Here is a 133604-nt window from a genome sequence, read left to right as displayed (position 1 = left end):
GCAGAGGGCAGTGCATCAGAACACCTGACCGCAGGCTTAGTCAGGTGATCCCAAGGAACATCCTTCACACTCCAGAAAACAAAACAACAAAAAAAGAAAGAAGAGGGGAAAAAAAAAAAGAAAGGAGGCCTTTGTGCATCTGAGAAATTGTTCTGAATCTGGGCTGCTGCGACGATCCTGCAGGTGCCCTGACGCAGCTCTAAAACACGATCTCCCCCATTGATCGCAAAGTTGCACCACAAGACTTAAGGCTTCAAATTAATTCAGCGCACAACTGGGGAGTAATTTGCTTAGACCCTGCCAGTGTGCACCAGACTGGAGAGCTGCAAGGTCAACCAGCGGTCAGATACAGCTCTAGCCCTAAAAATAACCAGCCTCACTCTCTGCCTCTGCACAAGGCTGAGCACAGCTCAGCGCCACCAGCCACGAGATGGCTGATTTCTCCTCTCTTCCCCCCGCTGCCCCCTCGCTGTTGCCAGGAGAGATGTGGGGGTGCCGAGCAGCTCTTGCAAGATGCTGCTGTGGGAGATCTAGCTATGGGCTACGATTTAAAAGCAACTCAGCTCTTCTTGACGTTCATTTGACACTTCTACCACAACCTCCCAACCTGGCAAAAACCAGGACAAGCTGCCAGAAACCCCCACAGCTGCCTGACCGGAGGCAGTGCAGCTCATTCCCGCAGCCTCCTGCGCCAAGAAGCTCCTGGTTCCCCAAAAGTGGCTCAGCTAACAAGGCCCAGGCAGACGGACAGAGCTGGCTTCCACCACCCTGCTGCCAGGTGTCATTGTATCTGCACATGCTTTACACTGCCAGATTGAACTTCACCCTTGTTCAAAGAAATTCTAAACCTTTCCCTGTGAAAGGGCAGACTAAGCACAAAGACATGCACTATCTCGGCAGCATTTTCCCTAAAAACTGGTCAAAAATAGTTTCCTCTCAAAAACAATCCCTGTGTTCTTTGTGCATGCATTCCCACAAGGTTAAGTGACACCTCTGCACCCCAGCGTGTGAGAGCACCGCTCCGGGGCTGGCGGGGGCCCTTCCTCCCCGGCACTGCAGTCTCTCCCAGAAGGAGAGCGCGGATCTGCCTTCCTCAGATCTGTTAGGACCTGCCAAAGACCAGCGGGGCCAAGCCCTGGAGAAAGCAGCTCTGGTGAGGTGGCAGGACGGGGACTGCAGCAGGACCCGCTCCTCGTCCTGTGCCTGCCAGCCGGGAGAGGGAGGGGGTCAGGATACAAAACAAGCAATTGGGACACGGGAACAGGAAACAACAGGAAGCGACGACTTTCCCCGACAGCAGCACATCCTGACAGCACAGCAAATCTGCGTCCTTCCCGATGAACTCACCCACTTCAGCCCTGGGTTTATTCTTGGCTGCCGCACTGTACCTGATGCCTGTTAAAAGGAACACAAGCACTCATGAAATCTGGTGTGAAGTCAGCAACCTCCAAAATACCCCCAAAGCCCTTTGGGAAATGCACCCCTAGAGAGGATGGTAGCCCAAGCACAGGAGCTGGACTAGACACACGCAGTCCTTCACCCATACATTTCTGTGTCGGGCTAGGACCAAGGCAGACACCCAGACTAACGCTAGGTGACCCGGCTCCTTCAGGGAGCTTGAATTTACCTCATTGCCTCCATCTCCATTTTCATCTGCTTCCTCCTCTCCTCATTGATGGGATGGAGGCAGAAGATGATTATGGCAATGAGCAGCATGCTTATTGGGACTGGGGCCATGAGAAGCTGCAGGGTGAGGATGACGGAAGGGTTGTATGTGCAGTTTCCAGCACGGTAACCTGCAAAACTAAAGAGGAGAACGGTTTTCCTTCCCTCAGCCCCACCGGGCCACCACAGAAACGCGAGCAGGCACTTCTGTCGCTCTCCTCTGGAGTCGGGTATCAGAGGCCCAGTTTTGGGGAATTCCCACTCCTATCTTCTCCTTTTGCTCCCAGCAGATGTTGGAAAGGCAAATTTGGATACCCCTGTGACTCATTCCAGCATCTCCTATCAGACACTCTAGAGAACAGCAGTGGAAAGTGCCTGTGCTGGGCTGACAAAATAGGGGAGGCAGTGTTTTGGGGCTTACTGTAAACTCAGCGTTGATATCCCCACGGCAAGGCCACCTGCAAACTTGTTGAAGAAGACGTAAAACGAGTAGAAGAGAGCCTCCAGGTTGAGGCAGCTGGGGTTCCTCAGCATGAAGTCATCCACCGTATCTGGCAGCATGGACCTGGGGACAGACAGCCCCGCAGACCCGTCGGTGACGCCCACACCAGCATCAGCTGAACTCAGCTGCAGCTGCTCCAAGGCCTCTCCAAGAAGCAGAGAGAGACAAACCCTTTGCAGAACCCCGCTCTGGAGATGGTTTTGTGCCTGTCCTCTGCCTTAGGCAAACAGGGCAGAAAGCGTCTTACAGAGAGGGTGCGGCAGCTGCTTCGGAAAAAGAAGAAAAACAGTGCCTTGTGCAATGACTGGCATCCTGCTGCCGAACCCGAATGCAGACTGAACGGTGCTGCTGGGGGACCGTGGATCACATCCACATCTCTTCCTAGTCCCACCTCCACAGATCCCTCTGCAGCCCAAAAGCTGCTGTATCGAGCAAACGGGCAGTCTTGGCTAGTGCTTCACCGATAACCTTTCCCTCCTCTCTGCCTGACAAGTGCCTTGGAGGTGCCTCTGCTCACCACGGTAAAAGGTAGAGCACAGCCATGCTGCAGCCTGCCATGATCACGAGGAAGACGAAGGCCAGGAAGTTGTGCATCACCTGGGTGATGGCTACCAGGGCTGGGATGATCAGCTGCAGCGGGAGAGGAAAAGGAGAAACAAAAGCACATGGGCTCTTTGTGCCGCTCACAGGCAGCTTGCACCGGTCTGCCCCAACCAAAGGCCACGCTCCCTCCCTTTCCCACACGTTTCATGAACAGAACCGCTTCTGTCCCCTATGCAGTACAGTGCGGAGGCCCTGGACAGGCTGACACTGGCAGGAAAATCTTCCTCATGAGTAAAGAAGGGATGGTTATGGAGGGCAATAGAGCCGAGTGGTTAAACTGCAAAGTTGGATCTGCTATGGCTGCACCCAATGTCTGTGAGGAAGGCAACTGGAGACAGATCCTCAATGGGATTTGAGGACCTAATTCTGCAAAAAAGCCAAATGGGATTTCCTTGCTGACCTGCAGAGCCAGGCAGCAGCCGAGACGTGTCTCTGATGAGCAGGCTGTTTCCCAGCCACTGCCAAGCGTGGTGCACAGCCCTTCCTTCCCTCCCCGTGCCTCTCACGGAGCTGGATGGCAGAATTCGGATCACTTGCATCAAGCATGCAAGATCCTGGAGCAGGACAGAGGCCACAGGTCAATGTTTGCGTGTGCACGTGAGACTGGTGCATTGGTACGGCATCTGATCACACACTGCTCACCAGATCTGCAGCCATGGAGTCTCAGAGCCCGAGCCCTTGGGTGGGTGATGCTGCAAAAAATCATTTCCCCACTGTCCCAGGGACGGTCCCTCGGCCTCCCTGCACCTTACTGCAAAGCTCTGCGCAGCCATGGCCACTGATACCAGCAGTGGCCAGGCACAAGGAAGTGCAGAGCTGCCATCAACTACTGGCTTACTCCTGGTCACCTGCAGTGCAGAGGACACCATGCTCAGGGCCACCCTTAGCTGCCAGCCAGCTCTTCTCCCCAGACACTGTGAGCAGCTGGGGGCAAGGCTGTCCCCTCGCAGGGCTTCTCAGTCCACAGCTGCAACCACAGGCCAACTCACCGCCAGGCCCAGTGACGCTGCTGTTTTCTTTCCAAATCTCCCCAAAAACCACTGCCAAAAGGGAATAGAGAGGGAAGCTGTGACCTGAGGAGAGAACCAAAGGGGAGTCTCAGCAATGTCCCCCAGAACTGCCAGTCTCTGCCTGGATGCCATCCTTGCTGATGGGCAGAAGCAGCAGCACGTAACTCCACGAGGCTGAGCTGCCCATGCTCAAGGGCTGGGGTGACCCAAGGATCAACCCCTCCACCAGGAAGGTCTGCCTGGGGCTCACTTACCAACATGATAAGCACTAAATGCTGAAATTTCCCGGCCAGCCCCGCAGCATGAGTACAGAAGAAGGCAAAGATCCCCTGTGTGATCTGGGAAAGCAAAGCGGAGACGTTCATGGCTGGGGGGCCCGAGTTCACTGTCTGGATTACTTGCCTGGACATCTCATCCCCCAAGCTCTTCTCCTGCCATGGCAGGTCTCGCACCTGGAAGGCCAGGGACGCAAAGAGGAAGCCACACAGCAGCTGGGTGTAGGGCTTGTGTCCCACGATCATCCTCAGGCAGCTGGCAAAGGGCAGCTCAACTTTCCCCAGGGGGCTGAGGGGCCCTGAGAGGAGAGACAGCAGGGCTGGCACTGGAGCTGCCAGAACAAACGCGACGGGGCGGGAGGCACAGGGGGATTGCGCCGCTGTGTCTGGGGTGCAGCTCAGCTGGGTGAGGAGCTATCGGAGTCTGATGTCTCGGGGCAGAGACAACAGCCGCTGTGTCAGCTGCAGGCAGGATTTTGCCACTTTACACTGCGCGCTCGGGCTGGCCTGCGTAGCTCTGCAGGCTGTTCTCACCAACACACTCAGCGAGCAGCAGTGAACTGCAGACCCTGTCCCAGGCCCTCGGCTCCCCGCAGGAGCTCCCAGGCAGCCTGAGCCTTCCTTCCTCCAGAGCATCTCCTCTCTCCTCTGCGGGAGCAAGGTGCTGCCAGCACAAACCAAGGAGGGTCTCGGCATCCAAATATGTGTTTCTGAGCCCCGCACCCAGAGAGCCATCCCCCACATAGGAGCCCAGCTCCCTCTGCCTCACACCTTCCTCTGCAACCCCATCCTCACCATCCACTGCCACTGGGCACCCTCCAAATTGGATCTAAATGGAGCTTACCAGGCCGCTCCCTGACTCCAAAGATGAGAACCAGACAGGACAGGCAATAGATTGAGCCCAGGACCAGGGATGCAAATACATAGGCCCTACGCTGGAAAACGAGAGACAGTGCAGAGTGACAATGTGGGTACGATGCACAGAGCTGGCAGCACGGCCAGCGGTGCTTGCCCCAGAGCTTACAGGAGGAGCAGGGGGCAGACGGGCCAGCCCTTACCGTGTTCTCCAGAGAGTCCGTGAGGCTGTAGGTGCTGGTGTTGGGCAGGGTCTCGTTTGACACGTAACAGCCGTTCATCACGCGGGCATGGTAGCTGCCCACAATCTGCCCCTGGATTCCTGACCCAAGGAGCGTGCTGAACACCTCCATCCCCATTCCTGCCAGAACGACCAGGAGAAAAAACTCAGTCCCACTCCCTGGCTGATGGAACACATCCCTCAGGGTAAGAGACCAGCTTTGGGAATGGAATTGGAGGCACCAACATCCAGAGCTGCCTCAGAAGAAGAGACCTGCTGTTCCTACCTGCTCTGATTTTTTTCCCTTGGCTCCAGCAGTAAATGCTCTAATGTTTGGAACCAATAAATCTGGGTCCCAAGTCTTCCAGGGAGAATACAGATCTAAGAAATGTTTCTGCAGGTAAATTCTTTGCAGAAGATGACTGGTTTCATCCCTGTTTTCATATCCCTGGTTTACCCCACTCACTCTGCAGCCTGATCAAAGCCAGAGGAACTTACTCACCTCTCCTCTGGGGAGGGTCTCCCATGAAGGCAGGCACAGACACTTACTGTAGGCAGTGGCTGAGTCACGGTCTCTCTGCGTTCCTCCCAGGAACATTGTCAGGGAAGAGTACGGCACGTGGTGGCACTAGGGAGAGCACAGTTCAAACACAGCTCTGGCTGTTGCTTCCCTGGTTTGCTGGTTGCAATCCCCCTCATCCCTTCACACAGCAGATAATGCTGCCTTCTGTGCCACCCCTGCACACAGGTGGCTTTTCACCCTTTTCTTCTGTGATCTGCTCTGTTCCCACAAACCAGTGATGGAGAAGTTCACATCACCATACACAGGCAGCCCGGCCGAATCCCCAGCATTAAAATGCACCGCTCCATCTCACCATCCCTGCAGGGATGGTCTGCAACATCCTGCATCCCTCATTGCTCCCCAGCTAGAGCTCTCCCAGACTCCACGCCAGGTCCCTTCCTGGAGAGGCCGGGGCTGGGACTCCCCAGCTGACCATGTCCCTGATCCTTGCGGTATAGGATGGTGTGCAAGACAGTCAGCCCCAGGCACCATGTTCCTTACAGTCATGCAAGTCTGGAAGAAGCTGTACATGAACAGGTACCACAGGAATTTCAGGGAGGCAGGGGTGGCATCCGGGAGGGTGGACCACATCATACAGTAGCAGAGGACCCCGAATGGCATGGAGCATGCGATCCTGGGGAGGAAGCAGAGCTGGTCAGATGCGACCCTCAGATAAGGTGGTCACACTTCTCATTGCACAAGCTGAGCCTCCTCCCCAGCCTCCAAACCACAGCCCAGCTACTGCAAGATCAAGATCTGCCAGAGGAAACAGCTTTGCTCAAGTGAGTGTTCATCAGTCAGGCTGGGGGGGGCTAACTACAAACGTTGAGAGAAAAAGTAATATCTAAGTCATCCAACACTTCTGATTCTCTTGCTTAACTACTTCAAGTCCTTGCCCTGCAGCAGAACCCTGGAGGCAGCAGTAACCCTCTATGTGCAAGATCTGCCTGTGGTTAGAGTTTGGTGGAGAGCTGCTGGCACACCAAACTCTCTACGTGCCACCACACAGGACTCTCAGAGCACCGAACCCCACGGCCTCAAAAATGTGAGGCCCCAGGGAAACAGCAAGTGTACACGTTTGCAGTATACTCCTCTTCCATTGCAATGACACATGGACCCCACTGCAAGTTACGTTATCTTTAGTGTCCTTGTGATGTTATGGTTTTGTAATTCTCTGTAAGCCACAATCACATTAAACTCCCAGTGAGGCGTCCCAGCTACCTCCTTGCGCTAGCACTGAAGGAATTTGAGCCTAGCAAAGATCCTCCTGAGGCTCCAGCCCAGACACTTACCATGGGACCAGCTTGCCACATTTTCTCCTCGGGCTTTTGCTGACCAGGAAGCCAATAGCAGGGTCAGTAACTGCATCCCAGGCTCTTCCAAGGAAAATGATCAAAGAGGCATGGAATGGCTCCAGCTGGGGGGAAACGGAAACCACAGCTCAAAAGGGAAAGAAGTCCTGGCGAAAAGCTGCGAGCAGTCAGCACGATGCAGCTCGCTCTAGCCAACGTTTCATCTGCATCCCCTGGAGACCACTCCAAGCATCGAAATGGCCCAGAAACGTCTCCTGCGCACCCACCAACAATGATGCAGTTTTGATCCAGTTTGAATGCCTAATTCCGATGAGCATTTCCAAGGGTTTTGGCCACCCACCAAGCTCTACCCTTGCCCTAATCTGCTGAGCTTATGCTAAGCCCCTTTGCAGATAACCCCATCTCATGTGGCCACTCACCTGCACAACATCCAATAGGAAGATTTGGAGGAAAAACCCAAGGGCGTTTCCTGTCATCTGGTAGGGAATGCCCCCAACAGCATAGCAAACCTTTCTGCAGAGCGGCAGTCCTGGCTTCTCCTGCAGCTGAGACACCAGGGAACAAGCCCAACTGAGAAACGATATGCCCCTCTGGCTGACAGCTAACCTCCAGCCACTGCTCATCCCATCCGCTGGGTTAAACCGCGAGTCATGTCATAACCCCCCATGCACCCACCCGTGACACACATACCTGTCCTTTGACTGGACATCACTCCACCTGACACCCACAAGCAAGGTGGACATGGCAGCTGGGGTGCTGTAGGGTGCTTCCCCATCTGCTGGTAATCTTGATGGGTCAGGGCGCAGTGCTTCCAGTGCACAGCCTGCCCTCGGGCAGCAGCCTGGCTGATCCTGCTCAGCAGGGTTTCATATTCTTCATAAGCCTTCAGGGTCTCTTGCACAGCCACCCTGAGGGGCTGGGCACGCCGACAGCCTCTCTCCTCGCTCTGGCCCACCAGCCCACGTCCACTCCTTGACCAGCCAAAGCCCCAAGGCAAGAGCTGATCAGCGGGCATCTGTCTATTTGTCTCATTTGCTTGTCTTGGGCTTGTCTTGTCACCAGGGCCACATCCCTGGCGTTTCACCTTCATTCTCCTCGGAGGCGTGTTTGCATGAGATCACAGGCTGCTAACGTAAATGAGATAGGTATCTAATGCCAGACACAGAACTTTCTGCTGAGCTGGTCTAACATTGTCCTTTCCTATTCTATGGAGCCACAATCCAGTGGTTCGAGTTCTTTAATATTAAAAAGTACAACCTGCATCAGGCTTAAAGTGACTGTAACGGAGGCAGTCTGGGGAGAGAGACTGCAAAGGCCAGAGCCCAGGGGATTTCTATAGATCAACAGGGAAAGCACAAGGAACGTTTCAGAGTGCAGGAAAAGGGCTGATGGCAAAGCCTCTATTTTATTTGGATGTGGTTGGCTTCAGTAAATACTGTACCAAGCCTCAAGTATCTGGCAAGTTCCCAGAGGCAACCTACAGCACGGACTTCCTCCCAGCCCCGAAATGAACTTGCTGTCTAGCATGATACATCTCTGCATCACACAAGACCAGGAGTATACTGCAGAATACAGGGTGAGACCACGTAGAAAGCAGACGGCCCGTTCGGGCTCGGCTTTCCACTTGGCTGAAGCAGCGCACGGCGTTGGCCGCAGCTCGGCTCTCCTATGAGCAGACCATTGCTAACCGTCATTTCTGTTGGGACAGGGAGAGCAGCGGTGGGGTCGCAGTGCAGATGTCTGGAGACCAGGACTGACCTCCCATCTCAGCACAGGCTGCCCTGGATGATGCTCAGGGCTAACGCAGTCATCAACGACTCAGGTTCCTCGTCCACACCACATTTCGGCTTTCCTGATCGCTGAGCAGCTCCAGCATGGCTCAGAGTGCGGCAGGCAGGTTGCTGTCCTGCACCCAAAAAATACACAGCCCTTTCTGGAAAGATGTGGAAGGCTCCCCTGCTCACACAGGGCAGACGGCCACCCCAGGCGACAGGGTCCAGACATGGCTATGTCCAAAAGGCTGCGAGCTGCTCCAGCAAGAGCTCTGCAGAAGAGCAGAGTGAGGAGGGATGAACGCTTGGCACGGGGCAGCTGTGCAAGAGGCTGGGCTGAGGGACAGACTGGAGGGTCACATCGACAGCTGCGTAACAGGGAAATCAAGTCAGGGATCACTTCAAATTCCCACTTGCCCTCATCTCTTGTGGGACGAGGGGGCAACCTGACGGTTCCCCAGCCTGTTTGGGCTGGAGATGGCTTGCTGTGCCGCTAACGTCAGTCACGCTGACAGCCACCCTCGAGGGATGACAGACCTTCATTGTAACGGTACTAGGGAGCAGCTTCCGAAAACACAGCCACAACCCCAAAAAGCAGCATTCCAGAAGGCACTGAGCGCATTTCCCTCATGCAGTGATTAGCAGTAACTCCTCCACAGCCCACACCACGGAAAAAGGACTAATGCTGCTGTGCCTGCCAGGCTGGAGGGCCCAGCCTCTTCCTGCACACCCAGGGGAGCAGAGCGCCTGCTTTCCCCGTGCCAGGTAACCTCAGCAGCCTGCTCGTGCCTCTCAGCTTCTGGTCCCAGTTCACTTTCTGCCTTTTACAGCACACAGCGAGAGTCAGGTCCCTTGTGTTTCAAACTGCAGACCAACCTTGTCCCGCAGGGATGGCTGAAGCATTAGACTTGCACCACCACCGAGGAGCACTTACTCATACAACATCTTGTTTCCACAGCAGTTCTGTTCTAAAATTACAAAGGCATTTCTCTCGGCTGTAGGGTTTTGTGGCAGCTTTTGTTCCCTTTATGCTCTCAGCAGGTAGGACAGTGCTCTGCACGTCTCTGCCCATTTCACTTGAAAGTCAGCAACAACAAAAAAACACAGAGCCTTGCTTTAACAATGTGTTCTCAAGCTTGAGTCATAAACACTTCAAAACACCCCCACAGCCTGCGGCTGCTCGATCCGGGTAGGCTCTGCGTGGGTGTGCGCACTCGCGAGGGTTAGCGTGCACGTGTGAAATGCATTTCTGCGTGTGAGAAAGAAGCACCCTGGGACACTGATCTTACCTCTCTGTGGACCACTCTCCTCTGTGGGAGAGCTCCTTCTTGGGTTAACCTGTGCAGCTCAGCATCTTCATGACCACCTGGAAGCATGACTGCAGACACGACCGTGTCCTTCACTGGCACGTGGCAGGGAAGCAGAAGCTTCCTCGCCCAGGATGAGGAAGAAGTTGCCTCGTTCGTCAAAGAGCGCACTGCAGGCACAAATCAGAGCTGGATGGAGATTTGACAAGTGAAGCTACAATCTGCGGGGCCCCAGGGGGAGCTGATGGAGGGGAAATGACTGGCCCTGAGGGAGGAGCATGGCCAGACCCTGCCCACGGAGGCAGGAAACCTGCCAGGGCTCACAGCACAGCAGGTACTCAGGGCAGTAGATCCCAGGCTCTCTGCAGTCAAGTGGAGAAATCCAGTGCTCTTCAAAGGTCAAGCTGGGTCCAGCACTTCTTCCCCATCCCAGGGCTGCTGCCACACTGAGATCTTAGGGGTGCGGAGAAGTCGTCCTTTGCCTGAGCTCCAGACCACCTCAGGAACACGCTTGAGCCACCACAGGACTCCTGCCTCAGCACCAGCAACCATCAGCTGCAAAGAACCAGCGTGCGAAACCCAAAGTGGGCAACCAAAGTGGCTGGAGCAGCCAGGGAGAGGGCAGCAGGAACAGGCAGGTTCTTGCCCCGGGTCACTCCCCGACAAAGGCAGTGCAGGAAGACCAGGAGCCCAGCTCTGGCTCCTTATTTGGGGCTGCAGAAACCCCCTGCCCCTTTGCTTTGCCCTCTCCTTAGTGGGTGCAAGGTGTTGGCACTGCCCTAGCCCAGGAAACGTCACTGAGAGTAGGAGGTGTGGGATACATTTTCCTTTCTTTATTAAGCAAGATCTGCAATTATCAACCTCTTTCAGTCTGTGAGCTCCTGAGAGATCTCCCATGGCAATGCAGACCCCACACAGTATATTTTAGCCTAGTGACAAGAAACGTGCTTTTCTTAGTCCCCTTTCACAGACCCTTCATCACCCATAGAGCCCAGCAGTCTCGGTATCACAAACCAAAAATTACTCCTACATTAAGAGCGGTGGGAGCCCAGTTACTCAGCACTGGCTGTGTGGGAGCAGCCGAGTTCCCGAGGCAGCGATGCTCACAGCACACAGCCAGTCACTGTTACAACCACTTGGCAAAGCAAAGGCAGAGGACAGAAGGCACACAGCAAAAGGCTGGCAGGAAAGGGATCGCACCACCACTGCCCGCTAATCATCTGTTTGACACGTCTAGTCCCATCAGGCAGCTCTTCAAAACCAGGCTTCTCTAGCTAGATCAAACCCAGTCTCCAAGACTGAGCTTATATGTAGCAGCCGGGGCAGAAGAACACAGGCAAAACCCTCTCCCTGCTCTCCTCCCAGGTTACCCAGAGGCACCAGGAACGTGACATCTGCGGTAGTGTCTCTGTACCACCACCCATACCCAAGGGGAACGCAAGCACCCATTCTGCAAAGTTCATCACAACGCTGTTAGAAAAATGTGTCATCTTCAGCTCAGCCTTGCCTTGTCCAGTGGGGGTTAATCTAAAAAACCTGAATTTTGCAGGCTGAGTCAGAACTTGGTTAATAAGCCACAGTACAACTGAGTCAGCGGCATCTCTCTTCACCGCTATTTTACTGACATCCCAGATAACAAATATCACTCACGCTGGACCTCAGCCAGTGCAGTGGGAGCCAAATCCCTGTCTCCCACCAGCATATCTAAGCATACATCTCTGTAAGAAAGCAAAATACATCTCTCCCCACCCAAGAGGAAAGGGGAAACTCAAAAGGAAATATAAAACCCTGATTTTTATTTTTTTTCTAGGCCATTTTGTACCCACTCACCACACACAATTACATTTGGACAGACACAAGGTACCTTTGGAAATTGTACTCGGCACTTAATCCTCTGGCTCTTTGGCACTCATTTACTCTCCAGGTGCAAATAGCTGCATTTTCTGCTCACAGACTAGAAAGCCAACAGATGACCAAGAGTTACCTCCCAGAGTAGCTGTGTAGCTCTCGTTCCCTGGCTAATTCAGTGCACAATTATCTTAAACACAGGGAAGCTTTATTTCTGCTCTGCTCAGATCCTCCCAAAGCCTTTTGTCATGTTGCTCAGTGCCTTACAGAAGACAGCATCACCCGTTGGGCCTAGACAGGATGTCACGAGTGCTAGTGCAGCATGGGGAGCTCTCAGCCCGCCTCTGCACCAGAGTGGGGTTCAGCTTTGTGCTGGAAAGGCAGATTTCGGTGAAAAGCACCAATCTCACTGCTATACATTAGACTACTTGCTGCAAGCAATGAGCTTTCTAATAATGCCGTGTGCCAAGGCCTGAAACCTAACCAAACCGGCTCACTGTGCACTGCGCACACCAAGGGTCTGGAGCAAAGGGACGATGTCTCTTCCATCGCTACGCTGATCTTTGCTATCCGTTGCTTAGAAATAGGTTTTGAAAGATTAGGGAAAGCACTCAGCAACACTGCAGCTACACCCATTTTTCTGTTGCACAAATACTCAGCAAAAGGCTCAGAGAAGCCAAAGCTCTGCAGTTTAAGAAACAAGGTCATGTTGGAGTTTACTCACTGCAAAGGAAAGGCCCCTTCCCCAGAACCCCCTTCTCCACTACAGAAGCATGAGATCTTATCTCTCAAGGCAGCCCAGGGCCCAGGAATGCATGATACAAACAACTCCAATCCAAGCCATGCTAGCTGAACAGCTTTTCTCAGGGTACTATGACCTAGAGACGGGCTGCTCAGGCAAGGGAGCCCCATTTAAAAAAAAATAAAAGAAGTCCAAAGCCAGCAAATGGGAATTTTTTGGCACAGGAGCAAGTGGCAGCATTTGGATATGTTCCACTAGCAAGTCCTCCGAAGGTTTTCCCCTCCGTGACTGCTCTGAGCACGGCCAGCGGCTCTCGTGTTCCCCTTAGCACAGCTGCCTTCTCTTGGCGGAACAGGAGTCATGACTTCAACAGCCACCAAGGTGGATGAGACAGAAGAGCTGTTGCTACTGTAGGCCCTGTAAGCCAATAAAGAGTTAATTTAATAAGGAGTCATGAAATGTACCTGAGTAAATAAGAACATCTGGAATCTATTCAGGAACTCCCAGCGCTGGGACAGACAGGCTCAGTGCAGACAAGACAGAACAGCAAATAAGATAAGCATTTAGGAATGTAGTAAATAAGTCAGAAAATGCGAAATTAATAAATCGAGAGGTGCTTGACACAGGAGCTGTTCAACTGCCAAAGATGTGGGCCTGTTGCATAATTAGTATTATACACTCTCTGTAGAAGTGTGTAATTGGGAAACGTGGGACTCATTTGGAAAAACTTTTGCTAACAGGTAACTAGAAAGGATTTCTCTTCCTGTTTCTGTTGAACTCTGCAGGATCGCTGCTGACAGCCAGCCCGATCCCCTGGCCAGCAGCTGCAATAAGCTGCTACCTTGGTTTAGACGGTGTGCGTTTGCTTACTTCTTCCAGCAGCATTGCTGTAGGAGCCCAGCTAGCACTTTGGCAGCAGCCAACATATGGAAGTCCCCAAGCAGTCTGCAGTGACACACGCTCCACCAGCTCCCAGAGCCACTCGCCGCCATCGTGCCTGCTGTGTATGTTTATGCCATGTGGTACAGCACGTGCATTATTTACCAGAGCAAGAAGGAGACTTGCAGCTGAACTCTCAGTAGACATCAACCTTTAGGCTTTTTTCCTTCCTAAAGTAAAGTGAAACTGCCTAAAACACACCATGAAAGCTGGCAGGGCGATCATACCTCATTAACAAGGACTGCAGGTGAGGAGACCCGGCTCTGCACGGTTCAGCAAGTGAGTGCGTGCGCAATGGCTAATTCCCTTCTCGCCAGGCAGAGCACTGATGCGTACGTTCATTGCCACTGTGCCTGAAGGACAGGTACAAAGCACGCAGCTCGGAGAAGTCTGGTCTGGTCTCGAAGCACGAGAGGAGCTAGAGGCTTTTCTTTCATCGGGTCGCCAGGAAAGCGCACCTGGCAGCAGGCACGGCTGAGAACCACGGGCTCCGGCTTCCCAGCTCTGCCTCGAGTGACTGTCAGACACCCTTCCTTGGATGATGCCAGGTGTTTACCATACAAGTGCCAACGGAAACCCACAACCTAGTAAGAAAAACAACTTTGTTGCTTAATTAAATCTGTCATTTAAAATTACCAGTCTCCATCTATAAACATTCTGGTTCACCAACAGAAACAAGACCATTTAGAAGCGGGAAGGGGATAGCACTGTCTTTCTTTCAAAATGTAGCAATTCTTCACACAGGCTTACCTAGAACAGCAGACTCCTGAACAGACACCAGCTCCTGCCCAAGGATCTAATGCAGGTATCACAAGTCCTCCCCTCGTGGTGGGGGACTTTGAAGAAAGCCATAAGCATCTTATGTGACAGTGACACTAATCCCCCAAGCCAGCTTTCTGCTGTAACTACAGAGTCAGAAGATACATCAACTCAAGGTCCTTTTTCTTGATAACAAAGGATCTGTAAAGCAGTGCTGCTTTCAAAAGAAAACCCTCCTGGTTGAACTTCCGAAGAACATCCCAGGAGCAGACTGACATCCTTTTAATCGCTCCTCTAAATAATGACACCAGGGAGCTGAAGACCCATCTAAGAAGCAGCCATGGCATGAAGGTCGCTTTCTCCTTCTGGAAAGATGTAGTGTTGTCCAGCAATGAGGAGCAAAGACTAAATTAAATATAACTGAGTATAACGAAAGGCAGCAAGAAAAAAAATTAGGCCAAAATTGACTCTTCTAGCTGCAGGTGTGCCCCCTGACATTTCTTGCTTCCTATCTCTTGTCACTGCTGCCAGTTACCTGCTAGCTGAGCTACCCGAGTTCTGTGCGAAAACAAGCCAACCAGCTAGCTGCTTCCTGCTGTTAATGTTATTTTACCCAAAGAAGCAGCTGAAGGTACAGCTACACCTAGAAATGGATGTTCCTACACCAGGATCACTGAAAAACCACTTGACCAAAGGCACCAGGATAGCAGAACCTCCTGAGGTAGGCAGACCACTGACCGTGCAAGGAACATGGACCACGAAACGTCCCATGGCAAAAGCAGCATTACAGAAGGGAGGCAAAGTTCCCAGGAAATGGTGCAAAATGCTATCAGAAAACACAGGAACTAAATCTTAGCAACAAGGACATGTGAAAAGGAAGAAGAGGAAACAATGAACTATGTACGAAGGAAAAAATCCAAGTCCTACAATTACCCATCTGAGGAAGACAAAACTGTTAAAATACAGCACTTGGAGAAAAACACTGGGATACAGTGAAAGACATCAGCCCCAGACAGGACAGCACAGGTGTAAACCTGGGCTGTATCTTCTCATACAGAAATTGAAAAGAAGCGAGTGTTCACATGAGACGTGGAGCTGCCCGAGCACCAGTGTGTGAAAGACCAGGAAGACAGGCAAGACTCCCCTGTGGAGGGAACAATCAGAAAAAAAGAAAAATTTCAAAGTGAAACACTTCTCCGGGCAAAGGAGAAAAAGACACTTTTTCGCAGGCATAAATGTCAGTTTTAGAAAAGCCCAATCTCAGCCTATGACTCTGTTAGAACAAAGAAATGGAATGATAAAGGAAGGAGATTTTACTACAGAGGAAGTAAAATAAACGTGATACCAACCATCACAAATTATAGGAGTGTCAGAAACGAGCATTTACCTTCCTGCAGGGGTACGTCAAACACCAAAGAGCTGCACCAGTGACAAGGAAGGTGATTTTCTTTACAAAATCAAGGTGTCTCTTTCCACCACCCCCCTTTTTCCTGTTCTGGTATATTATTCCTTCCCCGTTAATTAGCCTGGCTGCCATTTTTGCTTTATAGCTTATTTTATAGTGAAGCGTCCCACCAGCTCACAGAAGCAGACAGTTTAATACAGCAGATTGCATGTACGTGGCTTCCAGTTCGTTCCACTGGTGGCTCTTTTGTCAACTTTGGAAGAAGATACGCCTATCTTGGTTACCGATACCGCTTCAGTGCTCCACTCGGGCACGCTTCAGATAGCCTGGCGGCAGGGCAGAGCTGATCCTGCTCACCAGGAGATAAGGACTGCTCATTACTTACAAAAACAAGAAGAGAATCAGAGGAAGAAGGAGCCGGCAGCGGCGTCCCAGAGGGGCTCACAGACACGCAGGGGCACAAGGTGCAGCTCCCCGCAGACATCTGGGAGCTGGCAGAGCTTCTCAGCAGGAGCCTTCGAGGTGGAGAGCGGCTTCTCTGCACCACTGCCACCCTCCGGCTCAGGGGGAAAATTCACTTTTCCTGGCAGAGAAGCGTCTCCGAGCCCGGAGCCCCTCTCTGAATTTAGCACCTTTCTGTCCCACTGGCAAGGAGAGCGCTGGGAGGAAACCTGTATGTGAAACTTCCATCGGCGAGCAGAATCTGCGCAACAAAATCCTTAGGTCAGCAGCTAGATGAGTTGCTGTCTAGCTGCCAACCCTCATTTAATTTGGGGGCACCAACGTGTCCAGCTCATCCAGCCAAAGACCGCGGACGCCAGCCAGTCACCACCTCAATCCTCCGATGCCCCCGGCTAACCAAGACAGAAGCAGGAGTCAAATAATTCTTTCTTTCTGGGTCTAGGGGCACATCCTGGCCAGCACTCTAGAAGATGTTGTCCCAGGTCCCCAAAATGGCACGTGTGGAGATCAGGATACCAGAACTCCTCCAACGAACAATTAAAAATGAGTGACTTCCCACACGGCAGTTGTGACTATATTTAGCTCTGAGGGGAATTCCCTTTCTGAATTCTCTCTGTACTGGTTCACACAGGTGACTAAGTGGTCATAATGTACAACATCAAGTGATGCAGGCAAGCAAACCCCAAGTTCACCTCTCAGAAAAGATCTTTAAAAATGCTGCTGAGATTTTTAATCTCATTTAGCTGAAGACAGCTCAGCGCCGGGAAGCCTGCTCACAGTGCCACCCAAAGCAGTAAGAGCAGACATCCTCATGTACATATCCAAAATATGAGAACAGATGGTAGCCATTATTAGAAAGGGTCAAACGCTGTTTTCCTATTTTGTGGGCTTTTAATGGCAATTTTCACAATAATTTACAAATTTGCTATTACACACATTATGTATCCATTTAGTAATGAAAAACGTAAGTTAATTCAGCTCTCAGTTGAGAAACTGTTGTAAAAATGCCCTTGCTAAGGTCTGGTATCTACTCCCGCAGTTTTGTATTAATACAGGCAGCCAAGCGAGTTTCTCATGCCGAACCTGTCCGACCTGCTGGCCCTCCCCCAGCCCGCACGTCCCTGGAGCTTGTTCTCTGCTCGCACCAAGGTGAGGACCTGGAAGCTCCAAAGCGCTGAGGGGGGTGGACTTACAGCGCAGCAGCCGCGGGGCTCCGGCGTGACTCAGGCGGGAAGCGGACGGCATGCTCCAGCCCCTCGCAGGGCACAACCCGGCCTCTCTCAACGGGGCACCGCTGGGTGCAGCGCTGCTCCCGCTTAGCTGGCGCCTGGAGGCCCACGTTCAGCCCAGCTCCGAGTTCTGCTCCGAAGCCGGGGGCTAGCACAGCAAGCACGCCGCGGGTCGCTGCAAAGTGCCGTGGCACAACGCTAGATGGCAACTCGCACGCGTGACGCTACACCAGCGCTACCAGTCCCTCGTGTCTAGGCGTAAGGAATTCACCCGCAGGAGTCTGTTCAAAGGAATGAAAGATATGGAGACCTGAGCCCAAAACACACATAGCGGAACAGACCAAAGCTGGAGAATTCCAGGTGTTCAGCTATGTTAGTCCTCAGCAGAGGAGAGGAAATAAATCAAAGGGTACTACAGCCTTGAGTTTTTCCACCTGAGCTGCTTCCACCATCTCAGTAATTCACCTCTTAAAAGAAAACTTGCTTTCCAGTAAGATAGACTCTGTTTGCCTTTTACTTTCAGTCACTTCAAGCTGATTCAGCTTTGTGCCTTCTTGGAAAGAAAAAAGTCAGCAGCAGGGTTTCTCAGAGAAATGCAATACAGCAAATTAAAACTGCAGTCGGTCTGGACTGCAGGAGAAAGAGCAGGTGGGTACTGCAACGAATGCCCCTAAGAGTTCTGCTGAGGGAAGGAAAGTCAGGACTGTCCCTCTGAAAAAGCCCAAGAAGTGTGTTAAACCTTGCACCTGCACGCACACGGAGTCTTCCCTACGCTGAGCAACAGCTGTTTCACAAAGACTTCCCCCACAATGCTTTTACAATAGTGTAACCATTATCCTGACAATCGGATCACCCATTCTCGTATAGGTTATATTTAATGTGCGAAAATAAAGGGAGTACTTTGCAGCAATCCCTGGAGGAGAGGGAAGAGCAAAAAGATTGTGATGAGCAGGCAATTGGCAACGGACAGAAACTGCTTCCCGGGAGCTCCCTTCCCCCTTACCTTCCTCCCCTCTAAAGAGCGCAGTAACACAATCCACAAAGGTAACTGAACTCTCGTGGGAGAATTTGTGGCACAATAGGCTGCAGCTCCTTTCAAAACGGATTCGTTTCGTTTATTTATTTTAAAGTCCACTGATCATCACAAAAAAAAAAAAAAAACATGGGAAATGCAACTAAAGAGAAAAAAGTCCAACCGAGACCTAAGAACCCAGAGCTACGAGTAGATGTGAGCCTGTGTTGCACGGCGCAGGTGCACGCACAGGACGAGACGACACATGCGCACTGCGGGCAGGCGTGTGGCGAGAGGTGGGTTCCTTTATGTTAACCGCTGAACAATGACAGCATTGAGCAGGTTGGCTTCCTTCAGGGTTTGGTTCTCATCAGTCAGCTCTTTATTTGGGAAGGTGGTCATGAGGACGAAACTGGTGGCAGCCATCGCTGGCCGAGCATCTACTATGAAGAGCCGGATGTCACGGATCCTGTCCAAAGGGATCAAACACACAAGGGCGATCCTGTTACTGAACATCCTGTAAAAGCGCATGGCAACAGCCTAAATTCACCCTTTCCGGAGCATGCAACCCCGCAGTCGCTGCACTTGCTCTTCAGCTAAGAGTAGAGGCCACAGCCAGACAATTCTGATTTAACCTACTCCTCCGTAGGCTGCTATTTAGTGAAATAACACAAGCTGCTTTACAGGCTAAAGACTTCGGGCTAAATGTTCTTTTATACTGCCCAGTGGGAACATCTGTGTTGTCAGGCAGCTATTTGAAATTGAAAGCTTCTGAACCCTTCAAGATGAACAGATTAACAAATTGCTTGACACTAGCTGCTCTAAGTGACTGAGCGCATCACACACAGCATAACCTAGACGATCTCAACTCCCAAGAGCGGCCACAACAGCGACACCGAATCTATTTCCTGCACCCAATCGTAGAAGAAGGTTTTTGTAACTTTTTGCATCCTACTTGATTCTCTTGTACAAATTGGAGGAATGAGTATAAGCAAATGGCCATGCTCTCTGAGATCAGGCAGGTGAGAAGGACTTCAGGAGAGAAGTCTAACGAAACAGAAGTATATCAGCCAGCTTTGCTTGTCCAAGGGAACTGAACTGCTGTAAGAGCACCCCTTGGAGTGCCATTCAGCACAGGGAACAGCCCAGTAGAAAAGTCTGAACTGAGAGTCAGAATAACTGAACCAAGTTCCTAATTATCTGACAGTTTCTAAAGCCTTTAGAAGAGATTCAGTTTCTTACAGGTGACATTAAGGAAAGTACTGCTGATAATACTGAAGCTCCCAGGTGCAGTATCACTGGCTATAATCCATCACTATTTGGAAAGCAAATCCTATCCTTCCAACAGTTAACGACTGCCTTAAAACCCCACAACAATTTTATTCCTCTTCACCTGTACAGAAGGATCCCCAGAGCTCCCTTTAGCAGGTTAGCCAGGATTTTAACATCTGCACCATCTGTGCACAGTCTGCAGTGTCATTCAGGCCTTCCCAGTTAGTAATCTGTGTTTCCTGTTGCGTTTGTACCTGTGATTGTGGTTAAACTTCTGGACCAGTCGCCCACCGTCGGCGAGGCGGATTTGGATGTTGGTGACGGGCTCCGACTCATCAATAGTGATGGCAGAACTGGCTTTGGCTTCATTCTCTGCCTGCTGGGCTGGCGAGCTGGTGCCCATCACCTGGGGCACAGTGCTGAGAACAGGGAGACACAAGGCGAGCTGTTAAAAACCAAACGACTCCCCTGGCTGCAGGGTGCCAGGCAGTGAGCGTATCGCCTGCTGGGCCCAACTACCGGGGTTTCTGGTCAAGAGACACCAACGCAAGTTGGAAGTGAGAATTTAGGATCAGCTAGTCAGCAGGAACTGGTCTAGAACTTCACCTCTACCATTTCCCTTTGGAGCACCACATCCCAGGTCTTCACACACGCACAGGGACAGGGGCAGTGTAACTTGGAAACACTGCTTCTACGTGACATACCGAGGTGTTCCAAACGAGGGATCCGCCTCCTGCCACGTAAAGACTGAGCCATCTCACAGTACATGCCAGAAAGCCTCATTTCCTCTCTTAGAGGAACACCTCACATACCACAGGCACTTTTCTTCAGAAAGATGAACCAAAAGGCTCAACCTCGCAAAACTCTCGAGTTACTGTCGCACATCACACACGTAGCAAACCAGCACTGCCGTCTTCTCACCTGCCCAGCTTCTGTCCTTCTCCAGTAAAAGCTTTGAAGACACTTTTAGGTTTCACATACTCTTCATCACGGTGATCCTCCATGTCCAGGTTCACTTGTCCGCCCCGTGCTAACCTGCGCAGCTCTGCCGGGACTTCCCTGCAAGAGAGTGTCCTAAGGCAGCTGCCTGAAGAAGCAAGTCGGGAAAGTGCGGAGAAAAAGTGCCAGCCACAGACCTCTGGAATTTCAGGAATCGCAGTGAGCTCTTCCTTAATTAACAGGGCAGATGCACACCTCCCCACTAACAGACACAAATTAAAGGTTCCTTTTCCCTGGCCCTCACCTGGAGTGACATGATGCACTGGAAATTCTCAGCCCAAATATGAAGGTCTGTTTGTTTACTTTGAACTCTCAAGGCCCCATACAAACCAAGGCCACTTCCCATTTATCTGAAGTAAATGTTCAAGTCTGCCCTCCCACAGTTTCCGTGTTAAGAATCTAGCTCTTATAAGAAAGCTCAGGTGAAATGCGCCATTGATTCAGCATCCTGGATTCCACAAATGCTTGTGTTTCAAAATACAGCTATTCTTTCTCTCCCCTCTCGCTACATACCCTCTGCGGATATCATCAAGAAACTGGGCATTGGACGGATCCTGGTAGCTCCTCAGTTCTCCACTGTCCAGACTGAATCCACTCTTCCAGAGCTTCAGTACAACATGCACCTGCAACAGTCCCCAAACAACAATCAGCCTCACTGAAGCATCTTAGTAAGAACTTAGTAATAACCGGATGCAAAGTGAAAAGTTCCTGACTGGCAGAGGAATTTCAAGGTGCAGAAAACATTCCAGCCAGGTTCTTCTGGGCTGAGGGAAAAGCCCAAAGCACTGGCCGTGTAATGGTCATGCACCAATTCCTAGAAAGTGGCACCATAGTTCCTTTTTTGATAAATATGGTTGAAGAGCCAAGAGTGCGCTAGGCGAGGAGCCTAAACCAAGCTCCCACCATGGCCTAGATACATATGTGGTCACAAACCAAGCACGAGAGAATCTTGCATTGATGCTGTTAGCTCCACACCTTTTCAATGGATAAAGAAGAGTTAATCGCCCCGTGCTCTTTGCACACTACTTTTCACAATCCGCACTTCTAAGGAACGCTCAGATTCTTAATTAAAAGTTTATCAAAAAACTGCTTACCCAAGACCTAAGCATCTACTATTTTCTAATCAAGAAATCCCACGAGAAGCAGGATTTACCATACTTCTGTCCTCTTGAATTTCTATCAAGCTTTATAATTCTCTGGGCTCGCAAGCTGTGTAGCTATAGCAGAGAAATCCCTCAGGTGACATCTACAAAGCAGAACAGAGAGATACTCACATCCTGAGCAGAGTTCTGTCTCCTCTCTCCTGCCACATAAGCAGACTCCTCCTCCGGAGTAGCCCCGAGGCGATACCCTCCCCCTGCGAAAGGCTGCAAGAGAGAGGGGCAGGCAAAGAGATGACAGAATGACACAAACCCAAGACAGCTTGCTTCCCCTTCCCCAACACCATTACGGATGAACAGGGGGGCTTTGTGGCATCAGCAATGTCTACTGTCCTGCAGGCAGTGACCAGCTTGAACAAGTTAATAAATACGGCACAAGAAAGTGGCTTTTCTTGCCACTCTGACACACGAATTGGAGCTGCACTACAGAGGAGTCCAGACTTAGCTGTCCTTTTAAGATAATTCCAGGACTCCACAGTACCAAACAGCTGTCACTGGGGGAGCCTTAACTGAAACGGGGAACAGAAGGAGGAAGAACTCATCACTCCTCACTTTAGGCTTGCTAGTCTCGCCACCGCTCTTGGCCGTCCGATCAACCGCCACTGCACCGTGCTCCTTTGCTCCTTTGAACAGATCCTCCACCAACTCATTGGGACTCTTCTTCCTCGGAGGACCAACGATCTGCTGTCCACTTCTCTCTGAGCCACCGGCATAAAACCTAAGAGAAAGCACATGGCTTCTGAGAAAGACTGGACCGCTGCTTCTCCAGGAGACGCATGTGACAGGACCCAGCAGTTTTGTATCAGGATTCAGTTCATTTTTGTACAGCTTGGATCTACAGATAGTAGCTACTACCAGCAGATCTGCTACTGTAGCCACTTCAAGTTCCTGTACTGCAGAGACTTTCTTTTTATGTCAGTTACTGTAAAATTATCTATTGATCAACAGCAATAAAGTGGTAACTCTCTCAGACCTAGCAAGAGAAATAGTCCAGCCTGACAAGGCTCAGTTTCAAATGCTAGTACCAGCGATATTACCAAGCTGAACAAGACTTCCAGCAAGTCTCTGACCTGTCAGATGGAAGAAGATGGGCAACATCTACCTGGTCTTTCGAGGGAAGGCCCACGTTCATGCCACACAGAGATTACCGCACACAGGACGGATCTGAACTGGAAGCCATGAATGCACAGTCAGTGAAGTGCTATTAAGCACTTCTGGAAGATTGGGTTTATTAGCTTCCAGCTGGCTTGTAACACATACAGAGCAAGCTCGCATCTGTTTGCAGAAGGCCGCGCAGCCTACCTAGACTGAGCCACCTCAAGATACATCAGTTCCATTCAATTTACCTTGCCTGTTAACCTTAAGGGTATTTAACTGTTTACAGCCGACATCATAGATGACATTCCCACTAGTGTGCCATGTTCCCTTTGGAAAGGGGACCTACATTTTTCTTTCCATCTCCACACTCCATTATACTACCCTTAAGCAGCACTTAAAAAAAAAAAACAACAACAAAAAAACCCGAAAAACCCCAACCAAAAAAACCAAAAACCTGGCTGCCTGCCAGGTTAAACCATGACACCCAAGCAGAAAGAAAAACAATCCCTGCATTATTGCCACATTTCTGTTCTCTACGGACACAAATGACGATCTGGGCTTTTTTCTATTCTTAACCTAGGGCTTCCACATCCCACCTCAGGCTTTCTCTCAACGGCACGATTCAGCGAAGAACACTGGTGTTTATACAGCAATGCTGAGCACGTGCTTGTGCACAGACTTTGCACTTACCAACCTTTCTGCGCCAAACCTGAGAGTTTTTACTACAGGAATTTTGTATTGACTTAAATCTGCTTTTTAAAAAAAACTGTGCACAAGTGGTAAGCCATCACAAAAGGGCAGGGATACACACACAGGTTTTAAGTCTTTAACTGAAAACTTACCGCTGTCCCTCCTCCTCTTCATCATCATCCTCCTGCGCATGAACAAGGTCTCTAAACGATGTTACTCTATGGTCACTGCAAAAGTCAATCAGAGAAGTACGTCAGCCTCACGACACATTTCAACAACATAAGCAAAAGCTCCTGCACACGGCAGTCAGGTTGACTCTGTTCTACTTTGAGAGTCTGATTCATCACTCTATGAAATGACAGGTCAGCACTTGCGTAACCGAGTGGTGAACCAGGCTCTTGGACCTCTCTGCCAGCCACACCAACAGAGAACAGGAGCGGGTGCACTGGAGGAGGCTCAGACGGCAGCTGCAGACACAGAAAAAGCCGTGAGTCTTCAGTCGCCTCCCCTGCTCGCGTGCAGATTTTGTTTCTTCTTTCAAGGAGCTGCCACCTCCGAACCTGCACAAGCACAGGTTTCTCTCCCAGGCCCCAGGACAGGCCGGCCTCCCCATCCTTCCCCTCTTGTTGTTTCTGCCGAGGCTGTTAGCTGTGATCCAAAGTGAAAGAGGGTTCTTCTGCAGTATGGACTTTATTCACCAAAGCCTCAACTGAGAGCCCTTTTCCTTCAAAACATAGTCAGTAACTCCTTCTCTTTAAAACTGGATAGTATTTCCCTACCGCACAGGGATTTGGTAAGGCGAATTAATTTCTTTTTGTAAAATGCTCGAATTGATCAGATCAGGTGTCATACAAAATTAGAAAATATTTTTCCTAATCTCAATCTGCTCAAATGAAAGCGTCACCAACCGATTGTCTTCTAACCTCAAAAGACAAACCAAGTTTTTCCTGAGCAATGAGGCAAGTTGTCCTAACTGATCTTTGGATTAGTTGTGCAATAGCATCTGCGCTTGCGATGTGTAAATGTTTTCACAATTTCTAGAGAGCCATACGAGGCGAAACAGCTCAAAATGAAGAGCTCTTTCTCCTGAAAATTAACATACATCAATGCTTTATGTATGCCTGCGTTTTTATGTAAATAGTTTTCACTATCAGGTCTACAAGCCGCCAATAAACAGATCGGCCTGAGCTGAAGCTCCCTCCTCACCTGGCTGCGGTGCCTCTGGATACGGAGCTGGGTGTCGGCTGGGGAAGGGTCAGAATGTCCTCGTCACCCCCGTCCTCGTAGAAACTGGCAAGCGCAATCTGGAAAGGAACACCGCAGGAGCTTTTCAGGATGAGAGCAAACATTCCAGAACAATGGCAAAACCACAAACAAATAACACAGCTGAAGCTTCTATCACGTGGACCTTTTAAGGCCCATCAACGCTAAAGACATTCCACGTAATTCCCCCTTTGGAGGTCCTAGCAAAGGCGAGGCTTTGCCAGCTTCCAGTGTTTGGCTTTGTTATGGCAGGACACTCACCACTGCGGGTACGCCAGAGCAACTTCCCCGACCGGAGGCCCTCATTCTGCAATATTTCTACAGGGTTTATGCTAAAGTTACTGTTCTGAAACAGCTGCTTTTGTGACATCCATGAGTAGACCCGGAGTTTAACACAGCCAGATGAGGGGGATGGAGACAGGAGCAGGTCAGAGTGGTGGCCGATCTCCCCCTTAATTTGGGGGTGCTGGGGTTGCTGCTGACAGTAGGGACAGCAGAGCACTAACAACCTCGCGAGCATTCAAGGAAAAACCGACGCAAACCCGGCAAAATCCAGCACTCCCCGGTTCCTCGCCCCGTGCTAGGAATTAGCTACGTTCAAATTAGCGAGACAACCGGGACGGGCTTCGGCCCCAGCCAGCCCCCGGACGCGCGGCACCGGCTGAGCCCGGCCCTCGCTGCCCGGCGACGGGCCGGGGACTCGGGAGCGGCCGCCCGGCGAGGCCTGAGCGTGCAGGAGACCGAGCTCCGCCACCGCGACGGCCTCCAGGGCCGCGGCCCCGCCGCCGAGCCCCCTCAGCGGGCCGAGCCGGCGACAAGGAGGGCGGAGGGGAGCAGGGCGGCGGCGGGGCTACCTGGAGGTCCCAGCCGGCGGACTCCAGGAAGAAGCGCGCTCGCTCCTCCTCGACGCCGGTCACGGCCACGAACTCCCTCAGCGCCTCCTCCCTGTCCGCCATCTTGCCGCGGTGCAGCGCCCAAACCCCGCCGGGGCCCGCGCCAGCCCCGCCCCGCCCCGCCCCCTGTGAGCCGACAAACCCTTCCGGGCGGAAACACCCCCGAGCGATGTGCACTGCCCTGCGCCGCACACAGCGGCCCCTGGCGGCCTGGCGGTGCGATGCGCCGCGCCGAGCCCCCGGTGTGCAACCCCGAGCCCGGGGATGTGCAGCGCCGAGCCCCGGGTGTGCAGAGCCCCCGGTGGGCAGCCCCGAGCCCCCGATGTGCAGCCCCGAGCCCCCGGGTGTGCAGCCCCGAGCCCCCGGGTGTGCAGAGCCGAGCCCCGGGTGTGCAGCCCCGAGCCCCCGATGTGCAGCCCCGAGCCCCCGGGTGTGCAGCCCCGAGCCCCAGGTGTGCAGCCCCGAGCCCCGGGTGTGCAGCCCCGAGCCCCCGGGTGTGCAGCCCCGAGCCCCCGGTGTGCAGCCCCGAGCCCCGCGTGTGCAGCCCCGAGCCCCCGGGTGTGCAGAGCCGAGCCCCGGGTGTGCAGCCCCGAGCCCCCCGGTGTGCAGCCCCGAGCCCCGGGTGTGCATAGCCGAGCCCCCGGTGTGCAGCCCCGAGCCCCGGGTGTGCATAGCCGAGACCCCAGTGTGCAGCCCCGAGCCCCGGGTGTGCAGCCCCGAGCCCGGGGATGGGCAGCCCAAGCACCGCGACGCGCCCCCACAAGCCCCGCAGCGGGCTTGCAGAGCAGCCGGTCATGGGGACGCGGCCGGGGGCTGCCCGGCTACCCCCGACTCCGCCGGGTCTCCCCACCGCGGGACCCGTCCCGCTCCCGCCGCTGGCGGGGCCGTGCGTGCCCGGAGCAGCGGGAGCGCGGCCGGAGGTGCCGAGGGGACGGGGGCTGCGGCCAGGGCCGGGCGCCCGGGACCGGCGGCGCGGAGCAGCCCAGGGCAGCCTGTGCATCCCGGCCCTTTTATTTCTAGGTGCACACGACAAAGCTGGCGGCGGCCGAGCCCCGGGACCCGCCACCGTGAGCCGAGGAACCGGGGGCCGACACGGAGTGAGACAGGGCAGCGGCTCCGGCATTCCCCTCCTCATGCCTCCCGCGCTTGAAGAGGAAGACGAGGAGGCCGCTGAGGAGCCCCTTCTCCAGCAGGATGCCAAGCCACAAGCTGGGGCTGGACAGGAGGTTCACACCTGCGGGGGGACAGGGGACATGAGCAGCCCGGGCTCCAGGACAGGCATCCCGCAGCCCCCCGCCGCCACGGGGACCCCGCAGGTCTCATGCCCGGATGAGGTAAAGAATTGCAGCTACCAGCAGTGCCAGCACAGTGCAGACCACTCCCACCACGACATAGATGAGGAGCAAGTTGTCTGAAACATGAATGAAACAGGTCGCCACAGGCCTGAAAACGCTGGTACCGACCGAGTCCCTGCAGCCTCACAGCTGGGCTTGGCCCGGTGACACCTGAAGCACCGATGACGACAGCTCGGTACCGGCCAGCACCACCCCCCCCAGCCCCCAACATGGAGATTTTGTGTCCTTGAACCAGACTCTGGTGGGACTTTGAGCTTTCTCGGGGGGGTGACATCCTAAAGCCTCCCCAGCAGGGACCGCATCCCAGCAGCTCTCACGCACCGTTATCTGTCTGAGACCAGTCGCTCAGTCCCTCCCTGGCTGGGGCGGCGATCCGCAGCGCGGCCGTCTCGCTGATGGGGTCCTGGCCATCGTGCACCACTCGGCAGGCGAACACAGACCCATTCTTCTCCTCCGTCGCTTTGACCTCCACCAGGCTCCTCAGCTCAAACAAGCCCCGGGGGGTTTGCACCAGCCGGGAGATGTTCTCCACCTTCACCTCCGTCCCGTTCTCCAGCCAGGTGACGACCACGTCTCCTGGGTAAAACCCCTTCACGTGGCAGGTGAAGTTCACGGTCTTGTTCGCCTCCACGGGGCTCGGCGGGTCAGCGACCACGCGGACGCGTGGGGGGACTGGGAAGAAAAGCAGCTCCTGGTGCCTGGCGTCCCTCGGGTGCCCGCAGGGTGCCCTGTCCCGCCCCGGGACCCCCAGCCCCACGGGAGCTGGACACCCCGAGCGCCGGCCCCCCCCCAGCCCTCACCTCGCAGGGCTTTGCTGAGCTGGTACGTCCCCCTCAGCGGGGCCGTCAGCGTGGGGTGCTGCACCTCGCAGACGAGCCGCGAGCGGACGTCGTCCTCCTGCAGCGTCATCGTCACGGTGCTGGACATGTTGTAGGAGGATTTCGTCCGCCCAGGGGTGACCTGGGGCTGTTGAGCCGAGATCGGGGCCTCGTCCATGAGCCATTTCACACCGATGTCTTTGGGGAAGAACCCTCCGGCCGTGCAGGTGACAGACACCGACTGCCCCGGCCCCGCTCTGCGGCCGGGCCCGGACACGACCGGGGGGGTGGGTTTGGCTGCGGGGAGAAGCATGGGGCCATCAGACTGGGCTCTGCCACCCCCGCCCAGCCCCGGGGCTGCAGGGAGGGGGGTCTCCCCACGGATGCGCCTGGGGATGGCCCACGGGACCCCTTCCTGGAGCTGGCCCCCGAGCCCCTTCCCCATCCCCGCTCGCCCCGGGCAGAGCCCACCGGGCTGGGAGGGGCCGGGCTGTGCCGGGAGCTGCGCCCAGCAGGGCTGGTTCCCACCAGGAGCTGCTCTGGGAGCCCCACTCACCATGCACGGACACCTCCGTGCCCTTTCCACTCCGAAACACCTCATCGACACCGCCCAGCGCCTTGCAGAACCTCACGCAGTAATAGGTGCCGGCATCCTCGGGTTGCATATCCCTGATGCGGATGCTGAAGTCCGTGTTGGACTCACCCACTACCCTCGTCACGCGGGGGAAGGAGCCCTTCTGCTCATAGATGGTCTCGTTCCCACTGCCCCAGCCCTTCAGCCACTTCACGGGGCCAGCGGGACCATCTCCGGACGTGGTGCAGGTCAGGTTGAGCGTCTCCCCCGCTGTCACCGACACCTCCTCCTGGGGCTGCTGCAGCTCCAAGCCCTGACCCGCCTGGGCACCCGCACCTGGGCACAGCGACAGGAGGGTTTGGGGCTGACGAAGGGCTCCAGATCTGAGGCACAGCACGGGGCATCGCCAGACCCCTGGCCTCGAGCCCAGAACAGGGAACAGAGAGATGTCCCCATCCCTCGCCGCCCGGGGCAGCTGGCACTGCTGGGGACTGCGGGATGGGGAGGGCTCGGGGCCCCCGGGATGTGCTGAAGTAAAACAAACTCTTTGGCTGGGGATAAAAGCAAGCTGGAAGGGAGGCAGTGAGAGAAGAGCCCCGATACTCGCGGGCACAGGGCAGGACTGCCCTGCCAGCGGCGCGGGGGAGCGTGCCGTGGGAAAGGCACTGGGGCTGTGTGGGGCCCCCACTCACCCGGGGCTCTGCGGAGCAAGAGCAGCATCAGGCAGGCGAGAGGCAGCGCCCGCGTCGCCGGAGCCATGGTGATTTCTGTGTCCCGCTCCCCGACGGCTCAGCTCGGCTCGGCTCAGCTCGGCTCAGCAGGGCGCTGGGCTCTGCCCTGCTAAAGAGGAAGGAAGGGGCTCGCTGCCGGCCAAGTTCCTCCACGGATCCCTTGCGCAAGTCCCAGCTGGTTCCCACAGCGTTCACGCCATCTTGTGTCACGAGGCCGGTCCTCGCCAGCGATGCCAGTCCCGCTCTCCCCGCAGATATGCGCCACAGCCACCGGCACCGGGCAGCCAGAGAGAGGGGCCCTGATCCGGCAGGCTCCCCGATGCGCGGCCAGCCCGCGGCTCGGCACTCCGGGGCATCGGGGGGACACCCAACCCTCGTCGGCAGGATGGGGGGGCATGGGCTGGCGTCTCCGCTGGGCCCGTGGTGCAGAGCTGGCCCCGGGCCTCGCCTGAGCCCCCCTGAGCCAGCGCTCGGGCCGGCGAGCCGAGCCGGGCGGGCAGAGCCGCTCCCCTGCCCCGCGCCCAGCGCAGCCCCTCGGGGTCGGGGCGGAGCCGGAGCCGCTTCGCCCTCGGACGATGCCCTTCGGGGGGGACGCCCGGGGCAGCTGCCGGCCGGCTCTGCCGCTGCCCCCCGCCCGCCCCGGGGCAGGCACCAAAAGCGTTAACAGCCCGCGCCCGCTCGCCTCCATTTCCTGCGCAGCTTCTCCTTTTCCTGCTCCCGGAGCCGGAGCCCGAACTTCGGGCAGTGCCGATGGCTTGGCGCACGGCTGCGGCGGCTCAGCTCCTGCTCGGGCAGCTCAGCCTCCTCCCGCTGCGGCTCTCGGGTGAGTCCGGAGCGGGGCGGCGGCGGCAGCCCCCCGCCAGCCCTCCCGCTTCCCTGCCCCGCTGGCGGCTGCTGCCCGGGGGGGACGGCGGGGGGGAGGCCCGGCCGCCGCAGCAGATCGCTAACGCGAGCAGGCCGGCAAAGACAAACACCGGTCGGGGGGGATTTCCTCTTCCGACCACCTTGTTGGGCTGCGCGGGGCTGCCGGGGGCAAGGGGTGCAGCGCTGAGCCCCGGGTGTGCAGCGCCGAGTCCCGAGTGTGCAGCCCCGAGCCCCGGGTGTGCAGCGCCGAGCCCCGAGTGTGCAGCGCCGAGCCCCGGGTGTGCAGCGCCGAGCCCCCGGGTGTGCAGCGCCGAGCCCCCGGTGTGCAGCGCCGAGCCCTGCCGAGCCGGTCCCGAAGGTAGCGGGGGGCTTTGGGCAGGAGGGGTTTGGGGGCTGCACTCGGCTCCGGGGCTGCACATCCCTGCTCGGAGCCGGCCCCTGGCTGGCTGCGTACAGCCCCAGGCTGTGAACCCCAATTCCTCGCAGAGCCCCAGTAATCCTGGCTCGTGTTGTACTGAGCTGGGGCGTTAATGTTTAACAGCACTCGGGAGTTTTTCCTGCCAGGAATTGCCCTTGGCTCCCTCTGTACCTCTCTGGACTCCGAGCACCCGCAGCGTCTCCTGTTAATGACGCAAGAGGGGATACAAATTTGCCCCTTGTTCATTCTGAGCCTGGCTTCCACCCCTCCCAGCGCCCGCGGTTTGTCTCTGCCATATCCAGGGATATTTCTTAGCTGTGCCAGCTGCAAACTCGGAGCAAGCTGGGGCTGCTCTGCCCGTGCCGCTCAGGGTGAATGGAGCAAGCCCTTGCTTCGCTCCGCCGCTCAGCCCCTGCCCTCCTGTCGCTGTGCCCAGGTGCGGGTGCCCAGGCTCAGGGCTTCGAGCTGCAGCAGCCCCAGGAGAAGGTGTCGGTGAAAGCGGGGGAGACGCTCACCCTGACCTGCACCACGTCCGGAGATGGTCCCGCTGGCCCCGTGAAGTGGCTGAAGGGCTGGGGCAGTGGGAACGAGACCGTCTATGAGCAGAAGGGCTCCTTCCCCCGCGTGACGAGGGTAGTGGGTGAGTCCAACACGGACTTCAGCATCCGCATCAGGGATACGCAACCCGAGGATGCCGGCACCTATTACTGCGTGAAGTTCAGCAGATCGGTGGGCGGTGTTGAGATGTTCCAGCATGGAAAGGGCACAGTGGTGTCCCTGCACGGTGAGTGCAGCCCAGCGGGACACTGCTCCTGGGGACCCCGTCCCATGGCACCTGCCCTGCCCATGGCAGGGTCCCGCCCTGTCCCGTGCCCACCACCCTCTCCCTGCTCTGCCTTGTATCTCCACAGAGACAGCCCTGGTTCCCAGCATGGTGGCTGCAGCTGTAGTGCTCTGCTTCCTCCTCCTCCTCGGCCTCTTCGTCGCCCTTTGCATGTACAGGAGGAAGCGCAGAGGCGAGGTGGAGAGCCAGTGCCTGGCCAGGCCAGCGGCCGTGGGCAGCTTCTCGCTCATCCCTCTGCGGTGCTGTGCAGGGACCCCCGGCACCCCCAGGTTTGTACCCACCACCTCTTCCTTCTGCACCCTGAGACGAGCAAACAGCCTTATTCCACCTGCCTTATTCTGGTTTCCTCTCCCTCTGGAGCTGTAATTTTCCCCAGAAAAGGTCCTTTACTCACAGGCGCATTGCTGTGCCATGCTGCTTCTCTCTGTATTTCATGGGAGTGTGTGGTGGGGAGCGCCCAGCGCCGGGGAGCTCCCTGCAGCCCCTCACCGCGGTGTCTGAGCCTGGCCCAGGCGTGCAGACAGCACATTGTCCCTCTCCTCTGCCTTCAGTGTGGGCATCATGTGTGGCCATGGGCCGCAGAGCCCGGCTAAAATTCAGGAGGGGAATTGAGGAGGGCTGTGCTGGGTGGGTGGGGAGGGGACCTGGCTTCCTTCAGCTCTAATGGCCGTCCTTCCCCCCTAGCAGCAAAGTCCTGGATGCAGAGACCTCACATCTGCCCAGCCAGGTAAGAGTGAGCCGTGTATATGGGGAAGAGCATCCCGCGCCGATGTCCCGGCTTACAGGGACTCTGCAAGGCTCCAGGGCCGGGGTGGGCATTGGGTGAGCAGCAGCCGCCTGCACGGGGTCCCGGCACGCTCCGCACCACGGCCGGGGCCATCTGTGCAGCCGTGGCACTGCCGTCCCGGCTTGAACCTGCCGTTAGCGTTATTTTTGCAAGATTTTTCTTGTGACGGCATTCACCATTTGTGTGCACTTCTGCAGCAAAGCAGCAAGGAGGACAACGACATCCACTACGCCGATCTCCAGCCCCTGCCCGTGGCCCCGCGGCACGGCAGGAGCCCCGGCGCAGCCTGCTCCGAGTATGCCAGCGTCAGGGTAGCTGCCAAGTGACGTGTGGCACCACGGCCTGCAAGGCCAAAGAGCCTGTTTGGGGGAGGAAGCAGGGACATTTCTGCAGGGCACAGTAAAGAAGAAGTGGATCCGTTTGCACGGCACACCCCGGTCCAAGCTCGGCACGCTGTGCTCAGAGCTGGCAAAGCTCCCCTAATTCATTCCCGTCTCAGCAGCGGTGCCGGGTGAGACTCAGGGCTGGGCCGGCTGGGCCGGGGCTCGGCAGCAGCTCTCCCAGGAGCCAGCAGCCATCTCGAACACAGGATCAGGCACAAGGCTGAGCACCTCCGCCTTGTGCAAGCTGTTTGGTGCCGATTACACCAGGAGGACTTCACGCACGCCTGTCTCCACCAGCACGGGCCACCACCGGCACTTTCCCGGCTCAGCAGGTCCATAATTTGTGTTCTCTTGTCACTGCACCAAGCCCATCCTCATTAAAGCCAGCAAACAGCCGTGCCGTCCAGTCCCGCTGTGTTCAGAGCAAGAGCAATAGTGCTGGTCCCGTGGGGTCCTGGGAGACGCGTGGCCTCTGCAGCCCCGTGCCAGCTCACCCTGTGCTGGTGCCAGGCTCATGCTGAGCCCCCCGGGCAGCTGCAGCCTCCCACCCTGCCCCCGGGCAGCTCCCCCATGCAGCGCGGCTGCCCGGCTCCCACCAAACCTGCACCTTCTGACCACGCACGGCGCAGCTCTCGGGAACAGCCCTCGGTGCCACTTTGCTGCAGCTCATGGGCCGAGGCCCAGCCCCCGCCCGGCTTTCCCTGCCCTCCCAAAGGGGCCGGTGTGTGGGAACAGGGTTCGTGATGCTGGGTTAAAATCAGGGCAGCTGGCACCAGCCAGCCCTTCCGCCCCTTCCCCCCGATCCGTGCACATCTGCTCCAGCCCCAGCCAGTCCATGCACGTCTGCTCCATGCACATCTCCTACTCTGTGCAAGTCTCCTGCTCCACGCTCATTCCCTGCTCCGTGCAGATCTGCTCCATGCAGATGTGCTGCGTGCACATCTCCTGCTCTGTGCACATCTGCTCTGTGCACATCTGCTCTGTGCACATCCCCTGCTCCATGCACATCTGCTCCGTGCACATCTGCTCTATGCACATCCCCTGCTCCATGCACATCTGCTCCATGCACATCTGCTCCGTGCACATCTGCTCTATGCACATCCCTTGCTCCATGCACATCGGCTCCGTGCACATCTGCTCCGTGCACATCTGCTCTATGCACATCCCTTGCTCCATGCACATCTCCTCCGTGCATATCTGCTCCGTGCACATCTGCTCTATGCACATCCCCTGCTCCATGCACATCTGCTCCATGCCCATCTGCTCCATGCCCATCTCCTGCACGGGTACTCAGTGCCCACCTCCGAGGGGAGCAGGCCGGCAGCCGAGGATGGAGCGCGGCGGCGGCAGGAAGCCGCGGAGTGCGTGCTCCAGGCCAGGCACCGCTGCGGCACCCGGGTGCACCCCGGCACAACGTGCGCACACGCACCCACCCGTGGCGGCAGGCGCTCCCACCGCACCGTGTGCTGCCACAAGCAAACATCTCCCTTTGCGGGCACGGGCTGAGGGTGAAACACACTTTCCAGGCAGAGGAACCTGCTGTTTCTGCCGCTGCTGCTGCCTGTAACCTTGAAAGCTGCGGCAGTTGCCGGTTTCCAACTTTTTCTACTTTTTACTGTGAAATCAAAAAAGAGAAGTGAAACAAGACAGCGTGAAATAGCAGCGAGTGCATACGCAGGGGAGCCTTGTCTGCCAGCAGAGATCCTCTCGGGGACAGAATTGTTATGGGGGGAGAGGTGCCCCTGCTGAAATTCATTTGCATGACCGAGTAATCTCCCCTGCTCCAGGGGACATGCCCTGGGGACAGTTTTGTGTCACTTCTTTTTCAGGCACAGCTCGGGGGCACTCAGCACCCCCGGGCACGGTGGCAGGGGGGGTTTGCCAGGGCAGGGGTCCATCACCATTGCCCCCAGCACCCGTCCCCAGCCTGGCCCCCTCCGCGCCAGCCCCAGCAGCAGCGAGGGGCCGTGGCGTGGGGGTGCCGGGGTGAAGCCCCCAGCAGCGCCGGGTCCCGAGCGGAGCCATGGCCGCACCGAGCAGTGGCTCATTTCCCGGCCGAGGCGGCGGCTGTTCTGAGCAGGACACAGGGGTTGCCCAGGCTCTGCGCGGGGAGGACGCCGCAGCTCGTGGAAAGCTCACGTCAGGATTGCGAGCAGGAGTATGTAAAATATGTGGGTGAGACCGAAACCGGGGATAGACCTTGCAGTCAAGGGGAAATGAAATTCAAGGGGATTTAGGGCTTTTTAAGCACAGGGCTGGGTCAGGAGGGGGGAAATCCAGTTTGATATGAGCATATGCAAAGCACCGAGCGAGCAGAGCACCGTGGAGTGCTCTGTACCTAGGAAAGGGCCCAGGTCTGTGGCTTACTGCCCAGGGCAGGGATTTGGTGGTTATTATAGGAAAATCCTTTAAGCCACAAGCCCAGGGTGTGCCGGCAGTGAAAGCACAAACAAGCGCCCGAGCGTGGACACAAGGTAGGAGCGTGCCGGGGAGCGCCTCGCTCGGGGGGCAGCGCCTCGCTCGGGGGGCAGCGCCTCGCTCGGGGGGCAGCGCCTTGCTCGGGGGGGCAGCACCTATCTCGGGGGGCAGTGCCGGGCGACGCTGGGGTCGGGGATTTACTGCTCGTCTGCGGTGGTTTCCTGGTGTCGTTGGGTGTCATGTCCCGCTGAGTCGCCTGCTGGGCGCTCGAGCAAGAAATGCGGGTGCTTGTGCTGGGTCGAGAGCTGCAGTGGCTGGGGCGGGCGCGGGGCGATGCTGGGGCCGGTACCCGCCGGGCTCCTCCTGCCCGCAGCCGGGCCGAGCAAAGGTGGCTTCGCCGCGGTGCGGAGCAGAGGCGGTGGCTGGACGGGCGGTGGGGAGAGGCTCGGCGTCCCAGCCGGGAGGGGACACGCCAGCTCCAGCCGGGGTTTGGGCTGTGTCCCTGCGCTGGACCCCGTGCATGGACACCCCGGGGCGGTGCCGAGCCGGGGCAGGGGTGCAGCGGGGCAGATGAGGCTGCAGTGGTGTGTCCCAGCAAATGGGCCTGGCAGCGGCCCCCACCATGGCAAGAAGCTCCTGGCACATGGGTGGTGTGGGGGGTTTAGCTGGGCTTTTCCTCCGCGTGATGTGTGAGCCCGGTGCTGGGACCTCGTGGGGTGGCAAAGCCAAGCAAAAGGGCTGGGGAGAGGCTGAGCTGGGCTGCGCCGCGGTGGGAGTCTGCGCAGCCCCCCGCCCTGGGGAGAGGCAGCACGCAGGAGCCGGGGAAGAGCCGGGGGATGCTCGGGGGCTGCCCCAGCATCTGCTCCGCTCCTGGCCCCGGGAGGTGGGAAACGGCTCCTGGAGGTGCCAAGGTGAGAGGGCTGGCAGGGCCAGCCGGGCGGCGGTGCGTGCTGTGCCGTGCCGTGCCGTGCCGCGCTGTGCCGTGCCATGCCACGCTGTGCCATGCCGTGCCATGCCGTGCCGTGCTGCGCTATGCCACGCTGTGCCGTGCTGTGCCATGCCATGCCGTGCCGTGCTGTGCCATGCCGTGCCATCCTCTGTCATGCTGTGCCATGCTGGGGAACCAACATGAGAGGCGCAGGCTGTGCCGAGAGCTGGCAGGGAGCATGAGCCTCTGATAAAAACATGGAATAACAGAGAGCAATTAGTCTGGAGAGCGTGACTGACGGATGAGGCTGCGAGGGGAGGGGGAGCAATGATTTAATTAACGCTGAGGAAGAGCATGGTCTCAGCTAGCACATGGGGCTGGCTGAAGCAGGGGGATGTGGGCATCTCCCTGGTGTCCTGGGGGACAGGAGAGGGCTGGCAGCGCTCGCAGGGGAGCAGGACAAAGCTGAGCTTGTGCTGGAGCCAGGGCTGAGCAAGGAGAAAAGGGGAGAGACAGGGATAAACGCCTTGTGCCCTGCCCCGGGATGCTTCAGCTCCGCGGCGAGAAGCAGAGACCGCCCCCGGCAGTGCCTCTCACGGGGATGGGTGCCCAGGGGCCACCGCGTCTCCCGGGAGCCAGCGTTGCTCCAGCTTGTCCCCTCCAGCGGCTGACGGGGCAGCGGCTCCAGCCAAGGCCCTGGTTTGTGGCTGTCTCTGTCCAAGATGCCCTTGCGCTCCTGCTCTGTCCCCATCCCTGTCTCCATCCCTGTCCTTGCCACTGTGAGGTGGTGGTGGCCACAAGCCCTTCCCCAGGGAGGGACAGGCTGGGCCCTTTGCACATCAGCATCAGCCAAACAGCCATGGGTCCAAGAGCATCTGATGCCACGGGGACCCCACAGGGCCCCCATGACGCCACAGGCACACGGTGATGCCATGGGGACCCCACGAGGCTACGGGGACCCTGTGATGCCATGGGGACCAGGCGATGCCAGGGGGATGCCGTGCCAGGACACCAATGGGGAGCAGCACGAGGAGGAACAGCTCGGGTGTTTTGAGGGGGTTGGGAAGGGCGAGACGGTCTCAGGGACATTTTGAGTGTCCCCAAGAAATGCCCCAAGGCTGCTGACTGCCCCAGGCTGCGCTTCTGCTGGGAGAGGGAACTGGCGGGAGAAGCCCTGGGATGCTGCCCGGCCGGACCCTGCTCACACCAATTCCCAACCCGCCAGCTCGTCCCTTCGCAGCTCCCCGATTCTCAGGCTTTTCCTTGGAAAGCAAGGAACGAAGCTGAAGTAAAACGGTGACATGCTTTACGCTGTTTCTGATTTATTTCACGTCTTACTTATTCAATCTTATTCCCCGGTTTCACAGTTATTGTGGATTTTTATTAAAGGGGATAAACAGGTCTGGGATTTGGGGTTGTCATAGGAACTGTTTCGGTGCCGCAGCCTCACTGCCAGCCTCGTCCTCCCCCCGGGTTCCTGGTGCAGTGAGGGCTCTCGCCAGCACAGCAGAGATTTCTCCAGCCCCCCGAGCCCCAGGGAAAGCCGCGTTAGGGGACAGCCGCCCCACGGCACCGGGGCACCCTGCGGGACCCCCCGGGGTGTTCGGGGAGGAGGGGGGCTCCCGGGCACTGCCTGGCCCTGCGGCCACCGGGAAGTGAACCGGGACCCCCGGGCTGCGGTCCAGGGCTTTAAGCTGAGGAGAGGTGGAGGTGCTTGGAGGATGCTGCTTGTCCGTGTGGATTCTCTGGTGTCTAATAGGAGGCTGTGCTATTGCAGCTATTGCTACTGGGAACCTCTCTGCCCGACCTGGAATCATTTTCATTAAATCCCCGGAGCTGAGGGGGAGTGGGGCAGATCGGGGGCTGCCCTCCGGCCATTCCCCATCTCTTCTATCGCAGGCAGAGGGGGCAGGCAGTGAAAACGAAAGTGTCAAACATATTTCAAAGGAAATCCTTTGCGCCCAACACTCCGCTGGCCCGTGCGGTCCTTTGCCGCAGGATGCCGTGGAGGCCAAGACTCTGGCAATGATTAAAGAGGGATTTCCAGGACCGCGGGATGAACAGGAACATCCAGTGCTTAAGAAAGACTCACTTTGTGCTTTCGGTGTTTGACGGGATGCTGCTCAGGGACAATCGTCCTCCAGAGCCGGCACGGGGAGGGCGGATCCAGCTGCGGCGCTTGGTCCTGCCAGCGCCCGAGAGAGGGTCCCAGGCGGGCAGGAGGGGTGTCCTGCCTGCACTGGGGATGCCCGGGGCTCTTCACGTTGGATCAACTGTTGGTGGCACATTGGAGTGGTCCTGGTCCCCCCGACATCCACACGTGCATGGTGCCCGGAGTGAGCCGCACACGCTCCTGGGGATGCTCTGGCAGGTTTTATCCGGGGAAAAGAGCCGGGGGTTGCTGCTCGGGGTGGGGAAACCCTCTGGGGAGCTCCCCTCTCCGAGGGTAGCGCAGGGCGTCTGTGTCAGCCAGCGAGGGCAGGACGCTGGGGGGGTCGCCGGGGGTCCCCGCTCCTCCGGCACGGAGCGACCTTAAAGCTTGGCTGAGCTTGGCGGCGGCCCCGGCGCTGGCAGTGCCCCGAGCCCGGCACAAGTGTCCCTCTGAGAAGTGCAGGGAAAGGAAAAAATATTTAGAGAGGCAGGAGAAAGGGGAAAGCAGGCGCTGCGGGAGGGAGCCACGGAGCGGGCTGAAAGCATGCTCTCAGCGGGCTTTTGTTCGCCCTGGACGTGCCCAGCGGTGCTGCCAGCACGGAGGGGCTGTGCCGGCGCCAGTGGCTCCCAGCGTGGTGCGGCCAGGCGAGCCCGGTGCTCCGGCAGCCTGCCCGGCGCCTCGGCCCGGCAATGCGCCCGTTAGCAGGATGTGGCCCCTGCAGAGCCGTCGGCGGGGAGCTCCATCGCCCCGGCTGGGCTCGGCCCCTCGCTGCCGGCCGCGGGGTGGGCAGCGCGGTGGGATCAACAACGTGCTCGCTAAAATAATTGCTTCTGACAGATCCATTTCTTCCGCAAGGTTCAGGCTTAATTTTATAATGGTATCGGTAACTATGGCAACGTGTAAAAATAACGTATCCCCGAGCCCAGCAAATTCTCCGTAAACAGCTCCCGTCTCCAGGAGCCGCGGGAGGCCCCGGCCGGGCGGGCAGACGCAGCCCCCTGCCCGCGGCGCTGCCAGGGCCGGCTGCCTGCGCCCGGGTTAGTGTTTGGGTTAGGATTCACGCGATGACTAATTAGCGGTGTTAACTGCTTACGCCTTGGGATGATGATTTCGTTTGCTAATCCTTCGGGCTAGGCAGAGCTCGCAGCGGCTAATTGGGTGGATGTCGTTAATGCTGGCGGTCAGGAGCTGCTGTTAAAGGGCTGCAGCGCAACGAAGGCTGGAGCATCCCTCATGCGTGTCGCAGGGCAGATGCTTTGCTGCCGGCTCTCCGGGTTCCCTCCTGCACCCGAGACCCAGCACGGGGCTGGCAGCCGCCGGGGGCCGGGCACGGCTCAGACCCTGCAGTGCCACCGGGCCAGCAGCCCCATTCGCACCTACAGCCCCGTCCCAGAGCTGTCACGGCTGCACACGCATGCACACGCATGCACGTGTGTACATGCACGCTATGCGAATGCATGCACAGGCAGAACAGGTTTCCCACGTGCAGGAACCCCACCTCAGCAGACATCAGCTGGTGCCGCCGCGTGTCCCAGCTCAGACGTCTCCGGTCACCACTGCTAGCGGATAATCCCAGGCAACGTTTTCTAAACCTGTTAGACGTCCCACAGACCCTCTAAACCCCTCATCCCCCTCCGTGGCTCCCGCGGTCCTCTGGCCGCTGGCCCAGCTCCCCGGCCCCGCGCCGTGCCGGCCCGGAGGCCGACCTCTGGGGTAGGACGGCAGCAATTCACAGCTCTGATTTGCAGCTCCTTATCGGGGCCAGGCCAGACCCGTGGGGCCGACGCAGTCACCAGGAGCACGGGTGGATCTTGCAGAGCCGGAATTAATCCTCGTGCTTTTTGTTGCCCTTCAGCATCAAAAAAAAAAAAAAAAAGACAAGCCAACAGAAACCCCTTGCAGAAGCATTTTCCTCGAGCTCCCAGCAGCAGGACCAGCATGGCCCCGGCCCCGCGGAGCTGGGAGTGCTGGGTCAGGCAGCACGGCAGCAGGCAGCAAACAGCCCCACGCTCCGGCCCGCGGCCCCCGAGCTGCCAGGCTGCTGTGGGGACGGTGCGGGGACGGCCACCACGAGGACAGCCCGGCGGCAGGGCTGGGGACGGCGCTGGCAGTGCCGGGGGCTGGTCAAGACAGCAGGAACCCCCCTCCAGGGCTGGGTCCGGCCATTTTGGGGGGGTGCATCCCCCTGCATCCCAGCTCCGTGCAACTGCCGTTTGCGCCGCGATGCGCGAGATACGGCACCTTCACAAATAACCTCGGTAAAAGGCCTCGCTGCCAGCCACGCCGTTATCTCTTGGCACCCCCGTTACCAGCACTTGGTAAAGGGTGACGTGGGGTTATAGCAGGTCCCCTGCTCCCCCCGCACCCCAGCTCAGCCCTCCACTGGGGCATCTCCCCCGCTCCGGAGGTGCGCGCCTGGCCGAGGTCCAGCAGCACAAATCCCCCGCCAAGCCCGGGCTTCGAAGTCCCGCAACCGTCCCAGTGCCTCCAGCGAGAGCTCTGACGAGCAGGAAGCGATGGGCTGAGATGTGATAAATCCCCCCACGTTAGCATTTTTATTTTCATCTGCAGCTGCCGCGGGACTTCATCAGGCAGCCCAGCCTGCAATGAGTTACAGCAGCCGTGCCTGGGAGTGCGCGGAGCATTATCTGCTGCTGCAGCGTTGGATGCGCTTTCATGATAACAATTTGCAATCAACAGAGAACTTTGAGAGGATGCAGAAAAAAAAAAAGGCAGACGATAAGCGAGATTAAATCACTCCTCCCTCGGCCAGGCTCCTCACCCCTCCACGGTCCTAGCGGTACTGCCAAGGGGAGACCAAGGTCTTCTCTAGCATCGCTCCATGGGGCTGTAGGCTCAAAGGCACCCGCTGCTCCCACATGCCTCCCCACAGCCTGCACCCCGTCCACCCGCCTGCAGCACCTCGGGTGCCCTGGGCCTCCCGGCTCTCCCGCATGGTCCCCGGCCAGGCCTGGGCATGGGCATGGCACTGGCAGCCCCCAAGTTCAGAGCAGGGGGCAGCCGGAGGAGGATGGGCTGCATCCGACGCAGGGAACCACCAGCAGCTCCGGCAGGGACCTGGCCCGTCGGGGAGAGCCATGGCTGCAGGGGCTCGAGAGGGCGAAGTAAATTTGTCTGGCCTCAGCGCGACAAGGCCTCCCATTAGCCCCCGGTGATAAATTTGGCCGTGGGCTGGGGGGTGCTGCCTGTGCATCTGGGAATCTGGGTACCGGCACCGCCACCACATCCCCGCGGGCCGGCGCGGTGCAGAGCATCCCCCTCCAGAGCGGGGATGGAGGCTTCGGCTCAAACAGCTCCCAGGAGCCCATCAACGATTCACACCCAGCTCCGAAATGTCCCCTGCACGGCTGGAGCTCCCTGGCTGCCCCTGCCTGCCACTTTCTCCTCCACAGCGCCGCTGCTCCTGGGGCTGAGCATCCCTTCCATGCCCAGCCCAGGGTGGGGAAGGGCCCCGGGGCAGGCACCGCTCCGCTGCCACCGCAGCACCGGGGCTGCCTGCGGCTCTGGAGCCCACGAGAGCTGGGGTGAGCCCTGGCCGTGCCCCTCCACCAGCGCCTGAGCTTTGCAACCGCTGGCACAAGGCGTGCAGGACTGGGGCCACCCTGTGCCCCCCAGTGAGCTGTCCTGGGTGGGAGCTGCCTCGCGCCCCATTCCCCATCCCTGCGCTGTGCACGTGCTGCGGAGGCTGCAGCGTGGGACTGCTCGGGCTTTGCTTACCCGCTGCACCCACAGCCAGCGAGCAAATCCTCCTGCAGAGCAAGGGCAGGATCCTGCCCGTGAACAAAGGTCATCACAGCCCTCCGAGTGCTTACGGCAGCGAACCGGGCAGCAAGCGCCAGCCCTGCCAGGTCCCGTCCTTCCCAGCCGTCCCCCGCAGCCGGGTTTTCCCAGCCCGTCAGCAGTTTCACCACAAACCCCTCGTCCCTCTGCCCATCGCCTCCAGGTCAGGCGGGCGCTTCCAGGCCAGGCACAGGATATAAACCACCTTTCCTGCTCTGACACAGCCAGGAGGAATTCCCCCAGCTGGAAGCGTGCAGGGCTGCGTTAAGGAAGCCTGGCTGAGTTACCCCGATTGCAGCACCCTGCAGGGTGCCGCTGCCGAGCCGGAGCAGCCCCCGAGCATTGCATGGCCCAGGGACGGGCGAGCCGCGCTGCGGATACGGTCCCCGCTGCAGCCCACACGCTTCTCTTTTTGCTCGGTGGACGGTGCGGACGGTCTGACGCCGGCCGGGCTCTGCCACCGCTGCCAAAGCCCGGGGCGACGGTGCGTGAACGCCGTGAGGGCAGTCGGAGCATCACTCCTCCCCGGCGAAGGCCAGTGCGGGGCAGGCAGTGCCGGCATCCCTCCCTCGTCCTCCCTGGAAGTCATTTATGGACTTGGAGGGGACCAGCTGATCCCGGCAGAGCGCTCGAGTGCCACTGAAATTAAGTGGGCTGCGATCAGGAACCCGGCTCCCCAAGGAGGCTGCGGTAACAGGCAGCGGGTCCGGCCGGCGTGCGCGGAGGTGGACCTCCTCCTTGGAAAATCCCCCGCGCCGGGGAGCGCCTCCTCCCCGCTCGCCCCAGCACCATCTGCACCACCGGGGCTTGAGAGCTCAGACGAGGACCTGAGATGTCTCAGCTCAGCCCTAAATCACACGATAAAAGCTTGACCAAAGCAATTACAGACAGCTCCCGCGAGCCCCCCCCAAAAGGTAGGGGCAAAGCCCGTGCACAGGCTGCTCACACACCAGCCTCCACAGCCCACCCCTGCCTTTCTTCTGGCAATCACAGCCTTAACGAAGCACCTGCAGCTCATTACCCCCCCAGGGCCTCTCCCACATAAGGGGGTGGCTGGATGCACCCATCTCCAGCTGCAAGGTGTTCATGGTGGGGGTGCTGCAGCAGGAGCATGCGGTGAGCAGGTATGATACGCACCCCGATTTCTTAAATCAGTGTCTGCAGGGCTGGCGAGCTCCCGCTGTGGGGGCTGGCTGCCTTCACCCCCTCCCCGGCTCACGGTGCGGCTCAGCCACCCCTGCGTGCTGCTCCTGGCAAACAGGCTGCGGGTCACTTCTTTCCATCCTCGTGTTAACGTATTGCTTGTTATAAGCTAACATCAGATAAACTAATTTAAGCTCCTTCTGTACTGGATGTCTTGGATTAAATTGGCATGGTACCTAATGAAGCTGAAGCTCCATTTGTTGTGCTGGAAGCCCTAAATATCAGCAGGGTAATTAGTGCTACTACCTACTTTAGAAGACATTTGTGTGTTTTTCTCCCAGCTAAAAGCCCTGTGAGGGTGCTGACTCCGAAGCCTGAGGGGTGGTGGGGAGAGGCAGGAGGGCTGTAGGATGTGTCCACCTGGCTCGTAGGCTGGAGGGGTCCTGAAATTTGGCTTTGGAGCTGGAGGACAGATGGGGTGAGGGTGCACAGCCCTGTGCACGCGTTGCTCTCCAGCTGCAGGGAGGCTGTGCTGGCTTGCGTGCACTGGAGCAGACCTCATGTGGGTGCTGGGGCTGGGCTCGGCTCTCTGATGTGGTCGCACATCTCGTTTTGTTGTGGCGAGCTATGAAAGCAGCATCTCTTGGGGTGCTGGGACTGGGCCAGGATATGACCAGGCAGCTCTGAGCTTCCCCAGGGCAGTGAGTCCCTGCAACCCCGAGTGCCTCAGCAGGGGTGTGCGATGCGTTATTTAGGTTTATCGTGGAGGGCTCCCATGGGTGCTGGCTGCTCACGGGTGCTTGGGCACGGTTCTGCGCTGCTGGATGCTGGTTTTAGGGCATTTTCTAGGCTGATGTCCAAAGTATTGGTGGTTTTCCTATGTTTATCTCTAAGCTTTCCCTGCTGGTTTGGGTTTGGAGGCTGAACTGAGCCCACAAACCCTCTGGGACGGCCGCTGTGTCCTGGCGCAACGCGGCCGGTCGGTCAGGCCATAGGTGACCTTCCCGTTGTGCTGTACCATGCTGGCCTGGGGCTAGGGAGCGGGGATCCCGAGGGGGAAAGAACCGCCGTCACCTCCATCGTTAGTGAAATGTGGCTCATTAACAGGCCCAGGTTTGGCACTGCAGGGCAGGAACTGAAACCTCTCCCACCTCCATCACCTGTGAATCCCCTTCCAGCAGAGCGAGCCACCGCTGTCCCCGTGGGCTGTCGGTGCTGGGAGGGGATCAGACAGATTGCTAATTAGGGGATGAAAGAGCAGTCTGGGCAAAACCAGTGCTGCAAGACTTTCAGCTGGGATCATGCTGGTGAGGCTGTAATTGCCCCCTTGGATGCTGCTGGGCTCAGACAAGAGGGTCTTTTTGGGCCCCTCCCAGAGATGGGGTGCTGCTGCCCCGGCCGGGGGTCCCTGTGCGGGGAAGGATCCCCACCCCCTCCTGGGGAGGAAGCTGCTCGCGCAGCCGGTCCTGCTGCCCAGCTGAAAAAGGGGAAATGCAAAAGCACATCGGGCCCCTGGTCCCTGCTGGGAGCAGGGACAGCTCTGGCTGGAGCCTGTGCCCCGGGAAGGGGACCAGAGCCCTGCTTGGCCCAGCTCCCTCCAGCACCCAAACCTGCGGGGCTGGGTGAGCCCGGCCCAGACTGGCCGGAGCGTTTGCCTTCCCCGAAAGGGTGCTGTAAAAATCAACTTATTCTTGAAAAGCTCTCCTGAAATGCTGCCCCGGCCCCCCATGCTGGCTGCTGCACGGCTCCCGGGGCCGGGGAGACCCGGCTCCAAAATCATCCCTGCAGGAGCAGTGGTTTTGAGCTGAAGCATGAAGATGCTGCAAAAGCGAGCGCAGCCCGGCTGCCCGCCGGCAGCACAGGGAGTCTGGCAGCGCTGCCCGCCCTGCCAAACGGCGCAGCAGCCTCCTGCTCGCCGTGGGTGTTTGGTGCAGAAGGAAGCTACTAATGACGGTGTTGCGCCTCCCGAAATGCTGCGCTCTGACTCCGTCTCGGGCGTTGGGCGTGCGAAGGAGCGGAGGGCTCCTCTCCCCCGGGTCCGTTGCCAGCCTGCAGCCAGGCTGCCCTCCCCGGGGCAGCTCCTCCAAACCCCCCGTGTTCGAGCAGGCCCCTGCAATGCCGAGTGGAAGGGCCGTGGGCAGGAGGGGAGGCAGCTGAGCCTGCCCATATGCTTCCTAATGGGGAGCAATAGCAGCTCTTCCCGGGAAGCTCACGCTGCACCATCTGCTCTGCCGCGGTACCTTCTTTTGCAGAGCTTTTTTAAGCTCTAACTTTCCTTCCCAAGCGCTCTGCGGCGGCTGCTTGCGTACGGGCTGTCTCCGCTTTGTAATCGCCTCGAAACAGGTTGTCTGAACCTTCAACGCCGAGCGGGAGAACAGCCCAGACAGGCTGAAGTCAGCCAGGCCTCCAGGAGCTGTGCTTCCATTTAAAAATACCCAGGAAAGCTGCTGCCAATGGCTGCAGCGTGTGCCCAGCAAGGTTTCCACAAACCGCTGCTAATCCCATGTCCCATCCCTGTGCAAAGCGATTATTTCCACTCCATGTTGCATGTGCAAAAGGCCAAAGGCCAAACCCAATGGCTCCTCTGGGTCCCTGCTGCTTGCGCACGCCCTTGCCAGCTGCACAAAGGGGAAATAAAAACAACGGCTGCACTGGGCTCCCCGTGTGCAGCACTGGCCACAAATTGTTTTACAGTAGGAGTAGCACTGGCCGCAGTGCTTGAGTGCAGCCTCCAGCTGCCCGGGGGGGTCCCGGAGGGAGGTGCAGTGCAGATGCCTGGGGAGGCCAGTCCCGGCTCCCAGCAGCAAAGTGAGCTAAATTAAGGCTGGATGCAACACATGGGCGTAGCTGGGGCCGAGGGGGAGGCTGGCGGGGACGGGAACGCATGCAGGCTGACGCCGTGCGCGGATTGATGGTGCCAAGTCACTTCAGATATCTCTGCTGTTTGTTTGTGCGAAGCTCTAAATAAAGCCGACAGCCCCAGCGGCTGCCTGGGGAGGGAGGAGGGAGCCGGCAGCCGAGCCCCCAGCACCCGATGCTGCCCTCGGGGCTTGGCCCTGCGTGGGAGAGCAGTTGGGTGTGATCTGTGGTGTGGGTAGGTGCTGCTGGGTGTGCTGGGGCTGGACGCCCCCGTTCAGCAGTGTGTATACCCCGTCCCTGGGCAGGTGGAGGGGTAAGCAGGTGGTTTTGGGTCCTGCTGGGAGCTGCCAGCATCATGTCTGGCTGCAGGTGACTGTGCCCACCCAGGACACGGGGGAACGAGCTGGTCCCTGTCCTGGCCTTGCAAAAGTGCCCACGGGTGGTGGGAGAAACTCCAGCAGGCACAGACAGTGGAGGATGTGTCCTTGTGCCTCCCCTGGGAGGGACTTTGTGTCAAGGAGAAGCAGGGTGATGCAGGGACATGCATCCCATGGATGCTCACATCCAGATGTCCTCCTCCGCGCCCTCCCTCAGCCCCATCTCCCATTGCAGCTGCCTCATCCTCAGGCTGTTGCCTCCCCCCAACGTGGGCTCCTGCTGCGGGGACATTGTGGGGATGCCCCCAGCGTGTGCCTCCAGGACCCCCTGCAGAGATGGGTGCGGGTATCTCCTCTCCCTGTCCACCCTCCAACTGCCTGTGCTGCACCGGAGTCCCCTCCTTGCTCTGTCTGACCCCATGGGCTGAGCTGGCCTGTCCACATGGCACCTCCAAAATGCTGCTTGTGCCTCTGCCACGGGCTGTCCCAGCTCAGCTGCTGGCCCTGCACGGTCCCTTGGATGGCACAAAATATCCTGCGTGTTCAGGAACCCAAGGCTGTGTGCCCCCCTCCCGCCCCGGCACCCTTGTGCTTTCCCCCCAGTTCCAGCGCAGGGATGCCGGGCTGTGCGCCGCGGACGTGCTGAAGTGGTGGCCATGCTGGCCCTGGTGCAGGAAGCCCGTGGCAAGCGGGGGGACCCCAGCCACACTCTGCGCAGCACTGGGGCCACTGAACCATCCTTCCTCTGCCCCAGCTGCTTCCTCCGGCCCGGCCCCGCGTCCTTTCTGCCCGGGGCGCTTCCTGCTTGCCCCGGGGGGCCGGGCACCGCTTCGACCCGCGGGGTCCCGGGACCGGGCGGGGGGTCTCCCCCAGCCCACCTTAAGGCAGCGGCACACCGGGGTGACCTTACAACAGCAAGTTCGCTGCGGGCCGGGCGGTGCCGGCTTCGCCCCCGCTGCCGGGGCAGCGGCCTTAAACCGGGGCTGCTCGGAGCCGCGGGGGGGGGGGGTGTCTCCGAGCCGGGGCCGGCCCCGTCCCGCCCTGGTGCCACGGCAACGGCGGCGGCGCGGAGGCAGGCGCGGCTCCGCTCGGCACCGGGGCATGCGCCCGCCCGGGGCCCCGCCGCGGCGGCCCCGTCAGCGGAGCCCGAGCCCGGGCCCCGGCCAGGTCAGCGCCCACGGGCGGCGGCGGCGGGGCCGCGCGTGTGCGTGTGTGTGCGCTCCCCGCCCGCAGCCGGGGGGAGGCGGGAGCCCAGCCCTCCTTCCTCATTTTGGGGCTGAGAAGAGCGATTTCCTTCTCCAGCTGCAATTCAAAGCCCGGAGCCGGAGCCGCGCTCTGAAGCCGCTCTAATCTCTGCTTCCCAGAACCCGCCGAGGATGGAGCCGCTGCCCCGCGGCCCCGGCCGTGCCGCCTGGCCGCTGACCTGCCTGGTGCTGCTCTCCCTGCGCGGCTGGCCAGGTAAGCCATGGCTCCGACCTGCGACGGGCTCTCCTGCTCCTGCCACCCTGCTGTTCTGTTGTGTTTTGGCTCCCCCCCCCCTTTCCCCTCCATCCTTGGCTCTTCTCTCCGCCGCCCCTCCGCCGCACAGCTCCGGTACGCGACGTGATGCTGTCTCGCTGCGCGCGTTTGGTTTGACCTTTCGATGAGATGACCTAGAGCGCGGCGATGGCAGAGGGGGCTCCCGCAGGGCCCTCGCTCGGCTGTTCCTCTGGAAGAAAACTTCAAGGCAGACATTCCCCTTTCCAGCGAGACGAGGGAATTAGGCAGGGACGTGAAGAGGCATGTTGTTCCCACCCATTTGCTAGCACCCCCTGCCAGCTATGTAAGAGGCAAATCTCTGCAAGCAGCCGAAATTCCCACTTGGAGGCTGCCCGGAGATGGGGAGGATGGCGGAGCAGGGCAAGGGCACCCTGCCTCCTCTGCCGGGAACTTGTTTTTCTCGCTACCCCCGATGGTATGCAGCTCTTGCTGCTCTACCAACTGTTGAGCACCAAAGCGGTGGGATTGCGCCATCCTCCCAGGCACCTTGTGCCACCCAGCCCTGCTGCAAGCGCTGGCCCTGGGTCACCTCGGGCTCCTGCTGCCGGCCTCCCGGGTGCCCTCCCCAGGGCTTGTGGCTCAGCCGGTCCCTCATAAAATCTTGGGGATGCAGCACGAGAAGGAATGATTGGAGCGTGCGCTGCTCACCGGCTCTTTCCCTTCCCTCACTAGCAGTGGGAAGTTTCTCGTCCCTCCAGGAACGAAGCCCTGTGGTGGCTGCTGCTTTCAAGGGTGTTTCCTTTCTAGGATGTTTCATTTCAGTGCTCTTCATCTCAGGTGATATTGCTGAGGAATCGCTCTCCTTCCTGCCCGGCGCTGTCTGCGCCTCTGGGGAGGGACGGGGCTTTTTCTGCGAGCCTCCTGGGGCAATAGCAATGCATGTTCAGGAGTGTCTTGCTGCTGAGCTTTTTGCCTGGTCTGTCCAAATTTCGCACCTTCCTGCCAAATCCCACTACAAATAGCTCGGCCCAGGCTGCCACGCGGGTGAAACATCATCCCGTGTTGGGGAAAACCACTTTCTTCCAGGCCCATTGGAAATGTTTACCATCGAAGCTTTACTTAAGCAGAGTTGAGCGCAAACTTGAGCAGAAAGCAAATGCTTTCAGCACAACACTCCTTGCTTTGAGTTGCCTGATCACAACTGAGAAGTGTTGGCCCCAAGCTGAAAACTCCCGGTTGCTGAAAGCCAAGAAGGCTTTGGCGGCGAGCGCAGCTTCTCAGTGAACCGCTGCGGCTTCCTGCCATGAAAGAATGGCTCGAGCAAAACTCTTGAGTTTAATTAAACGTGGTCTTGGAGTAAGAACCCCATTTTTCCAAACCAGCCATAGGAAAAGAATCATCCTGCGGAAGAAAGCTCTGGGTTGCGAGGTGGTTTGTGTCTTCCCCCCCCCCCCCCCCCCATGTGCTGGAGACCCTGCGGTTGAACCCTCCTGGGTCATGGCTCAAACTAAGCCTGAACTCCAGAAGAGCTGGCCCGGGCTCCCGCTGCTGGAGGGTGGCTGCTCCGACAGCGCTTCTGCAGAAGCAAAGGGGGAAAAGGGAAGGTCCTGCAGGAGACCGTCCTGTAGGGCAAAGAGGAGCGAGATGCTGGGAAGCCAAATTGCAAAGCCCTGTTGCAAAATCTGTGCCGTGCAGGACCCTTCTGTGCAGGCGTTTCTCGATGGAGGGTTTCAGCTGCGCTTCCCGGAGCCTTCTCTAAAGAGGAGAAGTGTTTGGTTGTGGGGCTCCGGCTTTCAAGCTGAATTTTTGCTAATGCTGTAGGAGGGAAGCTCGCGAATGATGGCTGCGTGTGATCCGAGGCTTCCTCTGATGTCACGTGTGTAAAATATAGCCTTTACTATAACCGTCCCCGAGCCGCCCTGGGATCTGCATAGCGCTCGACAGCTACCCCCGGGTCTCTCTTCTTGTCTTCCCCCGAACTGCGGATTCCAGGCCCTTTTTATAGGCAGCACCTGTTAGTTTCCCCGGGGGCAGCCCCGCTGCAGGTGAAATTCCAGCAGGATTATTTTGGGGCTTCTCTTGCCCATCGGCCCGTTCCTTCAGCGAGTGACCGTGGGGCTCTGGATGCCGGTGACCAGCTGCACGTTGCTTCTGGAGCATGCAGCCCTCCCCTCGCCATCCCGGAGCTCCTCACCCGGCTCCTTCAGAAGGAAAAAAAAAAAAAAATCTATTTTTATCAGGAAGGATCCAAGCAGCCTCTCCTGAATTAAAGCCTGGGCTCTTGCAATCTGTTCGGTATCAAATACTTCAAAAGGTGGAATACAGGAAAAAAAATGTGTCACCAAGACGGAAAACTTGCACCGCAGTGGGAGAACTGGGGTTATTTTGCTCTAAGTTAAACCGAATAACGGGAGGGAGGCTCTGCCAGACCAGGCGCAGCACGACCTGTGCTCGTGCCTCTTCTCCAGGCTGGAAGCACTCAGGGCCCGCATTGCGAGGGTGCTCCCACCTACGTGGGAACTGTCAGGTGGTGATTTTAGGGCTCTAAAACCTTTTGCTAATTCTGGAGTGTAGGGTAGAGCAGATTACAGGGTCAGAGCACCTAAACTCCCCTTGATCTTGGTGGCGAGAGGATTGCACTCTGACTCTAGGTGGTTTGAAATCTAAATCTAAGAAAATAGTGTCATCGGGTGGCCCTGAGAACGTGCAGGTGGGAGGCAGGTTTGCACTGAACCCGTGCTTGCGGTGAGAAATCGCGGTGTGTCCCGTGTGTTTGCAGCACAAAGACCCCCCGCTTCCCGCTCCTGGTGCGCAAGCACGTCGTGAGCGTACGTGGCTGGCACGCGCTGCTGGCAAATACCTCGGCACCCAGAAAGGGGAAGGAGGAGAGACATCTTCTGCTGGGTGCAAGGAGAAGCTGCATTCAGGGGGAAGGGAGGAAAGGAGCTTCAGTGGAAACTTTGCATTTTCTAACTTGCATATTCTGGGGTTTTCTATCAACTTCCCCTTTGTGTTTTCCCATCGCAGGGGGGCTGGGGCATCGCTCTGCACACCGCTGCTGGAGTTTGAAGGTGTTTCTGAGCACACGGTGGGTCAGGCTGGTCCTGGCGTAGGGCTGCTGGGTGCAGGGTAGGCAGGTGGAGAAGTCGGGTGGTCTGACGGGGACTCGTGCTCCTCGGCTGGGAGGTGTGAGCGGGTCTCGTTACGGCGGCGTGGTGTTAATGTGGCCATATCACGGCTGGAGCTCACGTATAATAGATCTGCTAACCCTGAACGGGGTGGTCTGTAGAGCACTGGCCGAGCAGAGCTGTGCGTGGAAGTCTCTAAAGTAGAAGGTGGCTCACAAGAGAACACATGGCAAAATACCCCAAAGCCACATTTTAGTCCTACCTGGGAGGCTACTAGGGCCACGCAGTGTTTTCTGCAATGACCTGAGAGACCGAGAGCTGCCAGCAGAGCCTGGCGGGCGGCACTGGCGGCAGCACGAAGCCCTTTGTTCCCGGCTGCGCTCGGGGCCGCTCTGGGAGCAGCAGCACCGTCAGAACAGCCCGTGCGGCGGCAGCCCCGTTGCATCAGCACCTCCGCAGCCTGTCGCTGGACAACAGCGCACGCCCTGCCTGCAAGTCCCTCGGCGCAGGGAGCAGGCAGGGCGCTCGCACGCCGCTGCCCGGCGAGGAGGTGATGTGGGCTCGGCGGTGCGAGATGCAGGCAGGCCATCTGCAGCCCGGCTGCAAACGTGGGCCCGGAGGGGTAAATCCCCGTGACCCCAGGAGCCCTGTGCCCAGGCTGCGGTGAGCTCCAGCCCAGCCACGCGCAGGGTAACTGCCCAGTGCTTTTGTGGGTGTTGCTCTGAGACCCCGTCACTGCAGCCGAGAGACGTGCTTTGTGGTTGAGAATGCCCGTGCTGCTCGCCCCGACTGCGCTCTGGTGTTGGGGTCAGCTCTGGGACCCCAAAACGGGCGCTTCCCCCGGCTCTCTCCCCTCCGGCACGGCGCGTGCCTCGTGGGGAGATGGACAGATGGAGAGAGGGAGGATGAAGAGGAAGCGCTGGGCTCGCTGCGGGCTGGGCTGCGACGTGCGGGGCGGCTCTCCCCGGCGCGGGGGACCCTTGAGGGGACGTGGGGGGTCACCACCCTGCAGACGTCTCTTTTACGCAGGATTGCAGAGGGGAGCGGTGAGCAACATGTTCATCATGGGGTGCAGAGCGCCTGCAGTGGGGAGGGGGCCTGGTGCCCGGCCCCCCGCTTCCCAGGGCCCTTGCTGCGTTGCAGTGTCACCCACTGACGAGCCGTGAGGCAACACGGGCTCTGTTTGCCCAACTTGGTGGAGCGAGCAATTAGCACCGTGGCCACCCTGGGCGCGCGAAGGGGCCGGGGGGTCTGTGCGGTGGGAGGCTGGGGGTGCTGGTCCCTGTGCCCAGAGCAGCCCGGTGCCCCGCCTGTGTCACCTCCCCACACGGGGGCTTCGCAAGAGGCAGATGATGAGAGGCGGATGATGCTTCTGTGCTTTCAAACTTCCTCTACGCATTTCTCAACCACCTCTTGTGAAAGGTCCAGGGGCAGCAGGCGATGGAGAAGCTCAGGAGATGCCGCAGCAGCGGAGCCGGCTGTGCGTGCCCTGGGCCACCGCTGTGCTCTGCACGTGGGGTGCATCAGCCCCCACCGAGGGCTCTGCTCTGCTCCCCTGGATTTGGGTGTCACCCGAGAAACATGGGCTCACCTTGCAGAAGCCCAGACCGCTGCTGCTCAGGCAGAAGACCGAGGCTCATCCTGAACGACCCACTCGGACGCGACACAAACCAGGCTTCCATCCTTCCGTGCTTGTCTTCTGGGACAAACTCATCTCGGTGTCGAGTGTTACCACGTTAGCCTTGACGGGGCTTCGAAGGGAAATACTGAGGGCTGAAGCTTTTGGCTGCGAGCGTCAGCATGTGCTGGGGATGCAGCGGACTAATGTCCTGGGCAAAAAGCCTTTAACTTGAGGAATCTGGAGAAACTGTGCTCCTGGTAACTCTGATCATTGAGATCGAGTAATTGCGCAGGCAGTGGGAACGTCTGTGGGTACATCAAATACTGCTGGAAGTCAGAAGGGATTAGCAGCTGCCAAAAATCCTGCCCAGGCTCTGTGGGAGCCAGCCGTGGCCTGGAGGGGTCAGAGCAGCTCGGCCTGCAGCGGGTCCTCCCGGGAGCGTCCAGCCAAGGATTTTGTCCCATCCTGGGGACGGCTGCGGCGGGGGGGCTGCGGGGATACTGAGCGCAGTCGTCTTGCTGCCCTGCGTTTTTCTGGTGCGAAAGATGTGGGGTGCAGCTGCAGCTCTCCCGCCACCAAGGCTGGTCCATACGCTGCAACGCTGCTCAGCTGCAGCAGGAGTTGCCTGCTCAAACACGGTGGTCTCTGCATGACTGTGACACCGGTTCTGCGTGCCACTTGCCAGCTGTGGGATTGCAGCGCCCAGCAGTACCCGGCCCCTGTTATCAGCAGGCGGGTTTAAGTGGTTCTCCTGCATTGCTTAAAGATGTTCCTTTAAGCAATGACCTGTATTGAAATCTCATTCAATTCAGTCGCAATAACTATATTGGCGTGGCAAGTGTTGCCAAAATTAACCCCTTGAGGAGTCGTGTAGGCTGTGGGGCGGCTGGCTGTGCTGCTCCAGCTGTTTTTAGGGAGCGGGGAGCAGCGGCGTCGCCGGTTCCCGCGGGGCTCCTGGTGCATCACGCCTGCGCAGCAGCGAGCTCGGAACCCCCGTCTCTGCCGGCTCTGCCTGCGGATCCACCCAAGGTGGATTTTGTTATTGCCTGCCCGCAGGGAGAGCGGAGCCCCTGCGATTTTCCTGGAGACCTCGGGCATTTCTCCCTGCACGTGGGAAGGTGTGTTGGCACCCATGGGCGCGTAGGCGAGGGGGCACTTGGGAGCTTGGGACGGTGGCTTTCTGTTTGTGTGGCGAGGCGCAACGCGGTCGGCTGGATTAGGGAGCCTCTTTATTGAGGTGCTTCGAAGGGGACTGCTCTCCTCTGTCGGTGACAAGCAGGAATGGCGTCTGCCTGACTGGCACCGGCTTTGGCTAATGGCTCTGCTCTGCTGGAACGAATCGGGGCTTGGATTCAATGCAGAAAACGTGGCATCGCATCTGCAGCTGCGAGAGGAGCTTGCTTTTTGGAGTGCCTTGTATTTTGTGCCCTCATTTTCTCCTGACTGACGAAGCCAAGCGCCACGGGAGGCAGCACGGCGTGCCGGCAGGCGCAGGCAGCTGAGATTTGCTCGACGTTTTAGCTGCACAGAGCATGACATGCGGCCATCTAGCAAAGCTCCGGCCGGCTCCGCTGCCGAGACCTGCGGGCAGAGGTCTGCGCTTGCTGCCGTAACTGCAGCCTCTGCCCCGGGCTCTCCGGTGCTGGCGCAGCCCTGTCCCCGCTAACCAGAGCCATGTGCTCAGCCCGTCCCGCGGGGAGCCGGGCCGGGTGTGCGGTGCCAGCTGAGTCTCGGTCTGTTTTTCTCCCCAGGTGCGGGTGCCCAGGCTCAGGGCTTCGAGCTGCAGCAGCCCCAGGAGGAGGTGTCGGTGACAGCGGGGGAGACGCTCAACCTGACCTGCATCACGTACGGAGATGGTCCCACTGGCCCCGTGAAGTGGCTGAAGGGCTGGGGCAGTGGGAACGAGACCGTCTATGAGCAGAAGGGCTCCTTCCCCCGCGTGACGAGGGTAGTGGGTGAGTCCAACAGGGACTTCAGCATCCGCATCAGGGATACGCAACCCGAGGATGCCGGCACCTATTACTGCGTGAGGTTCCGCAAGACGCTGGGCGGTGTCGATGAGGTGTTTCGGAGTGGAAAGGGCACGGAGGTGTCCGTGCACGGTGAGTGGGGCTCCCAGAGCAGCTCCTGGTGGGAACCAGCCCTGCTGGGCGCAGCTCCCGGCACAGCCCGGCCCCTCCCAGCCCGGTGGGCTCTGCCCGGGGCGAGCGGGGATGGGGAAGGGGCTCGGGGGCCAGCTCCAGGAAGGGGTCCCGTGGGCCGTCCCCAGGCGCATCCGTGGGGAGACCCCCCTCCCTGCAGCCCCGGGGCCGGGCGGGGGTGGCAGAGCCCAGTCTGATGGCCCCATGCTTCTCCCTGCAGCCAAACCCACCCCCCCGGTCGTGTCTGGGCCCGGCCGCAGAGCGGGGCCGGGGCAGTCGGTGTCTGTCACCTGCACGGCCGGAGGGTTCTTCCCCAAAGACATCGATGTGAAATGGCTCATGGACGAGGCCCCGATCTCGGCTCAGCAGCCCCAGGTCACCCCTGGGCGGACGAAATCCTCCTACAACATGTCCAGCACCGTGACGATGACGCTGCAGGAGGACAACGTCCGCTCGCGGCTCGTCTGCGAGGTGCAGCACCCCACGCTGACGGCCCCGCTGAGGGGGACGTACCAGCTCAGCAAAGCCCTGCGAGGTGAGGGCTGGGGGGGGGCCGGCGCTCGGGGTGTCCAGCTCCCGTGGGGCTGGGGGTCCCGGGGCGGGACAGGGCACCCTGCGGGCACCCGGGGGACGCCAGGCACCAGGAGCTGCTTTTCTTCCCAGTCCCCCCACGCGTCCGCGTGGTCGCTGACCCGCCGAGCCCCGTGGAGGCGAACAAGACCGTGAACTTCACCTGCCACGTGAAGGGGTTTTACCCAGGAGATGTGGTCGTCACCTGGCTGGAGAACGGGACGGAGGTGAAGGTGGAGAACATCTCCCGCCTGGTGCAAACCCCCCGGGGCTTGTTTGAGCTGAGGAGCCTGGTGGAGGTCAAAGCGACGGAGGAGAAGAACGGGTCTGTGTTCGCCTGCCGAGTGGTGCACGATGGCCAGGACCCCATCAGCGAGACGGCCGCGCTGCGGATCGCCGCCCCAGCCAGGGAGGGACTGAGCGACTGGTCTCAGACAGATAACGGTGCGTGAGAGCTGCTGGGATGCGGTCCCTGCTGGGGAGGCTTTAGGATGTCACCCCCCCGAGAAAGCTCAAAGTCCCACCAGAGTCTGGTTCAAGGACACAAAATCTCCATGTTGGGGGCTGGGGGGGGTGGTGCTGGCCAGTACCGAGCTGTCGTCATCGGTGCTTCAGGTGTCACCGGGCCAAGCCCAGCTGTGAGGCTGCAGGGACTCGGTCGGTACCAGCGTTTTCAGGCCTGTGGCGACCTTTTTCATTCATGTTTCAGACAACTTGCTCCTCATCTATGTCGTGGTGGGAGTGGTCTGCACTGTGCTGGCACTGCTGGTGGCTGCAATTCTTTACCTCATCCGGGCAAAGCAGAGCAAGGGTAAGGAAACCAAGTGTACGGCAGGGAGGCAGCTGCTCCCGACGCCCTTCTCCCTCTCTCTCGAGCATCGGCGCTTGGACGCTGAATTCACGGCTGTGCTGCTGCAGCTCCTGCCACAGGGAAGGACGGAGCAGAGCTGAGCGGGTTGTTTGCAGGCTGCGGGGAAAGCTCTGCCTGGTTGCCGCTGCATGCCAATGCCTGCCAGGAGCAGAGTCAAACGTGCTTGTGGTTCCTTGTACCTGAAATGTCTGACGCCCCCCTGCACCTCCTGCCCTCTGCCAGGAACGGTCCCGCAGTAAATGGAGTGAAACTCCAGAAAACTGCAGGCGCGTGCCGCTGGGAGAAGACGTGGATCTGCTCTTGCCGCAGTCTCTGCGCGTGGGCTCGCGTGCCCGGGGAAGCGGGGGGCTTACGTTGGTTCCTGAACTATTTCTTTCCTAAACTATTTCTCTTCTGGCAGGTAAAAGCTCGCCGTCTGCTAGGTAAGTGCCGATCTCCTCTAGTCACTGAGTAATGTGTGGGCGCTCCGAGCTGGACACCTCGAGCCTGTAAATGGGGTCCCTCGGGATCGGGACGGAGCTGGATCCCCAAAAGCTTGTTGTGAAAGGGAGGGCAGGAGCCCAGGCTCTGCCGATCTCCCCGGTTGTGGTTCTGCCCCCGCGGTGATCTTGTACCCAAACGCTTGGCTTTTGGTGAGGCTGAACAAGCGGGTGGGAGCCGGGCCCCCAGCCTGCAGAGACGTAGCTGGAAAGGATGTGAGCAAATGCTCCCTGGGTGAGGGCTCATGCTGCTCGGGGCCACTGCAAGGACCTTGTTTTGCATCTGAACCCCCCAGCTGCTCCATCGCTAGGGAGGAGGCAACATGGCACTCGATCTGACTTGTTTTGTTCCCCCTTTCAGGTTACATGAGCCGGAGAAGAGCAGCGAGGCCACGACCCAGGTGTGTCGCTTAATCCCGGGACCCGGGGAGGGGGAGCACCAGCTGTGGGAGTGGAGGGTGGTGGTTCCTGCATGAAACATCTCGCGTCTCCAGTGGAGGGTGGTGGTTCCTGCATGAAACATCTCGTGTCTCCAGTGGAGGGTGGTGGTTCCTGCATGAAACATCTCGTGTCTCCAGTGGAGGGTGGTGGTTCCTGCATGAAACATCTCGTGTCTCCAGTGGAGGGTGGTGGTTCCTGCATGAAACATCTCGTGTCTCCAGTGGAGGGTGGTGGTTCCCCTGTGAAGCATCTCAGTGTCTCCATGCTGTGGCTGGAGAGCGAGGAGAAGCTGCCCCAGGGATGGGGTAGCCACTTCCCAGCATTTTTTCTGCCTTTGCCCTCTCTCCTCCTCCTCCTCCTGCTGCCAGGAAGGTCCGGGCTTGTGCTGCCTGGAGAACCAGCTGTGTGATAGCCAGCCAGGCTATTTGTGGAGTTATTTTTGCATTTAGTGACGCAGTTATGAGCAAAGTCGTGTTCAGCAGCAATCTGTCCGTCCCACCCAGCCTCTGCCAGCTCCCGCGTGGGCATCGCTGGGCAGGCTGGCCCCTGCCCATCCCTGCCAGGATGGGGTGACAGGGTGGCTGCAGTGGTGGCTCTTGAATCGCGGTGGTGGCTCTGAAGCCTGTCGGTGGCAGCTGTGGCTGGTGATTTGAAGACGTAGCATGGGGTAAACCATTGCTGCGGGATTGTCCCAGCCGGCTGCTGGCATCGCTGCCCCTGTACAAGCAGAGACCGAGCTGTCCCAGGTCGAGCTGCAGCGGGATGGACTTCAGCACGGGGCTATGGGGTGGGCACGGGGGGCTCCTCGCTCGTCCTCCCAGAGGAGGAACTCTTGGTGTCTCGCACAGGAATCCGACCCCAACAACCTGACCTACGCGGACCTGAACTTCGACAGAGAGAGGAAGACCATCCGCCGGATGGTGGAGATGAGCCAGCAGTCGGAGTACGCCTGCATCCAGACCAGCCGGGCGCCCGCCAGCGACGACAACCTCACCTACGCTGACCTGGACATGGTGCACCTCAGCAAGGCGCCCAGGCGACCGGCCCCGTGCCCCGAGGAGGCCGGCTCCGAGTACGCCAGCGTCCAGATCCCGAGGAAGTGAGCAGGGCTGCAGCGGCTGCTGGGACCCCGGCCCCTGGGGAGCCGCCCTGCCCCTCCCCGGGAGGATTTTCTTGGACGCACTGAGAGTGATGTGAAGGTGCGCTGCGGTACCCGTGTGTTGGGGTGGAAATGCAGCCCGTGTGACTGTGGGGGTCAGCTCCCAGCCAGAGACCTGATTTTTGGAGGTAGCTTGGTCCCGGGGCTGCCGGCTCCATCCCTTCGGCATCCCCCCGCAGCCACGGGGGCCGCTCGGCCTCGGTGCCCCGGGTTTGCCCACACGTGGGTTAAGCCAGCGGAGCAGCGGCTCCTCGGGAAGCTCCAGCCGGGCTGAGGGGACGGGGACGGTGCCTCCACGCCGGCTCCCCTGGGGATGCCGCTGCCCGGCCAGGCTCACACGGCTTCCCACAGCCGCCCCGACCCCGCAGGGACCGGCCGGATCCCCCGTGCTGCCTTCTGGGGGTCTCTGCCACCAACGCCTGGAAAACAAACTCTGGCTTTAAAGGAAGGACCTCAGTGTCTGCCTCTCGTCCCAAGTGTCCCTTCTGCGGGACCTCGCGCTCGCACCAAGGCCAAGGAGGCTGGGGAGGCCGGCGAGCCGAGCCCCCTGCTGCGGGCTTTCCCCCGTCCTGCCGCCCAAGGGAGGCTCCGGAACGGCTCCCCGGCATCTGAGCATCCTCCTCCTCTTCCTCTGCGCAGCCTTGCCCCATGCCGGGACCCACCAGCGCTGCCCCAGGCTTGTACAAAGCGTGCAGCTCCGTGCCGGCTGGGCTGCAGGTGCCCCCGCCAGCCCGGCCCCCCCCGGGAGCTCCCCGCAGGTACCGTGTAACATGTTTTGACTGTTTGACATGTAACTGTTAATTTTTAGAGCTAAAACCCAATGTTTTGTGTTGTACGTGGGTGTACTGCTGTGTACTTAACACTAGAATAAGATGTGCAGAATTAAGACCGAGGCCTGAGTAAAGACCCCTAAACCCCGCAGTTTAAAAGAGACTTACACGACCCCCCCCAGCTCTGCCGTGGGGGGCAGGCAGGCTCCCCCCAGCCCACCCGTGGGGACAAGTGTCTTCCATGTGCCCCCTCCCTGGGACGCTGCGCGGGGCCACCACCCTGCGTCGGCTCCTGCAGCGCCCGGGCGGCCTCGCAGCAGCGGGCACGCATGGGGCTGGCCCCCCACGGCTGCTGGCGGGGGGCTGGGGGGGCCTGGTGATGCTTTGAGAAGGATGTGACTGCTTGTACAGACTATTTTTTTTTTTTTTCTTTTTGCTTGCAAGATATTTTTATAATAAAAGTGAGAAGTCCTGTGCTGCTCCTGCACATCAGCTCAGGGTGGTCACCTCATCATCTGCCCTGGGGGTGCCTGGTGGGGTGGGGGTCAGCATGTCCGGCAGGGAGGTGGGGGGGTCTCATCCTGCACAGCCCTGTGGTGTGCTGCAGAGGGAGAGAGGAAGAGGAGGAAGATGGTGGCAGCAGCAGCAGGAGGCTGAGGCTGGGATGGGGGCTATGGTGGTGGTCCCTCTGGGCAGCATGAGGGAGGGGAGCACAGAGCAGGGTCTGGCCGGCTCTCCCCACGCAGCCTGGTTGCATCTTCGGGTGTCCCCTTCCACGGGAGGTGAGCCGGAGCCGGGGTGCAGCCTGTGCCACGGGTGAGCTGAGCGTGCCAGTGCTCTGCAGTGACCTCCCCCCTTTCCCACCCCGGAGCTGGTGGCTCGGCTGCGTCTGGCCCACAAGCTGTGTCCCCCCGGGGCTGGGAACCGTGGCGCGAGGCTTCCTGCGGCGATGAGCACTGCGGAGGGTGAGGCTACAAAGGAGAAGCTCGAAAGGGAATTTGCTGCCCAGGCTGGGCTGTCTCAGCACTGAGCTGCTGCCGGCGGGGTCCCGCCGTCCTCAAGGCGTGAGCGGGACGGGGACAGCTTGGCCGCTGCCCTCGGCGGGGCGGCCCCTTCCCGGCTGGGGCAGCTGCTGGGACTCCCAAGGGAATGCCCTGGGTGCTGCTGGGGGTGAGCGGGTGGCCCCGCTCTGCTGCGCTGCGGGAGGTCCCCTGCCAGCACCCTGCGTGCACCCGGCCAGGCTGGGCATCCCTGCCCTTGCTCAGCTTGGGGGGCCCTGCCTCCCCCAGGGCATGGCGCCAGCGGCAGCAGCAATGGGGTGCGCGGGGTCCCACATCCCCTTCGGCACCCCCGGTGCGGGGAGGCACCACCGCTGCTGCCTGCAGGTCTTGCAGCTGGTGCCTGGGGCACCCCTGGCCCCCCAGCCCGCTGCCCAGGCCCCGGCTTGGGGTGCGTGGTCCCCTCATGCCGAGGGGGACCTTGACCTGCCCCGCGGAGCCCTGGACCACGGACAAAGCCGACGCTCAGCACCCAGCACAGCTTCGGCTTCGTTGGCATCTGCCTTTTATTGGCTGCGGGGGGAGCAGGGGCCGGGGTGCGGGTCTGACCCTGCCTCCGAGGGTCGTTCTCGGAAGGGGAAGCCCAGGGGGACCAGGCGGGTGCTGGGGTGGGTGGGACGCGGTGAACGGCTCAGGGAGGGGCGTTGGGGTTGTGCTCGGCCGGCTGCCTGCCCCGGTGACGGTGCCGCGGTGTGAGCTCTGCCTCTCCCACGGCCGTGCTGGCTGCTTGGGCCGTCTCCCAGCCCGGAGGGCCTCATCCTGCCCTGGCTCGTCCTTCCTGGTGCTCAGAAGCCATTGCCCCGTGTATCAGCTGTGGTGGTTTCCAGACCCTCCTGCGCTTCTGCAGCCGCAGGAGGGTGGGGATGTGTCGTCCTTCCCCCCCCGATTTGCCCCGGGGAGCCCCAGGGCAGGACCCGCAGCTGCAGGGGTGGCACGGTCCCCTTGACGCACGGGGTCCCTAAGGGATGGGCAGGTGAACCAGAGAGGGACAACTGGGGCTGGGGACCCATGGTCCGCTGGAGGGACGAGGCAGGGATGATGCCGGCTGGGCAGGGGATGGAGCCGGGGGTGACGGCACAGTCCGGGCCGGCAGCGTGGGGACCGTGGTGCCGCCCGTCCGATGCTCGGCTCTATAGGTCCGAGACCTCCCCTGAGTAGGCGCTGGGGTCCTCGTCCGACCGCGTGGTCACCTTGAACTGCCGCCGCAGGAAGCCCCCGTAGCGCTTCTGATTGTCCCACTTGAGCTTGGGCCGGATCCGGCGCATGAAGCCGCCGTAACGCTTGTGCAGCTCCGCCAGCTCCTGCCCCTCGGCCCCGGCACCCGTGGGCTCCTCGCCCCCGTCGCCTGCTGGCTCCAGCCCCGGGTAGTCCTCGGGGGCCGCCCGTTCCCCCGGCTTGCGGCCAAAGCCCCCGAACTTCTTGCTGAGGCCGCCCTTGCTGTGGGCGTTCTCGCGCAGCAGGGAGAGCAGCTTCCCCTTGGCCACCTTCTTCATGAAGCCCCCGTAGCGCTTGGCCGGCGCCAGCGGCAGCTCCCCGGGACCCAGCTCCTGCTCCGGCTCTGCCTCGTCCTCCGCCTCCCGAGGGGACGGGTCTGTCCCTTCGGCCAGGGCCACCAGCGGGGCCAGGAGAGCCAGCGCCTTCCTGCACGTCTCCCACTCGGGGCCGGGCGGCGAGGAGCCCTGGCACTCCCGCAGGCACATCTGCAAGACAGCGGCCCCGGGGTGCCCACCGGCATCACCCTGATGCTCGGGGTGACCCCCCCCACCTTCCTCCCACCCCACCCATGGGGTGCCCCCACCCCAAGCCCGGGGGTCTGCACCCACCGTGCTGCGAAGCTCAGCCGAGGAGCTGAAGCTTGCACATTCCCAGCACCCTGGGGTGCCCACGACCACCACCCCGGCAGCACCCAGCTCTGCCAACCGTGCACCGGGATCTGCGATGCCCCCACTGCTGTGACCCCCCGGCTAACGGCTGCATGGGGCCGGCACTCACCAGGGGCCAGACGCTGCTCTCGGTGCTGCGGGTCTGGGCTGCGCAGAGGGAGCACTGGGTCATGCAGTCGGCGGATGCCACCGCGGCCAGGGAGAGGCAGAGCACCAGCACCAGCGCCCGCCGCGCCATCTCACCCCGCAGCCGCTGCCTGGGGAGGGGGAGACAGCACAGAGCCCGTCACCTTCCCCGCGCCGGCCCCGGGGAGCCCATCGCTGCCCCGCTGGCACCCTCGGCACGGGGCACCTACCACCTCCACCTGTGTGGCTGCTCCTGGGGACATGCACCGGGACCTGTGCCTGCACCCGCGCCACTCACCTCCGGGTGCTGCTCCTGGGTCCCAGGCAGGGAGAGAAGGGGACAGGAGTGACCCGCGGGGATGCCACGGGACGCGATCCCTTACCCCGGCTGCAGCCCGTCCCTTGGCACAAGCCCTGAGCCATGGCCAGGCCCCCCGGGGCCACCGAGTTCCCTGGGGCAGGGACCACCATCGCATCGCATCGCATCGCATCGCATCGCATCGCATCGCATCCCATCCCATCCCATCCCATCCCATCCCACCCATCATCTCCTCCATTGCTTCTTCCGTCGGAAAGAAAAGCCCCTTTTTTTCTTTCGTGTTGAGTTTCTCTGCAATATTGCGATCGCCGCGTTTGCGCGGCGCGGAGGGGATGAATCACCGGCTCTCCCCCTTGGCCTTGGGGAAGAAAAGCACCGCGATCAGAGCCACCGGCAGAAAGGGGACGGGGGGATGCCATCACCCGGTACAGACTCACCCCAGGTGCTGCACCCCGCGCCGGGGCAACCCCGGCTCCCCTCCCTCCCACCCGCCGCTTCTGCTCGGCTGGTGCAGCAGGAGGGAGGGAGAAAAAGCCAGGTTTCAGGTGCGAGCCTACCTGCAAGCCGCGATCGCCATCCTTCAGCCTGCCGGCAGCCGTGCCAGAGCCTCTCACCGCCGCGGACAAGGCCAGGGAGGGCTGGACACACCGTGCAATGGCTGGGAGAGGGGCTGTGCCGGCGGCAGTGCCCGGCGCCGCTCCAGAACTCCCCTGGAGTGCCACGGGACCGCGGTGCCACCAGGACCACGACAGCCCCGGGAGCGAGAGCCGACCCCACAGGGGTGCGCTGGCAGCGAGCACCCGCCTGCCTCCTTCCCTGCTTTTGTCTGGGGTGGAAAGGCATGACCCAGAGGGATCTGTTACACGTTAATGACGCATATTAGAGACTATTGTATTCTCCAGCAGTATCTGCTAATGTACTGTAATTGGTACTGATGAAGAAATGTTAATGCCACAGTATTAATTCATGCTAGATTAAAATTTAATTTGAATTATCTGTACCATCATGTGTGTCAAGCTGGCTGCATTCCTCGGCTGCACCGCTCCGTGCAGCCCGAAGTGCATCGCCCCGACTGCACTGGCAGAGCAGCGGGCACCAGGGCAGGCAGATGCCCAGGATGGGCACGGGCTCGGTGGGACTCAGCCAGCCTTCGCCGCTGAGACACAGTGACGATCCCGTATCGCCTCGCCGCCACCGAGACAGCACCGAAGAGCGAGGACTCACCGGCCGCGCAGGTAGGTGCCAGCTGCAGCACCGAGGGGAACGAAGCTCCCAAGAACAACCACCGGCTGCTTCTCAGCAGCCTCACTGGGAACCTTTCGCCCCCTTTTCCCACCCGCTTCCCCTCCCTTGCCCCTCCGTGCTCCTCTGCTGCCGGCAGCCCCGTGCCCTGCTGCAGCCAAAGAATCGGGGACTTCATGGCACTCGGGAGCTGCAGCTCTCAGGGGCACAGCGGGGACAAGGACCCTCCGTGCCCGGGCACCCTGGGACATCCCACTGCAAACGTACCTTGTCCAGGCGGTGCCACGAATGCCCCTGCAGCTCTGCCTGCTCCTGCTGCAGGGGTGAGGAGGGACCGGCAAAACTGGGGCAGGAAGAGGGCAGAAAAACAAAGAGCTTTGGACAAAAGCAAAAAGCAGCAGCTCACAAAGGGAGGAAGAAGAAAAGCGGAGTTAGAGCTCGATCCCGTGTTACCTGGAGGAGCCCCGAGGCTCCGGAGCCGTCCCTCCTGCAGAAATGCGACAAGATCGTGGCAGCATTTGGTGATGCCAGCGCTGGGTCCCAGCCGCCGTGGCCGCCCTCAGCACGTCCTACCTGTGTCAGGCGTCTGCCGGGGTCCCCTCCTTCCCTGTCCCATTTCCACTCGAGTTTTTGGTGCCCAGGCTTTGCTCGTGTGTGGAAAAGCCCCAGGCTGCGCCCGTGCACCCCGGGGGCCAGTTACAGACTCGGTGACCCCAGGAGGGACCGGGAATCGGGACTGTGTGTGCCAGGCGGCACAGAGACCGACCCCCCGCCGTGACAACCTGCGATTCTTCCTCGTGAGGGATGTGCACAGCTCTCCCAGGCTGAGCGGGGCTCTCCTCCCACACAGGTCTAACTCAGGCAGGTTAGGACCCTGCAGAGATTTCTGGTGGAGAAGAAGAATCACCTTCCAGCCGTTCCTTTCCTCACCTTTAAAAATGCCCTGGAAACGCCTTCAGGACAAGGCTTCTCAAAAAAGCCCGTGACTTTTGGAACAGAACCACAGCAAAACCCAGCACTGTGGCTGCTGCTGCGGCTTGAGCCACGTGGGGGGAGACGGAAACCTCCCCCCATCCTCTCCCTCCGCTCCCTTTGCCCCTCCGAGCCCTGGGTGTCCCCGCTGCCAGGGTGGCAGAGATGGCATTGGCGTCGAAACGAACCCCAGCGAAGCTCTGGACAACGAGCTACGAAACCGCTCGAGGGACGAGAGGAGCACCTGCGGCCAGGCGGGAGCCCCTCTAAATAACCCAACATGCCCAACCGTGAGCCACGCTCGGCACCGCGGCTCGGGGGGTGTTTTTAAACAGAGTCACCCTTTGGTGAGCAGGAGCTATGCCCCAGCTGTGCCCACGCGAGGGAAGGGGAGCGGGACGGCGGCCCCGGCAGCCCTACCTGCCGCTGCTGCCCGTCCCGCCGAGCACCCGCTTCTCCGAGTCAGGATGGGTCGTTGGGTGGTGGGTGTCCCTCCGCGGGCGTCAGGCTGAGCCGGTCATCGGTGGCGGCGGTGGCAAGGCCACGCTGGCTGGTGGCCCCGTGGTGGTGCCAGGGGTGCCCGCCGGACTCGCCGCCCGCCGGCTCCCACCCCGCTTTTATGGCCACGGAGTCTCCTCCTGCAGCGGGGCCCGGCTGCGCTCGGCGCCGCGGAGCCAATCGGGGCGAGAGAAGCTGTGAATAATCAGCCCCGCAGCATCCTCGCCACCTCCCGAGCAGGCTCTCCTGCCATGCCGGGGCCTCTCCGCAGCCCCCCGGCCGCCCTGGGGACCGGGGTGCACGTCCCGCCGCTGCACCGCTGCCGGCTGCGTCCCTCAGGGACCCCCATCGGGGCCAGCCTCAGTCCTCGGAGCCAAAACGCGTGCCCCAAACCCGGAGGTGGCCGGGGCCTGGGACGGGGTCCGTCTCCTCCCGCAGCTGGTGCCAGAGGAGTTTGGCTGCCGGGGGTGTGAATCCCCCCTGGGCACCAAATTCAAATCCTGCCCAAGAAGGAGGGGGGGTGTTGAAGCCCTGACCCCCCTGACCCGCTCCCCAGGCTGGGGAGAGGCACCGACCTCATGGCAATGCCGGGGAGAGGAGTGAACCCGTCTGAAGCTGCCCCGAAGGGTAAGGGGGTCTTCACACCCCGGGAAGGGCTGGTCCCCCCCGACCCACCCAGCCCGGCTGCAGCTGGCAGCAAAGCCCTCACAGGGAAACCCCCCACCTCCAACCCGCTGGGCTTCCCCCCCCCCACCTCCTCCTGAGGATAAACCCAAAGAGATGAGCCAAAGGGGCAGGGGGAGCGGGGTGGGGGGATGGAGACCCCCCCACCTTCTCTGCTCAGCTCTGATTCCTGTTCACGCTTTTCCAAGCCTGATTTGGGGGTGAAGGAGGGCAGCGCCAGGCAATGCCAGGGCATCCCCCCGAGCCCGTGCACCACCGTCCCCCTGCTCTGCGTCCCGAGAGAGGTGTGGGGCTGGGGGGTCCGGGGCGCAGACCCCGCGGGGCCAGGCCAGCCCGTCCCGTCCCCTGCAGCCCCAGCGGGTGTGAGCGCATCCCACGCACCGCCGGCAACGCAGCCCGTCCTCTCGCCTTGAAGTTGGAGCTATTTTTATCGGAGCTCAAGAGGGATGTTTCCCAGCAACCTGCCTTTCTCCCCGGCTTGAACACCAGCTGCCGGACCCGGTGCCCCCTGCTCAGCCCTCCTGGTGCTGGCGAGGGGCACGGGGGCCATCGGCATGGCTGGGACCCTCCACCGGGCACCCAGCAGCCACGGCTGGGCAGCAATTACCAGCTGCACATGGTCCCCCATGGCCAAGGCTGGTGGCTGCCTCCACTAGCACCCACGTTTGGTGTGCCAGGCTCTGCACATGGGACCCCACAGCTTTTGCTTGGAGGTGGATTTTAGCTCTCCAGGGCTGGGGCTGTACCAGCACGGAGGGACCAAGGGAGCAGGGCACTGGGTGGGGGGCGACGAGGCAAGAGCAGAGCACCCTGCGTCCTCCCAGGGCCGACGGAGGAGACGTCCCCTGCGGGACCCATCCTGGGAGGTGGCAGCGCTGCGGCGAGGAGGGACGGAGCTTGGGCCCCGCGGGGGACGCGGGCAGAGGGCAGCCACGGCCCCCCCTCGCTGCGGTGTGCTGGGTTGTGCAGGCACAGAACAAAGCCGAGAAGAACAAAACGCAGCTGCAAACCACCACAGCCTCGGCCAGGGGCTGCGGGCATCCCCCGCGCAGGTTTAACCCTTGCTGCCGGGACTAGCGGTCCTGCGGGCACCGCAGATGCGGTGGGGAGGAGCATTTTTTACACCAAAACCATTATTTCTATCAGATAGCCCTCCCAAACCCATGAAGTCCATCCCTAAAGCCTGGCCGCCCTGGTTCAACCTGCCGTTATGCAGGTAAATGGCTCCGTCCAGGAGCCGCGTCTCCGGGCGAGAGCAACAGCATCACCCCAAAGGCCGCTGCCTGCCCGGGGACACGGAGCGTGGAGGGGAGCAGCGTGGCCACGGCTGCCGCCACCTCCCCACCCTGAAAGCAGACCTGCTGGCAGCACCCCCCAAAGCCCAACGGCCCGGGGTGCAGCTGCCTCCCCGCGCAGGGTAATTGCACCGGAGGGAGATGAGCTTCTGGAGACGGAGCAAAACCCGCAGGCACAGACAAAAACGTTGTTTTTAATAAGGTTCCTTCCTCAGGGCTGATTCCCTTTGCTCCGGGAGGGAGGTCGAGTTACTCCTGTTGCTGGAGCAGAGCTGTCTTATTTTCTACGTGTGCCGCAGATGTGCGGAGCTGGGCGAGAGGGTCCTCCCCGGGGCCGGTCACGGTCCGGGCAGGCTTGGGGGGGGACAGGGCCCCCCCAGGAAAGGAGCTGCGAGCGAGCCCACCCACCAGCAAGTTTAATTAATATTCATCTGTCGCTTTCTAATGGGAAACTGTCTCTGAGTCACACTGACATTTCCCTGGGACAATGGTAATTAAGCACCTGGGTAAGAGAAATGTGCAGTAATAGAAAAGTTAAGTTTTCTTAACGACATGAGTGAAAAGCGGGTTCGGCGAGGAGGGGGACGAGCGTGCGTACCAGGCTCCCGCGAAAGCAAGTGGGAGTTAATGGCAGCTAACGTCACAGAGCGCTGCCACTCTGCCCCGACACCCCCAGCCCCTCCCCGGGCACTCGCCCCCAGACCAGACCGGGCACCTTGAGGGTCCTGGGATGGGGTAAATCATCCCCGTGGGCAGGACGAGATCTGCCAGGGCTGCCCTGGAGCAGGGGGACCGCGACCCAGCGCTGCCAGCGGGAGCATCCCATGGGAAGGCAGCCGCTCCGCTGCGGTTCCTCCAGCACCGTCAGCTTCATCCTATTCAGTGGGACAGGGCTTTTCCAGAAACGGCTCCATTGCTCACTCCCGCTCCTGGCACTAAAGCGGTGCCAGGCTGCCGCGGGCAGGGCGTGAGGTGGCCTTCCCGAGGCAGACGTGGGCACGGGGCAGCAAGGGCTGCCTGCAGGGGCGAGGGAGGCGCCGGCCGTATTTCGTGGGCCATGAGAGGCCCCGACAGCTTCATGGGGAGAACTGCCCGGGGGGGGCTAAGCCTGGGGGTCTCCTCCCAACCGCCGGCAGGAGCCCTGCAGTCTCCAATTGACCGCGACAGCACCGGAGCGAGCCCGCGGCGGCTGCACCAGCACGATCTGGAGGCAGATGCCAGGCGGGCAGTGCGGAGCAGGGGGAGGTCATCGCTGCGGGGGACGCGGCAGTGGGCAGAAGAGCGGTGTGGGACCGGGAGCCGATTCAGCCCCTGCCTGCGTCACGCCGCGGTGGCTCGAGGTCACCGTGCAGCCCAGGCGGGCACACATGCGGGCATGCGGCGACCTCCCTGCGTGGGCAGGAGGCACAAGTGGCCACTCGATGCCGGTACAAAAAGCGGAGCCCACGTAAACACGGCAAGTTGTGCCGCTGCCATCGTCCCCGCCGCCGGCACACACCGTGCCAGGCTGCCGAGCGGCACCAGGAGCACGGGGCTGCGGCACGGCCCCCTCGGCCCCGGCCTGGGAGGTGAAGCTGCTCCATTTAAAAGCAAATTGAGTTCAAACCACTTGCAGGAGCTGCAGCCTGCGCCGTGCCACCGTGCTGCAGAGGGTCAGCCCCACCGTCGGAGCCATCACCCGGGTGCCGGTGGCTCAAGGGGTCTCCGTCCCCCCCCGGGGGGGACCGGCGTGACGCAGCCCAGAGCTGCTGTGGGCTGCGTGATCGCAGCAGCACACGCCTCAGAAGTGAGTCAAGAAACCAGCAATTTTTCGAGCTCCTCCGTAAACTGGCTCTGCAGATGCTCTCCTTGACCGCCCGCAGAGCGCCTGCCACTAACGTCACCCGCGCGGGGGGGCAAGAAAACGCAGGGACAAGCAGCTGGAAAAAAACCTGTTCGGGGGTTTGATCGCCATCCCCCCCCCGCAGCCCATGGGGAGCGGCACAGCAGCGTGCGAAGCACCGAACCCCTGGGAACCGCCGGCTGCCCACCCCCAGCAGCACCAGGCCCAGCAGCCAGGATTAGACCCCCCGCACCGCCCGGGGTGGACGGATGCTCATGAGGTCCCCGGCTGGGGGGTGAAGAGCAGTTTGGGGACGGTGTGTGGGACAGGGACCCCCTGCATGGGGATGCGGCCATCCCACCTCACCTGCCTGCGGGAGCAACGTGGCCAAACCAGCCCCATGGGGAGCCAGGACCCAAGTCATGGGAGACACGGCCACCCCGGGGGGACACACTGCGGCCCCTCACGGTCCCGGCCACCCCGGGGGGACACACTGCGGCCCCTCAGGGTCCCGGTGTACGGCAGCCGCTGTGCCCTGCATTTGGTGACCGATGCATTTCGCACCCCACGGGCACTCAGCGGGTGCCGTGCTGCCCCACGCCAGCCTGCCGGGCCCCAAAGGCCCCCACCGCACCAGCGCCCGCCCGGCCCCGGCCCCCAGGGCAGCGGGGCGATGCCCCCGGGATCTCAGCGACTTTCCCAGCTGGAATCCCCCCCGGTGAGCCCGCAGGAGCGGGGTCAGACTGTCCCCGGCAGGGCGACTGCGGCGCCCGGGAGGGGCCCCGGAATGCTGCCGGGGCCTCTCAAACCGCCCCCGAGCCCCGCGCCCGCCCTTCCCGGTGCGGCTGCACAGCCCCGGTGCACCGAGCCCCTTGCACCGCCCGGCTACCGCCAGTGCACCGGGTCCCTTCTCCCGCTGCACGGCTCCCGGGGCATCACCCCCTCCCCGATGCATCACACCTCCCCCCCCGGTGCACCGGCCGTCCCGGTGCGGTGGGGGGCGGGGGGGCGGGGGGGCGGGTCACCCCCGCCGTTACATAAGGGGTTACGTCAGGGCGCGCGGCCCCGCTCTTATCCCGCCGCCGCCCCGCCCCGCCCCTTCACACGCCGCCTCCGCCGCGCAGCGCCCGGCCCGGAGCCCTCCGCCGCGCCCCAGGTGAGCCCCGTGGGCCGGGCCCGCGCCGCGCCGCCTCCCCCGTGCCGTGACCGGAGGGGAGGGGGGGAGACCGGGCCAGGCCGGGGCGGCCGCCGAGCGCCGCCGCCCCGATGACCGGCCTGTTTACACCGGGGCGGAGCGCACCACGGCGGCGGGGGGGCGGGGGGACCGGCCGCCGCACTGAGCCCCCGCCGCGCTGAGGAGCCCGGGCGGCGCGGCGCCCCGGCTACCGGGCAAGGGGTGGGGGGGCCGGGCCGCCGCCGCCGAGGCCCGCCCCGCCGCTGGGGGGAGGCCGGGTCCCGGCGCGGCGCCCGCCGTCCCCCCCCCGCCGCCGTGGTTCGTCCCGCGCCGCCGCGATTGGCCGAGCGCTTAAAGGGGCAGGCAGGGCGCGCTTTTCCGCCCTCCGACGCGGTGGCGCGTGCCCCCTCGCCCGCGCGGCGCTCCCCGGCGCGGCGCTCCCCGGCGCGCGGGGCGGGGGGGGCGGCGGCGGCGGCGGCCGTGGCGGGCGCGCGGCCCCCCCGCGGCGGCGCCATGGAGACGGCGGACGGCGGCCGCCGCGGGACACAAAGGGCAGCGCGGCGGCGGCGGGCGGCGCGGCGGGGCCCCATGGCGGCGGCGGCGGCGGCGACGGCGGCGGGGCCCGGCCCGGGTGGCTGCGGCGGCGGGGCTCCGCGGTACAGCCTGCTGGCCGAGATCGGCCGCGGGGCCTACGGCGTGGTGTACGAGGCGGTGTCGGGCCGCAGCGGCGCCCGGTTGGCGGTGAAACGGATCCGTTGCGACGCTCCCGAGAACGTGGAGCTGGCGCTGGCGGAGTTCTGGGCCCTGACGAGCCTCCGGCGGCAGCACCCCAACGTGGTGCGCTTCGAGGAGTGCGTCCTGCAGCGGCACGGCCTGGGGCAGCGCATGAGCCACGGCAACAAGCGCAGCCAGCTCTACCTGCGCCTCGTCGAGACCTCCCTCAAAGGTACCCGACCCCCCACACCCGCCCCGGGGCACCCGGCACGGCTGCCTCGCCGAGGAGCCCCCCCCCGGCCCCCTCCTGGGCACCCCAGCATCATCCTCCCAGGGTGCCCCCCACACCCACGGTCTCCTGCCCACCCTGGTGTCACCCCAGCCTGGGTCTGCCACCTCCCCGCTGTCATCAATGCCCCCACACTAGGTAACCTCTGGGGTACCCCACGCAGGACACCCTGGTGTTGCCCCCCTTCCCCCGGGGCACCCTGACCAGCTCCTGGGGCACCCTTCCCAGACACCCCCACCCTGGGCAGCCCCCTTGCCCCCCCAGCATCACTCCATTGCTCAAATGCCTCCTTGGTATCACCTACCCTCAGAGGACCACCCAAAGCTCCCCCCCACCTCTCGCAACACCCCTTCCTCCACCTTAACTCGCCACTTTGCCAGTATAACTATCCCCCGGGCTCCCCCCGCTGCACCCCTGGTCGTCCCAGTCTCCTCCGTCACCCCTGCCAGCCCTGGGGTCCCTCTGTACTGCAGCGGTGCCTGCCCGGGCAGCTTCCCTCTGCTCCCATCGCCCGCCTCAGTCCTGTCCCTGCGGGGCCCCCCCACAGGGTCCCTCTGCTGCCCCCAGCACCCCTCTTTGCTGCCACCCACCCCAAGCACCCCCTGGGACCCCTGCACAGCATCACCTGTCCTGGGCTCTGCCCGTGTGTCCCCTCCACTCTCTCCCCTTCCTCTATGTGCGGCTCCCAGGGACACCCTTCACTAAGCCCCCACCCCGTGCCTTACCAGCCCTGTGCCCTGCTCCTGAGGTCCCTCCTTGTGCCCTGCAGCACCCCAGCCCCGTGCCCCTCCTCCTGAAGGAGCCCGTTGTCACCTCCAGGCTCAGACCCAGCCCTGGGGAGCGTCCCTGCGTGCTGCCCTCAGCACTTCCCTGCACCCCTGGCCAGTGCTTTCCTCCTCCGTTACAACCCCCTTCTGGGGCTTCCTCCACAACCTTGACCTGCACCACAGCCCACGCATGTCCCTTGGGGACCTTCACCGGCCTCTGCCTCAGTCACACCAAGGGGACATTTCCCCCCTCTGCCTGACGCAGAGTCCTGTCGCCTCTGAGCACCCCAAGGCTGCAGCCCGTTACGGTGCCCTGCCTGCTCCCTCGAGCTTTGGGACTGTTCTTCGTGCTCTCCTGTCCCCGGTCCCCTCCCAAGTGCTGGTTCTATGGGGACAGCCCTGGAAGCACCAGTGCTGACACCCCCATCTTCCCCTGGGGTCCCTCAGCATCACGGGGCTGTCAGGGGTCACCTTCTCCTGCCACAGCCGATGACTGTGATGGTGACATCTCCGAAATGCCCCCACCCTCCCTCTGCTCCCTTGGCTGCTTGTCAGAGCCAGCTCTGCCAATGTGCAGTGAAGATGTGGAAAAATACCGGAGTATCCTCGATGCCCCCGCGTCCCCCCGCCTGTCGAAGCCAGAGCCAGCTCACCCCAAGCCCCCCCTTCCCCCAAACTTGTGTGCCAGGACTCCCATGCGCTCCCTGGGGAGCCCAGTCTCCCCACGCCCCCCCAGCTGAGCCCCCCCAGTGCAGGCAGCCTCCAAACCCTGTGCCAGGCACAGACTTCATGCAAGGCTGCTGAGACCCATCCTCCGAACAAACCTCTGACTGCCCCTGCCCTGCCGGTCCCCTCCACGCTCCCGGGGAGACATGTCCGGACCTGCCTGGCTCTCCCTTCACACTCCACACACAACACCCAAGGGACCCCCTGCCGCCCTGTCCTAATTTCTGGGTAGCCTGGGTGCTTCCTTTACGTGCCCTCGGGGGCACGACTCCGTGGGAAAGGAGCCGAGCCTTCCCTTCGCTAAGCGCACGTCCAGCTGTAGCAAGTCAAGCTCCTCCTGGCAGGTACGGGGGTTTCCTGCCCCCCTTGCCGTGCCCTGAGAAGAGATGGCGTGGCTTGGGGACAGCTCTTGGGTAGCTGTAGGTGCCCCCCATCTCTAGGTGGGGAGAGAGCCACCCCGACTTCCCTGCCATGGGGAGGGCTTTGCCTGCCCTGGTCCTGCTGCGGCCCCCCGAAGAGGGGAGCCGAGCTGGGCTCTCCATCCCCAGGCCAGAGAGGAGCAGTTTTGCTCCCCAAACCCGAGTGCATTCCCCCCTCCATCTGCCTTCCTGCTGACTGCCCTCCGGGCTGTGTTATCTGCTGGGGCAGAGGCTGTGCTCGCTGCCTTCCCAAGCTTTGGGTCTGGGCACCAATAAATAGTTTCAAAACAAAAGCCAGAGCTAGGTGAGCTCCCAGGTCTGCTTGCTCCCCTTCCCTGCCCGCAGCATGCAAGCTGCTTGCGTGGAGCCGCCATGCTGTCGCTCCGGCCGAGGTAGCCGGCACGTAGCTGTGCTGCCGTGCCATTCTGCACGAGCGCAGCTGGGCTATTTACGGGCCTGCACAGATGCTGTGCCAACGCGCCGGGGCTCAGGGCACGGGGGGATTAACCAGAGACTTTCTGATTCAGGAGCACAACTGTCGGGATACCAGGCAATGTTGGGTCTCAGCTACAGTGCGTAGCCTGCACCTTCACAGTTTTATTGAGACGTGCAATAATAAATTTAAGGGCAGAATGCAAAAAGGAAGCTGAAAGCCCGGCACTGAGCCTGGAGGAGAGGCATCTGCTTGAGCAATGTGCTTGGTGCCCCAATACATGCACACCTTCGGGGCTTGTGCACGGCCACGTGCCCCTCTTGTTGTTCCTAACCCATAGTGATAAAGCTGCCTTAAGTGAACCTGTATAGGGTGTTGCTTCCTAGCATGTCACCCACAGGGCCACCGACTCGCTGCCGGTGCTCAGCCGCGCTCGCAGGCTGCCTTGGCATCACCCACAAGTGTTACCACCAGTCCAAGCACCCAGGCTTCATGCTGCTGGTGCTCACCTCTCCAGCGCAGCCTCTTTGCACAGAGGGAGTCAGGGGTTACACACGGCAGTGGGACGCTGGTTCTGCTGTCATTACGTTTTTCCCCATGATGCTAAGCAAATTAGCTGTTAATGAGCTCCCAGGATAGGGAGGAGAGGTTAGTGTGCGCCGTCCTGCGTTTGGGCAGGGAGCGCGCGGGGATGCTCGCTTCGAGGTGGAGAACAGGTCTGGCCTGTCGTCTGCATCTCTTCAGCTCTTGGCTGCTTGACTTCAGTTTGCTAACATCTCATCTTTAGGAAGCGGCTTGCCAGCTCTTTATGTTTAAAGCTGTTTGTTTTGAAGGCAGGAAGATGATTTAACAACTAAAACACTTTCAGATTATAGAAAGAAAATGAGGAAATATTACTCTTGGCTTAAGCCTCTCCTAGCAGCGCTCCACCCAAAGTGAAGTGCATGGTGCTTGCAGCTACTGCTGGGTCAGCGGCGTCCTCCCTGCGCTCGCTGAGGTTCAGGGGCCAAGTTTTAAATCGGAGCCTTCGTTATGCTAAAAACAAACCTCGGCTTGTTGGAGCCAGCAGGTCCTTGCTGCTGGCGAGCCGGTGTTTGAGCCGATTCCCTGCGGGAGGGGGCTGTCGGCAGCGCTGCCGTGTGAATGCTCTCACCCTCCCACCTGCGTGCCCTGGCTCGGTGCTCCTGGCCATGCGTGGGCACGGGGCACTGTCACGTGCAGTTCCTGGCTGAGAAGAGCCAAACCCTCCTGCTCCCCATGTCGGGGCCACATGGATGCTGAGGGGAGCAGGAAAGCAAAGCTCTGTGCCCTGCTGGGACGTCACTGGGGTTTAGCAAAGCCAGGGTGTGAGCTGGGGCTGTCCTGGCTGTGCAAAGGTCTCCGCTGCTGGCACGAGCCGCCTCTGCTTCAGTTTCCATGCTGTCGTGCGAGTCTCACCAAAGGGTGTCTTGCGCTGGAGAAGCTGCTTTTCCTCCTTGGTGGTTTGGTCTCCAGGGCCAAGCTGTCCCGTGCTGCTCCCAGTTGGCCCTTGGGCTTGCATGCTGAGCCCTCCTGCACTTTGGGGGGCTCATTTGCCTCTCAAAGTGCACCCAGTGCCCCATGTCTCCAGCCTGTTCATGGTCCCCCCCATTCCCCAGACCTAACCTTCATCTTCTGCTGAGGGCAGGGAGGTGCAGCCAAATCCTGCTGTTGTGCAGACTTTCATTTCCATAGCAGTAGCCATGGATACAGACTGTTTGTGCAAATAACCAATATTCCCACCCACACCGATCGCTGACCATTGCAGGCACGGGCGCCGGACAGCCCAGGGTTTGGTGTTGCTGGTAGTCCTTGGCTTTACCTGCTGCTGGAAGTTTGCTTTCCCAGATGCTCTCTAGGGCTTTGCTAAAACAAAACCCAACTTTGTCAAATGGGTGGAGTTACTTAACTGCTTTCAAAACACTGGGATTCGTCTGTGTGACTTGTTAACTGTGGCAGAGGCGAGTGGCGTCCTCCAGCTTCTCCCTTACGGTGCTTGAGGGGAAAAAAACTAGTTCCTAGAGCAAAACGATACCCTGGTTGTGTGTGCAGGCTCTGCCTGTCACCTGGGTGCTCTGTGCGGGTATGTGGGGTCTGGCAGCGGGATTTGCATCCTGGCATCGGCTAACGGGGCTGGCGGCAGACCTTGCCCCATTAGCCGATACGATGCTGTTGCATTTCTCTACTTTATGTGCAAGAAAGTGGTTTGCCTTGCCGGGGGGGTTGTGGAGTAAAACCTAGATGCAATGAATTGGACCTGAGACTCTCTGAGCTTGAAGAGCTCAGCGAGATGTCTGGTGAAGGAAGAAGCTGTTTGGGCATAATATTGAGTAGCAGCACTAACGAGTGAGGCAACGGTTATATTCCTACGTGTGGCTGAGATTGCACTTACATTGTTTGCTGCTTGGGCCTCTGGTTTCCTCTCTTTAAAGACTTGTTGGCACTTAATGAAAGCTGTATGAAGTGGCAGAGCTCCCCTAGCACAAACACAATGCTTAAACGCACAAATTTAGCCTGAGAAGAGCCAGCTTTGACACTGGTGTGATTGCTCTTAGTGAGGCTGTACTGGCACAGCGTTAGGGGTGTGATTTACTCCCCACTTGCAGTTATACTAGTAAAGTGTGAGGTATAAGCCAGCCTTTGCCTCCTGCAGCAGAGCTCAGGTGGGAGAGCTGGCGTTCACAAAGAACTGATTTTTTTCCCGTAGACTCGCTGCTAATTGAGCTTTTAGTCTCTGCTGCTTTGGCTGTCAGAGCCCGGGGAGAATTGCCTGATGGTAGCGCAGGAAAATAACCCTCCGCTTCCAAGTTCCCTGCAAGCACCTGAGAAGACACGTGCTCCGTCTCACTCGCACGCCTGCGCTTTGCTGGGAACGGGCCCCTGAGCTGGCTCCCAGGCAATGGGCTCGGGTAAACGTGGTGCTGGTGCGTGGCACTCAACAGGATCCTAAAGCACTTGAAGCCACAGCAGTGCCAGCATCACTGCTGGTACCTTGCAGTGCGATAGGACCCGGTCACGTTCCGAAGGCCTTAACTATCCGCATAAACCAGTCCTTGCCCGCGCTGAGTTAGTGTGGACGTTTTGTAATGTGTCTGAAAAACCCACTCTCGCTTTTGTCCCTTTCGGTTAGGCGAGAGGATCCTGGGCTATGCGGAGGAGCCTTGCTACCTGTGGTTCGTCATGGAGTTCTGCGAAGGGGGAGACCTCAACCAGTACGTGCTCTCACGAAGACCCGACCCAGCGACAAACAAGAGCTTCATGCTGCAGCTGACCAGCGCCATTGCCTTCCTGCACAAGAACCATATTGTCCACCGGGACCTGAAACCAGACAACATCCTGATAACCGAGAAGTCTGGCACCCCTGTTCTCAAGGTGGCCGACTTCGGGCTGAGTAAGGTCTGCGCTGGCCTGACTGCTCGGGGCAAGGAGGGTGGGCATGAGAACAAAAATGTGAATGTGAACAAGTACTGGCTGTCTTCGGCTTGCGGCTCCGATTTCTACATGGCGCCCGAGGTCTGGGAGGGACACTACACCGCCAAGGCTGACATCTTCGCCCTCGGCATCATCATCTGGGCCATGATTGAGAGGATAACTTTCATTGATGCGGAGACCAAGAAGGAGCTGCTGGGGACCTACATCAAGCAGGGGACCGAGATTGTGCCCGTTGGGGAAGCGCTGCTAGAAAACCCAAAGATGGAGCTGCACATCCCTCAGAAACGCAGGACTTCCATGTCTGAGGGGATCAAGCAGCTCTTGAAAGACATGTTGGCTGCTAACCCGCAGGATCGACCTGATGCCTTTGAGCTTGAAACCAGAATGGACCAGGTTACATGTGCTGCTTAAATTCAGGGCAGGGCACTGCTGTGCTTTGCAGCTGGGTAAGTGATCCACGTTTTTGTATTATTCTGTCTGCTGTACCAGCCCAATAATGCACTTTGTAGTGACACAAAGGAGTCTTTTATGTTCCCGGAGCTATTTCTATAGTGACTCATCAAAGCACTGCTTCTGAGATTTTTTTCCACCTATTCTACAGCAAAAATAAAGTAGAGGTGGGAAACAGAATTAGCAGCTGCACGTCCCGCTGCTGCCCAAAGGCCCAGCGGCGCTGGCAGGGCTGGGCAGGAGCCCAGCTCCTCGGACGTCCTGGCCGGTGGCTGAGACAGGCTGGTGCACGGCAGAGACCTGCGAGCACCCTCTGACATCAGCTTTGGGTACGTCCGTCTCTCCCAGGGGCAGGGAAGGAGCTGCCAGTTCTGCCTTCTCTGCTACGTGGTATAATTTCCGTGGTCAGCGCTGGGAGCCCCTCGCTGTCTAGCACAGTCCCCTGCCCCTCTGGGACCCAGACAGGACGCCTCGGGGCTCGGCTGCCCCGGTGAGCCGGCACCGAGCGGAGCGGCAGGTCCATCTCAGCACAGAGCTGTTTCTTTTGCTTTCACTCACGAGGCGCGTGGGTCCGTCTCATTTCGTTTCCTTGCTAAAGGCAGGACTTCCCTTTGGTTGAACTGCAGTTGCCCAGACCCGGTTGGATGCTTGGTGTCCAGCGTGTGAGTTGATGGACCTGCGTCTGCTCAGGAGGGAAGCTTACAAAACAGTTGTGCTCAGGCTGAGCTCAGCTCCGTTCGAGAGGAGTCCCCTCCCTTCTCCCCGCAGCTTGGTTCCTAAATAGCCCCAAGCTCAGAGGTCCCGGGCCTGGGGCCTGGGTGGTCACACGTGCTCTGGAAGGACCCCCAGGGACGTGGGGTAGCTGGTGGTGTCATTAACCAGTGACACTGAAGGACTGGGAGGTGTTGCCTGCATGGCAAAGCTGGCTGTAAACAGGAGCTGTGACTAGGGATTCTCCCGGCCAAACACTTCAATGAAACTGGGAAATTACAGATTACCAGGGGCGAGGCGGACGTCTTCCCAGCCCAGGTTCTTTCTCCTGCAGAGCTGCCTGACCGTTGCTGGTCGCAGGAGACCTCTGAAAGCCTGCCTGTGTCCCCTGCTGGCATTGCAGCTTGGGCTCCCAGCCCCTACCTCACCCCGAAACCACACAGATCCTGCTGGAGCAGAGCAGACCACAGATAGAGGAGAGCAGAGAGGGACGAAATGGCTGCCCTAGCCTGGCCTTCAGCCTTGCAGCTGACGGCTCCCGTGAGCGAGCCTCCAGCAGCAGGGCGGTGGGGAAGGTGGGGGCATTGTGGCAGGTTTTGCTAAAAATCCTCCTTGCTGCCCACCTGAGGGTTCCTGAGCCTTACGTAAAGCGATGTGCGTGCCCAGGTAAGCTTTGTGCTGTTTGCAGAGAAATAGGAACGCAGAAATGGAAAGGCCCATTGGGTAGGTCTAGTTCTGTCACTGCTGGCTTGTCCACAGCCCCTCCGCACCCCGGCACAAAATATTTAATTAATATTGAAATACTGAGATCTCCAGCACAAGTAATTGATGCGACTGCTTCCGCCTGGGGCTGGGGCTCGGTACTGGTCCCGGTGCCAGTGTGGGCTGAGGATTAGGGTGGGGGAGGGAATCTGCAGAAATGTGCGCCCTTAAGATGGGTGTGATGAGGTCCGGGGCAAGAGCAGGGCACCCCACCCTGTGCCCCAGGGCGAGGCGTGGGTCTCCCGCGGCTGTTGGGAGCAGCTCTGCTGCGTGGCGGGGGGTCGGGTCGGGGTTTGCTGCGATGGCTCTGTGCTGACGCGATGCTGCTGGGTTATGCAACCAGCCCGTGCCCTCCGGGGGAAATTCATCCTGCGCATATCTGCAGAATAGTACAGGCGGGGATAACAAACACCGAGGGGACAGTCCTACCCCGGGGCTGTTTGCTTAAAACCCAGCTGCCTTCTGCAGCCCCCCCCCACCTCCGTCCGCGCTGCAGCCAGCCCTGAGTCTGCCCCGGTCGGCTGGGCCGGTGACACGGCTGCGGCGGAGATGCGTGCGCTTATGTAACGCAACCTGGCGTACGTAGCGCAGCCGCTTGGCCCGGATAGGAGCCGGGCGCCAGCCATGTGTTCACCGCAAACCCGGAGCGTTGTGCGTTGTGCTGTGGGGAGCGTTCCTCTGGCTTGTTTATGGGGCAGCAGAATATTTGCTGTGCTTTTCTGTGGGGTTTTTCTAATGCGTTGTGTATTTGTGCATTCAGCAGCCTGCCTCTGGCTGTTATTAAAATGCAGATCTTAAATCGGAAACCTGCTTGAGGAGCTTAAAATGGGATTTAGAGCAGGGCCTGAATTCTGCTCTCAGGTAACTTAAGTTGACCAAGAAACTCAAGTAACCTCTTCCAACTGAACTGTGGCACTGGCGCGTAGCTTATAGTGCGGCTGGGTCAGGCAGTGAGTTCTTCTTCCCCAGGACTGCTTCAGACCCTGCTCAGCCTTGGTTCATGTCATAACCTGGAAAAGTGTAACCCTCCTGACCCAGGCAATCAGATTTTTGCTTATTCCTTGGTATGCCACTGACCTCTTCCAATTTTGCTTTGTGTCCCAGCAGCTTTGCCTTTAGTTCTGCTACAGATGCTGCACGCACCTGCCAGTCAGCAGGCTTCATGCTCTGTTACCCTTCCAAAATGCAGATACTAAATGTCAGTTCTCAGCCAGGAAAGTGTTTCTGGCTTGGTTTCTGCTGGACACCAGGGTGTCTGGGGTGGAGATGAGCCTGCTTAGCTCCTTGCTCCCCTCGCCAGCACTGCTGGTGGCCCCGGGGCGGTAGGTCCAGCAGAGGTGGGCAGCATTTCCCTGAGCACAATGAAGGTCTTCTCTTTCTCATTTGAACACTGTGCTTCCTTACCTTCTGCAGAAGGAGTTTATCTAAAGCCCGAGATGGCTGTTCCCAAAAGCATGCCTTTTGGGCAAAGAGGACAAAAGCCTTTCTAGTACAATTAGGGAGTGGCTGGATTGTGCTGGGTTCCTGCTGATCGCTCTTGATTGCCGGGTGATAGCCCAGCGCCTCACTGCCCCGCGCACTAAGGAGTATTTCACCCCTCCTTGTCGGTGCTGGAAGGTTGGGGCCGCTCTCCTCTTCTCCTGCAATGTGAACGTCTTTTTCTTTGCGTGTCTTTCTTGTAGCTGCCCTCCCAGTTCCCGAGGGCAGGCGAGGGGCCTCCCACGGACACTGCTTCAGTGGGACCCCCTAACGTTGTGGGTTTGCGCGGTGCGGACTGAGCAACCCTTAGGCAAGTTGCTGAGGAGTGAGGTACAGCGAGAGCATGTGGCCGTTTGCTGCTCGCTGGAGTGGCACCAGCGGTCTCGGCCGCAGAAACACGGGGAGCAAGGGGCAGCGTCGCCCACCACCTGCAGTTATACATTTAAGAAACTTTGTCGTTTTAGTTCACACAGGGCGTCAAACTGCAATGGTTAGGATGAGTGTAGAAGGCAGCTTGTTCTGGTAGATAATATTCCATAATATTTTCACTGTGGATAAAACAGTAGCTCTGATTTTGGGGTGGATGCTCAAGGTGAACGGCAGGAATCTGTGCACGCGGTGTGGTGCAGACTGCAGCATCTGAGCAGGACGGTGCCTGACAGCCGAGGCCAGCCTGGTTCACTCCAGCACTCCTCCTCTGTCACTGGTTTTGATCATTCCAGTTTCAGCTGAAAGCAACTGTTTGCATTTGCATTGTTCTCCTCTTTGCGTTTTCAAAACGCAACGGGAGCTGATGCTGAACAAGCTCATCTGCTCTCCCGGCGTGATGGTGTCCAGCCCCGGCGAGAGCTGGCTGGTGCTGTGCCCAGCCGCTCCCGAGCACCGCTAATACACTGCTGCCCTGCGGAATTCCAGACCTGGAGGGCAGGGATCGGACGCACATCAGCAGCATCTCTGCGAGCTGTCAGCGAGCAGGGCTGTTGCATCAAGTTAGGTCTTGTCTGTTAGTGCCACTCAACTCAAATTTTGCCATGCGGTAAAAGTGCCCTTACCCCGCTGGCCAGAACAGGTGAGCACGTCAAGGAGGAGGATAGCGGTTTCTTTTCTGAAACAGTGTTGGTTTTGACTTCAGATTGTTTTCAGTGTGGTTTGTGCATCTTGGCATGGACAAAAGCCATGGGGACAGTAAAAGCAAGGTCAGTTCCTCTTCTTGGTTGCAGCAGCGGGTGCAGCATCGCAGGGCCACCCCGCGGATGGTGACATCCTTCTGGGCAGCGTTGGTTCTACCTGGGGAGAAGCGAAGCCCTGAGGATGAACTGGATCACGTCACCTCTGGCCAGGTGTGTTAGCGTTTGCGTTTGCTGACCATCACCCCCGTTCTCCCTCCTGGGGAGGCCGCTGCGGTTGGATTGAAGGAAGCTCCCAAGGAGTGCGTCACAAATATACGTACAGAGGTGAGGAAGGACTTAGGACGTAACGCAGGCTCTCAGCCCCCTTCCCTTGTACCCTGTGTTCCCACGCAGGGGTGGATAATGTGATTTACATGAGAAGGTGCTGGGTTATCTCTCCCTCCCCTGCGCTGAGTCCTCTGATACCACGCAGACCACATTGCCACCTCCCATCTCTGCCGTGACCCACGCATTAGTGTCATCTTCCTTAGGTGCTGGGTGAGGACTCCACGGCCTGCTGGTTCATATCCTGCTGATGCCGAATGAACATTCGAGCTGATTAAAACTATAAGTGGCATCAGCGGAGGGATTAAAAGCCCTTGAACAAGCCCCTGAAACAACATGCGTCAGTGGAGTGAGCTCTCCTGTCTCAGAGCTGTGAGCTCGGGGCTGCTCAAGCAAGCGCCTTCCCTGAAAACGCTCCTACGCCAGGGAAGCACAAACAGTAACGCTGCCCAACTTGCTAACGAAGCTGCACCACAGGAGAAATCTTCCAGAAAATTCCTCGCGTTATTGCCCCCGACCTGATGTCCGGGTGCCTCTCGCAAGCCTGCCTTCTCAAACAGAAAGGCTTTTCTTCTGATTGCAGCCTGCAAAGGCGGCAGCTCCTGGTTAACCTCTCCTGAAAAGCAGCGAGCAGCAGAGGCAGCCTCTTCCTTTAGAAATGTGTTCCTCGGGCACGGATTTCTTTAATGAGATTTCCTAGGGCTAAGGGATTTGAGTTATTGGCTGGGCAGTGGCAGTTTTTCTTCAGCAGGTCTCTCCCACTGCTCCGACGCTGTGGCTCGGTGTCTCTGCAGAGCCCCTCGCTCGTTCCCGGTGGGAGAGGACCTGCCCCTGCTGAAGGGGGGGGCTAAATCCACACACCCCCCCCCCCCAATTTTTTTCCATTTAACTGTCTGAGCTCAGAGCTCAAGTTTGGGGAAGAATTAAACTGCTGTTATCTCCTGGAAAATTGCCACCCGTGCATAGCACGAGGGGTGACGAAGTGAAGCAGGGCCCTCCCCTTGGGTCGAAGGTTTGCACATGTTCCAGTGACTTCCAGCCCCGTCCCCCGCTGCAGGAAGCCCTCGAGGAGCCAGTGGGCAGAGCTGACAGCAGCGGCGAGACCCCCGGGTCTCCCCATCGGGCAGGTGGGACCCGGTTTTCATCGAACCATCACCGCTGCTTCCCAGCACAACTCCTGGCCTCAGCTCTGCTGGTCCCTTCTCTGAAGGTTGTGACATCTGAATGATTTATTTCCAATACAGAAGTGACATCGCGTTCATGTGTGCTGTTCCTCTGCTGGGTCCAGCCCTGCTGCTGGATGGGATGTCCAGAGGGAATTTGCTGGGTTGCAAACAACCTGGGAGGAAAATGCTGGTGGCTTATGTGCGGAGTTGAGCATTTCTGCGTCCCTGAGCTGGGAGGACAGGAGGGCGCAGTGCCAGGGCTGTGGAGGAATCGGTGCAGCACCCTTGGTGCTACTGGGGCCTTGGTGCTACAGGGGATGCTGTACGTTGGGACTTTGGCCGGACCAGAGACTGGCACAGCAAAGATCTGCCTGTCCTTCCCTAAAATCCCTGGCACTGAGCATCCTCGTGGGCCTCACAAGTGCAGCACGGCCGCGCTGCGAACCCATCCTGCTCTGCTTTCAGTTGCACCGAAATGGATTCTAACTGCCTCTTGCAGAGCCGCTCGAGAAGCCCGAGCTGCTGCTGATGCACAGGGCGAGCGGCGCAGGGCGTCCCCGGTGTCCCAGCTTGTTCCACCTTTCCCGGGGCGTGCGGGTGCAGAGGACCGGGAGCCAGCACTTGCAGGCGCATCACCTGGACCCTCACGGCCGGGCTCTGCCGTGGTAATGCTCGTCCTTGTTCCAGCCGGGCTGTCACCGCGGCGAGCCCCGCGGGATGGGGCTGTGCTACCGGTGTGCCGACCCATCCCAGCTCAGCCCACGTGCTGGGGCAGCTGGATGTAGAGAGACGTGGCAATGCCCGTGTTGGACTAACTGGGACCAGTGGGAAGGCTGTGGGAGTGGGCTCCCTCTCCACAGCAGTGTCCTCCAGCCCTTCCATCCAGCAGCCAGATGACTCCGGCACCAATCCGGTTACCATTGCACTTCCACCCGGTGCAGTTGTTCATGAGCATTGCTGTTTGAGGTCATTGGTTGGGGCTGTGGAACGAGAAGGCATGCACTCATCTCGAGTTCTCCCAGACCCTCAAACGATGCTTTAATTAAGGCTTGGGAATGAAAGGAGAGGTGCAGCGAGCACACTGATCCTGCTTGCTTTACCTACCGGCAGTCTGGGTCGGGTGGCAGCGGGAGGGCTGGCAGGATGTTGTCACAATGTAGGAACTGGGACAAAACCGCTGACATACCTGACCTCTCTTTCTCCTTTCTTGTTTTTCTTGCAGGTTTATTTACCAGGGACCCATAATCTCCATTATTTACATGCAACGAGGGAAGTCAAAGACAAGGGAAGATGATGATACAGAAGATCCCTGGTCTGCAGGATCTCTGGCAATGTGAAATCTTTGGGTGTTACTTTCTTTTGTTGGGAAGAAGTGTTCTGGGGGTGCGGAGGGGGCTCCAGAGGCCTGTAGAAGAGCACAAGCTGGCAGCTATCATGCTCACGAGACTATTTTAAACAAGATCCGGAGAGCAGAGCTGCCCTTGCCCAGCCCTCCCCGTGTCTCCTGTGCTGCCATTTGACTCTAGATGTTTCTAGAGAAGATCTGGTTCCATACGGAGGTGGGAATCAGCAGCCCGGCAGTGAGGTGTGCTGCCAGGCACCAGCTCTGAGTCCAGCTGGGCACAACTTTGGGTTTAAAACTATTGCTTTCGCCTAGGGGGAACGGGAGCAAAGTGATCGCTGGGTTTGCACCGGGAGTGCAATCCTTTAGAAAAAAGTGAGTCTCTCGGACCACACGTTGCAAGCAGCTAAATACTTCCATAGCCAGGCAACTTCTGAATAGGCGGATGCTGCCCAGGCTGTGAGCGGTTGACATTAGGATGGAGTAGCATAAACAAGCTGGAAAGCCATTCGGCAAGGCAGGTCTGCTGCCGCCGTGGGCAGACCTTCGTTCTCCCCGGGCTGGATTTCACTAGTGACAATTGTTACAGTCTTTGTATAGAGAGGGCAACGGGGAGCCCCATTTTCAGGTGGACACCATCTGCATACAAGAGAAACAGAAAGCAGTCCACTACTCTGATCCATTTACTTAATGCTAAACTTCAGTTGTTAGGAACAATATTTGGGAGAGGAGGAGATTTGGCCTAAATAGCTCACAGGCTGGATTCGAGCTTCCAGTGAAACACTTTTCCCTGCTAGTTAACTATCTCCAGGAAGCAAAAGGCAATGCTGCTGTTTCGGTTTGGTTTCAGTACAGTACAGCTCAGGTAAGGAGATTGGAACCTCAGGCTGAGCAGTTAATACTCGATTTCCTTGCCTATATTTAGAGCAACACTAATATTCTGGGGCTGACCCCATGTCGATGGTCTTTAGACTTTGCTCACTGTAAATGCAATGTAAAGCACCACCTCTTCTCCACCCTGCAGGTTTGGAACCAACTAAAACATTTCTCACCAGACTAAACCACCCGGCAGTGGTTTGGGGAGCGGGCTGGTCTGACCCAGCATCGCTCCCGAGCTGCCCAGGCGCTCAGCCCAGGTGCTCAGCCCCTGCGCAGCCGGAGCTGACCCCCTCATCCCTGGCTGTGGGAGCTGCCCCTCGCCCGCACGCAGGCTCCAGCTTTCCTGTGTCATCCCTGGAAGGTTCCTGAACTGGCAGCACTCCTTGTATCTACTCGGTGTACTTTGCTGACCTCGTGGGAGTGAATGGAAATGCAGTCCATGCACGTGGGCCGAGGCAGAATAAAGCAGGGAAAGGAGGGAGGGTTTCTTTTTTCTCTTCCATCTATTCCAGGACACGAAGCTAAGGCTGTCGCTGCAGGAAGGCCAGGTCCCTCTTAGGAGGACGATGCCAGGAGGCTCCAGACCATGTGTCTGTGACTTGTGAAGGTTCGGACAGCACAAATGCGGTGCCGAGCCCCCGTTCCCACGCTGCTCTTCTGTGGGCCGTGGCCAGCCACAGCCAGACCATGACTGTACAGACTCCTTCCAGGCTGGTTACTGGGGTTTGAGCAGTTTGGGGCTGGTTAGCAGGCGCTGGCCGCAGAGCACTCTCGGGGGCTTTGAACAGCGCTTTGACTGCTCTTGTTTCTCTCTAACCAGTCAGATCCCTGCAGCGGCCATGCAGGGTTTCTCCCCAGCTCCCAGGGCGGGCTTGCAGAGCCCCGCATGTCACCCGGCGTCCCGCAGGAGGGCTGCGGTGAGACGAGAGCTGAACCCCGTAGTTCACAAGTACAGCGTTAGTGCCCTGATCACTGGACTGTCCTTCCTCCACCTGACAGAGCCTTTGCTCCTGACTGTTATAACCTAACCCTGGCTTCAACGGGTGCAGTAAGAGGGCTTTACCCTCCCAGCCCTGCTCTCTCGTGGCTTTCCCTGCTGGAAGGGCCCTCACTGGGCGTTACGCCCCGGGAGAAGGGAGCTTCCTAGCAGGAGATTTCCATGTGTGGAAACCAAGCCTGAACTGCAGGACGTGGAGATGGAAGGTGGTGAGTGGGCTGCTCCCCGGGACCGCTGCCTCCAGCCAGCTGCCAGCACCCTGCTCCTCTCTGGGGACGGGAGCGAGCCTGGCAGGCAGCGTCCGGGAGGATCACCCCTCTCGGTCCGTCGCTGTTTCAGGCCATCTTCAAACCACACGTTTCCACCTCAGCTTTTGCGTTGCAGATGTGTTTTTAAAGCAGCTTGATGTTAGTGAGCTAGACCGTAGTGCCTTACTTAGGATTTAGCAAACACTTCCAAGGACGAGACCTAGGGCTGCTAGCCTTTGGCCAATGTGGATGTTTCCCTGATTAGTTTGTCCTTTAAGAGCATTTCTCCCTGATGATTTTGCTGCTGTTTGTGCTCGACTTCCCAGACTATACAGGAACCTGCCTTGTGTTTACAGCTCCTAGCATCTCCTCCCAGGTCCTTTGGCCCAGACCAGCACTCCCTCTAGAACAAGGTGGGAATGGGGAACAGCTCCAACCTGCGCGTGCCGTGGGATGGGGGATGTTTACGCTTCTCTTCCCAGCTGGGTCTATCGGGCATCTCCTGCCCAGCTCCTGCAGGCTGAACTCCCTCTGCTGTAGATGTTTTTGGCATTAGGATGCGCTGCTGGGAAAACTCAAGCTTAGGAAAGCAGCACCAAGCCTGCAGCCCATAGCCCAGCCCGGGGCCAGGCTGTCTCCATCTCTTGCTGAACATCCACGTGCCGGGGGGCCTGGTCGCTGTGGGGGGAGCCAAGCACCCTCTCACGAAACCCTGCCGCCCTCCGGGCTTGCGGGGCCCCAGCCGGTACCCACGCCGGGGGAGTGATTGTACGAAACTGTTTACTTCTGACTATGCTGTTTACAAGAGGGATGTGGGGTGGGTGGGGGGAACAAGCCAAGCCTCAGGAGGATTGGGAAACATGTTATCTGCACCAGCCTGCAGCAAGGCCGACACCACCGGCATCGTGCAGGTGTCGCGGGGATCTCCCGGCCAGCTTTGGTCCGTGGGGAGGAGAGGGCAGAGGTGGCTCTAGCCTAGAGGGGTTAGATTAGCTCCCGCGTGTCCCCTTGCTGCTGTGTTTGAGGTCCAGCGGTGCTAGTGACAGATAAGAGTTACCCCTGTGGTCTTCCTTTACTCCTCAGGACCCAGCTCCTTCACATATCAGGGGCTCCCGGAGCCTTTCTGGAGCAATAAGACTTAAAACAAGCATTACCATCGTTGTGGAAATCCTCCGTTGTGTGCGTTGTATGTCTCCTCCGTATGCAGTATCGAGTCTGGGTTTAAACCTGCCAAGCGTCATGGGGCAGCTGCTTCAGGGCACAAACTGGGACACGTTTCCCTGTGCTTTCTGCAGGTCACAAGAGCAGGGAAACGTGTCGCTGCTTTCCTACGTTACCCCAGGCATGCGCTGCCCCAGCCTCACACTACAGCGGCCTGGGGCGAGGGGGGCTCCTGGTCCCATTTCGGGGATGCTGCTGCAGGACGGGCGGGCGGTGCCCAGCGCTGCGCCGGCTCGGCCGCGCCGCAGGAGCAGGCTGTGTGCTTTACCCCGGCGCCTCGCAGCCTCCCATCCCGTCAGGGCTGAGGGGCAGCGGCTGGCAAGTGGAGCCCCTGGCTCCCCCGGCCGCGGGGTGCGGCCGATGCTCGTGCTGCTGCCTCCCTCGCCGAGGCTGCCCGGGAGCCTTCGGTGGTGGTGGGGAGAGCGGCGCCGGCGGCTCCTCTGCCGCTCGGCTGGTCACCGGGCACGTCCCAGCCTGCGGCCCTTCACGTCCAAAAGCGTTTCACGCCTCCGAGCAGGGCGTCGGGGCGGTGGGCGCAGCTGGAAGGAAAGCACAGGGAGCTGCTCTCTTCCAGCTGTGATGTGACAAATCCTGTTTCTCTGCAGTCTGCCCGAGTGCTTTTAATGTCCAGGCTGCAGGAGGAGCTCGCAGGGGCCAAAAGGGAGTGCTTGGTGTCCCCATCCCGGGCCTTCAGCTCGCTCATCCACCAAACCCCAGCAGCCTTGCAGAGCTGCTTCCCTGCAACACCAGGGCGGTGCCGGGACCCCAGCAGCACTGGGTGAGCCCCAGGACAGGGGCACCCTGGCCCAGCCCTGCTCCGGGCTCCCTCCGCTCCCTGCAGCCCCCGTGCTGAGCTAGCAAGAGCAGGCGGCTTAAACCCAGACTCCAAACTAAAGATAATTATATTAGTAAATGAACCTGTATTTTTCTTTTTTTTTTGCACAGAAGCTGGTAATCTAGGACCTATGTGTGAACAACTTTATATAAATATTTTTTGTACTTGGTTTACTTGGGTTGGTATGAGACATTCTATTTAAGTTCTTTGAACACTGTGGATACCCTGATGTGTATGAGTGGCAGCGGCTTTGTAAATTAAGAGACGTTTGTGTGAATAAAGCTATTTGATGGGGTTGAAAAGCCACACGCAACTTGAAACACAAGTTTTGTGCGTTTGTCCTCAGCCACGCAGCCAGCAGCGGGTTTGTAAGGGGAGTCCCCGAGCAGCGGCGGGTGGACCAGGGCCCTAAAGTGGTACCGGCTCCATCCCGGAGGGCAGGTCTGGCTAAGCCCGGGCTGGGCTAGCTGGCCTGGCCCCGGGAGCTTAGGGCACTAAACAAAGGCACGGCGGCCGGTGCCGGCCAGAACGTGGCTCCCTGGCACGCGGCACCCGCGGCTGTTTATCCTCGCCCCAGATTAGGATTAGCCCCGTTCTCGCTGCAGACACCAAGTAGGCCACAGCGATTAGCAGGGCAGGCAAGTTTCCCGCCTGTGGAAACACCTCCCCGTCCTGCCCCTTCCCTGGCACCCCGCGGTTCGGGAGCCAAAGAGGATGAGCAGCCTCTTGCCCAGCCGGCCACCCGCTCCGGAGGTGGCTGCAAACCAAGCAAAACGCCCTGCAGAATCGCTGCTTTAGTAGCCACAAATATTTTCTCCCTTTGCACAGATCCTCTGCCCCAAATCCCAGATGCACAGACCAAAACCAAGCCGGTGACAGCAGCTGGGAGCCCCCGTAGCCCCGTTTCCAGCCGGGACCCCCAGTGCCAAGCGAGGAGAAGCACAGCGAGGCTGAGCCGCATCCTGCAGTGACAGGTTTTCCTTTGGGCAGGGAACGGCAGCCAGCGATTTCCCGGGTGTTGAGCAGCTTGGGGCCACCCTGAGCTGGTGTGGGACACAGGGTGTCCCGGCACACAGGGCCATGCACCGCCGCTCGCCAGCCCTTGTGTAATGGCCCCGCAGCCTCATGCGACCCGGGGCAGCCGCAGCACCCACGCTGGGACGTGCTTGGTGGCCAGTCCTCCCCTCCCGCTCCCCTCTGGCAGCCCCAGCACCACCGGCCACATGGCCACAGCCCCCCCCGCATGGCCATCGGCATTGTGCTCCCTAATTGCTGCCGACAGGGACCTAAAATGGATGCTTTCAGCCCTGAGGGGCTGCAGCGGGGCTGGTCAGCCCTGGCCGGAGCAATTCTGAGGGGCCAGAGCTGCTCTGCTCACCGGCAGCCAAGCAAGGGGGAGCCTGAGCTGCGTTTCCCCCGGCCCCGCAGCTTCCAGCTGGGTTATCTTGGGGCTGAGGGGCACTGACTGCATGGCACCCACTGCGAGGGCAACTCTGGGTGCTCAGGCATCCCCCCCGGTGCTGCCCAGAGCATCCTGCCTGCAGGCAGGGAAGGGGCAGGGTCGGCTCTGGTTGCACTGTCAGTGGGTGCAGGACAAGCCCCGAGACCGTCCCTGTCCCGGTGACAAGTGCAACTGTGGAGAGTGGCTGTGCCACACGGCTGCGTGGTCACCGACTCTGCTCACGGGGTGAGCGGGGCTGCTTGCACCATTGCCGCAGGCTGGGGAGCAGGGGGGGCCCCACCACCGGGTCGGGGTCCGGATCGCTGGCATCCCGCCAGCGGAGGGAGAGGAGGTGATGCAGCAGAGGGAGAGGTTTGTCGACCTTGCCCCAAGCTCCCCAGCACAAATGCTGCTGCAGCTCCAAGGAGGCTCCTTTTGCTCCCATGGCTTCCCTCTGGTTTAAGCTCCACCAGTGACAAGGATCATTTTGCCAGCCTCCAGGTTCATGGCATCATGCACTTTGTGACCGGACACGTAACATGCTCCGTGCGCTCCCAGGGGCCCCAGGCCCCCAGCTCTCGTTAGCTCGGTCCCTGTAGACGTGATGAAGATGAAATCCAGCAGGAGCTTGGGGTGGGAGCCCGGGTCAGCTCGCACGTGTGCCACCATGCTGCAGGCAAGAAGCCGGTAAGGGCAGGTGACCGCGCGGCACAGCCGACAGCTGAAAAGCTTTTAACATCATTAACAGAGTGAGGTTGGTGTGAGTCACCAGGAGAAATGTTTCACTCTGGATTTGCTCTCTGGAGACCTGCTATTTCGTATGCAAAGAGGGCTGCTAAGCTCCACAAAGGCTTCAATTACTTGCTAGCTGACAAAAGTACCCCAGCACCAGCCATCCCCGGCCCTGCTCCTTGGGGACCGGGACAGGGCACGTGCAGCGGGAGAGCTGCACGCGGCAAAGGCACCGGGGCGAGGGTGGGATAGGCAAGGAAAGCCACGGCAGCCACCACGGCCATGAGGCCAGGCGCGGCCCCGGGTGCCAGCTGGGCGAGCACCAACCTCACCCCTGAGGGGTTTAATGTCAGGGGGCCGTGGTGAGGTGCTCCCACCAGCTTCGCGCTCCCTCTCCCTGCTCCGACACATGGTACATACAGGAACAAGAGGCTCCTCTCCGCGGAGGCTCTGGCACTGTGTTTTACAGCTAGAGCACTCAGTCAGTCATTCAGTGCAAAATGTAAGTCCATATTTCTTTTAAGATCTCTTGAGCTCCTCAAGCAGCAGCCACTTAAGCAGTCCTCGCTGGACCACAGCGAGACACCAGCTGCTCGAGCTGGTAGGAGGAGAGCAAGGCCTGTTTCATTGGTACAGGACATTCATCTGCCGCATCTCCTCATTGATGAATAGCTCTATTTTACCCCGTGTCGGGCTCCAGCAAAGCAGAGGATGAACAGCTAAAGCTGCGGTAAGCCCACACACTCCATTTAGCCGGGAGATGACTCAGACGCGGCTCTTTGTGCGGGTGGAGGTGACGATGAAACGCGAGAGTACGAAAGCCGGCACGCTGGCGAGCGGGGGCTCTGCTCTCCCCACCGGTGGCCGTGCTGCGAGGCAGGAGGGTGGACCCTCCGCACCCTCGGTCCCTGGTTCGGTTGCAGAACAGTTGTGGGGGTCCTCGGCACAGGGACAGCCCGGCCCCGGTGCTCTGCCGCACGGCAGATAAGGCCGTGGATGGCATCAAGCTGTCACTTAATAAATACCTTTTACCCCATTGCACACAGCATCCCAACAGCTCTCCAGCACCAGCTCGGGCAGGAGCCGGGCAGCCCCCAATGTGTGTGGGACAGCCATGGCCACCCCGTCCTTCCTCCTGCAGAAACCCCAGGCAGCCCCAGGGGGATGGAGCAGGGGGAGCGACATCGCCCAAACCACCTCCCGATTCCAACCGAGGCTCCAGACACAAAAGATGGCCAAGCCAGAAAGCCAAATACATTTTTTGCCTGCTATCATCTGCCTCGAATGCACATTTGTGGAGCTGCACAGGGTGCAGGGCGCAGGGTGCCTCCACCTGCCTCTCCCCACCGCAGGGGCCGCACGTGGCAGAGGCAGCAGCTTCGCCCAGAGCCACTTCAGGTCGGTCTCAGTTCCACGAACAAAAGCCAATTCTCGTCTCCAGCTCGTTTCCTGGCAGAGTTAATGGCCTACGCTCCTCTGGGGACCGAGCACTTGCGAAGACACACTGGGAGGCAAGCAGCAAGGGAGGGAATTAAGACCTTATTTCCTCTGCCAGAGATAAGATCTTTAAACAAGCTTCTCAGCCAAGAACTTTAATTTTTTTTTTTTTTTCCCAGGTTTTGCAAGGGAATCTTGTTCTCCGGAATTGCATCCGCCTCCAACCCCACTTAGAGCTGCCAGAGCCTGCGCTTCCCCCGGGACCAGCCTGTGAGCAGCGGAGATGGATGAGCTGACACGGGCATGACTTCACCCTTGCTGTCCTGCTGCCGGAGCCGGGGGCTGTCGGTATTCCCAGAGCGACCCCCCTGCTCCAGCCGCGCGCTGCAGCACCCCCAGCCCCCACGGATCAACCACACGGACCACCGCCATGCGGTGCCACAGCCCCCTGCCTCAGCATCAGGGCTGGATGAGGCCCCCGGGGCGAGCACCCCTGCGAGCAGCAGCAAAGCCTGACCCAGCGGCACACGCTCCACGCTCCAAGTCTGCTCCCTCTGCATGGATCCGGCCCCGCAGCCGCTCCCGGTTTAACCCAGGAAAGGCCACCACCCGTGGTCTTGTGAAAGATACTCGTTCCCACTCTGAAAAGCCTTCTGGAGCACTGAACTGGAAGTACAGAGTTCACCTCCCCTCTTCTACAAACCCAAGCAGGTCATTATCTTACTGTGAGCCTCAATTCCTCCTTGGACCACAGAAATGCCCCAATACCGGGCCCTATGTTTGGGAACACAGGCAAATGTTCTCTGAGCCTTCAATGACAAGAAATTAATGCCCCTGCCTTGCTTATGCCCTGGGGGTTTGCAGCCCCCCCTTGCTTGGAGGCTGCTGTGGGAACAAACGTTTTGGGCTGATTTATCCGGCACATCGGCGCTGCAGATTAACGCGCCAGCCCTGAGAGATGGAAGGGAACGCGAACCAGCCAGGCGATAAATCACAGGACGCAGGCTCCAGCTCTGCCTGCCACGCTCTGCCCACTGGTACTAAAGGTGCTGGTCACCACGTTCCCAGCGGGACGAATGCTGGAGCCTCGGAGCGGCTTTCATGTCCCACGCCCTGGGGAGGGCGGATACCCGCTCCCCGGGAGTGCTGCATCCGACTGTGCTCCCCGCCAGCCGCGGCCCTGAGCGGGGACTGACCGCCGGTGACGACCAGGGGACAAGGCTGCAGGCTAAGCAAGTTTCCCACCTCTTGTCTTCACTCTCTGTCCCACATCCAAGCAAATGTGACCGCCTTGGGAAGTTTTCCTGGAAAAAGGGGGATGCACGCTCGCTGCTTGGATGAGCCTGCCAGCAAGGGCCGTCTTGTGGGGTCTGGGACACAACAGCCCGCCTTGAACTTGTGCTCAAGGACGTCTGTCTTGCGAAGTGCAGCACAGTACAAGGATATCCGAACGGGCTTTTGATGAGCTTCCAGCAAGATAAACGAGCTTCTGTGACCCTGCTCCCTCTTCCTGAGCTAGATCATCGGTAAACCAACCTCAGCTGCAGCCTGCAGCTCAGACGAGTTCTCACCTCTCACCTCCCGCACACGTGTCTGGGTACTTGGATGAATGTCACCGCTGGAGAATGGAGGGTCTGTCCGCCCTAGGACTCCCCTTCGGTGCCCAGACCTGTCCGGGCTGTCCAACCACCAAACTCTCAGCAGGGGAGGAAAGGAGAGCTAACAGATAAAGGCTCCCGCTCCCGAGGAAAGCCCGAGCACTCAGCCCTGCACACAGCAGGTATCCGTGCTGGGCACAGACCAGGGAAGTTTTTTGCCCCAAACCAGCCTCCAAACCCACAAACTTCTTGGCTTGCTGTAGGCAAACAGCTACCCCAAACTCCAGCAGGTCCAGGCTGTGGGGCTCCCTCCCAGGATGCCATTAGTGGGTGTAATGAGCTGGAGATAATTGCTGCCTCGGGGACACAATTAACTCCTTCCTGGCCTGGTCCAGCTGGGGCATCCCAGAAGAGCAGTTTCCCCGTCAGGTTCCTCAGAAAACTTACATCCCTCTTCCTTCTCAAAGTGAGCCTTCTGAATCACAGCCTGGTGAGGAAAGCGAGTTCCCTGATCTGTGGCGATGATTTAGATTTGGGATATATCTGGAATGTATAATTTATTTCAGGTAGATGAGGCACCGGTGAAACTGGGGGCAAGCAGTGAGTAAATCAGTCACACCCTTGTGATAATGGGATTTGAAGCAGCTCAGTGCAGCCAGCTGGTGGGCAGCCCTGCTCCGAAAGCCCCGCTCTGGTGGGGCCAGGCAAACACGAGGAGTTACAGGTACCGTCCGGGGGTGCAGGGACACGGTCAGGAGCCCTGGAGGAGCTGGTGACGTTGGGAGACTTTTATGACAGCGCTGCCAGCAACAACCTCTAGCAGAAAGGTCTGTGTGAACAGCCCCGTCCCGGGGACAGGGATCACCTTGAACCAGGCACTGCCCCAAGAGCTGCTCCAAACCTGACCCCCACCTTCTCCCACGAGGTCCCAGCTGGAAGCAGCAGAGGAAGAACCAGGCACAGAGTCCATCCTCCTCCCTGTCCCTGCGGTGGTTTCCTTTGCAGCAAATTACTGTTTCAGAAATGCAGTAGACATGAAATACGAAGACAGAAATTGCCAGTGACTTCTAATTTGGGTTCTGCCAATTTCTCTGTTCCAGCTATTGATTTTCTATAAAGATGAATCCCCGCTCCCAGCTCGCTCTGACAGGCACTATCTGGGTGTTTTGCTTACCCCGAGAGTGGAAATATATGTTTTATTAAGTGTCAGAGCTCACTAATGAGAAGAGGGAGGAAAATCAATTGTCTGCTTATATCTTGATCTCAACGACAGGACTAACAAGTTCTTTATTTTGATGCTGTGGGCAGGAGGACAGGGCAGAATGACAAACGTGGCAGACAATGGCTGTCAGCTTTGCTGCAGACAGCTCAGCTGATGGGGGAGGGAAGGGGTACATGGTATTTGATTTTTTTCAAACACATTTGTATTTGTATTAATTCAAAGAGATTCATAGAGTGTTATAAAATCCTATAGCTGAATTGATCCCTCATGCAATGCTACTGAAAACAGTAAAATTTCAGCTGCAGACTATAAGCAGGTTTATGAGCATATTCCTAAAATCAAGACAGCAGCTTGGCCAGCTGTTCTGGGTAGGGCAGCCAAAGGGATCCCATTTTTCCATGCTAAATTTGGGATGAAGGTTAGCCTTTATGAGAATGAGAAGTACAAGCAAGCTCAGTGCAAACGTCTCTGCACAACTCCAGCAATAAACCCCAACGTGCACCATGCTGTGCTCATAGAAAGTGCTCAGGTGACATCCTAACCCTGCCAAAATGAGGAGCAAAGCTTGCTGAGCCCAGGACTTCACCTTTGCTGCATGAGAAGCTCAGCCACTGCACTCAGCTCAGCTGTGCAGTACTTTTATCTTCTACCTCCACCTTTTTCAGGTCAGTTCTGGGGTACAGGAACACCCTGAATGGCCTAGACCTCGCCAGCTCGAAGGCAGACATGCCCTCCACCGAGAGCTATTAAATACAAAGACACCATCACGTCTTCAGAAATCATGGGATGGGAGGGTGCCAAGGGAAACGGACACAAAACGCAAGCCTTGCTTTAAACTCCTCCCTGGGCATCTGGCACAGGCCATGGCTGGAGCCAGAGGCGAGGTTAGCTGGACCTCCGCAGGACTCTTCTTATGGCCTTAAGCCCTCAGTCCACCAAGGCCGAGGGAAAAGGACAGGTCCAGTTCGCAGCACACACAGCCCGAACGGCAGGATTGGGATCCATGACATCAGCATGAACATTCATTTCCTGCAGAAGCTGGGGTTATTGCCAAATACTGATCTCTGCTAGCCCTCCCCCCCAAGCAAGGCTATCAACCTTCTTTCACTCATATTTGTTATCTTCCTTGTCTGTTAGAGAATCACACCTGACAGTTGTATAGTTAATCTCTTGGCAGCTGTGAAATGAAATGGTAAGCTCCAGCTGCCTTGAGAAGATGCATTGATTTCTTAAAATGACAGATCACCTCCTCCCTTGATGTTCAAGCAGAAGCTCAGGGCTGGTGTTATGGATCTTGTCTATCATTCAATTAAAAAAGCTTAGCAGAGATGCACCAGCTAAGCGTACAAGACAGCATCAAGGCTAAGCCCTGACCCAAAGATTTAATCACAGGGAGTATGAAGGCACCTTCAGACTCAGGACGCTTGTCCAGCTTGCTGATGAATGCACCAGTCGTGGTATTGAACTTGCCACGTGAACCAGATGAGCCAGTCTCTTCTCTGCAATTAAACAGCTGACTGGCCAGTCAGGTCCTGCAGCAAAGCACAGCAGGAAAATCCCTTCCTACCCAAAAGGAAGTTCGCTGCACTTAATGGAGCATTTTATATCCTATTTCAACGCATCTCTTTAAGAAGGATTATGTGTTTAAGTTAACAAAACTCCTGACACTGCGTGAAACAGCCTCAGTCTCACTGCAGAGAGCAAAGCACTGGAGTGTGTCTGGCCTCAGGTGTAAAGACTGCAAGATTCACCCTTGCAAAGCGACAATACCCCACCCGACAACATGCCATAAAGCCCCGCACATCCCATTAGTACCCCAGAACCACCTATGCTTTCCTGGGCGAATATTGTCATCTGCAAAGCAGCAAAGCTGAATGAGGCGTATCTGTGGGTATCCCCGATCCGCCCCACGCCGGGCTCAGAGCAGGTCCCAGGCAGAGCAGCAGCGGGGTGCCGACGATGATGTCCTAATGCTCAGGACTTCAGGGCAGGGTCATTCACCATCCTCCTCCCAGAAGCGCTACAAACAGCGCAGTTTGGAGCAGCCTGGATAGCTGAGGCTTTTCTGCTCAGTTCTGCATTCGTTACGCCTTGCTCTGAGCTGCGCGGACGGGGCCAGCAACCATTTTCTGGCTGTCCTGCCTTAGCTACTTCATCCCTGTCTGCAGGGACCCTCGGCTCGAAGCCACGTCCCCGCAGTTCACTGCTGAGGTCTGGGCTCTGCGGGGATAAGAGAGCTTCAAACCAGCCCCCAGTGAGGCAGCTCAGTTAGGGTCCTTGGCCTTGGAGCGAGGGCTCATAAAACACTGAGGCCGCTGCCTAGCCCCGCGGAGCTGAGGTGAGACGCTGGAGGAGCAGTGGGAACATCACCCGCAAAGCTTTGGAAATCACGTTTTGGGGTCTCCAATGACCACAAATCCCTCAGAAAATGGTCCTGCCATCAGCTTAGCGCTCCCACAGCCCCGTCGCAACAGCAAGGGCACAAGATGGGCGTGAAACAAAATGTGCCTGTTAAGGGGGAAGCATGGAGCCCTTGGCCCCTCTGCTCTTCTCCTCCGTGCCCTCCAGGACGACGGCAAACCGGCCGGGCGCAGCCCTGGGGTGGGGGACAGAGCCTTCTCACACCTCGAAGCGCACGATGCCCAGCCCAAGGGTCGCACCGACCCCTCGCCCCGCGCCCAGCAGCGGGAGGTGCATCGCACTGTGATTACAGCAGCCGGGTATTGTGTGCTGGCTCGCTGTAGGCGACCCGAGCCGCGGTATAAAAACAGACGCGGTAATTAAGCAGGCAGAGGCGAGCGCAGCCGCGCTCCTCTCCCCACGCACGCCGCCATCCCCCCGCGGGGCAGCCTGGTGTCGCCGAACCCACAGGGACCCGAGGTACCGCGTTTCCCCAGGGACCGGAGGGTGGGGCTGAGGGGCGGGTTACTGAGATTTATGGAGGGGACGGTACAAATGATTTTGGGGCCAACAGTCCCGTAGACGATTGGGGTACGTCCCCACAAACCACTGCCGCCAAGAGCAGAAAGCATCGCGGTGAGAAGCAGGGGCTTGGGGGAGAACTGGGTGGGTGCCGGCGGCTCGGCCCCGCTAGCCCGGGCACGACTGGGTGGTGGAACCGACTGCAGGGAGAGGGAACAGCACCCGCGTCCTCCCGAGGCGCTGGAGCCTCGTCCCGGGGCGGTGTTGAGGGCAGGCAGGGACCCCCCGGCCCCGGCCCCGGCCCCGGCCCCGGCCCCAGCACAGGCCCCGGGCCCGGCCCCGCACGCCACAATGCGTCGCCATGGCAACCGCCGCGGCCTGCAGGGCTGCGGGCGGCCGGGCCGGGCCGCAGGTAGAGCCGGGCTGGGCCGGGCCGGGGCCGGGGCCGCTGGACGGAGCTCCCCGGGGTCTCCAAGGTGGGTCGGGGCAGGGTAAGGCTGGCCGGGGCCTTCCCGGGCTTGGCCCTTGCCAGAGGGGCCAGGGCTTGTCCCCCAGTCCGGGGCAGCGTGAGGCGGCGGCTGCCCTGGGGTGAGGGGCTGGGTTTGAGCCGCGGGGAAGGCGTTGGGGTGGCTGCAGCTCCCGTGGGTGCCCCCTTCCACCCCCGCAAGCCCTGGCTTGGGCGAGCCCGGGGCCGCGCAGCCCCCGGCTTGTGCAACTGCAGCCTCGCAGGCTGCAAACATAGCGACGCTACTGGGAATACAGCCGTTCCTGGCAAGAAAAAAAGGGATATAAAAACAGAAGGGGAAAACAAGCACAATCACAGCTCTGTCTGTGGGCAAACAGACGGCTCTAGACAGCCAAAGCGCTCTGAAAGCGGGGTAATGTAACCTGGTGCATGTGCCGTCCCTGTTGCACTCCATACGGGGATGCCAGGAACTGGCACTGCTTTGGTTTAGGGTTCTTTTTTTTTGTGGGGAAAAAAAAGTGAAAAGGAAATACAGCTTGTTTTTTAAGTTGACAGCTTTCTTGGAAAAAAAGTTGCTGCCCATGAGTGAATTAGCGTAAATTGTAGTGCAGCTAGGGGCCAGACATCTGAAAGGTTTACAAATGCTTGAAATTCCTATGAGGAAGCGTTATTAGGGAAAATGAGGCTAAGAAAAATTGCTTTGTCAACTAGATATCACCATCTAGCTTCTACAAGACATGTAAGAATTAAAATATCCCAGTTAGATACTACAAGAACTTAAATAATTATAACCAGAAAATGACATAGAATGAGGAAAAAGTTACCTGTTGCTAGAGCGTAGTATCGCAGTCTGACTGGGGTCACAAAATCTTATTTTCAGAATTCCGCATTTATTTCTTTTTCAAATCAAGCGTGTTCAGCTTGTGAAAGCCACCTTCTCCACGTCAAGCTGGGTTCTCATTACAGTAATCACCAACAGGGACACAAGCATTTATTTAGCTAATTTCTGTTTGCGATACATAAGCTGTGTGAGCCACAGGTACTTCAGCTAAAGCACAACAGAGAAACACCTTCCATCGTGGCTCCGCAGGCACCACCAACCAGGGCACGGCTCTGACTAAATGAAACAGCTAAGACTAAGACAGAGAGCGGATACAGCGTCACAAAGGACCACTACCTAAACGCCTTCTTACCAGCAAACCGCTCTCTGTTCACAGGCGCTTTGCATGTGTTTCACTCTCTTACTGTACATTGTTTATAGGCTAAGAGCGTTCTACAGGAAAGCAAGTAGGTATCATGGGCCGAGGTGATGATGTAAACTAAAACCAAAGAAAGGGAAAGCAATACATCACTGAAAACGTTGTCAGGTTACAACTATCAACATGCTAGTATTCCGCTTGAAAGCTGTTGTGAGGTGGCACTCAGCGTATTGCGTGGTTCTGCCTGCCGCATACCAGCTCGCTTGGGGGCAGAGGGTTAATTTGAATCACCAAGGTGATTACGTAGCTGTAGGAACTGGCTTAGAAGATGGGTCTCAAACCTCAACTGCCTGGCAGATTACAAAGAGAGAAAAATAGACATCTCCAGAGATGTAGAAGAATGGAAGGAAATTGCTTACAGGAGTACAAAGGCATCTAATTAGAATGAAACAGAAGATAATAAGATAGGGAGGAATTTTGGCAGAGTATATCAGAATAGTTCCTGACAGTGAATCTGTTAAGCAGAGGTAGAACCTCTCAAGGGGGGGTAGCAGGAGACCTGTTGGTTGGAATATATAAAAGTAGACTATACAAAACATTAGAAACCATACAACTATAAAGGAAAATTCCTCTGGAACTGTATCTAGTCTAACAGTTCTTTCCCATCTATAAATTTATAAGCTAAGCTTTAATTAAGAGAGGAGAGAAGAGTCACAGCCATGATTATACTCCCTCACAGCTGCTTTTCCTTTGGTTCTTGATGTTGTTATTGCTGCTTTCTTACACAGCAACTGAGCTTTGGAATCATGGCTATGATTTTGAATGAGTTTGAAACCAGTTCGGAGAGTACTGCGCACGGCGAAGAACAACAAGACAATGCCAGCTGGGAGAGGTACTTGGAAAGGAAAAGCCTTGTTCTGCAGTTCCTGCACTCCAACCTGAGCCTCCACCACCTCCAGCACCACCAGAACAGAGCTGAGCTTCTGAAGAAGTGTTACTTCTACTTGGAGATTGAGCCCAAACACGTGAACGTGAGAGACCAGAACCATGTGATGCATCGCACTGACATCTTTCAACTAATAGACCCCTGCCAGTTCCAGAGGATGAAGAAGGTCGGAAAAAACCAGACTGAAATCCAGCTGTCACTTTTAACTGAGCTGTTAGAGCAGCTGGAACGAGGTCGGGAGGAGCTGAGCTATTATGTAGAGACCTGCGACATGGTAACTTTCCTCTCCCGGTGGGACTTGATTGTGGAGAGACTGTCCCAGCTCTCCCAGTTTATGGAAACTCTCCTTTCCTTGCAAATGCCAGGAAAGCTCTATGTCAAGCACCGTTTGGTGTCGCATGCAGATCTTAGAGGTACTAGACTCCCCAACATCAGGCTTTCTCTCTGCACAAAGATGCCACTGATTTTTGATCGAAACGAATCATTTGCACACAAGGACTGGGCCACGCTCAAGTGGTTTACCGAAAATCAAGAGTCACACCTCGAACAATGTGAACTGCACTGTAAGTTACTGACAAATGGGAGTCCGACAGAAGTGGGATACGGTAGGATTCAGAAAGTCACCTCCAACACATGTGTAGTCCAGGACCTGCAGCCTGGCAGATCATACGAATTCACAATTAGAAGATCAGACACTCACACTCTTGTCTGGGAAAAATGGCACGACAGCATTATATTGAAGACAAAAACTAATGCTGTTGAAGACGCGGACAGCAGCGCTTGTGCACCAGAAGGATGAGGTGGCACACAAGAACGTTTTTCTCATTTTATCCATTTGAAAAAGATGAATGAGAAAAATTAAAGGTAAACCTTATTTTTAAACATTTTGCGTAAAGCTGAACTCGTTCTGTTTTCAACAACAATTTTACAAGCGCCTTCCCCAAATCTTTCCAGGTTAACAGTAACCCATTCCAAATCTCTCACATAAAATAACATCCTTGGGCAGCATTCGGCACTCAGCACTCACTTCCCGCTGCCAGAACTCACAGGTGGGGGCAGCTAGAAGCAGGTAGTCCTGCAGGACACCTCGGATTCAAAGCACAGGAGATAGAAGCATCTCCATCATCCAGTGCTTTCCATCCACCAAAAGATGCCCAGTGCCAGCTTCTTGCAATGATGTTTTGGTTTTTTTACCCCAAGTTATTTTGTTCCCCATGTCCTTCCTCCAAAACACCTGAACTGAATCCTAAGCTCTTCAAATCACTCACCCTAACTTATCTCCATCTCTGGTTCCTCTCACCCTCTACACCCTGTGCCTTATAGGTACCTAAGCATGATTTCATGCTCACCCCTCTACAGTGCATGAAAAGATCACTCTGATGGAAAAAAAAACCCACACAAAAAACAACAACAAAAAACCCAACCACCCTCCCAAACCCCCACAACAAACAGGGAAGGATAATACATCCACACGACCAATATGTAGAAAACAATCTTTTCTGCAGAAAACAATGTACTGCAGTTAATGCTCATTTTCTTTTTTACCATTTGGTTCCCCACACAGATTGTAGTCAAACCATCACATAAACAGACCTTTTAGTAGTAAAATTTATTATTTAAATAAATTCAAATCATTTTTACAATTATGGCTTAAATATCAAAAAAGGAATGTTGAGGTTCATTCTTATAAACGGTAGAAGCAGGTAAAAATATTTGTATCCAAAACATCATTTGAGGTTTGCTGCAAGTCACAGACATACAAAAGATAAAAACCTGCCACATTTAAAAGTTCCTTAATTTACACTTCACGACACTTAACATTTCATTTCAACAATTTATTGCAGTAAACTGATTGTCCTACACAGATGTGTCCAAATCCTTAAAAACAGTCCAGCGGGCTTCTCCTTTGCCAGCTGGAGCCAAGGAGAGGTTCCCTAGTTCTGGACGTCTGTAATGTCACTGCCAGTCCCAGCGGGATGCAGGGCATGGCTGCAACCACAGGGACCGTCACAGGCTGACGCCTGGCACACCGCTTGCTGCGTGCGCAAGTTCCCGTTGTTCAACTTGGGCTCAAGCTCTAGCTAGTGCCAAGGAAATCAAGTTATCCTCTTGGATAAACCGACATTTGTGTCCTGCAACAGTGTTCTTTTGTCTGTGAGCTGCGGAAAACGTAGAGCCTGTAATGGGAGAGACGCCCTGCGCACCATGCTGCCAGTGGTTTCCTACTGGAATTACCGAAGGTTTGGTCTTTTTGTTTTTTATAAGTATTTTAAGAATATGTGCTTGAACATAAAATTCTTTCAAAAGTAAATTAAAAGCTCTGTGTGCAGAGAAACTGGACTGCTTTGAACTTTTTTCCTCTATTAATTTCTATGCTTCTCTCTATCCATGAGCATAAGGACAAGAACACGATATTCAGCTGTCACTAAGAGTCTGTAAAAAGTTTGATTAATTGCACTTTCTGCTATCCCTGACTATCGCAGCTGCATGACCAACTCTACAGGTACCTGCTCACCGCCCAAACAGCCCAAGAGTCCCGCCTGGCTGTTACTGCTGCTTGGGCGGTCTAGGGCAGCGTTTTCTAAACACCAGTTACAAAAAGCATCTTCAGAGGAAAGAAAACGTGTATGTTGTCTTGCAACACAGAGGTGACCAAGCAAAGCATTTCTGTCTAGGCTTCACCCTCCAAGGAGTAGCAGTAAAAGTTTTTGCCCCGCTGAGGGCAAAGGGAGATGCTTTGTGAGGTCTCTTTCTCGGTCTGTACAAACACATGGCCAAACCCCACACAAGAGCACTGGACTAAGCCACTACGCTTGGGGCGAGTCTCCTCATTTGTGCTACACGTAATGAAATAACCAGCAAAAAAAATGGGAGAGACTCTTCACTTAGGTTAGATCATGAAGATGAGACCCACTGGTTCTAAAGGGACCAAGCTTACTTTGTTAGAATGATGCTGGCACCATGCTGAAGTGTTTATCCCAACAATTCCAGCATTTTTGTAATTCTCCACATCATCTTGGAGATACGTGATTGCATTTCAGTAGTCCATAAAATGATTCCCATACAAGCTTATTTTGGAATTGCAATATTATTTGCAAAATCAGGCTGGTGCAGAAGATCCCAGCTGGGATGACTTCAAAGAGGAACAATGAACTTCACATCTTACCAGCTTTTATCAAGCATCTTTAGAACCAGCAGGAGTTACTTCCCACGGGCTTTTGTCCCTTACAGAATGGCCAGCCACATGCCCGTTATTACGCTTCAGTAAGACAAGAGCAAGCCTGGGTGGTCTCTAGTGTACAGATCAGTCCCACCAAATGCAGAAGTGCAGGAAGGTAGTTTAAAATACGGAAGAGAACAACAAAATTTCTCCATAGGTTCTTGAGTCAAGTCTAACACAGAGTCATGAGAAGAAACACAGCGTCAAGTAAAGACTTTTCCAGACACAACGCTTTCTTATTGCACATTCCTCCACACTGGAAAGAGCCGTGCTGCATTTTCAGTTGCAATCACAGGACAAAATTCATCCCTGCCATAGCGCTGTGAAGTCACGGGGACCCCTCACTTACGCCAAGGAGGACTTGCGTCCCAGCACAGTATATACTTGGTGCAAAACCACCGTGATTGCATCTTGGCTCCATCCCACGTGAACATCTAGAGACAGCCAAGCGTGTGGTCTTGGGGAGAGCTGAGGCAGGCACTTCATACATTCAGAATTGAAATGAGATAAAAGACACCCCTCCCTCAAACCGATCATGCTTCGAAAAGCAGCTCCATGATTCACAGAGAGCACCACTTCACCGCTATACATCTGTATCAGCCATACGTTACCGGGCAAAAGCAGCCTCCTCTAGTGAATCACAGCTTCCAGTTCACAGCAGTTTGGCTACTTAAAATAAAAAAATACATTATACACATATATGCTGTGGTACATTTATCAAATTTCCATCACTGCTCTTAAAAACTCAGGCCATAAGACTGTGAAACAAATTCACAGAGTTAAAAGTTAATAAATTAGAAGCAGCTTTAAAAAAAATATGGGTAGGAAAGGGGGTCTCTTACAGGAGGAGATTTCAAATAAAAGTTTAAAATATGCTTCCAACGTTTCCTGGTAGAAGCAGTCCTCGCTTTTCATTAACTTTATACTGGTGAGGACAACCTCCTTTGTACAAAGGATAAGGAAATCTATTTACAAAATCAGCTTGGCCTTGGCTCTGTGATATTTACACACTCAGACAACAGCGTTTTGGCTAGACAAAGAGTGGTACGTCGTTCCCTCTTTGCTTTCTTCCTTCACTTAAAAAAACGAAAACAACGACAAAAAAACCCAAAACAAAACAGATTGGTTTTTTGCTTTGAGAAATGAGAAACCTTAAAAATTCCCTGGCCTTGGTTTTAAAACGAGTGGTAGCACTCAGAAGCTTTGGTCCTCTATGGCAAATGGCAGCTTGCCGCGCGGCTCCGTTGCGTGCAGTCATTCCACCCTCGACGAATGGACTGAGTATTTGGTCCCCAAGGTGCAGCTGCACTGGCAGATAGGAGGGGGGCTCCGCTGAGCATCTTACCGTTAAAAAAATTAGTGTCACCCTCAATAAAGTCACACACCCATCCATCCATTTCCACTGCTTTTTGGTTTGCTAGAGCTGAACGTTCCTGTCCAAGGTTGCGCTGATTAAAAAACCCCAAGGTGCCAAAGCACGCACTGAAGCTGAGCTGTCACTGTGCGGGGGGAGATCCTGGCTCCTCCACTGCGTTTGGCTCCATAGGTCATTAAATAATGGAAAGACCGCATCCTTCCCAAGGCACACGTAACGCGGTTCAGGTAGAGAGGGACGAGCTCATCGAGGTACAACCCATCCTCATCGGTGGAAGGCTGAAGTCTTCCTGATAAAAATTCCCTGGGCTGCGGTACAGCAGTTGTGCTGCCTGTAATGCTGAAGCAGTCTCCTCCACAAAGGGTTGCACTCCAGGAGGTACCGGTTCCCTGTTGGCACAGGGGTGGGGGCAGCGGGTTAGTGGCCAGAAGAGGCTCGGACGACACCGTCACAGAAACTTTTGTCTTAACATTTCCAGCCTAAAGGAGCTGGATAACTTGCAGGGACACGGAGCCAGAGCTCTGCGAAATCCCAGCTCCCTTTTCAGTGCTGTCATATCTGTGAGCAGCTTCCCTACACATCACTGCCTACGCCTGCGTGATTAGGAGGAAAATAAGCAGCCAAATTCTGTTAGGAGAGAGCTCTAGCATGCAAGTGATGGAAACAACGTGGTCCGAACCAGAGGGTGAGAAAAACTAATTATACATGCTGCCTGCGAGCCATGCACGATCTCTGCTCTGCACAGATTGCCCAGATAGCAGTTTCAAAACCACAGACAGCCTAAAGGGCAGAAGAATAAAGCAAGACCATCGGTCGTACTGGTTAGGATCTCCACCCCTTCATCCAAGCATCCTGTTCCCCCGCAAGCCTGTGCACACTCCCAGGAGACCCACCTAAAATGCAGAGTCCTTCCTTAGCTCGCGTGATGCCGACATTGACCTGGTTTGGGTCGGTAACAAACCCCAGGTACTTCTTCTGCCAGCTCTTCGTGGGCTTCCTATCAATCTCCGATCGGGGGCAGGAGCGTACAGTCGACAGGATCACGTATCTCCACTCACTTCCTAGAAAGCGGAATTGAACCAGATTTTTTTAGAAGGAAGCATCTGGCCACCCCTCCACCCCACAAGACACTCATTTCTCTACAGCAAGACCCACAAAACTGCAGCCACTGTTTGAGTTTCTCCAGCTTTGGAGGCTGTCGGACTCCTGGTCGTTGCTCTCCAAAGAGCACGTGCTATGGCAGTTCTTTAACACCCCCTTCAGCCGTCCTCCACCCTCCTGTCTTCAGCACCTGCCCGGACACTCCAGGGGTTTCCAAAGGATTTATTATATAATCACAAATCACCCAGAAATCTGGCCCAGGGATACTTCCTCCATGGCTGAAATGACCCCGGTGTAGGATTTGCTCGAAGACTGTCTCTGTCAGAAGTTGCTGCAGTCCTCAGGAAGGCAGGAGAGAACAGAACCACCCCTCCCCGCTCCTGCCAGCCTCACCTTGACTCTTCATGATGGTGCAGACGGTCACTCCACGGATGCCCTCCTTCAGGAGGCTCTTGCTGATCTCGGACACCTGGGCGTTGTAGGGGCTCAGGATGGCGATGCTCTCCGGCTGGATGGTGCCATCTAGTGTCAGCTGCTTCGCCATCCTCACCTGGGGAGACCAGGGTCCTGCTCACCTGGGAGCGGTGGCCGGAGGGACCCTGTCCCCAGGGCAGCGATGGTGCCTGGCTGTGCTGCTCCCCCTGCTCTGGGTCACGCTTCCCTACAGCTGCCTCCAGCCAAGGGCACTGTGGCGTGCTCCAGACCCAAGAAGACGCCAGGCAGATACTGCACCCCACTGATCTTTATCCTATATCGCTGCTCATCGTCCCTCCACGATCCCCAGCGCCCCCAGCACAACACCCTCCCTTTTGCATCTCCAGCAATTCCCCGGGACCCTCCTCACCGCCTGCTCCGCTTCTTCTGGGTTAGCTTTGGAGTTCTCGTTTCCTTCCTCAGTAGAAATCATGAGGCTCTGCTCCTTCCCCTCCACGTGCCCGAAGATGATAGGGCAGCAGCTGTTACCTTTGTGGTGGAAGACACTGGGTTTACGAAGAAGCTGGGGCCACGTTTTCAGCCGCATTTTGTAAAACTCCTGGGACGGGAACTCGCAAATGTCTTTGTGCTGGCAGAGAAAAGGGGAGAAACAGAGATGAACAAAAACCAAGGAACTTCTCAACCTGCAGCATCTTTTTGGGCAGGCTTCGCCTGCAATGCCACTGTGCCAGAGCTGGCACCGGGCGAGTGCATTACTCATTGCTCTAGGAAGGGAAAGCGCTAATGGAAAGTATCTGTTTCCCAGTGGCTTGAGGCAAGCCCTGATAGCAGCATTTTCTGTGATGGAGAAAAGACAATCCACTCGAGGAAGGCCTCACCATGCGGTACTGCGTATCCAGCATCCACGCCTGATTCTGGTAGCGCTCAAAAAGAGATGTCTCCATGCCGAGACTCTTGCAGAAGTCATTGTTGACCACAGGCCGCAGCTGTTTGTGATCCCCAAGCAAAACAACCTGGAACGAAGAGTGGACACCTCAACTATGGGGGTGGTGGCACTGGTGAAGGCAATCAGCTCTTTGAAAGACTATTTGCACACAGACATTTGTTGCTCTTTATTTACGTTATGGTTACGGCAACCTCAATCAAGGACCACGTTGGGCATTATATAAAGATCCTGACTCAGATAACGCGGAGCCTTGTTCCATCTGACAGGAGAAAGACATCATGTAGTAAGTCTACTGTGCTTCTTTTCACGTTAATACTTTGTACCCGGGCAGCACATTTTTTGGTGGCAGTGATACCCACCCTGTAAAGAAGCACCAAAAATCCAGCCACCCTACCACTTGTTTTCTCTTGCAGAAAGCCAAGAGCAAGTTTAGAGGAGACAGCACGGGTGTCACTGTCTGAAGACGGAGAGCGGAGCGGATACACACAGCAGAGAGGCGAGCAGATCCAATAGTTCCCTACCACAGCTCTCCGGCCTACAGCAGGTCTTACGACTGCTTTACGTGATAGAAACAGATAATGCACAGCTCATACATCTAGTGAGAATACGTATGGGCTGCATGTACCTCTCTGTGCCTCAGGATTTTAATTATAGTCACTAGAGTTATACCCCAAAGGAAGCAGCTCCCTGAAGGCTAAAACATTGATACAGCATCAGAGATACTACCAAGAACCACCTCAAAACCTGGTAAAACTTGGAAGAGCAGCATGGTAAGGGGTGGAAGACATGCAGAGGTTTGAGAGCCCTGAGCAGCTGTCCTAGAGACGCATCTTTGGAAGGGACTTACCTTCTCAGCATGGTGGTGGCTGACCAAGGGGATGAGGGTCTCGGGCTCTGTGGACATGGCACACTCATCAATGATTATCTGCTTGACATTGAGCTGCTCCAGGCAGCTGGCAGATGCAGCGGAGCACGTGCACAGGATGACATCGTGGCGTGTCAGTTCGTACGCACGAGCGGCTGACAACTGAAATTTGTACCTGGTGGTCAATGCAGAAGACACCAGGTTATGCATAAGGGAAACATCTCTGGATTCCTCATGCAGGAACCAGGCAGAGACTATACTTTCCCAATTTATTATGGCTCTATCTCCCTCCCTAGGATGAGCCGGTGTTCCCAGAAAAGGGCTTTGGATGGACACTGTAGGAAACGTACTTTGTCCTGAACTCAACAGGGCAGGGGCTCAGGGCAGGGGATGCAAGTGTCACACATGCGTAATATGACTTTTGGTCCAGACGGACAACAGCACCAGAGCAGAGGTGATGCTGAGGCTCTGCACTGCACCACTAGCCTCGAGCTAATCACTTTTTATCATCGTTCCAAACACACAGCTTGTTAATCTGTCTTGATGTTTTCACCTAGTCCCTCGGCTTGCATGAGCCAGGACAAATCTGCCGACCTCCACGCCGTCTACCAGTTTGTGTCAGCTGAGACCCAGCAAGAAGAGCCCAAACCTCTTCTGGCGGGGGGAGGAGATTGCTGCACTGTGCTCCTTCGGGCAGTGCTTCAGAGGTGGCACGCGGCCAAAGTCAGCCGTCTCTCACCAGGGTCTCTTTCTACTCACTTCTTTGTTTCTTCTTCTGTTATCTGCTCTCCTTTCTTCATCCGAGCATCAAAGTTACAGATCTCCCGCCACAAAGGGTTGGGTGGCCGCCGGATGCGATGATGCAGGATTATTTCGCTGAATAAAGAGTCAATATATAAATATTTTCCCCCAACACAGACCCAAGTGATCTTTTCTACAGTGAAGCATACCACACGTGTCTATGTGGAGAAACCCCACTAGATAAAGAAGTCACAGCCAGACTTTTCCACCTTTATAGAGCTTAGTTCGCCCTCGAGGACACAAAATACAACCACTTTTCTTTAGCAGTTGCAAGCAAGAATGAAGTCAGAGGCTTTTAGAGCTGTTCAAAAGAGAGATGAAAACATCTAGGATGTTTTCAACAACCTGGATTCCCTGACTAGGTGCTACAGTAGACTATACACCTTCACTTGAAAAAAATAAGTACAAAGCAGGTTGATAGTGCTGCTCCACAGTAGCAGAGTGGAAATTGCATTTGCTCTGGCTTGTTCAGCTTTACCGGTGCAGAAGACATCGCTGCCCAGTGCTCTCAGAGCCTGCGGGGCCACGCGGTCCTACCTGAGCTCACGCTTTGGTTTTGCATCCCGCAAGGCTTTGCGGTAGAGATGCCGGTTGCTCCCCGGGTACGGGTATTCCATCGTCTCAATGGCCTCCCCGTAAACCCTCAGTGGTTTCAGGTTCTTCATCTTCAGCAGCATCTCTGGGGAAGGAGAACAGGTCTGCTCAGACAGCACCAGGCACCAGTGATGCTGAGAAAGCTCACGGCCGGCGAGGTGCCCAGCGTTTGCCGTGCACTCGCCTCTTCTCCCCACCCCTCGCTCGCCAACCCCACCTTTACCGGTCCTTGCCCTGCCGTGAGGGGTCTTTCGTACGGACCAGCCCCGCTTTATGCCCCTCCTGTCTGCCAGCCTCCCGCTCCCGGCCAGCGTTCTCCCTCCCACCAGTACGAGCTGCTTCACGGGCTCAAAATCAATACTTACGCGCAACAACATCAACAGACTTGTTGGATGGGCCACAGTACAAGATGCACTTTCTCCCCTTGCACTTCTCATCTTCAAAGGATGCTGTTTGCTCCTTGTCGATGCTCTCCTCGTTCAGCTTATGGAACCAGTAGACAATGTGAGTTCCGACAACAGTTTTCCCTGTGCCTAGAAAAGCAAGGAGTTTGCTGAGAACGCTTTATCCATGATACCCATGCTCTAGATCAGCATCCAGATGATCAGCCATGAAATAAAATCAAGAACCGAGGGGACTGCATTGAACAGCTGTGGGTGATGCCAACCCATGCTACCTTCTCCTGTCTCACCGAGAGTCCTATGGAACGGCTGCCCAGGGAAGTGGTGGAGTCACCATCCCTGGAGGTATTTAAAAGACGTGTAGACGTGGTGCTTAGGGACACGGTTTAGTGGTGGCCTTGGTAGCGTGAGGTTAGCAGTTGGACTCGATGGTCTTTTCCAACTAAATGATTCTATGAAAGCAACAGATTATCTCTAACCCGCCCTTCAAAACAAAGCAGGCATGTACTCGCGCCGTCCCCCCAGCCTTACCTGGTGGGCCTTGGATGAGCGTGAAGGATTTTCTCAGGGCATTTAGAATAGCCTGGGTCTGGCTCTGATTGAGCTTCGTGTGGCTGCCAGGGAGATCAAAGGATTTTTGCTGCAGGATTTTGGACGTTGTCACTGTTACGTAAAGAGACAAGAAAACAAGTTTAAAGAAGGTTACTGCAGGCAGCACACAAGCGATTCAACAGGAGGATGCAGCAGGTACCAAGCAATCGTGGCCCATTTACAAGACCACCTAAAAGGAATCCTTGTCCCGTCCCAAGATGTTCTGCCCATGAGCCTTCTCTGTGAGTCCTGGGGATTCAAACATCACCCGTGCCACTCTCTAGCAGGGCATCCCATATTACCCTCGCTCTGCCAGGCTAGCAGCTCCTCTCCTCCTCCTGGCAGGGGAACCTCCTGCTCTGGGAGCGTAGCCCCTATGGCAAGGGCCCAGGGAAGCTGCCAGGGCACCCGCCTGGCCAGAAGCAAGTAGCCACAAGGTAAGAAAGGTGAATATTTGCACCTACCTCTTTTAGGAGGTTCATGGCCAAGGGCGATGCTTTTAGCAAGCTCGGAGGCATACTTGAGCCTCCAAATTGCCTTTTCTTTCCGTCTGACAGACAGGGAAAAATAAGAATGAATGGAATGTAGCATAAAATAGCGAAAATTGTAATACAGCTTTGTACAAATGTCTTGTTTATTCTTTCTCTCTGCTTTGGTGTTGCATTAAATCCTTCCACAAAGAACTTAAACCAAAACAACTCTTATTCTGCTCTTTTGCATCTGGGACTATTTCTCAACTGTCTGAAGAGCTGAGCCTGCAAAGATGTTGAGAGCAAGGAGTACAACTTCTGTCTCAATTCCATTTGATTATGGCCCACCCCATTTTATTGGATTAGCTTCCAATTTTTTCCTAAAATTCACGATACAAAAGGAAGCACGTTATGTCCTGAAAAAGCTACAGCAGTCGTGGGTGTGTAGCAGTTCACGCTGTGTAAAAGAAGGGCAAACCAGACATCAGCTCTGCTTTAATAAGAGCAGATCTTGCTTCACAGCAACAACAAAGGGGAATGATTGGGAAATCAGGGAGCACTTCTGCTAGGCAAACCCTGATCCAGTGCTTCACACCGCCTTTTATGACACATACTGCAGCAATCCAGTAACATAAGAAACAGATGCCCAGGGAAATTTCAGCACGGCACCTTCCCCTACCTCCCCATTCTCAAGGTCAACCAGAAGAGCAAAAGGCCACCTGGAGAACAGACCTGAGCAATGCTGCCGTCCCCACCACACATCAACCCAACCGCACGGCCAGTCGGAGCTGGGCACAGACAGATTTTTCAGGGGACCAGCCGCACCAGCGAGCGAATCCCGCTTGGGTGCAGCAAAGGAGTCCCGTGGGAAGCCGTTGCTCTGCACGGAGAGGTTAACCAGGGCGCGACCGCTAAGCACACTTACACGTCTGGCAGCATCTTTGGTATGAGCTCCACTGTGAACCTGGCAGAGGCCTGTGAGATCTCCACGGGGATGTTCTCCATGGACATATAGTGGATGTAAAAGTTCACAGTATGCTCACTAGTCCTGTCTGACTTCTCGTCCTCGCTGAACTCTTCAGTGACCCCGTGAGCCACCCAGGTGTAGGTGTCTGGATCAACCGCAAGTTTGCTTTCTGAGCTGCCCTTGTTAAGAAGAGTCAGGTTCTGGAGGCCGTGGCTGAGGCATTCCTCATCGCTTTGAAGGCTCCCAAGCTTCAGCCCACCTAAGCGAATGCACAAGTAGCAGTGGTTGAAGTCCACTTCAACGGAGCACTCCTCCAAAAATGGTTTGTTTAGGAGGAAACTCCCTTGCAGCTGCCCTTTGCTTGTCCTTTTCTTTGCCCAGGTTATTTTGACATCATGGAGGACAATCGAGTCGTTTTCGGCCACCGCACACGAAGCGGACTCCATGGCGCTCATCGGCATCCATACCTTGTTATACTCCGTTGGGTGCTTGTACTTGTCTTTGGACGGCAGGGTAGTGTAGGCAGTGAAGCAATCAATGGGCTTTTCCGTGTGCTGCAGGCAGACGTCGAAGCCCGGCGTCACGCACCACAGCTGCACGAAGGGCACCAGGAAGCCCCGGTAGACGTCCGTGGTGAGCTGGAACTGCAGCGCGTCGCCGGCGCTCAGCTCCAGGGAGAGCTCCATGTAGTGCGAGCACTGGCTCTTCCTTACGCAGCCTATCTTCCGCCGGTACAGGCCCTTGCTCCTCCGAAGGAGGGAGGCCGCGGTCTCAAACTCCTCGCTCCTGATGGCTGCGAGCACGTCTTGCCAAGTCTGGGTGCAGAAGGGGGTGACGCTGCGGTCGCAGAGAGGTCCTTCCCGCAGGCTGTGCTCCTTCATCCTCTCCACAGAGTACACCCTCCTCTTCCACATCAGCTTCATGCTGCTCCGCTGCTGGATGAACATGGGCTGCTCCATCAGCTGAAGAGACCTGTAGTTAATTATCTGGGGATCTGGAAGACTCTCTTTGTTCAGTGGAAACAGGGCTTTGAAATACTTGTTCATCCCTTCGATATCCACCACAAAGGCGACCTTCTGCAGGACTTGGCCCTTCAGCTGGGCGGCCATCTGCAGGCAGCGGGCTCTCTTCTCGTACATCACCGCCTGGGAATTCTTCCTGTTGAAGTCATGACAGAGAAACTCGATGTCGTCTGAAGAATAGACGACGGGCTTCTTGCGGAGCACGGAATGAAGGTGCCGCTGGACCACAACATCCATGTACCGGCGGATGGGAGAGGAAGCCCAGGTGTATGAGTCAACGTGCAGGGAGTAATGGCCCACTTTCGACTGGACAGTGGAGTTGGAGCAACAGAAATAGGAGCGGCTGAGCAGTCTCCTGAACTCCAGGGCCACGGGGGCCAGCTTCGGGTGGATGTCATCGATAATGATAAGGTCTAGCATCTTGTTGAAGTTACGGACATTAGCGGCTGACTGAAGGTGCTCCCAGATGGGGGCCAGAAGGCTGAACTCCACATTTTTAGAGGAGTCTTGGCCAGGAGGCACCTGTCCCAGGTGGTGTGAGAGATGGATGGACAAAGGAACGATGTGGCTGTACTTGTTTTTCATGAGCGATAACTGTTGAAGGCTTGGCTCACACTGACACCGGAGAGGAGTGACATTCCTGGTGTCCTCCCGGTTGGTGAGGAACTCGGCCACGAAACTGTTGAACATGATCATTAACTCCTCTATCATCTGATGGGACCTCCTGTTACCTGGGGAGCTTTCCTCATCCAGCCGATCATAGAAACAGTCCTCCTGCAGCCGAAACTTCCGATGGATCCTGGAGAAGTGATAAGCCACAGCTATGCAGTCCTCCAGGGTATCGAAACGAAGGGCTCCTGCTGCTCCCCTGTAGTGGTCCTCAATGTAGAGCTCTGCCTCTTCATAGGACAGCTGTCTGTCCGAGTGGATCACAGAGATGGTGAAGGCTCCCTTTAACACCTTATCGGTCTTCTTTTCTACGGTGACAAACAAGGAGATCACCTGACGATCTTTCTGCGGCAGGAGGCTGCAGATGTCTTGGCTAATGGGGGGTGGGAACATGCACAGCGGCTCCTGGTTGGGGGCGTAGTAGGTGACACCCCGCTTCTTTGCTTCCAGGTCCAAGGCACTGCCTTTGGGAATGATGCCAGCCACGTCTGCAATGTGGATCCCAATCTCATAGCAACGCCCAAGATCCCTAACAGTGACAGCGTCGTCCAAATCCCTGGCGCCTTGGGGGTCGACAGTGAAGGTCGGGTAACTCCGACAGTCCTTCAGATTTTCCTTGGTGAGGTTTAGTTTGCTGCTGGAGGTGTATTTGGCTGACTCCCTGGTGGCAGCAGCTGGGTATTTCTTCTCCAAACCGTACTCCAAGTTGAGGATCTTTAAGCCTTCTTCCAAAGTCAACGCTGCATGCAGAATCTCCGTTATTATCCCCAAAGGGTAGTAAAACCCTTCCCGCCAGGAGATAACCTGGACGCAGAATAACTGGCATCTCCTCATCCCCGGGCTGATCTTCTCGCAGCTGACCACCCTGTACTTCCCATTGACAAGCCTACGGATAGGAATGACGTTGGGTTTCTCTTTTAGCCCTGGGACGAATATTTTGGTGACAGTGGGGTCGATGGGTATCATCACGCGGGGATCAAATTCGTCCATCATGCAGATGAAGGTCCGTTCTCTCTCCGCACGCTTTAGGATGCCCACCACCTTCCCCTGAGGGCGGTGGCTGCCGCTGTCAGCCGTGCCGCTCTGCAGGATTTCCACAAGCACCTCGTCCCCGGTGAAGGCCGTCCCACAGTGAACTCTGCCTTTGATCTGAATGGTCATAGCAGGGGAGTTGTTGAGGGTGAAGGCAGAAGCTCTGTCGAACCCTTCTTTGATCAGCTCGCACCTCTTGTACATTTTGGGGTGCATGTGCAGATACTCCTGCATCATCTGAGAAGAGAAGCTGACGTATTCCTGCCTGCCTTCCCACAGGTTTGAAGCCTCAGACTTGACGTTCAGCAGCCCTTCTTCGGACACCGTCACCAGCACGTTCTTGCTCTCATCTAAGAGCTCCTGGAGGATGGGATCCTCAGTGTTCATGCTCTCAGCCTCAGAGCTCCAGGAATCCGTGTCGCTGTCCTCCTCGTCCCCCTCCAGGCTCCTCCTGCTCCAGCTCTCCTTGTCACAGGCCGCCTGTTTGATCTGGGCCATCGTCAGGTTCTCCGGGAAGACGCTCCCCTTCTCGATGCACTGCTGGATGAAGCGCTTCCATACCTTGCTGCACTGCCCATGGGAGCACAAGGCCACGGCATCCCCCACCGCAACAACCAGCGACTGAGCCCGGGTCATGATGGTGTTGAGCACTCTGGCTTCGTTGAAGAACTCGAGGTGGTGGGAGGCCGAGACGCGCAGGCTCTCGCTGGTGTGGACCGTGCTGATGATGATGACCCGGAACTCCCGCCCTGCACCGGAGGGGACAAGGGAGAAGTCACTCACGGGAACCCAACGGGGAAGACCCTGTCTGGCTGCCGCCCGGCGCTCTGCCCATCTACGCCGTGTTACGTGGCCGTGGGCCGATGTAACCTCGCTTGGCTGAGTCACGGGAGTCACCTGATGCGAATAAAGCAGCTCTTGGGGATCGTGAGGGCCTCCAGGCATGAACCAGGATGGACAGCAGGAGGCCACCACCACCCACGCACCAGGGAGGGAAGGGCAGCGTGGAGATGGGAGAAAGGCAGGGCACCAGACCAGCGGAGCCGCGAGCACCCACGGAGCAGCCCCGCGTGCTCAGTGCCACCGGCAGCCCCCGCCAGCCACTCCTCGCAAACACGGGTGGAGTTTTCTATGAATCCCAAATTCCTTGGGGAAGCGAGGGTCTTGCAGGACCAAGAGCAGCGACCGTTCACAAGGATCCCTCTCCCCTCAAGGACAGCTCTGCTGGCTGATCGCACGACAAATAACAAAGAGCAAGAGGCACCCTGGTGATTTCAGAGCTGAGAAGAGACTGCAAAGAAAGGGTGTGGAGATCAGAAACACACCCCAGGGGTCAGTTATTCTCACCACGAGGAGTCCCAGCTGCACAATAAAGAAAAAAATAATAATAAAAACACGGATGAGTCATAAACTAAGTCCTTGAGGACAAAACCAGCCCCATCCCTCTCTCATCATCCAGAGCAGCGGAGTCCTCCTTTAGTGAGCTGTTCTGCGATTTTTGCTGCGACTGATACCCACAGGCCATCCTGGTTTCAATTCCCTTCTATTACTGGCCTCCCCCGCTGGTACTCGGGGCTTCGCATGATTCACACATGCCCAAGGCCCTGGGACCACACTTGCAGGGTTTTCACCCTCCTACAAAGCAACATCCACATATCTGAAACGAGCTGACAGCTGGGTGCAGGTTTAATTCAGTGTGAAATCTTATTCGCTAAGGAAAGGACAAAATCAAAGAGTTACCAACCCGAAGGGGATGGAAACCAGCCAGAGGATTTCCAGGCACTCCCTCCTAATCAGCGGCGGCAGAGCCACGGGAAGGGCCGGGGAGCTCTGCCTAGCAGCACCGCATGCACCCTCCCAGAGAGGTATTTTGCCATGAGATCAGCCAGTATTTTGCATTTTAGCAAGGAGGACAACGTTAAGATGCCAGAAGGACCTCTGCTAACGACCCAGCGTCTCTTCCCCCTGCCCTTCACACAGTGGCTGTAGCTGCCATAGACTCTCCTCTCCACCAACATGACTGCAGAAGTTCTCCCTAGCGCACAGAAGACCTCAAAACACAGCCAGGCATGATTACTATTGCACAAGACACAAACCTGGCAAGTTTTCATAGTTTTCTACCACCACATCTTGTAGCTGCTTCTTTCTCAGTTCTTGTCTTGTTGCAGAAACCTGGTAAGAAAGAGAGAGGCACAACTGAATACAGTTTCAGCTCAGAAACGCCCCCCACCCAACACCAAGGTCCCTTACCCTTCGCGGCTGCAGGTTCCCCAAGAGTTACCCAAGAGCAATCACGCGTCCTGGGCTGACTTCAGCCAGCGCTCCCCATCTGCCCTACAGTTACCCTGCCTAGAGGAAGCTGAACGAAATCTTCAACAAAGCCATCCCACCACGAGGCACCTCTGCTCCAACCACCCAGGACTACTACCCAAACGGAGAGCGCCTCGAAAAAACACTGGTGGCATGCAAGACCCCAGATTCCCTATTTTTGCTAGCACAAGAGACAGGTTTATCATAAACAGAGTCCAGCATTTACGAGGGAGTGTTTAGAGAGCGGTCAGCGGCGCATGCACGGGGCCTTCAGGTAGGGAACACGTCGTTCTCCTACATACCTGCATCCCATGGGAGACCACGCAGATCCTCTTCAGGTCTCGGACACCCCACTCATCTGGCCACCTCTGATGGATCTCCTTCACTTTCTCAATCACTTGTATTATCTCAGAGGTGTTGTGCCAAGAAATCATGGACATATCCCTTTCAGCCACGCCAGACACGTGGCAGAACGTGAGCGGGTAGATTTCGGGATGGGGTGGGATGTTCCCACTGGCTTGGATAGCATTGCCTTTGCCAATGTAGAAGTGCTTGGAGACAAACTCAATTATGCCTGCAGTGGAACGATAATTCTCATTGAAGATGATCCTGCTCTTCGTGGCCACTTCATGCCTCTCTTTCTGGTAAAACTGGAAGAGTCGGTTTAACAGGGTGTGATCAGCAGATTGTCCATCCCCAACACAGAACAGCTTTGGGGTTATCTGCATGTGGTCCCCAGCGAGGACAATCCGGGTCTCAAAAGTGGCGTAGGAGAGTGGAACCAAAGCTTCGCACTCCAGCATCTGAGCAGCCTCGTCGATCATGATGTGGGTGAAGTAGCCTGGGGCAACCTTCAAGTTCTTGGATAACATAGAGGTGGTAATAATGATGTGGTGCCTGTCGATCTCCGCCTGCGTGGGGTGCCGGAAGGAGCGCTGGTCTGGCGAGAGGCAGCAGTACATCTGAGTGATGGGGTCCGTCAGGTTGATGGGACGGTCAGTGGATATAATCCTCAAGGGAACAGCCCACGGATGCCCGTTGGTCACGTAGTTATGGAAATACTCCCGGATGTAGATGTCAGCAGCACTGGAGGGGAACAAAAGGGGAAATTATCAAGGAATTGTAAGTGGTGTTCCCAATGCTGTGACCATCATCCCAACACGCACCCAAAATCTCCCCCAGCTTCGGCGGACAGGAGATATTCACATAGGTGCAAAGAAGCCGGTGTTTACGCAGCCACCAATTCCAAGCCTATTTTGAGAGTATGGTTTAAAATAGGACTTGATACTCGAGACTAGGGCATCTCTCGATGCTCATATGGAGAAATGCAATGTGCCCAACAAAATCTGTGGCCCTGCTTCTCTCTAGGGCCGAGTCACCCAGACATGACCCCGCGCACCTCTCCAGCCCGGGCGGGGGATACAAGACCTGCGGAGGAAGCTTCAGTGCAACCGGACAGCCTGAAACAGGCTAAGATTAGCAGTCGCCCATCTATTATACATTAAAAACTAAGGCAGTAACAGCCTGCAGGATCGGATGTGGACACTCTTTTCAGCATAACTGCTCTAATTTTAACAATCTTGGCCTGGTTTCTCTGAAAGCAGATTCAATGGCAGTCAGACCAGATCTGCATTTCCTCTTCCCCAAACTCTCCCTGGAAAAGTAAAAAAATTGGGATGTGCACAACAGTCTTCAAGGGCAAGCAGAGCACAGCATTATCCCAGCAAGGTCAGGCAACGGCTTTCTACTTCTTCCAGTACACAGCAAGGGCTAGAAAGAACTAACGGTCTCCCCAACCCCATCCCCGTTTTATAGTGAGGCAGGAATATGCTGCCTCTTCCTCACAGACTTCCACCCATGCCAGGCTTCTTCCTAGCAGGAAGTGCTAGAGCAGTGTAAGACATATTAAATAAAAATGAATTTATTTAAACAAGTAATTGAAATGCATACGAGGAAAAGGGCAGTTCAGCTCCGTCTCATACACCCGGGCTCCCGCTCATCCCCCCAGGCGAGCGATGGGCCGGTGCAGGGACTCAGCCCACGACTGGTTGCCTCTTCCCTCACCCCCTGCTAACCTGTTAGTGTGAGTGCAGATCAGCACCCGCGTGTTGGGCTGCCTGAGGATCTCCATGGTGGCCATGGCCAAGGTGAACGTCTTCCCTGTGCCAAAAGGCCCGTAGATGAGAAGAGGTGGGACCTGCCGGCTGGTGGTTGCCTGGCCCGTGATGAAGGAGATGGCTAGTTTCTGCTTGCTATTCCCTTTCTGGGGGGACCGAAGAGAGTAGGGGACAGAGCAATTGGCAACATCTGGTAGGACCAGCTTCTCATCCAACAGGCGGTCCACGGCCTGGTGCCACTGCCGGAACAGCATCTGGTCGATTTGGAACTGGATCTCCACCTTGTGGGAGGTGTTTGGCTTGAAGTTCAGCTCTGAGCAGCATCTCTTTGGTATCTGTAGCCAGATGGTCTTCTCCGTGGTGGCTTTATGCTCCACACTAACCTCGTAAACCCGATTGTCTATAGGTGGGTCAAGCGCCAGGAAAGCAGTGGGCACAGACCTGCTCAGCAGATACCCCTCGTCTGTGTCCGGCGAGAGGTTATAAGGGGTAGGCACTTCAGCAAACAGCTCACCAGAGAGGGCAAACTTCATCCCCACGGAGAGGCTTTGCAGCGTGGGGGTCAGCACGATGAGGACCCGCAGGTTGAGTCTGAAAGGAGGAAACACCCGAATGAGCAGCGGAGAACTGGCCCATCGGTTCATCAGCAACCGCCCTCCCCGCTGCAGAGGGGGGATGGCCACCTACACCCAGAGAGGGTCCACCAGCCCCCAGAGCACACAGAGGCAGAAGCAATGCTTCTAGCTAATCCACCACTGCGGGACAAGACCCAGCCCTTCCCCTTCTACCACTACCCAGCAAGCCACCTTTCTTGGCAGGTTCCATTCTTCTGGGAAGGCGCCCCAGGACCCAACCCAGAAGAGATGGAGACTTCAACAGCGGCATGGCCCCAAGGGCAGGGTTAGCAATGGACCCGTGGTCCATAGCGAGGAAGAACCCCTCTGGGTCGTGGCACTTACTTGGCAATCAGAGTCTGTTCAGCTTCTTCCTCGCGGAAGAGGAAGCTGTGCATCCTCTCACGATAGTTGAGACGGGTGATGGGAACGGTTGCACCACCCTCGTGCTGGTAGTCCAGCGCGAGAGCAGGAGGTTTGTACTTGGCCAGCAGATCCACATCTTCACTGGTCCTTGGCACGCTGGGAACGATGACCCGGTTACCTCTATCCCATCGCATGAAGTTGACGGGTTGGCGGCTCTCCCTGCTGCCGGGGATGTGCTGGGGGGTCTCCCGCCGGCCCACCTTCACCTTGATCTTCTGAATGAGGACGGGGCGTCTACCGAAGTCGAACACCACCCACTGCTCGAAGACGCCCAGCGCGCAGCACTCCATGCAGACCTCCACCAGCGCGGCGGGTGGGGAGGAAGGCAGGGTGGCCACATGCTCCCCCCGAATGTAGTGGAGGCCCTGGGAAAGCCCGTTCCCCGAGAGGTAGAAGTTGACTCCAGGTTCCCGCCTCAGTAGCGCCACGTGCTGCAGAGGCATCTGCCGGTTGAGGAGAAGACAGGGACATGGTGAGGGCAGCTCACGGCAAGAGCCCAGCGGCTGATGAGGTCCTCCCAGCAGCATTTCCTACCAAAAGCTGCTGCAGGAACCGAATGCCATGCCGGACCTACAGTGACCTTGAAATTCTCCTTAAAGGAGCTTATTCCTCGTGCAAACCCACAGCAATTATATTAAGGTCTTAAAGAACCTCAGGTTTCAGTTTTATAGCAATTGAGCCAGTCTGCTGTAAATGGGAAATCTCATGTTGGAGAGGACAATCAGAGCCAGCCTCTTGCCCCCAGCACCCACGAAACCCTGGGCAGGAAAGCAGCTGAATCTCGTTATTTGTGATGATACGTGGGAGGTGCTGAGAGCAGCCGGGTCCACCCCAGCCCCACCGCATGAGCCGAGACAGGAGACACGGTGGCTGCACCCCTCACGCACGGCCCCAGCTCAGGCACCACCTGAGCCCGAGCTGCTCCCGAATACCCAACGCACGTCCTCATTCGGACATCCCCAAATCCCCAGCCTTCTGCCCCTTGCAGAAATAATAATTAAAAACCAAACAAAAAACCCCAAAGGACAAGGACTGTGCACAGCAGCAGGCGCTGCCAGCGGCTCGCAGCCTCCCGCGGCGCAGAGCTGGGCTTACCTGGGAGTGGACCCTGAACCTCCACCGGTATTTCATCCTCCTGTCCTCCGACTGCACGTGCAGGGGCTGCTCACACACAACTCGGACGCCCTCGACGTGCTCAGCCATCTGTGGGGGAGGCACGAGAGGAGCGGGACTGAAGGCAACACCCCAGGGACAGACTGCAGAGCCCTCCGCGGGGCCATCTTCATCCTTTGCCTTTACGCTACGTCCTCCCAAGAGGGGACCGTCAGTAAATCCTCATGCTCAGTCCTCACCCACCGCTGCAGCAGCCTTGGGAAACGAGAAGACCCACGGCAGAGCAGCGCGGCCGGGTACCCCGAGCAGGCTCTCAGGTTGCGTCTCGAAAGGGGTGAAGGAAGGGGGATGCAACGTCCCCCTCCGCTTCACCGTTAGAAAGGTGAGCAGTGGGCTCCGTTCCCAAGCTCTTACGCAGGAGGCTTCTCGCGATGCGCGGGGCCAACGTGCTCCCACCCTGCTGCCCGCGACTCACAATCAACACCTCGTTGGAGCACGTCCGGTACTCGTCAATGAGCCGGTCCCGGTAGGACAAGAGCCCTTCCTTCAGCGCTTGCTTCTTTTTCTTCACGGCAACCTTCACCCTCTGGATCCACTCCTGCAGCTCCTCGGTGGAATGAGCCTTGGTGCAGCTGCTCCCCATTTCGCACACCTCCGCTCTGTCGGGAGAGAGGTGTCCTAGGTGCCACCCGTGCCTGGTGGCATGGGGCTCCGCAGGGAGCCGGCAGCTCCCTGCCCTCCTCCCGGCTGCCCTGGGTGGATGCCTTACCTGCCGCACAGCGAGAACTTGGTCAGCCCGAACGGCGGCGTGCGGTGGACCCACTGGACGGAGGTGTCGGCCGAGAGCATCTGCAGGTGCTCAGCGGAGGAGCAGTGGCTCTCGAACCTCTCCTGCGAGCTGAAGGTCACCAGGCAGACCCGGCAGTAGAAGTGCACGGGTGCGGGCGCCGCCGGCTCGCCGTTGGTGCTGCAGGTCCCTGCGGCCGGCAGCAGGTCGGAGCGAACCAAGCCGTGCTCCCTCTCGGCCTTCCAGACGGCCATCTCCACGTCGCTGTGCGCGTACTGGCAGCGCTGCGGGGTGTGCTTGCAGGGCTGGCCCCTGGAGACGAACCTGCAGTAGCTGAGGGTGGGCATGAACTCGGGGCAGGGCCGGATGGCGATGTACTGCTGCTTCCTCTGGCTGTCCAACACCACGTGCACCAGGAGGGGGTCCCAGGTCCGGTGGGACTCGCAGAGCCGCCCCTGGCCGCCCGCCGAGATGCGCTGGGGGCAGCCGAAGAAGCAACGCTTGCAGATCTCCTGGAACTGCCCCCCGAACTCGCTGGCGATCTCGCCGGCGGCGCTGGCCGTGGGATGGGGGGTGGCGGTGGGGTGACCCCCCAGCTGCGCCTGCAGCACCGCTGCCTTCAGCTGGCGCCACTCCAGATGCTGCTCCCTCTCAAAGTTCCAGACGATGGCCTCCTCCGGGCTCCAGGCGAAGGTGCACTGGTTCCTGTGCTTGCTGCAGCCCAGCCCTACCACGTAGTACCTGCAGACGGCGTAGCGGGCCGGGTTGGGGAAGCCCGGCCGCCTGGACACCTTCCTCCAGGCCGTCCTCCGGCGGCTGCGGCAGCGGGCCAGGAGGATCTCGTACATGCACTTGTGCTCCACCTCTCGCAGCTGGTAGGTGGTCTCGTTCTCCTTCACGCTGCACTTGGAGCAGACCAGGCGCAGCTCCAGCTGCTGCTGGAGGCTGCCCAACGGCACCGCCGGGCCGTTTGCCGTCGGCATCCTCGGCCGTAGCTTGAGCGGAGCAAAATTAACAGCGGGAAGTTCCTACAAGGTGATGCCTGGGGGAGGAGGTGCCATGGAGCAGCCGTGTCCTAGCTCGCTACGTACCTGCCAGCCATTGGTGCGGGTTCACAAAGCCTGACAAAGAAAAGAGGAACAAGCGACTTAGCAGGAAACATCAGCCGGTCCCCGCTCACCAGCAAGCAGCCAGGAACCTCACCCAGCACCCAAACCCACCAGATACCCCCACCCTCGGCACCCAAGTGCCTGGCTCTGCCCCCACCCACGCACCCAGCTCCGTTCACCCCCCAGCCCAGGTCCCAGGGGACCGTGTCCCGCAGGGACCAGGCTGCCGAGCGGCGAGGGCTCCCGGCAGGGCTCAGCGTGCTGCCTGGCGTGCCACAGCCTGCAGAGCATCAGCATCTACCGCCCAACGCGGGAGAGCCGGCTGCAGCGGAGGCTGCCCTGGAGGGCCTGGCACGGTCCCCACAGCGGCCACCGATGTCCTCCCGGGCCATGGCCGGACCATCCGACTTCCTCTTCCCGCTGCCGGCGCCTCCCCCGCCTCGGTTCTCTCCTGCCAACTTTCTCTTTCTTTTTCCTGCTCTCTCCCCTGGGCCCGGCCGGGCAGCCCCGCGCCGAGCGGGAGAAACCCAGCTCCAACCCCCCAGCCCATCTCCTCCCACGGCACAAAAGATTAATTGGAATTAATTAACAAAGCAACCGCCCTCTTTGCTCCTCGGATGCAGCAGGGCCGGGAGATGGGCATGCTGGAACAGGGACCTGACGGCGTCTCCTCCGGCCGACAGCCCGGTAAACATCCAGCTGGGAGAGCTCCGGCTCGGGGTGAGGAAGGTGACTCACGGCTCCCTGCCCTCCCCGGCCATGGCTCCGGCATTTGCCAGCAGTTTCCTGCGTAACCAGAGGCCAGGAGCACCCCTGGGAATGATGCTGCAGGGTTTCGTGGCTGGGCCACGCGGCTCGGGGCGAAGGGAGCACGCCGGGGCGGATCTGCGGGCAGGGTGCGCTGCCAAGCAAAGCCACCAGCCTCGTGCTCCAAAATACCAGCCTCGTGCCGAGCATCCGCCTCGGGCTCCGGGCTCCTGACCCGCAGCCACGAAGGACCGGCTCTCGAGCAATACAGGGGAAGAGCGGTATTTATGGCTGCGGTCCAGCAGACGATGGAGCAGGGGGGTGATCTTTGCACTGCTCTTACAGAAATACTTTTCACTTAAAGACTTCTTTCCCCACCTCTGGGAAAAATTGCTGGGTGCTGGGGGAGGTGGGCAGCGGGGTGCTGAAGCTGCTGCTCCGGCTGGAGCTCCAGGCAGCAAACCCCGAGCTGGGACTGCAGGGGGGACGCGGCCAGAGCATCACCCGCCCTCCCAGCTCACCGTTAGCGAGCTCCTCGCATCCCATCCCAGTGCCACAGCACCCACCCGCCGCCGAGCTAGGAAGAAATCACCTAATCCTACTTCTCTGCCACGCATCAGGTTGGACACGCGCTCGGTGGATAAACACCAGCCCTGTTTATCTCTCAAGGTCTGGCAGCGAGCCTGGCGCTGGGCAGAACTGCTAGTTTCTCTTTCAGTAAGCTGCGAGACTCTGCGGCGCAGTCCCACGGCAGCGCTGGCTCTTCCTCTGCCACGATTCGGGTCCCTGTGCGACGCCGTCGGCTCCCCGCACCGAGAGCTAAATCACCCCGACTCATCTCTGCGCCTTCGTTTCCAAACCTTTACTTGCAGCCCCCCGGTGCAGCCCTTACTGAAAGCACGGATTATAGCCGCTCGGGCAGCGTGGCCCTGCCACCGCTCTGCCTGGCCTCGTATCTATAAATTGTCCAAACCTCCAGCATCTGCTGGGACCACCGTGCTCCTGCTCAGGCAGCATCGCCCACACGCTGCGTCCTGCCCGGGCCCAAAGCCCAGCAGAGCTGCTGGATGTCAACGCAGCACAAGTGCTAAGGAAGAGCATCCCTGACCCGGAGCGGGGCTGGGGCCAGGAGAGCCAGGGTATCCCCGTCCTCTGACTGTAACAGGGTCACGGTCGTCGGAAGAAAACCATTTCTGCAGCCCAGCTGCTGCACAGGGTTCAAGAGCTCTTTCTTTGCTCTGGTTCTACCACAAAAAAAAAAATGGGGGCCTCAGCAGAGGTTTTGATGCTACCTGACTGCCGACTGATGCAGAGAAAATGCTTTGCACTGAAATGAAATAACTTGGGAAACAATAAAAATATAGGAGAGCACCTGTAAACAATAAAAAGGCAGGAGGGAGAGTGGGACGCTGTGTCTCCTGCCCAAGGGCAGCAAGGGATGCTCTGCTGATCCCCAGCGAGACAACGAAGGCAACGCAGCGCTGGCATGGGGCTGCAGACCCTGCGCCCGGGGGCTGCTCCCGCCGAACCCCCACAGGGTCATTTACACCTGCAAAACCCCCGGCCGCTGGGAACCGAGGCAGCGGTCTGGGGAGACACGCTCTGCCCCGAGCAAGGCTCCGCGGGACCCCGTGCCGGGCTGCAGGAGGGGAAACCCCTGCACCTTTTTGGGGGCAAATATCCCCCCTGTGCCAGCCTGGAGAGACTGTTTGTCCTCGTCCAAAGCGCGATGCTAAGAAGGAGCATTCCCGCTCGGCTTTACCCGGGAGGTCCGGAATCAGCTGGAGCTAAGCCGGAGCCCGGGGCAGAGGCACACACGCCGGCTCTTGCCGCGGCAGCTCCGCACGGGGTCCGGCGAGGCGGGGGCTGGCAGCAGGCAGGGCAGGAGGGAGGGCAGGGGAGTGAGGGGCCGGCGGGGCCAGGCTGCTGCCGAACCGCAGCCAGCGGGAACACCCGGAGAGGGACGCGAGGTCACGCTCGGCCACCAAGAGCCTTTCAGCTCCTTTGAAGCTGGTGGGGGTGAGCAGCACGTTCCCAGCGGAACCAGGGTTTATTTCGGGGGTAACATCTGCGGCTTTGGGAACACTTTGGTTTCCCTCCGATAGCAGGGAACCTTCCTTCCTCTGGAATTCTCCTCCTTAGGATGAGCCCTCCTGGGAAAGGCACTTGCGTTCAGGATTTGTGCAACATCTGTGCAACGCCGTCACTGGTGAAAACTCCAAAATACCTCAGCAACACACACGAGAGAGGATGAAATCTGATCGCTGGCACTCGGCTCTGTGGAGCCGGAGCTGAGCTTCCCGGTCCCGGCACGCCCACAGACGCAGAGCCCGGAGGAGACGCGGTCCTGCAGCAGCGACGACACCGACCTGCTCGGTTAAACAATTTAAGAACTACCCATAAAGATCGTACAGGACAGCCGGGCTGTTACTGGTATTCATGCCAAAGGCAGGGCATCCCAGTTTGAAAAAGCTAAGAGGGAATATTCCACCTTTAAAGGGTCAATTCCCTTACTGTTTATTTTTTTAAGAAAGCCTTTGATTTTGAGCAAGCTGCCAGAACATGCTCTGGGTCTGGAGGTGGGTGGGAAGAGGAAAGGGAAGTGCAAACCCCTCTTCAAGTCTCTGCGCAGCACTAAAGCCAAATTAAAGCCTTTTTCTCTCTACAACCATCTTATACCAGAAAAGAAAGGAAAAAAGGAAAAAGCTACGGGAGCTTTTGCGATCCAAGCCCGGGCGGAGGAAAGATGGAAGGCACGAGGAAGCTCGGGGAGGTGCACCGTAAGATAGCCGCCTGACCGATAATGAAACTCTGATGTCAACAGGGCAAAATCCAAGTGCCCCGAGGGAGGTGGGAGCTGATCGAGAGCAGTATTTACCAGCAAGCCACAGACCATGATTTGCAAGCTGAATTTCGTACCTTTTAAGAAAAACAACCTTCTTTACACTGGTCCTGAAAAGCCCAGCCTGGCGTGTAAAGCCACTTGCATCCTGCTGATGGGTGAAACGAGCCGCTCTCGCAGACGGAGAGGCTGGTTTATTGTACGCCCAGCTCCGCACCCGCTCACGGAGGCTCATGGCCCCATCGGGTGAGAATCTGCCTCTCTCCCAACAGCGCGTACCCTCACCAGGCACCCGCACGGACACACACGCCTGCTGCCCAGCACCGGTCCAGCCTCGCTGCAAACCAAACCGCACCAAACCACACCACCGCCTCGCTAACGGCATTTCCTCCGTGCTCGGGAAGACGCTCCGGGTCAGGGCCGGGCCACGCTATGTCCGAGCATTGTCCCCGGCAGGCGCCTTGCGGGGCTGCACTGACGCCAGGGATAATCACATTTCCCTGGAAATGGCGAGTTGAAGCACGGTCGCGGCAGAGAAACGCTCATCGCACCTCCATGGCTGAGTCCTGCCGCTCCGCACCCCTCTGCCATCCCGGCCCACCGGGAGGAAGGTGGCCTTTTTGTCAGGTTTTGCCTTGATTAATTATTGACAGGAGATTAGGCAACACGCTACGCTGGAGTGAGCCAAGTGCCCCTCGATCAGAGCGAGCCACACACGTCAGAGGGCTGGGACAGCCAACAGTGCCGGGGGGACCCCGCACCCTGGTTATCGGTCCTGGCCGAGCACTGGATCTGGGCACCCGGGGAGTTTTTCCCTCTCGGCTGCGAGTGCCCGGAGCAGTGGTGCGAGACCAGCACAGCATCCCCCAGCAGCCTGCGAGCGAATGGTGCGGCCGGGCCGGATGGAAGGGTTTGGCACCGATGGAAGAGGAGCTACACGGCGGATGCTGCCCCGTGCCACCCCATCGCCTGCAGTTATCCTCCTGGCTGCACCGAAGCCAACGGCCCCTCCGGCATTTCCTTCCTGGGCAAAACCAACCTCAGAAGTTCTTGGGGCCCCTCCTTTCCCCAGCCTTTTTCAACAAACAGTTCGCTCCACATCCCGCCCGGAGAGCTGGCACAGCTCTGCCAGCCTGGCTGTTGCGAAGTGACAGCCGTGACACCGCTGCCCGAGTCGGTGGGCAGGCGCGAACCCCCCCGGTTTGTGCACAGCCCCCCGGCACCTGCACCCCCAGCTATTGCATCTCCCTTATCCAACTATAAAAAGTTCACCGGGGGCTCCCAGACCGCATCCCCGAAGCTCAGAAGCGGCAGCAGAGAGGGGAGAGCTGCTGGGGATCGCTCGCTGGAGGCAGCACCGCGCACCCCGGCCAGCCCGGGGCTTTGCACCCCGAGATCTGCACCCTGACCGTGATCCCCCCCGCTCCCCAAAGCGCTCCAGCGCGGGCAGGGATGCTGCGAGCTGGGGCGGGAGCGGACGGGGGCTGAGCACCCCACGCCGTGCAGCACCCCAAAGCACGCTGCAGGGCTACCGGGAGCACCCCGAGCCCTGCAGCACCCAGCACCCTGCAGCACCCCAGGGCGCTCCGCAGCCTCCCCCCGCCCCCGCAGCCCCCCGCGCCGCTCTCACCGCTGCCGCGGCCGGGGGAGGGGGGGGGGCGGACCCGGGGACTCGTCGCCGCCGGCAGTTTCGTTTCTGGGGCCTCCCCGCATTCAAACCGGGGCCGGACTTCGCGGAAATTGCATCACGGCGGCCCCGCCCCGCCCCGCCCCGCCCGCTGGCACCGGGCGGGGGGAGCCGGCACCGGGAGCGGGCGGGGGGGCAGCGCCTCCCGCACCCCGCACCCCGCAGGACCGGCGCTCCCACTCCGGCCCCGCGGGTACCAGTTTCCCACCCCGGTACCGTCCATCCCCGCCCCCCCCCCCCCGGCACCGGGGACGCGTTGGTCCCGCCCCCGTCAAGCCCCCCCGCCGCCCCGCAGCGCGGAGGGGATGCTCCGGGGCCCCCGAGCGCTGCTCACCCGCGGAGGGTCGGCGCTCTCCCGCACTCAGCCGCGGTCCAGCGCCCGGGAGCGGCGGTACCGGCTCCGGGGAATAATAAAGCGACTATTAAGCGGCACGGCGGCAGCCCCGGTCCTCAGCCCGGCCGGGCCCCCCCGGCAGCCCCGGCAGGCCTCTGCTTAAAAAGGGCTTCGGGGAGGGGCAAAGCGCACCGATTTCCTTTCTGTTCATCAGCATCACTTTCGTTTTCCATTCCTTTCCCCGCCTGGCGAGGTGCACCCAGCCGCAGAAAGTTCAACCTCGAGCCCAAAACCCCAACCAAATCCGCCCCGGTAGCAGCGAGCGCGCTCTGAGGTGACCAGGGTCTCATTTGCATCGTGCAGGGCGGCAGCACTCACATCTTGGGTGGCAAGAGCACCCTGGTTTGCAGGCACATGCCACCGCACAAGCACCGTCGCCTGACGCTCAGCACCCGGGGTGGGGGGGGTCCTCAGCCCCCCAGCGCTGCCCCTTCCCAGCTCGCCAAGCCAGACCCGCAGCAGCTCAGTGCAGCATCCTTCCCCAGCCGTTCGGTGCTGCTGTGAATTTGAGGGTGGTACGCACAGATAACTGGCAAGCGCAGCAGCCCTGCTAACGCTGCAGCCCCACAACCCCCACCAAAACACACACAAGCAAAAGGCCGAAGGGCCCCCCTCTAACCCCCCCAGCCCCCAGGACCGCACCGCAGCAGGGACGCTGTGGCAGCGCATCGTCTCACCAGCCCGGGCACGAGGCTTCAGAAAGCACCGACCTGCAGAGCGGATGCTGTGCTCGACGCAGGGATGGGGCCGGGCCCCAGCCTTCCCACCTAATAAAATTATCTTTGTGCCAGCGGCCAGCTGCAAGCCCTGGAAAGCAACCAGGCAAAACTACCACGCCTCCAACTACAAGTGACCATAAAAGATCGCAGGCACCGGAGGCAAAGTTTCCCTGCTGACAGCAATGTTGTTAAATCCCTCTGTCGAGGGATGAGCACATCGTGCTTGGTGACGCCAGCGAGGGAAATAAAAGCTCACCCTCGAAACAAACGGGAGGAGGAAACACGGAGGAGCCGAGAGCCGGCCCATGGGGCGCGCCGGCAGCAGGAGCAGGGGACAAAGGAGAGGCAGGGACCAGTTTCTGGCATGTTTGTCAACACCAAAGGAAAGAGAAGAGGAACGATGTTTTTACCCTCCCATCAGGTTGCACCCATCAGGTGCCTCAGAGGGAGCCCGACCCTGCTCCCACCCAGCAGCACCCCAGGGAGCCCCCAGGGAAAGGGGCTTTCACACCAGGGAGGGGTGCGGTGCTGCACAGGCCTGTGGGTGCTGGATGGACCCCCCCGGAGCAGCGGGTGGCCGTGCAAACCAGCCCTCCATGGGCAGCAGACGCGTCTGGCCCGTGCACCAAAGTCCCATCACCGGCAGACCCGCGGCCGTGACGGCTGCCTGCGGCAGGGCCACGGCTGCAGGGCTGCACTCCGCTCCGCTCCGCGTTTTGTCAGCAAGGAGCAAGCAGGAGGTTCAGCCTCGCAGCAGGAGCTGACCCCATGGAGCTCCGCGCTCGGCTTTCCTGCCCGGGACGGAGCCTCCCGGCCTTTTCCTTGCAGCTGCCATGAGAACCGTTATTGGTCGGGGCAGCGCAGGGGCCAGCTCTGCCAGGAAAGGAGCGGTCCCTTCCCCTGTGAAGATGCAGCTCCACAGCCGAGCGAGGCCAAAGAGCTGGGGAAGGCGTCAGCTCCGGTCCCCGGCACGGAGCCAGCGCAGGCACCGAGACATGAACAGCGATGGAGCCCGTCCTGGTTTGCGTTGCCTGTGAGCAGAAATCCCCCTCCTCACAGCACTGACCCCAAACCACAGCAAATGTCTCTGTAATAGCCCAGGCATCATCAGACAGCAGTAAAAAACAGAAACAAGATACCCGCGAAGAACCCCCCCGCTGCCGGCGCCAGGTCGGACGGTGCCAGGCTCACCCAGGCAGAGCAGCCTCGGCCCTGAGGCCTCACTCGGCTTTTTACAGGTGAGGTATTTGGAGGTTTCACTCTGATTTTACAGCTAGGATATTTTCACTACAGCTCCAGGAGCAAACAGCTTTCACCATCTCATATAAAGCTTCTGGCCTTGCTTGGCATGCATAAAAAAGCGATAGAAACAGAGAAGAAACGCAGGAGAAGCTGGGCTCTGCTGTTACTTAATCTCCGGCTGGCAGAGGGGAGGAAGGCTCTGCCCGGGCCCGGCCGCTGCAGCCGGAGCAGGGAGGAGGCAAAGCTGCGTCACCGCATCCACAGCGTCAGGGTGGGGGAGAGCCGAAACCCAGGATTTGCTGATTTTAGACAAACCAACCCAGCTGGAAGCCCCGAGTTTCGGTTTCCATTCCTGCAGTGATGTGACTAACAGCCACGGAGGGGTTTCCCCACGAAGCCGTTGCTGCTGCCCCGGGTGGGCTCAGCCGCAGCCCCCCCAGCCCCGGGCACGCTGCCTTTTGTGCGCTGCACAACCGCCCGAGGACAAGCTGGGGCCCGGGAGGGCCTGCCCCCAAAGATGCTGGAGCATCTCCCGCCCCAGTAACACCCCTAACCAGCCCAGAGAAACCCAGCGACCGAGGAACTGGTGATTTCTCGCAGCCTCCCGCTCCCTGGCAGCCCGCAGGCAGCAGCGCAGGCAGCAGTGCAGGCAGGACCACAGCACGGCTCCGCTTGCGACGCTGCCGGTTGGATGCCCGGGCAGCGGGAGCCTCTGCGGGTCTTTCCCAAATGCTGCAGGCTGCTCCCACGGATGCCTGGAGGAGGAAAGGGAAGAGGCCATGCCTCCATCACCGCATAACCTGGAGAAAAACAGGGACTTGGCATGAGTCATCCGCAGCCCTTACGGAATTTGTCTCTGGATGCGAGTCCTCCACACCCAGCTGTGAGCAGAGCAGCCCCGGGCTCCCCACGGGACGCGGCGCTGTGCCGGGGAGGAAAGGGGAGCAGGACTGAGCACCCGGGCGGGCCCTGGGAAGGCAGCGGCCGGCAGCACCGGGCTGGCAGAGCAGGCACCGGCAGCCCCAGGGGAGCCCCAGCCCTGCTGCAGGGACCCCAGGCTCATGCGGTGGGTTGACCCACTGGTCTTCACCCCGATGTTCCAGTTGTGGGGTGCACGACACCCGCGGCATCCTCAGGAGCCCACCCCGGCTCTGGGGCAGCACTTGGGCCGGGCAGGGCTGGGGGTCTCCCCGACACAGAGCCCCCGTCTCGGTGCCGCCATCAGCCCCGTGGGGATGACGAGCTCCCCCCTGCAGAAAGCAGGGCTGAGGAACCCGGAGACAAACCAACCACACGCACCTTCCCCCCGGCCAGGGCGTCTTGCTCAAGCCCCAGTGGCCGCATCCTGGCTGCGTCCAGCCCAGGGCCAGTTATCCACACACTAACGGATAATCTCGATTTACAGCTTGCTGGTCAACTTCCCCTTGCTTTTCCTTCTCAAGTCTCAGCCCCAGCCCAACCAGGAGTTACCAACAGCCCTGCAAGTACCAGCAGAAGGGAAGCACCGGGTGCGCTCGGGAGCAACGCAGCCACCCCGGGAGCGGAGCACGCTACCGGGGAATCCGTCCCAGGGCGTCACAGCCGGTCTCTCTGGGGATACAGGGCTGCACCGCCAGTACCTCCCTGCCCGGCCATCCCAGAAGCTGCTGCAAAGGGAGGGGAGGATTGCAACAGCCAAAATCTGCCTGCGGAGCTTTTATTGCTTGGAGAGCTGTTTACATCCCTACAAAGCGTTGCTTTGCAGGGCAAAGTACACCCACATTGGGAATGCTTTGCCGGCAAAGTGATCTATAGTCTCTGGGGCAGATAAAGGTGCATGGAGCTGGGGAAGAGCTGCTGCCTCCTGCCCGCTCCCAGCTCTGCCCCGGCACTCACTGCTCGCTGCCGCGGCCCCAGCAGCAACATGGAGATGCCACAAACTCTGTCCCACCCCACGCTCAGATGCCACCTCTAGACACCCTTGAAGAGGAGCCAGGAGGTCCCTCCAGCTGTCCCCTTTCAACGTGGCCGTCCCCTCTCAACCTGCAGCCCCCGGATAACCTGGGTGGGTTTGTCCAAAGCAGAGAGGGCTGGTGCAGGGCGCTCAGCCCGCAGCTCTTGCGGGCTGGGCAAACGCACCAACACTTCCCAGCCCCCGGCACTGCTAGGGGAAGGTGTCCCTGTGGCCACGGAGGGACCTGCACTCACCGTCACCGCGCGGGAGCGGAGCGCTTTGGGCTGGAAACACAGCCCCGGGTCCGGCTCAGCACCGCTGCTCACGCTGGAGAGGCAAGAGGCAGCTCACGGTGATCACAACCCTTTATATTCCTCGGTCTGCCATACCAACGCTGTCCCAAGTACAGAGATAGCAAGGCAGAAACGACTGTGATATCTTAACGGCAGGCAGCCTGGGAGGCATCAGCGGCGGCCCCGGGTTCAGGCTTGGCCGAAAGGAAACCGAATCTAATGTCTTGGAGGAATAAATTATTTTTCCTCCTGATTGCATATCATAACTCCTCTAAAGGCAGCTCGGGGAGCTGGTGGTTATCAGCGCTGGGCGCAGCCCCAGCCGTGCCACCGACAACCAGACTTTGGAGCCACGTTTTGGGCTCACCAGCCCCGCGCGCACCCCACCCACGGCGGGGACACCCCACCCACGGCGGGGACACCCCAGCCCTGCACCCC

General features: G+C 58.4%; 9 protein-coding genes across 17 annotated transcripts in view; 4 read left to right on the top strand and 5 right to left on the bottom strand.

Moving 5' to 3' along the window:
* The window catches only part of LOC142089833 (sodium-dependent lysophosphatidylcholine symporter 1-like), a 16106-nt gene extending 374 nt beyond the window's left edge, over window positions 1-15732 (bottom strand). Inside the window, exons 1-16 of one of the 2 annotated variants that reach the window (XM_075166848.1) lie at window positions 14364-15732; window positions 13841-14197; window positions 10067-13091; window positions 7425-7550; window positions 6985-7109; window positions 6194-6326; window positions 5680-5758; window positions 5114-5271; window positions 4900-4990; window positions 4233-4354; window positions 4035-4118; window positions 3760-3843; window positions 2685-2797; window positions 2087-2230; window positions 1628-1804; window positions 1-1395 (exon numbers count right to left, since the gene is read on the bottom strand). The exon at window positions 1-1395 is cut by the window's left edge and continues 373 nt beyond it. In XM_075166848.1, coding sequence (XP_075022949.1) covers window positions 1365-1395; window positions 1628-1804; window positions 2087-2230; window positions 2685-2797; window positions 3760-3843; window positions 4035-4118; window positions 4233-4354; window positions 4900-4990; window positions 5114-5271; window positions 5680-5758; window positions 6194-6326; window positions 6985-7109; window positions 7425-7550; window positions 10067-10153 — 1554 coding nt within the window. In that variant the 5' untranslated portion in view covers window positions 10154-13091; window positions 13841-14197; window positions 14364-15732 and the 3' untranslated portion in view covers window positions 1-1364. Of the gene's footprint in view, window positions 1396-1627; window positions 1805-2086; window positions 2231-2684; window positions 2798-3759; window positions 3844-4034; window positions 4355-4899; window positions 4991-5113; window positions 5272-5679; window positions 5759-6193; window positions 6327-6984; window positions 7110-7424; window positions 7551-10066; window positions 13092-13840; window positions 14198-14363 lie in introns of both variants that reach the window. The other variant, XM_075166847.1, reaches the window with a different exon arrangement.
* Window positions 15733-18558: 2826 nt separating this feature from the next.
* Window positions 18559-26262, bottom strand: NSFL1C (NSFL1 cofactor). The gene is made up of 9 exons (XM_075166850.1): window positions 25817-26262; window positions 24906-25003; window positions 23852-23926; window positions 22464-22629; window positions 22026-22118; window positions 21265-21374; window positions 20674-20811; window positions 20007-20171; window positions 18559-18949 (listed from the first exon to the last, which is right to left on the bottom strand). The coding sequence occupies exons 1-9, from the start codon at window positions 25916-25918 to the stop codon at window positions 18787-18789; spliced, it is 1110 nt and encodes a 369-aa protein (XP_075022951.1). The 5' UTR covers window positions 25919-26262; the 3' UTR covers window positions 18559-18786.
* A 583-nt stretch (window positions 26263-26845) lies between these two features.
* LOC142089830 (tyrosine-protein phosphatase non-receptor type substrate 1-like) lies at window positions 26846-30245 on the bottom strand. 2 transcript variants are annotated; one of them, XM_075166844.1, is made up of 7 exons: window positions 30016-30245; window positions 29295-29439; window positions 28585-28938; window positions 28011-28325; window positions 27532-27882; window positions 27208-27266; window positions 26852-27089 (listed from the first exon to the last, which is right to left on the bottom strand). In XM_075166844.1, the coding sequence occupies exons 2-7, from the start codon at window positions 29359-29361 to the stop codon at window positions 27084-27086; spliced, it is 1152 nt and encodes a 383-aa protein (XP_075022945.1). In that variant the 5' UTR covers window positions 29362-29439; window positions 30016-30245; the 3' UTR covers window positions 26852-27083. The 2 variants fall into 2 exon arrangements, with proteins under 2 accessions (XP_075022944.1, XP_075022945.1); XM_075166843.1 differs by lacking the exon at window positions 27208-27266 and having other exon boundaries at window positions 26846-27089; window positions 30016-30216.
* Window positions 29917-33024, top strand: LOC142089832 (signal-regulatory protein beta-1-like). Of its 2 annotated transcripts, none has more exons than XM_075166845.1 (5): window positions 29917-30156; window positions 31052-31399; window positions 31527-31728; window positions 32147-32186; window positions 32444-33024. In XM_075166845.1, the coding sequence occupies exons 1-5, from the start codon at window positions 30084-30086 to the stop codon at window positions 32570-32572; spliced, it is 792 nt and encodes a 263-aa protein (XP_075022946.1). In that variant the 5' UTR covers window positions 29917-30083; the 3' UTR covers window positions 32573-33024. The 2 variants fall into 2 exon arrangements, with proteins under 2 accessions (XP_075022946.1, XP_075022947.1); XM_075166846.1 differs by having other exon boundaries at window positions 30052-30156; window positions 32144-32186.
* A 14369-nt stretch (window positions 33025-47393) lies between these two features.
* Window positions 47394-59453, top strand: LOC142089829 (tyrosine-protein phosphatase non-receptor type substrate 1-like). 2 transcript variants are annotated; one of them, XM_075166841.1, is made up of 9 exons: window positions 47394-47474; window positions 47610-47765; window positions 54287-54637; window positions 54897-55211; window positions 55340-55690; window positions 55956-56057; window positions 56518-56539; window positions 56958-56997; window positions 57886-59453. In XM_075166841.1, exons 2-9 carry the CDS (start codon window positions 47684-47686, stop codon window positions 58138-58140), a joined length of 1518 nt encoding a protein of 505 aa, XP_075022942.1. In that variant the 5' UTR covers window positions 47394-47474; window positions 47610-47683; the 3' UTR covers window positions 58141-59453. The 2 variants fall into 2 exon arrangements, with proteins under 2 accessions (XP_075022942.1, XP_075022943.1); XM_075166842.1 differs by lacking the exon at window positions 47394-47474 and having other exon boundaries at window positions 47590-47765.
* Window positions 59454-61154: 1701 nt separating this feature from the next.
* On the bottom strand, window positions 61155-62184 carry PDYN (prodynorphin). The gene is made up of 2 exons (XM_075166110.1): window positions 62017-62184; window positions 61155-61724 (listed from the first exon to the last, which is right to left on the bottom strand). Exons 1-2 carry the CDS (start codon window positions 62143-62145, stop codon window positions 61155-61157), a joined length of 699 nt encoding a protein of 232 aa, XP_075022211.1. The 5' UTR covers window positions 62146-62184.
* An 8353-nt stretch (window positions 62185-70537) lies between these two features.
* STK35 (serine/threonine kinase 35) lies at window positions 70538-88723 on the top strand. 3 transcript variants are annotated; one of them, XR_012676322.1, is made up of 4 exons: window positions 70553-70985; window positions 76536-77283; window positions 77439-77616; window positions 84082-88723. XR_012676322.1 is itself a non-coding variant. In XM_075166840.1 (3 exons), exons 1-2 carry the CDS (start codon window positions 70553-70555, stop codon window positions 77246-77248), a joined length of 1146 nt encoding a protein of 381 aa, XP_075022941.1. In that variant the 5' UTR covers window positions 70538-70552; the 3' UTR covers window positions 77249-77283; window positions 84082-88721. The 3 variants fall into 3 exon arrangements, 1 of the variants encoding a protein (XP_075022941.1); XR_012676321.1 differs by lacking the exon at window positions 77439-77616 and having other exon boundaries at window positions 84082-86738; window positions 87409-88721; XM_075166840.1 differs by lacking the exon at window positions 77439-77616 and having other exon boundaries at window positions 70538-70985; window positions 84082-88721.
* An 11441-nt stretch (window positions 88724-100164) lies between these two features.
* Window positions 100165-101897, top strand: FNDC11 (fibronectin type III domain containing 11). The gene has a single exon (XM_075166839.1). It carries the CDS (start codon window positions 100205-100207, stop codon window positions 101141-101143), a length of 939 nt encoding a protein of 312 aa, XP_075022940.1. The 5' UTR covers window positions 100165-100204; the 3' UTR covers window positions 101144-101897.
* Window positions 101898-101934: 37 nt separating this feature from the next.
* On the bottom strand, window positions 101935-133145 carry HELZ2 (helicase with zinc finger 2). Of its 3 annotated transcripts, none has more exons than XM_075166838.1 (20): window positions 133128-133145; window positions 122183-123321; window positions 121889-122072; window positions 121396-121503; window positions 120220-120743; window positions 119219-119851; window positions 117446-118229; window positions 116930-117005; window positions 112069-115582; window positions 111138-111223; window positions 110614-110745; window positions 110047-110214; window positions 109625-109766; window positions 109046-109162; window positions 108269-108461; window positions 107354-107488; window positions 106885-107103; window positions 106434-106590; window positions 105833-106000; window positions 101935-105328 (listed from the first exon to the last, which is right to left on the bottom strand). In XM_075166838.1, exons 2-20 carry the CDS (start codon window positions 123181-123183, stop codon window positions 105204-105206), a joined length of 8466 nt encoding a protein of 2821 aa, XP_075022939.1. In that variant the 5' UTR covers window positions 123184-123321; window positions 133128-133145; the 3' UTR covers window positions 101935-105203. The 3 variants fall into 3 exon arrangements, with proteins under 3 accessions (XP_075022939.1, XP_075022937.1, XP_075022936.1); XM_075166836.1 differs by lacking the exon at window positions 133128-133145 and adding an exon at window positions 128920-129253; XM_075166835.1 differs by lacking the exon at window positions 133128-133145 and adding an exon at window positions 128529-128633.
* Window positions 133146-133604: the final 459 nt, after the last annotated feature.

Source organism: Calonectris borealis, chromosome 17 (assembly GCF_964195595.1).
Source record: "Calonectris borealis chromosome 17, bCalBor7.hap1.2, whole genome shotgun sequence".
Taxonomy (NCBI): Eukaryota; Metazoa; Chordata; class Aves; order Procellariiformes; family Procellariidae; genus Calonectris; species Calonectris borealis.
The sequence above is the reverse complement of the archived record's forward strand: the minus strand, read 5'-3'. Positions and strand labels throughout refer to the sequence as shown.

What these genes read in the sequence shown, in the direction of transcription:
- NSFL1C (XM_075166850.1), bottom strand. Translation starts at nt 25,918, where the DNA reads ATGGCGGACAGGGAGGAGGCGCTGAGGGAGTTCGTGGCCGTGACCGGC. An exon ending in GCGAGACTAGCAAGCCTAAA is followed by an intron (nt 22,119 to 22,463) that starts GTGAGGAGTGAT and finishes TCTCTCTTGCAG; the next exon opens with CCTTTCGCAGGGGGAGGGTA. An exon ending in GAAGGACAGAAGCTGGGCAG is followed by an intron (nt 20,172 to 20,673) that starts GTGAGAAGACGG and finishes CCCTGTTCTCAG; the next exon opens with CACTGTGCCCCAGGTGATGG.
- LOC142089830 (XM_075166843.1), bottom strand. Translation starts at nt 29,361, where the DNA reads ATGGCTCCGGCGACGCGGGCGCTGCCTCTCGCCTGCCTGATGCTGCTC. An exon ending in CACGGAGGTGTCCGTGCATG is followed by an intron (nt 28,326 to 28,584) that starts GTGAGTGGGGCT and finishes TTCTCCCCGCAG; the next exon opens with CCAAACCCACCCCCCCGGTC. An exon ending in GCTCAGCAAAGCCCTGCGAG is followed by an intron (nt 27,883 to 28,010) that starts GTGAGGGCTGGG and finishes TTTTCTTCCCAG; the next exon opens with TCCCCCCACGCGTCCGCGTG.
- LOC142089832 (XM_075166846.1), top strand. Translation starts at nt 30,084, where the DNA reads ATGGCTTGGCGCACGGCTGCGGCGGCTCAGCTCCTGCTCGGGCAGCTC. An exon ending in GGGACCCCCGGCACCCCCAG is followed by an intron (nt 31,729 to 32,143) that starts GTTTGTACCCAC and finishes CTTCCCCCCTAG; the next exon opens with CAGCAAAGTCCTGGATGCAG. An exon ending in CCTCACATCTGCCCAGCCAG is followed by an intron (nt 32,187 to 32,443) that starts GTAAGAGTGAGC and finishes GCACTTCTGCAG; the next exon opens with CAAAGCAGCAAGGAGGACAA.
- LOC142089829 (XM_075166841.1), top strand. Translation starts at nt 47,684, where the DNA reads ATGGAGCCGCTGCCCCGCGGCCCCGGCCGTGCCGCCTGGCCGCTGACC. An exon ending in CTCCCTGCGCGGCTGGCCAG is followed by an intron (nt 47,766 to 54,286) that starts GTAAGCCATGGC and finishes TTTTCTCCCCAG; the next exon opens with GTGCGGGTGCCCAGGCTCAG. An exon ending in GCTCAGCAAAGCCCTGCGAG is followed by an intron (nt 55,212 to 55,339) that starts GTGAGGGCTGGG and finishes TTTTCTTCCCAG; the next exon opens with TCCCCCCACGCGTCCGCGTG.
- PDYN (XM_075166110.1), bottom strand. Translation starts at nt 62,145, where the DNA reads ATGGCGCGGCGGGCGCTGGTGCTGGTGCTCTGCCTCTCCCTGGCCGCG. An exon ending in AGAGCAGCGTCTGGCCCCTG is followed by an intron (nt 61,725 to 62,016) that starts GTGAGTGCCGGC and finishes GCTGTCTTGCAG; the next exon opens with ATGTGCCTGCGGGAGTGCCA.
- STK35 (XM_075166840.1), top strand. Translation starts at nt 70,553, where the DNA reads ATGGAGACGGCGGACGGCGGCCGCCGCGGGACACAAAGGGCAGCGCGG. An exon ending in CGTCGAGACCTCCCTCAAAG is followed by an intron (nt 70,986 to 76,535) that starts GTACCCGACCCC and finishes CCTTTCGGTTAG; the next exon opens with GCGAGAGGATCCTGGGCTAT.
- FNDC11 (XM_075166839.1), top strand. Translation starts at nt 100,205, where the DNA reads ATGGCTATGATTTTGAATGAGTTTGAAACCAGTTCGGAGAGTACTGCG.
- HELZ2 (XM_075166838.1), bottom strand. Translation starts at nt 123,183, where the DNA reads ATGCCGACGGCAAACGGCCCGGCGGTGCCGTTGGGCAGCCTCCAGCAG. An exon ending in AAGTTCTCGCTGTGCGGCAG is followed by an intron (nt 122,073 to 122,182) that starts GTAAGGCATCCA and finishes CTCTCCCGACAG; the next exon opens with AGCGGAGGTGTGCGAAATGG. An exon ending in ATCTGCACTCACACTAACAG is followed by an intron (nt 118,230 to 119,218) that starts GTTAGCAGGGGG and finishes GTTCCCCTCCAG; the next exon opens with TGCTGCTGACATCTACATCC.